This window comes from Pelmatolapia mariae, linkage group LG16_19, assembly GCF_036321145.2.
Source record: "Pelmatolapia mariae isolate MD_Pm_ZW linkage group LG16_19, Pm_UMD_F_2, whole genome shotgun sequence".
Classification (NCBI taxonomy): Eukaryota; Metazoa; Chordata; class Actinopteri; order Cichliformes; family Cichlidae; genus Pelmatolapia; species Pelmatolapia mariae.
This window is the reverse complement of record NC_086241.1, coordinates 52,618,187-52,724,183: the sequence shown is the minus strand read 5'-3', so window position 1 is coordinate 52,724,183 and position 105,997 is coordinate 52,618,187. Positions and strand designations below refer to the sequence as shown.

Sequence of the window (105,997 nt, the reverse complement as noted above, 5' to 3'; positions counted from 1 at the left end):
AACTATCAACACTTGAACATTCCCACGTGTGTTCTGATCAAAACAGTGCAAGAATGAGCTCTTTAGCTTTTGATTTACAACTTCTCCACATTTCTTTGCGGACACTCCTGCATGTCACAAATAAATGACACAAAGCTCATCTGTGGCTGTGCACCATTCGTGGTGCGTTGGCTCCCCCTACTGGTACGCACCTCATTCAAATGTCGCTGCACATTTAAAATTGCAGGGTGTCTTTACACTGTCATAGCTCCTAGACAGATTTCTTCAAAGACCTGAAAATCGCTGTGATTATTCACCATAGCCTGCTGATTCTCACAGTGAAAGAACGATGTCAATGTATAGCATCGTCTGTTACTTTAATTGTGTTTGTGTTTTTTAAATCAAATCCTACAAAACAGGACCATTGTGACACAAAACCTCTCACACACTAACACAAACTCTTTATACAGATACAGAGCTTTACATGTATAAATAAGGCAGACAAAAATGCATAAAACACAAGCTATCAACAGATTGTTGGTGGACACCATGTCACTTTATTTTGGTTTTATCTTGTTTGTTTTTGGTGTAGCCTCATTAAACAAAATGTTTATAGAAATGACCACTTGCTCAAAATCCACCGTCAGTGATAAAGAGTAGACATCAGAAGCAAAGTTCTGTCAACATCGTCACACCTGCCACCCTCAAGTGGAGGTGGCAGAGAGGAGGCACTTGGAGTTTCGGTCGAGAAAGCGTCCGTGTGACTGAGTCCTGTCCCAGCTCTGCTTCAAGGTCTGTCGGTCCAGCTTGTTGAGGGCCTGAGAGCAAAGACGGATATCCTGGACCAGCTCTGACAAACTGTCAGGGTCTTCACTCTCCCAGGGGCCAGAGACCTGACGACCTGCAGGTTAAGCAACAAAGAGACATTTTATTTCATATCCATAATTTCCATTTTCCCCCCTATAAATATTTGACATCCAAATGTAGCCTATTAGCTAGCATCCAGTAATGTTTTCTGCTCCATAAAATGGAAAATTAATTCACAACTAATCAGTTTTTTTTAATCTTTAAACCACACTTCTATATTGTAATGTCTGTGTGTGTACTCATCATGTAACACCTCTGTGCATACATACTAAATGTTCAAACTTAGAAATGTGTCAAAAGGAAACAGACTCACAGCAAGAAACAAACTGTTGCCAAGTACAACTTTGCACAGGTGATAAAAACATCAAAGAAATCAAAAATGTGATTTAGTGTGAAACGGTGAATCTAAGAATAGCTTTAGAAAAAAAAAAAGGAACTCCATGGAGTATCTCCAAGTTCAGACACATGCATACCTTCAAGGTTTAGAAGTGTCAGTGGTCGACGGGCCTCTCTGACAGACGCCAGGATGTTGTGAAGTCCCGCTGATGTAACAGACGGATTTCCTGACAGATTCAGACTCACCAGTGTGGGACACGACGAGAGGCACCTGTGAAATAATAATAAAAAGTCCAACAGGCCAGTAAAGAGTGACAATTTAAACAAAGGCAAAGCCCTAAAAACATGAGTAATAACTGAGCCGTAGAAATGACGCCCTCACACACAAACCTCGCCAAGGTAGTTACACTGCTGTCTGTCAGCCCATTTGCAGCCAGGCTCAGGTGGCTCAGAGAGCACTCGTCCTGCAAAAACACAAAAGTCTTAACCTGATTGCACAGTTATATCTTTAGACAATAAATGACATTGCATGATTGTGTGTGCGTGCACACCTGTGACAGGACTTTGGCGAGGTGTTCCAGTGCCGGGTAATCAGCAGGCCCTCTGCAGACAGCCGACAGGTCCACGTGTGTGAGACAGTGGAGGGGCAGAGTCTTTAACACCAGCTCAAAGCCGGTGGAGCCCAGGGGATTGTGGGAAAGGCACACTGCTTTCAAATGGCCTGTGCCTGAAAGTTCAGAAGATATAAATCAGTGTAGCTGCAGTTTTGCTTATGGGTGGGAGTTCAGTGAAGCTTAAGGCTTCAGTCAGCTGCTTGTTAGAGAGTCACCTGTGAGCGCGCTGGCTAGCAGCAGTCGATGCTGCTGAAGGAAACGAGCAGTGAGGCCGCAGGCCTGCAGAGACAGCTTGGCTAGCACAGGGCAGCAGGACAGCAGACAGGACAGAGACTCAGACACGCCGTCCCCCACTGGGTTCATACTGAGGTCCAGCTCCTCCAGGCACTTTGAGTGGAAACGAGCAGAAAAAGCAAATGATCACAAGAGCCAATCCTCTCTGACAGATTTCATTGATACGAATCAGGTTCGCTTGTTATTATGATCTAAGGGCCTTATTAAGACCACAGGTAGTTCAATACAGGCTCGAAGGTAAACCTGGAGCTGCCAATATTGGCGAGCTGAGGCCCTTACCGGGAATGCAGGTGCACTCTGTCCCTTTAAAGCATTTACAGCCTTCTCCAGCCCGTCCCCTGTAATGCAGTTGGCGGAAATGTCCAGCAGCTGCAGACGAGGCATGGTGAGCGTTGTGGCAATCAGCTCAGGGAGAAGGTCGTCAGACATACGGTTGCCAGAAATTTGCAGCTCGGTGAGGCTGGCCTGAAGTTTTAGGGCACGGAGGAGCGGGCCGAGGGAAGAGGCGGCCAAACCCAGGCCACACACTGACACGGAGGAACCCCGGTCCTGAACCTCACATAGCCGGGAGACACGCTTGTTCTCATCTACAGGCAGAAAGAGACGGTACTTCATAACAGAATACAAAAATGCACATGTGTGCGTTTTATAATGCGTTTGTTCTGTGTTGCTCACCCACTGCCAGACTTTGACAGGCCTTCTTGTATCGCTCAGGGAGAGGAGGGAGATCCCACGAGCAAACTTCAGCCAGAACCTGCAACACAAACCCATCAGTTATCCTGCACTGGTGCTGGAAAGTGTCGCCAAGGATTCAATCCCAAAAACTGTGATTCCTTCAATGTCCCCTGGAAGCTGGCTCCGAAAGCAAGTCAGCATCCAGTCTGGTACAGAAATGGTTCTAATCTTTATAGTTTCTCAGGCAGCTTGTTAACATAGTCAGCCCTTCACCTTCTTACCAGAATCGTACAGTCTAAAACCTGCACGCCTCATCTGGGTAAGAAAAATGAAGTCATTGTGGAAGGACCTAGAACCTCCATTCCTTCTATCAGTGATTTCAAAAAGACCTCTGTGTCTATGAGAAAGTCTATTTTATGAAATTTTGGTCATACTGTGCCTAAGAAAAGGAGTATGCTCACTGGCTGACATGCAAGCTGTTTCATAGTCATAGCCGTCCTCTGGTCACTGTTTCTTTTCTTTTTTTAAATCCAGGATAGCAACGGTGACAACATTTGTCTTAAAGACTCGTGATCAGACTTCATAAACCAATCATGGTAGTCTTCAGCATCTTTTAAATTGTCTGTGGTCCAAGTTTGGTCACTTCTGGCTCTCCTCAGTGTCACCTCACCTCTTCATTTGTGTGCAGGACGGCCAGCAGCTGGTCCTGCGGGGAGAGCAGGGCGCCTTCTTTCTGCAGAGAGAGACGAGGCAGGAGGCCACATTTCTGGTAGTAACGCTGAGCTGCCTGCTCACACAGCCACCACACAGAGCAGGAGTTGGCCTCACTGGGATGCAGAGCACTGGGAGGTGATTACACAGAAAGAAAAACTGATGCCCTAAAATACCCAAAACAAAACACTATGCCAATCAGATTGAGTAGTACATGAAAATAAACCCCAAACTTAAAACTATTCACTGACCTTTGTGGATATTTAATGTTGTCAACTCTCAGTAGAAAGACAAAGCAGAGTCTGTGGAGGGATCAGAAAGTCTCATTTACTTCCACATTCATCGCTGTTAGAATTGAATCATAAATGAAAACACATCATCTTCAAGTTATATCCCCGAGTGACACTGAATTATAGTTACTCTCTCACTGAGTCTGTGTTTCCCTGAATAATTAATGTTTAGTCTCACTCTGACTATCACCTTTTCACACTTGGAGTGACTTATTCACAATCACTGTGTTGTGTGTATTTCCTTAGGGTTACTCCATCCGTAACTAACAAACAGCAAAAGAGCATTCCACTTCTGACCTGAGCGTGGATAAGGAGAGGTGGGGGCACCAGCTGCCTGATAATGTTGATGACCCACTCTTTCTCTGAGCCAGCACAGCCTGTGTGTGTGGAGGGATGTCTGAAAAACAACAACAACAACATTTAAAAACAAAACAAAAAAACAATTAGCCTGAATTAGGACCAGTTGTCATCATTTTTTCACATAGCCACTGTTTTTTCTATGGTCTGTTTTGGGGCCATTAATGTAGTTTGGTAACAACATTATGCTTAAAAATGTTCATCTTTTACTGTTACCTTTTGTGGATCACAAGGTTTAAAACTACTTAAAAACACACACAAAGACAACAAAGTAACTCCACCGTGTGTCTATCCGGTCTTTAAGTGATGACGTGATAAATCCTGCTTCTGGGCCCAAACTACTCTGAGTTTAATAAGGCTGTTGTGTTTTTAACATGTTTCAATGCTTTGCCACTATTTCTATTTAATCTCAACAAGCCCCTTACAAACACTCAGTGATCACTGTCGGCCTCTCTCAGTTTTTATTACCACTATTCATTTTAAAGCTTCGTTTTTAAAACCTTACCATGTAACTACAGTCCAGGCAATGCAGCAGCATATTAATGACTGACCTCCTATTGTGGATGGATGCAGCAATAACACAGGCACTCCCGATATAATTGTCATCATAATCACATCCTTCTCCATTCGGTGGTAACTGTTGTTCTCTTGACTGAAGTTTGGTCCGTTTACAGCATCCTACCATGCCACTGCATTTGTGCCTAACCATCGGGAACCCTCACCTTAACTCTTATCCAGTGGAAAAAAGTTCCCCTTCATCCTTCAGCTTCACTGTGTTAATGTTATGCTAACATAGCTGTTTTGCTAGCGATCACATAGCACATCACTATATACCAGCTAGCCAAACTTCAGTAACACTACAAACATCACTGCTGCTTACTTTCCTGTCTTCGTGTATGTCAGAAGTGATAGCAGAGCTGTGCCTTTTAATTTCTTTTAGAAATCCCTCAGTCAGAACCTGCTATATTATACTTAGATGGCTTCAGCAACCTTACAAGGGCCGGTTGAAGGGCTACAGTCTTATCATACATGTGCAGTGTTCCTACAACCCATAAGGTTACCTTGAATGAGGAAGGAAGGTGATGATTTCCAGTCCGTCTGAGTCCTCAGGTTGAGGTGCAAGCACGTTTCTCCCATTCTCCACAGAGGGCAGTGGCGCATAGGTGTGATGTCACTAACACTTAAGTTGCCTTGAGGCGACAGTAGAAAATTGTGAGCGGTACACCATCATGTATGCATTGGCAGGGATGTGGTTGGAAGGGCTGACTAGACAAGGCGTGGTGTCCAGCTAATGAAAAAAGCCCAAATTGGCCGTGCGGCTGTGCGCACGTGTGCTCTTTAAATATAGCACTTTTGCCCTACCGTTGCAGGGCCGCCCAAGTGGTTCATGGGAAAGTGACAGGCCCTATGGCAGAGATTGAAGACAGAGGGCAGTGGTTCGAATCCCGTGCGGACCATATGTTGGGGCAAGGTGTTCGGAAACGAAACAATAACAAATCCCTGGCTCTGAAATTCACCTGCTACGCTTGCTTAGAAGCCTACAGGCGAGCCTATAGACGGGCTCTCTCTGCCTTTTTACCGCTCTCTCAAAATCCTTCAATATTGCTTCTTATCCTTGCTACGGTCTGCCAAACACGCCACGCATTCTCGCTTTCTCAATCTCTTCTTCACGTCTCAACAAACGCTCCATTTTGCCTTCATTAACACAAATTATACATCAAAACATAGGGATTTTTCTTGCCTTTCACAAAATGCCACCGTCATTATCCTAGGAGTTGCCGTTTTCTCACAAATGGCCTCGAAGCAACACAAAGTCAGAAAAGTCCACATTCAAAGTCTATGGAGACTTGAGTGAAAAATGACAGCTGAAATTCTCTAATGGGAGGACTTTTCAACTCCTCATATCTCCTAGACCTATTTTTCTTTACAGACCTGAAAATCGCCTTGATTGCTTTTTTTTTTTATTAAAGCCTGCTGATTGTTACAGTGAAAGAATGATGTCCACAGCCCGTGTACTTTTGGAGTTACAGTACATTTTGTAACAGGAAGAAACGGCAGTTTTCACCTCTCAGCCATTTAGTTGTGCTAAACTCTTGAAATATATTATAGGGCAGGCCGCGTAGACAACGCGCTTTGGGAGCGGGAGACCCGGGTTGAAATCTAGCCAGTGGCAGTATCTAATATCTTTCGCTATTCACTTTTTAATTACAAACTATCAACACTTGAACATTCCCACGTGTGTTCTGATCAAAACAGTGCAAGAATGAGCTCTTTAGCTTTTGATTTACAACTTCTCCACATTTCTTTGCGGACACTCCTGCATGTCACAAATAAATGACACAAAGCTCATCTGTGGCTCTGCACCATTCGTGGTGCGTTGGCTCCCCCTACTGGTACGCACCTCATTCAAATGTCGCTGCACATTTAAAATTGCAGGGTGTCTTTACACTGTCATAGCTCCTAGACAGATTTCTTCAAAGACCTGAAAATCGCTGTGATTATTCACCATAGCCTGCTGATTCTCACAGTGAAAGAACGATGTCAATGTATAGCATCGTCTGTTACTTTAATTGTGTTTGTGTTTTTTAAATCAAATCCTACAAAACAGGACCATTGTGACACAAAACCTCTCACACACTAACACAAACTCTTTATACAGATACAGAGCTTTACATGTATAAATAAGGCAGACAAAAATGCATAAAACACAAGCTATCAACAGATTGTTGGTGGACACCAAGTCACTTTATTTTGGTTTTATCTTGGTTTTTTTTTGGTGTAGCCTCATTAAACAAAATGTTTATAGAAATGACCACTTGCTCAAAATCCACCGTCAGTGATAAAGAGTAGACATCAGAAGCAAAGTTCTGTCAACATCGTCACACCTGCCACCCTCAAGTGGAGGTGGCAGAGAGGAGGCACTTGGAGTTTCGGTCGAGAAAGCGTCCGTGTGACTGAGTCCTGTCCCAGCTCTGCTTCAAGGTCTGTCGGTCCAGCTTGTTGAGGGCCTGAGAGCAAAGACGGATATCCTGGACCAGCTCTGACAAACTGTCAGGGTCTTCACTCTCCCAGGGGCCAGAGACCTGACAACCTGCAGGTTAAGCAACAAAGAGACATTTTATTTCATATCCATAATTTCCATTTTCCCCCCTATAAATATTTGACATCCAAATGTAGCCTATTAGCTAGCATCCAGTAATGTTTTCTGCTCCATAAAATGGAAAATTAATTCACAACTAATCAGTTTTTTTTAATCTTTAAACCACACTTCTATATTGTAATGTCTGTGTGTGTACTCATCATGTAACACCTCTGTGCATACATACTAAATGTTCAAACTTAGAAATGTGTCAAAAGGAAACGGACTCACAGCAAGAAACAAACTGTTGCCAAGTACAACTTTGCACAGGTGATAAAAACATCAAAGAAATCAAAAATGTGATTTAGTGTGAAACGGTGAATCTAAGAATAGCTTTAGAAAAAAAAAAAGGAACTCCATGGAGTATCTCCAAGTTCAGACACATGCATACCTTCAAGGTTTAGAAGTGTCAGTGGTCGACGGGCCTCTCTGACAGACGCCAGGATGTTGTGAAGTCCCGCTGATGTAACAGACGGATTTCCTGACAGATTCAGACTCACCAGTGTGGGACACGACGAGAGGCACCTGTGAAATAATAATAAAAAGTCCAACAGGCCAGTAAAGAGTGACAATTTAAACAAAGGCAAAGCCCTAAAAACATGAGTAATAACTGAGCCGTAGAAATGACGCCCTCACACACAAACCTCGCCAAGGTAGTTACACTGCTGTCTGTCAGCCCATTTGCAGCCAGGCTCAGGTGGCTCAGAGAGCACTCGTCCTGCAAAAACACAAAAGTCTTAACCTGATTGCACAGTTATATCTTTAGACAATAAATGACATTGCATGATTGTGTGTGCGTGCACACCTGTGACAGGACTTTGGCGAGGTGTTCCAGTGCCGGGTAATCAGCAGGCCCTCTGCAGACAGCCGACAGGTCCACGTGTGTGAGACAGTGGAGGGGCAGAGTCTTTAACACCAGCTCAAAGCCGGTGGAGCCCAGGGGATTGTGGGAAAGGCACACTGCTTTCAAATGGCCTGTGCCTGAAAGTTCAGAAGATATAAATCAGTGTAGCTGCAGTTTTGCTTATGGGTGGGAGTTCAGTGAAGCTTAAGGCTTCAGTCAGCTGCTTGTTAGAGAGTCACCTGTGAGCGCGCTGGCTAGCAGCAGTCGATGCTGCTGAAGGAAACGAGCAGTGAGGCCGCAGGCCTGCAGAGACAGCTTGGCTAGCACAGGGCAGCAGGACAGCAGACAGGACAGAGACTCAGACACGCCGTCCCCCACTGGGTTCATACTGAGGTCCAGCTCCTCCAGGCACTTTGAGTGGAAACGAGCAGAAAAAGCAAATGATCACAAGAGCCAATCCTCTCTGACAGATTTCATTGATACGAATCAGGTTCGCTTGTTATTATGATCTAAGGGCCTTATTAAGACCACAGGTAGTTCAATACAGGCTCGAAGGTAAACCTGGAGCTGCCAATATTGGCGAGCTGAGGCCCTTACCGGGAATGCAGGTGCACTCTGTCCCTTTAAAGCATTTACAGCCTTCTCCAGCCCGTCCCCTGTAATGCAGTTGGCGGAAATGTCCAGCAGCTGCAGACGAGGCATGGTGAGCGTTGTGGCAATCAGCTCAGGGAGAAGGTCGTCAGACATACGGTTGCCAGAAATTTGCAGCTCGGTGAGGCTGGCCTGAAGTTTTAGGGCACGGAGGAGCGGGCCGAGGGAAGAGGCGGCCAAACCCAGGCCACACACTGACACGGAGGAACCCCGGTCCTGAACCTCACATAGCCGGGAGACACGCTTGTTCTCATCTACAGGCAGAAAGAGACGGTACTTCATAACAGAATACAAAAATGCACATGTGTGCGTTTTATAATGCGTTTGTTCTGTGTTGCTCACCCACTGCCAGACTTTGACAGGCCTTCTTGTATCGCTCAGGGAGAGGAGGGAGATCCCACGAGCAAACTTCAGCCAGAACCTGCAACACAAACCCATCAGTTATCCTGCACTGGTGCTGGAAAGTGTCGCCAAGGATTCAATCCCAAAAACTGTGATTCCTTCAATGTCCCCTGGAAGCTGGCTCCGAAAGCAAGTCAGCATCCAGTCTGGTACAGAAATGGTTCTAATCTTTATAGTTTCTCAGGCAGCTTGTTAACATAGTCAGCCCTTCACCTTCTTACCAGAATCGTACAGTCTAAAACCTGCACGCCTCATCTGGGTAAGAAAAATGAAGTCATTGTGGAAGGACCTAGAACCTCCATTCCTTCTATCAGTGATTTCAAAAAGACCTCTGTGTCTATGAGAAAGTCTATTTTATGAAATTTTGGTCATACTGTGCCTAAGAAAAGGAGTATGCTCACTGGCTGACATGCAAGCTGTTTCATAGTCATAGCCGTCCTCTGGTCACTGTTTCTTTTCTTTTTTTAAATCCAGGATAGCAACGGTGACAACATTTGTCTTAAAGACTCGTGATCAGACTTCATAAACCAATCATGGTAGTCTTCAGCATCTTTTAAATTGTCTGTGGTCCAAGTTTGGTCACTTCTGGCTCTCCTCAGTGTCACCTCACCTCTTCATTTGTGTGCAGGACGGCCAGCAGCTGGTCCTGCGGGGAGAGCAGGGCGCCTTCTTTCTGCAGAGAGAGACGAGGCAGGAGGCCACATTTCTGGTAGTAACGCTGAGCTGCCTGCTCACACAGCCACCACACAGAGCAGGAGTTGGCCTCACTGGGATGCAGAGCACTGGGAGGTGATTACACAGAAAGAAAAACTGATGCCCTAAAATACCCAAAACAAAACACTATGCCAATCAGATTGAGTAGTACATGAAAATAAACCCCAAACTTAAAACTATTCACTGACCTTTGTGGATATTTAATGTTGTCAACTCTCAGTAGAAAGACAAAGCAGAGTCTGTGGAGGGATCAGAAAGTCTCATTTACTTCCACATTCATCGCTGTTAGAATTGAATCATAAATGAAAACACATCATCTTCAAGTTATATCCCCGAGTGACACTGAATTATAGTTACTCTCTCACTGAGTCTGTGTTTCCCTGAATAATTAATGTTTAGTCTCACTCTGACTATCACCTTTTCACACTTGGAGTGACTTATTCACAATCACTGTGTTGTGTGTATTTCCTTAGGGTTACTCCATCCGTAACTAACAAACAGCAAAAGAGCATTCCACTTCTGACCTGAGCGTGGATAAGGAGAGGTGGGGGCACCAGCTGCCTGATAATGTTGATGACCCACTCTTTCTCTGAGCCAGCACAGCCTGTGTGTGTGGAGGGATGTCTGAAAAACAACAACAACAACATTTAAAAACAAAACAAAAAAACAATTAGCCTGAATTAGGACCAGTTGTCATCATTTTTTCACATAGCCACTGTTTTTTCTATGGTCTGTTTTGGGGCCATTAATGTAGTTTGGTAACAACATTATGCTTAAAAATGTTCATCTTTTACTGTTACCTTTTGTGGATCACAAGGTTTAAAACTACTTAAAAACACACACAAAGACAACAAAGTAACTCCACCGTGTGTCTATCCGGTCTTTAAGTGATGACGTGATAAATCCTGCTTCTGGGCCCAAACTACTCTGAGTTTAATAAGGCTGTTGTGTTTTTAACATGTTTCAATGCTTTGCCACTATTTCTATTTAATCTCAACAAGCCCCTTACAAACACTCAGTGATCACTGTCGGCCTCTCTCAGTTTTTATTACCACTATTCATTTTAAAGCTTCGTTTTTAAAACCTTACCATGTAACTACAGTCCAGGCAATGCAGCAGCATATTAATGACTGACCTCCTATTGTGGATGGATGCAGCAATAACACAGGCACTCCCGATATAATTGTCATCATAATCACATCCTTCTCCATTCGGTGGTAACTGTTGTTCTCTTGACTGAAGTTTGGTCCGTTTACAGCATCCTACCATGCCACTGCATTTGTGCCTAACCATCGGGAACCCTCACCTTAACTCTTATCCAGTGGAAAAAAGTTCCCCTTCATCCTTCAGCTTCACTGTGTTAATGTTATGCTAACATAGCTGTTTTGCTAGCGATCACATAGCACATCACTATATACCAGCTAGCCAAACTTCAGTAACACTACAAACATCACTGCTGCTTACTTTCCTGTCTTCGTGTATGTCAGAAGTGATAGCAGAGCTGTGCCTTTTAATTTCTTTTAGAAATCCCTCAGTCAGAACCTGCTATATTATACTTAGATGGCTTCAGCAACCTTACAAGGGCCGGTTGAAGGGCTACAGTCTTATCATACATGTGCAGTGTTCCTACAACCCATAAGGTTACCTTGAATGAGGAAGGAAGGTGATGATTTCCAGTCCGTCTGAGTCCTCAGGTTGAGGTGCAAGCACGTTTCTCCCATTCTCCACAGAGGGCAGTGGCGCATAGGTGTGATGTCACTAACACTTAAGTTGCCTTGAGGCGACAGTAGAAAATTGTGAGCGGTACACCATCATGTATGCATTGGCAGGGATGTGGTTGGAAGGGCTGACTAGACAAGGCGTGGTGTCCAGCTAATGAAAAAAGCCCAAATTGGCCGTGCGGCTGTGCGCACGTGTGCTCTTTAAATATAGCACTTTTGCCCTACCGTTGCAGGGCCGCCCAAGTGGTTCATGGGAAAGTGACAGGCCCTATGGCAGAGATTGAAGACAGAGGGCAGTGGTTCGAATCCCGTGCGGACCATATGTTGGGGCAAGGTGTTCGGAAACGAAACAATAACAAATCCCTGGCTCTGAAATTCACCTGCTACGCTTGCTTAGAAGCCTACAGGCGAGCCTATAGACGGGCTCTCTCTGCCTTTTTACCGCTCTCTCAAAATCCTTCAATATTGCTTCTTATCCTTGCTACGGTCTGCCAAACACGCCACGCATTCTCGCTTTCTCAATCTCTTCTTCACGTCTCAACAAACGCTCAATTTTGCCTTCATTAACACAAATTATACATCAAAACATAGGGATTTTTCTTGCCTTTCACAAAATGCCACCGTCATTATCCTAGGAGTTGCCGTTTTCTCACAAATGGCCTCGAAGCAATACAAAGTCAGAAAAGTCCACATTCAAAGTCTATGGAGACTTGAGTGAAAAATGACAGCTGAAATTCTCTAATGGGAGGACTTTTCAACTCCTCATATCTCCTAGACCTATTTTTCTTTACAGACCTGAAAATCGCCTTGATTGTTTTTTTTTATTAAAGCCTGCTGATTGTTACAGTGAAAGAATGATGTCCACAGCCCGTGTACTTTTGGAGTTACAGTACATTTTGTAACAGGAAGAAACGGCAGTTTTCACCTCTCAGCCATTTAGTTGTGCTAAACTCTTGAAATATATTATAGGGCAGGCCGCGTAGACAACGCGCTTTGGGAGCGGGAGACCCGGGTTGAAATCTAGCCAGTGGCAGTATCTAATATCTTTCGCTATTCACTTTTTAATTACAAACTATCAACACTTGAACATTCCCACGTGTGTTCTGATCAAAACAGTGCAAGAATGAGCTCTTTAGCTTTTGATTTACAACTTCTCCACATTTCTTTGCGGACACTCCTGCATGTCACAAATAAATGACACAAAGCTCATCTGTGGCTCTGCACCATTCGTGGTGCGTTGGCTCCCCCTACTGGTACGCACCTCATTCAAATGTCGCTGCACATTTAAAATTGCAGGGTGTCTTTACACTGTCATAGCTCCTAGACAGATTTCTTCAAAGACCTGAAAATCGCTGTGATTACTCACCATAGCCTGCTGATTCTCACAGTGAAAGAACGATGTCAATGTATAGCATCGTCTGTTACTTTAATTGTGTTTGTGTTTTTTAAATCAAATCCTACAAAACAGGACCATTGTGACACAAAACCTCTCACACACTAACACAAACTCTTTATACAGATACAGAGCTTTACATGTATAAATAAGGCAGACAAAAATGCATAAAACACAAGCTATCAACAGATTGTTGGTGGACACCAAGTCACTTTATTTTGGTTTTATCTTGGTTTTTTTTTGGTGTAGCCTCATTAAACAAAATGTTTATAGAAATGACCACTTGCTCAAAATCCACCGTCAGTGATAAAGAGTAGACATCAGAAGCAAAGTTCTGTCAACATCGTCACACCTGCCACCCTCAAGTGGAGGTGGCAGAGAGGAGGCACTTGGAGTTTCGGTCGAGAAAGCGTCCGTGTGACTGAGTCCTGTCCCAGCTCTGCTTCAAGGTCTGTCGGTCCAGCTTGTTGAGGGCCTGAGAGCAAAGACGGATATCCTGGACCAGCTCTGACAAACTGTCAGGGTCTTCACTCTCCCAGGGGCCAGAGACCTGACGACCTGCAGGTTAAGCAACAAAGAGACATTTTATTTCATATCCATAATTTCCATTTTCCCCCCTATAAATATTTGACATCCAAATGTAGCCTATTAGCTAGCATCCAGTAATGTTTTCTGCTCCATAAAATGGAAAATTAATTCACAACTAATCAGTTTTTTTTAATCTTTAAACCACACTTCTATATTGTAATGTCTGTGTGTGTACTCATCATGTAACACCTCTGTGCATACATACTAAATGTTCAAACTTAGAAATGTGTCAAAAGGAAACAGACTCACAGCAAGAAACAAACTGTTGCCAAGTACAACTTTGCACAGGTGATAAAAACATCAAAGAAATCAAAAATGTGATTTAGTGTGAAACGGTGAATCTAAGAATAGCTTTAGAAAAAAAAAAAGGAACTCCATGGAGTATCTCCAAGTTCAGACACATGCATACCTTCAAGGTTTAGAAGTGTCAGTGGTCGACGGGCCTCTCTGACAGACGCCAGGATGTTGTGAAGTCCCGCTGATGTAACAGACGGATTTCCTGACAGATTCAGACTCACCAGTGTGGGACACGACGAGAGGCACCTGTGAAATAATAATAAAAAGTCCAACAGGCCAGTAAAGAGTGACAATTTAAACAAAGGCAAAGCCCTAAAAACATGAGTAATAACTGAGCCGTAGAAATGACGCCCTCACACACAAACCTCGCCAAGGTAGTTACACTGCTGTCTGTCAGCCCATTTGCAGCCAGGCTCAGGTGGCTCAGAGAGCACTCGTCCTGCAAAAACACAAAAGTCTTAACCTGATTGCACAGTTATATCTTTAGACAATAAATGACATTGCATGATTGTGTGTGCGTGCACACCTGTGACAGGACTTTGGCGAGGTGTTCCAGTGCCGGGTAATCAGCAGGCCCTCTGCAGACAGCCGACAGGTCCACGTGTGTGAGACAGTGGAGGGGCAGAGTCTTTAACACCAGCTCAAAGCCGGTGGAGCCCAGGGGATTGTGGGAAAGGCACACTGCTTTCAAATGGCCTGTGCCTGAAAGTTCAGAAGATATAAATCAGTGTAGCTGCAGTTTTGCTTATGGGTGGGAGTTCAGTGAAGCTTAAGGCTTCAGTCAGCTGCTTGTTAGAGAGTCACCTGTGAGCGCGCTGGCTAGCAGCAGTCGATGCTGCTGAAGGAAACGAGCAGTGAGGCCGCAGGCCTGCAGAGACAGCTTGGCTAGCACAGGGCAGCAGGACAGCAGACAGGACAGAGACTCAGACACGCCGTCCCCCACTGGGTTCATACTGAGGTCCAGCTCCTCCAGGCACTTTGAGTGGAAACGAGCAGAAAAAGCAAATGATCACAAGAGCCAATCCTCTCTGACAGATTTCATTGATACGAATCAGGTTCGCTTGTTATTATGATCTAAGGGCCTTATTAAGACCACAGGTAGTTCAATACAGGCTCGAAGGTAAACCTGGAGCTGCCAATATTGGCGAGCTGAGGCCCTTACCGGGAATGCAGGTGCACTCTGTCCCTTTAAAGCATTTACAGCCTTCTCCAGCCCGTCCCCTGTAATGCAGTTGGCGGAAATGTCCAGCAGCTGCAGACGAGGCATGGTGAGCGTTGTGGCAATCAGCTCAGGGAGAAGGTCGTCAGACATACGGTTGCCAGAAATTTGCAGCTCGGTGAGGCTGGCCTGAAGTTTTAGGGCACGGAGGAGCGGGCCGAGGGAAGAGGCGGCCAAACCCAGGCCACACACTGACACGGAGGAACCCCGGTCCTGAACCTCACATAGCCGGGAGACACGCTTGTTCTCATCTACAGGCAGAAAGAGACGGTACTTCATAACAGAATACAAAAATGCACATGTGTGCGTTTTATAATGCGTTTGTTCTGTGTTGCTCACCCACTGCCAGACTTTGACAGGCCTTCTTGTATCGCTCAGGGAGAGGAGGGAGATCCCACGAGCAAACTTCAGCCAGAACCTGCAACACAAACCCATCAGTTATCCTGCACTGGTGCTGGAAAGTGTCGCCAAGGATTCAATCCCAAAAACTGTGATTCCTTCAATGTCCCCTGGAAGCTGGCTCCGAAAGCAAGTCAGCATCCAGTCTGGTACAGAAATGGTTCTAATCTTTATAGTTTCTCAGGCAGCTTGTTAACATAGTCAGCCCTTCACCTTCTTACCAGAATCGTACAGTCTAAAACCTGCACGCCTCATCTGGGTAAGAAAAATGAAGTCATTGTGGAAGGACCTAGAACCTCCATTCCTTCTATCAGTGATTTCAAAAAGACCTCTGTGTCTATGAGAAAGTCTATTTTATGAAATTTTGGTCATACTGTGCCTAAGAAAAGGAGTATGCTCACTGGCTGACATGCAAGCTGTTTCATAGTCATAGCCGTCCTCTGGTCACTGTTTCTTTTCTTTTTTTAAATCCAGGATAGCAACGGTGACAACATTTGTCTTAAAGACTCGTGATCAGACTTCATAAACCAATCATGGTAGTCTTCAGCATCTTTTAAATTGTCTGTGGTCCAAGTTTGGTCACTTCTGGCTCTCCTCAGTGTCACCTCACCTCTTCATTTGTGTGCAGGACGGCCAGCAGCTGGTCCTGCGGGGAGAGCAGGGCGCCTTCTTTCTGCAGAGAGAGACGAGGCAGGAGGCCACATTTCTGGTAGTAACGCTGAGCTGCCTGCTCACACAGCCACCACACAGAGCAGGAGTTGGCCTCACTGGGATGCAGAGCACTGGGAGGTGATTACACAGAAAGAAAAACTGATGCCCTAAAATACCCAAAACAAAACACTATGCCAATCAGATTGAGTAGTACATGAAAATAAACCCCAAACTTAAAACTATTCACTGACCTTTGTGGATATTTAATGTTGTCAACTCTCAGTAGAAAGACAAAGCAGAGTCTGTGGAGGGATCAGAAAGTCTCATTTACTTCCACATTCATCGCTGTTAGAATTGAATCATAAATGAAAACACATCATCTTCAAGTTATATCCCCGAGTGACACTGAATTATAGTTACTCTCTCACTGAGTCTGTGTTTCCCTGAATAATTAATGTTTAGTCTCACTCTGACTATCACCTTTTCACACTTGGAGTGACTTATTCACAATCACTGTGTTGTGTGTATTTCCTTAGGGTTACTCCATCCGTAACTAACAAACAGCAAAAGAGCATTCCACTTCTGACCTGAGCGTGGATAAGGAGAGGTGGGGGCACCAGCTGCCTGATAATGTTGATGACCCACTCTTTCTCTGAGCCAGCACAGCCTGTGTGTGTGGAGGGATGTCTGAAAAACAACAACAACAACATTTAAAAACAAAACAAAAAAACAATTAGCCTGAATTAGGACCAGTTGTCATCATTTTTTCACATAGCCACTGTTTTTTCTATGGTCTGTTTTGGGGCCATTAATGTAGTTTGGTAACAACATTATGCTTAAAAATGTTCATCTTTTACTGTTACCTTTTGTGGATCACAAGGTTTAAAACTACTTAAAAACACACACAAAGACAACAAAGTAACTCCACCGTGTGTCTATCCGGTCTTTAAGTGATGACGTGATAAATCCTGCTTCTGGGCCCAAACTACTCTGAGTTTAATAAGGCTGTTGTGTTTTTAACATGTTTCAATGCTTTGCCACTATTTCTATTTAATCTCAACAAGCCCCTTACAAACACTCAGTGATCACTGTCGGCCTCTCTCAGTTTTTATTACCACTATTCATTTTAAAGCTTCGTTTTTAAAACCTTACCATGTAACTACAGTCCAGGCAATGCAGCAGCATATTAATGACTGACCTCCTATTGTGGATGGATGCAGCAATAACACAGGCACTCCCGATATAATTGTCATCATAATCACATCCTTCTCCATTCGGTGGTAACTGTTGTTCTCTTGACTGAAGTTTGGTCCGTTTACAGCATCCTACCATGCCACTGCATTTGTGCCTAACCATCGGGAACCCTCACCTTAACTCTTATCCAGTGGAAAAAAGTTCCCCTTCATCCTTCAGCTTCACTGTGTTAATGTTATGCTAACATAGCTGTTTTGCTAGCGATCACATAGCACATCACTATATACCAGCTAGCCAAACTTCAGTAACACTACAAACATCACTGCTGCTTACTTTCCTGTCTTCGTGTATGTCAGAAGTGATAGCAGAGCTGTGCCTTTTAATTTCTTTTAGAAATCCCTCAGTCAGAACCTGCTATATTATACTTAGATGGCTTCAGCAACCTTACAAGGGCCGGTTGAAGGGCTACAGTCTTATCATACATGTGCAGTGTTCCTACAACCCATAAGGTTACCTTGAATGAGGAAGGAAGGTGATGATTTCCAGTCCGTCTGAGTCCTCAGGTTGAGGTGCAAGCACGTTTCTCCCATTCTCCACAGAGGGCAGTGGCGCATAGGTGTGATGTCACTAACACTTAAGTTGCCTTGAGGCGACAGTAGAAAATTGTGAGCGGTACACCATCATGTATGCATTGGCAGGGATGTGGTTGGAAGGGCTGACTAGACAAGGCGTGGTGTCCAGCTAATGAAAAAAGCCCAAATTGGCCGTGCGGCTGTGCGCACGTGTGCTCTTTAAATATAGCACTTTTGCCCTACCGTTGCAGGGCCGCCCAAGTGGTTCATGGGAAAGTGACAGGCCCTATGGCAGAGATTGAAGACAGAGGGCAGTGGTTCGAATCCCGTGCGGACCATATGTTGGGGCAAGGTGTTCGGAAACGAAACAATAACAAATCCCTGGCTCTGAAATTCACCTGCTACGCTTGCTTAGAAGCCTACAGGCGAGCCTATAGACGGGCTCTCTCTGCCTTTTTACCGCTCTCTCAAAATCCTTCAATATTGCTTCTTATCCTTGCTACGGTCTGCCAAACACGCCACGCATTCTCGCTTTCTCAATCTCTTCTTCACGTCTCAACAAACGCTCAATTTTGCCTTCATTAACACAAATTATACATCAAAACATAGGGATTTTTCTTGCCTTTCACAAAATGCCACCGTCATTATCCTAGGAGTTGCCGTTTTCTCACAAATGGCCTCGAAGCAATACAAAGTCAGAAAAGTCCACATTCAAAGTCTATGGAGACTTGAGTGAAAAATGACAGCTGAAATTCTCTAATGGGAGGACTTTTCAACTCCTCATATCTCCTAGACCTATTTTTCTTTACAGACCTGAAAATCGCCTTGATTGTTTTTTTTTATTAAAGCCTGCTGATTGTTACAGTGAAAGAATGATGTCCACAGCCCGTGTACTTTTGGAGTTACAGTACATTTTGTAACAGGAAGAAACGGCAGTTTTCACCTCTCAGCCATTTAGTTGTGCTAAACTCTTGAAATATATTATAGGGCAGGCCGCGTAGACAACGCGCTTTGGGAGCGGGAGACCCGGGTTGAAATCTAGCCAGTGGCAGTATCTAATATCTTTCGCTATTCACTTTTTAATTACAAACTATCAACACTTGAACATTCCCACGTGTGTTCTGATCAAAACAGTGCAAGAATGAGCTCTTTAGCTTTTGATTTACAACTTCTCCACATTTCTTTGCGGACACTCCTGCATGTCACAAATAAATGACACAAAGCTCATCTGTGGCTCTGCACCATTCGTGGTGCGTTGGCTCCCCCTACTGGTACGCACCTCATTCAAATGTCGCTGCACATTTAAAATTGCAGGGTGTCTTTACACTGTCATAGCTCCTAGACAGATTTCTTCAAAGACCTGAAAATCGCTGTGATTACTCACCATAGCCTGCTGATTCTCACAGTGAAAGAACGATGTCAATGTATAGCATCGTCTGTTACTTTAATTGTGTTTGTGTTTTTTAAATCAAATCCTACAAAACAGGACCATTGTGACACAAAACCTCTCACACACTAACACAAACTCTTTATACAGATACAGAGCTTTACATGTATAAATAAGGCAGACAAAAATGCATAAAACACAAGCTATCAACAGATTGTTGGTGGACACCAAGTCACTTTATTTTGGTTTTATCTTGGGTTTTTTTGGTGTAGCCTCATTAAACAAAATGTTTATAGAAATGACCACTTGCTCAAAATCCACCGTCAGTGATAAAGAGTAGACATCAGAAGCAAAGTTCTGTCAACATCGTCACACCTGCCACCCTCAAGTGGAGGTGGCAGAGAGGAGGCACTTGGAGTTTCGGTCGAGAAAGCGTCCGTGTGACTGAGTCCTGTCCCAGCTCTGCTTCAAGGTCTGTCGGTCCAGCTTGTTGAGGGCCTGAGAGCAAAGACGGATATCCTGGACCAGCTCTGACAAACTGTCAGGGTCTTCACTCTCCCAGGGGCCAGAGACCTGACGACCTGCAGGTTAAGCAACAAAGAGACATTTTATTTCATATCCATAATTTCCATTTTCCCCCCTATAAATATTTGACATCCAAATGTAGCCTATTAGCTAGCATCCAGTAATGTTTTCTGCTCCATAAAATGGAAAATTAATTCACAACTAATCAGTTTTTTTTAATCTTTAAACCACACTTCTATATTGTAATGTCTGTGTGTGTACTCATCATGTAACACCTCTGTGCATACATACTAAATGTTCAAACTTAGAAATGTGTCAAAAGGAAACAGACTCACAGCAAGAAACAAACTGTTGCCAAGTACAACTTTGCACAGGTGATAAAAACATCAAAGAAATCAAAAATGTGATTTAGTGTGAAACGGTGAATCTAAGAATAGCTTTAGAAAAAAAAAAAGGAACTCCATGGAGTATCTCCAAGTTCAGACACATGCATACCTTCAAGGTTTAGAAGTGTCAGTGGTCGACGGGCCTCTCTGACAGACGCCAGGATGTTGTGAAGTCACGCTGATGTAACAGACGGATTTCCTGACAGATTCAGACTCACCAGTGTGGGACACGACGAGAGGCACCTGTGAAATAATAATAAAAAGTCCAACAGGCCAGTAAAGAGTGACAATTTAAACAAAGGCAAAGCCCTAAAAACATGAGTAATAACTGAGCCGTAGAAATGACGCCCTCACACACAAACCTCGCCAAGGTAGTTACACTGCTGTCTGTCAGCCCATTTGCAGCCAGGCTCAGGTGGCTCAGAGAGCACTCGTCCTGCAAAAACACAAAAGTCTTAACCTGATTGCACAGTTATATCTTTAGACAATAAATGACATTGCATGATTGTGTGTGCGTGCACACCTGTGACAGGACTTTGGCGAGGTGTTCCAGTGCCGGGTAATCAGCAGGCCCTCTGCAGACAGCCGACAGGTCCACGTGTGTGAGACAGTGGAGGGGCAGAGTCTTTAACACCAGCTCAAAGCCGGTGGAGCCCAGGGGATTGTGGGAAAGGCACACTGCTTTCAAATGGCCTGTGCCTGAAAGTTCAGAAGATATAAATCAGTGTAGCTGCAGTTTTGCTTATGGGTGGTGTTACGGGTCCGAAATTGGTGGAGAGTACAAAACCAGGACAGTCCAGAAGATTTGGGTCAAAGTAATCTTTATTGAAGTTCACGCGCGGGAAGACAATCACTGCATACATCAGCAAGGGTCTTCGCCAAAATTATACTTCAGATTGCTTTTATATCATCAGAGTATTATGACGCCCCCTCTTGCGTTTACAATCACATAATTTGCATGTACAGAACATTTATGTATTTTAAGAATTAACTGCAGACACAGGAGTTCCCCTTTTGGCATCTTCTTCCAAAGAAGGCAATAAACTCAGGCCTCTGTGGTCTCCAGGGGCTGGTCTTCTCCACTCGTCACCTGTTGTCAAGACAGAACCTCCAGTGCAGTATGTTAACTGAGTGCCTTCAGGCCTCTTCTTAAATCTGTTTCTAAGTTATATGTAATGTATATATGTGTTTTGTAAGCATGTGTGCAATCTTTCTTAAGCTCCCCATTTCCTTACCAATGTATCACCCAGACATCGCGCTGGATGAAGCTTGTGACCTTTATTTACCTGGGAAAGCTTCAACTCTTTAGGTCATAGAGCTGCACTATGTGTGTAAGGATATAACAATATAAAATGGTTATGACTGCACCTGTGAGAGATTAATATGGTGTCAGTATGTTTAAATGTTTCAAGGCCATCTTAAAGCTATAAGCTATGTGGTTAATGCTATGACAAAGCTATGAAATCTATTGTAATCATGAAGCAATTTTCCTTTATCCTCACAATCCTCCTTTTGACCTCTTCCAAAAGAGGTCACCACACCATGTGCTGTGTCACTCCTCGGCCCTCTCAGTCATTTCTACGTCCATCAATGGCATCATAGACACCGGGGTCACCGCCCCGGGGTCCACTGCCCTCGTAATTACCTTTTCCAACAATCCTCTGACACAAGGAATGAGACAGCATCCGCAGGTGACCAAAATCCCTAGAAAAGCAGATACAGATAACATGGCAGACATTACAAACCCTTTCCACTGGCCAAACACGGATGTCATCCAGCCCTCAAAGGGATTCTCAATTCCAGAATCTTCATGCATGGTTCTTGACAACGTTTTAAGACCTTCCAGAGCTCGAGTAACTGAGCCATCTGGGGCAGTGTTATTGGGAATGAAGGTACAACACAGGTCACCAAACATAGCACAGACCCCTCCCCTCTCAGCCAGAACCATGTCGAGAGCGAGTCTGTTTTGGACCCCCATTAATGAGGTCGGGCCCAACTGCTCCGCCACTCCCTCAAAGGCATCCCTGGTCAGGTTTGAGAGTCTCAGCAGGTTATAATGGACATAATTTATTCTATCCACATTCTTGTTTGGGGTCACTGGAAAAAGAGCAGAAATGATTGGTAAGTTTTCAAAACCAGCTGCTACTTGATCTGCCAGTTTATACTCGTTAGGAACTCCCCTGGGCACTCCTATGGAGTCGATCCAGGTGGGTGAATTCATCCTAGGATCATATACATGTGTCCCCTTACCCAATACATGTCGCTTACGTCTGGCTGCCAGTGTGCGTGTGTTACTCTGGGGAATTGCTGTCACTCTGTTGCCGATTAATATCAGTTGAGCACCCAACCTTACCATTGCACAGGTCCCGACACTTCCCATTGGAACACGGACCAAAAGAGTTCTTTCCCCACAATAATAGTACAACCCACTTCTTGCCCAGGTACCTATTACTGTGTTCGAGTCATTCTTAGCATTGGTGGTTCTTCCTGTGAGTGTCGTAGCGCACCAGCTGGGATCGATATCTCCCAGCTTGTATTTCACTTTGTCTGTGGAGAACTTAAAGCAAGTATAGTTATCTTTCTTGGGTCTAAATGGTCCTACCTTTGTACCTTTATCAATTGGCGGGAAGAGGCTGGCCAATATTGAACAATTGCCAGTACTCACCGCTTCTCTTGTGATTTGTAGCATGCAGTCATATCCCCATTTGTCCTCTGGATACAGTGGAGCGGGTTCTGTAAACAAGCGCGGCCTAGCTGAAGCACAAGCAACACAGTTAGATACATCTTGTTCTTTTGCATTTTGAGCCACCCAGTCCAGCCACAGGTTACTGTCACTGAAACCGGTGGCGCGTTCAATTAAGTCCTGAGGCTTCAGCCTGGTGTAATCCACAATCAGGACTCGCCGCTTTTGCTCCTCACGGGCAACAGTTAACGACCCGTTTCCCCAATCCCCTGTACTATTTATGACCGGAGGGTTGGGCTTTGGGTTTACTAAATTCACTCTAATCACACCTGTCGGGTCTGTCCCTGAAACATCTACCCCAATCACCAGGTAGAACACGCCTCCCGGACTATTTGACCTGGGCAAAGAGCTCCATGGTCCCAGAGAGAGGGTGATAGGGTTCTGTGAGGCAGAAAAGTCCCTCTGGATTGCTATCCCTTTCAATCCTTCAGGGACGTGTGGCTCCCACTTCACTCCAGTCCAGGCTACCACATTGCTCCACCCCGGGATGCACCAGTGCCCTGCGGTATATGACGCTAGCACTGGGCGGATTCCCCGGCTGGAGTGAGGGTTCCCTCCCCGGGTACAAATATCCGGGTGACTGCAGATCCACACGTCATATCCCCTCCAGCTGCTGTTTGCGCCTTTGCACTTAATCACTTCACACAGATCAAAAGAGTATGAACTTGTGGACCCTTTAACGTAGTCCAATTCCATGCCATTATAAGCGCTGAGACACCCATCCCTTTTACCTGATACCTCTCGTTTGGGTCTCTGTAACGGCCACATTTCAGTGTTCTGTTTTTCAGTCAGTGGAGGGCTGGGCTGACCTCCGTGCTCGGGTGGGCTGTTCCAGGCTATCTGCCAAAAATACACAAAAATACATATTAGCAAAAGTAATACTATCTTATATAACAACCATGTGGTTGTGAGGAGCATTTTTACCAATTTTCTCTCCTCACGCCTCCTGCTACGTGCCTGTATGTCAAATGCGTGCATGTTGTCGTGTGAACCTTATACTTCTTTTATCAAAATATATTTATTTAACTGCTTTCCTTTTTTTTTTTTTTTTTTTTTTAATGTGTTACCACTCCCTTGCGTTGGCGTGGGGATCTCCTCCTTTGCTGTTCTTCTTGCTTCGGCCTCCCAGGTAGACTACTGTTCGGCCCGTTGCACGGGGGAGAGGATTTATTCTGCCTCTGGCTGTCGTCAGCCCCCGTGTTCGGTGGAGCTAGGTCGCTGTCCACCAGGCTCTCGTCTGCTGCAGCACACTGCGTCCAGTGATACCAATTTTCACCTTTTCCTTTCAGACGGACCGCTGTGGCCGTCCGAGCCGTCACCTCGTAGGGTCCGGTCCAACGAGGCTCTTTCCACTTCCTCTTTATGACTTTCAGCCACACTGCTTTTGCCTCTGGAACCTCTCCTTCTGCCGTGGGCCTCCCGGCGGTCACCTGTTTTGTAAAACTGGACACAAGCGCTTTTACTTCATTAAAATATTCAGCATGAGACTTGTTACTTCTCTTAGACTGTTCTGTCGCTGGAACCACCGTCCAAGGCGCCGGGAACTGCCGTCCTGTCAGCAGCTCGTAGGGCGTGAAACCTGTGGATTGGTTAACAGAACATCTTATGGTCATCAAAGCAATTGGCAGGGCTGCAACCCAATTCAACCCCGTCTGTGCACAGATTTTAGCCAATTTGTTCTTTAAATTTAGGTTCATTCTTTCTACTTTTCCTTGGGACTGAGGGTGGTACACTGTCCCGAATTTATGCTGGACCCCCAACATTCTCTCCACCTCTGCTAAATCCTTATTTCTAAAATGGGTCCCATTATCTGATCTAATTCTCTTGGGAAACCCATGCCTTGGGATGTAGTGGTTAATCAGACATTTAATCACACTTTTTGCATCCTCTCTTTTAGTCGCCCATGCCTCTGGCCAGCCGGTCAGAGCATCCACACATACCAACAAGTACCTCAGTCCTCCTGGTCCCCCATCCACCATGTCAGTGTAGTCAATCACAATTTCTTCTCCTGGTCTCTCTGGCATGAGGAACTTACCTGGTTCTGGCTTCACCGCTGGTTTTGGATTGTGTGCCCCACAGATCAGACACGTTCTGGCTTTTTCTTTTATCATGTCTCTCAGGTGAGGGTGCCACCAGTGACACAAGTTTCTCTCCATCTGTGCCACACCCACGTGACCAAGTCCATGTGCCTCACTTACCTTCTTTTCAGCCAGCTTGGCTGTTAGAGCCGGTCGCCCGTGGGGCCCTCTCCACAGACCTCCTTCTTTTCTGGCTCCTCGGGCCTGCCACACCTCCTTTTCTTCCTGGGTGACTTCTTCCTGCGCCCTTCTGGCTTCCTCCAACACATTAACGGTTGGCTCTTCTTCAGCAATAACCTCCACCATCTGTCTCCGTCCTTTGTAGCCTGCTGCTTCTTTGGCGGCTTCATCTGCTTTCTGGTTCCCTTTTGCTACCATTGTGTTTTCTTGAGAGTGTGCTTTACATTTTATGATACTTACCATGTCTGGGTCGTTCAGAGCGTCTTCCAGTTCCTCCATTTCCTTCTTATGGCATATTGGGGCATTGGTTGCTGTTCTGAAACCTGCTCTCTTCCATTGAGCGAGTTCCACGTGAGCTGCCCCGAATGCATAAGCTGAATCAGTGTAGATGTTCACCTTCATGTTCTTGGCCAGTCTCAGGGCTCGAGTCAGGGCTATTACTTCAGCTCTCTGTGCTGACTGCTGACCTTCTATTCTTCCAGCTTCTTTTACCTCATACTGTCGTCCTCTTCTGGAAACCACCGCGTAGCCTGCTTTCAGTCCTTCTTCATCACGGTGACAACAGCCGTCTGTGAACCAGTCCTCCGCACCTATGATAGGTTCTGCTTTCAAATCTTCTCTGACCTTCTCTTCAGCTTCAGCTCTTTTGGCACAGTCGTGTGGTTCCCCTGACCCCATCAAGTCTGCCATGTTTATGCCCTCATGTGTAAACGTCAAGTTTGGAGCATCCAGGACTTTGCTCAGTCTCTGTTGTCTCAGTGGAGTCATTGTGAAGGCTTGTGAGTTCACATATGCTACTACACTGTGTGTGGTGAGCACTTTAAGTGGATGTTCTCTTACTACATGTGCTGTTTTCTGAATGATTTTGGCTACCCCAGCTGCATGCTGTGTACATGGGGGATGTCTGGCCTCTGTTGGATTTAATCTTACACTGACATACATAAGCACATCCCTACCTCCTCCTTTTTTCTGAAACAAAACGCCATTCACAATCTCATTTGTTTCAGAAACATCAAGATAGAATGGTTCATCATAGTTGGGTGTGGCCAGATCTGTGGCTCTTGACAGGTCTTGTTTGAGTGAAATGAATGCTGTCTCTGTTGGTGGTGTCCATGGTAACTCTGCCTTAAGGTTTCGAACGCCCACCTTTTTGATCAGGTCCCTTAAGGGGGCCGTCTTACCCGCATAATTCGGGATAAACTGTCTGCTGTAGCCTGTCAGGCCAAGAAAGGAAAGGAGTTCCTTCACAGTTCTTGGTTTTGGGTGTGTCAGAATCTGGTCTCTGTGTGTGTTCATTAAACCCACTGACCTGTGTGCAATGACTCGGCCCAGAAATGTTACTTCCGGTCGGACCAGCTGCAGTTTTTCTTTACTTACTTTAAACCCACATTCTGCCAAGCGGTTCAGAACCACCAGAGAGGCTGCTGTGCAGGCGGATGCGGACGGGGCTGCTATTAACAAGTCATCCACGTACTGAATGAGTGTACAACCTTCAGGCAGATGGCACGGTGACAGCGCGTCTTTCAGCACCTGGTTGAAAATGCCTGGAGACAAGGCGAAACCCTGTGGTAGGCGTGTGTATCTGTACTGCTGTCCTCTGTATGTGAATGAAAAAATGTCCCTGAGTGATTCATGCAGAGGGAGACAAAAGAAAGCATTAGCAAGATCAATACATGTAAACCACTTTTGTTCCCACGAGATGGCAGTTAAAGCCGTGTATGGGTTTGGTACAGGCACGGTGTCTGTACGTAGTATTGCATTAATCGCTCTCAAATCATGTGCCATCCTGTATTTGCCTGTCCCGTGCTTTTCTACTGGCAGAATAGGTGTGTTCCAGTATGATTGAGAGGGCTCGAGCACACCTACTTTCAACAACCCCTCAATTGTTTCTGCAATTCCTTCCTCAGCTTCTGGTTTGTGTCTGTACTGAGGTCTCTCAATTGGCACTTCCGATTTCAGCTGAAACAGGACGGGTGAACAATTGGCCAGGCCAACATCCGTGGGCCCTGTTGACCACAAACAGTCAGGGAGCTGTGAAAGTGCTGCAACTGCGTCAGGGTGGTCTGTTTTTTCCCTGCCGTGTGTTCTTGAAATTTCTTTGTGTTCTACAACCACCGCGTCATTGGACAGACAGGTGATTCGGTAGGTTTTGCACTGTGGTGCATACCAGACATTTGGGATTTGAGTACTTTGCCACCAGCTGTTATCCAGGGCTCGCCTGACCATCGGACCCAACTCTCTGGCCTGATGACCGACGTGGACCGCCAAAGTGACATGGGGAGCTGAATCGGAGCCCATCTCGTACCAAAGCAGTTGTTCTTCCGTCAATTTTGCAGCCGCTGCTACCCCTTCCGGGCCCACATAAATGTTATGGCAACGCACACTCCAAATTTGACCTTCGAGGTCATTTTCAAAATTTTCTCGGTACGTGTCATCGTCGTCCCTATCATAAAACAGAGTGACGTGGTAAGGGTCACGCGGCGGGGTGTAGACGGCCAGGCTCATTATCCAGGGTCTCCACAGCTCATATTGTCTCAGAATGCCGTCTTCCACCAGCCTCCCCCAGTAGATGTCGGCTGTAGCTTGTTCAGAGTCTTGGATCAGATATTGAGTCTTTGTGAGTGTCCCCAGGCACGGGAACTGATTTCCGCCTGGCAAAGTAACCGTCAGGCCATCCGCGGAACAGGTGATGGTAGCTCCTAGCTTCACAAGCAGATCCCTGCCCATGAGATTTACTGGTACCTGCGGCGACACCACATATCTGTGCTTCAAAGTCTGTTTTCCCAGCTCAGTCAGTGCTGGATCAGTTAGTGGCAGAGTCATTGGAACCCCGGAGAAACCAACCACGCTCACAGTGTGGTCAGAGATGGTTGCACTGTTTGGTGTGGATATAAGCGTGGAGTAGGTCGCTCCAGTGTCCACCAGGAAGGTCAGTGGTGTCCCTTCCACAGTCATTGACAGCATGGGATCTGCCATTCCCACACCGTCCGGTTTCTCAGGGCCCCGTCAATATTGCTCTTCCCAGCCCCAGTCTGCCACTGGATACTGGGCGAGTGGCGCTGCACCTGGGTTAGGAGCTTGGTGTCCACCTCTGTATACACCTCTTCCTCTGGGAGTTCCCCGTGCCTGGGTTTGGTAGCCTCGCCCACGGTAGTTCTGGGGCTGTTCCGGGCAGTCTCTCGCCCAATGTCCCTCTGCTCCACATCTCAGACAGGCATTCCATGACGTATAGCTGGGATTCCCCGTCCCACGAGCCCTTTGTCCCCTCCCGGCGTAACCACCACGCCCTCTGTACGGTCTCGCCACCCCCCAATTCCCCGCGGGTTGTCTCTGCCTTGGTGCGTTGGCGGGCCAGCGGTCATCAGGATAAAGGCCGGGGTCCAGATCTGGCCACTCAGGCACGGGATTAGGCTGCGGCTTCGCCACCATCATTTTCTTTGTGGCTTCTTTAGCTTCTTTCTTTTTCTCATCTACTTTAATTCGTGCCTCTGCCAGCTGATATTTTACGAGCGCCGCCTGCGCTTCCTCCAGCTCCCTTTTCTGCTTGGTCACATCGTCCCTTTCCAACATCAACCGATGCGTTACATGCCTCTCCCATTGGGTGGAGTCGGCCACAGCAAAGTCTGGATTTTTCTCCAAATCAACTCTCACCTGCTGAGGCAGCCCTGCCAGCACCGCCGCTCTGAACCAAGCTCTTGATTCTCCTTCTTGGCCAGGATGTATCCCTGTTTCTGACATCCACTGCTCTTTTGCTCTTGCTAGAAACTCTAACGGTGTGTATTGTGGATCCCAGACTATTTTAGGAATGGCTCCCGTGTTTGGGGTCGGGTACTTCTCACGCACTGCGTCCGCTAGAGCATTTCGCACATTGCGATATGGCATGTTGTTGGCGTATTCAGTTGTTCCTGCCATTTCTTCCACGTCAGCCAGCCCGCAGGCCACCATCGCTCTCCCAGCGAGGGCGCGGAAGTCTCCCAGCGCAATCTCCTCTCCTTCCGTCAACGCCCCCAGCTTCCTCAGCCATCTTGCTCCTCCTTCTGTCACGGGAGGTAATTGTCTAACCAATGCTTCCAGATCTCTTACCTTATATGCTCGGTATATTGGTTCATGTTTGGGTCCCATTATCAGCGGCAAGTTACGGCTTGGTCTTGGGGCTTCATCCTCAAATTCCACTTCTCTGCTCTTCCCAGTCTTTCCTGAATTTCTTGACGTGTCAAATATGGATTGGCGCTCCCCTTTGACGGTGGGCCTAGGTTTTGTATCTGGGGCTCTGTACACTGTTCTACTGCGCAAATCCAGATTTCTGTCCTGCTCACAGGCGCCTTTTCCTTCAGTCTCCTCATGTTCTTCGTCCTCCTCTTCTTCCGATGAGGTCTTGCGATCTTTTATGTCCTCCTCCATCACTCTCCTCAGTACTTTCTTCCCTTTCCATCCAGGCTTGAGATCCTTCATTTCCTCCTCCGCAAGTTCCTTCAGGGCTTTTTGCTTTGCGGCGGTCAACGTTTCTACTACCGCCAGTAGGGCGTCTCTGTCCTCGTGCATACGCCCACGAACTTGCCCGTCCCAGAGGTCCTTCTTCTGTGTGAACTGCTTGCCTGGGTGGCTCACTCTCTGTCCCATGTGGAACGGCAACTCAGCAAACTCTGACCTTCTTTCTTCTTCATCTGGTGAAGTCACCTCTTCAGTCGGGGCAGCAGGTGAGGCTTCGGTGTGAGACACCACCGTCGCTGCCGGTTCTCCTGCTGAGTCCTGCATCGTCCGGGCCAGGCGACACGATACCACACCTGGACCTGCGGTACAGGCCGTCTGTGTCCCTGCATTCTCCATGTGCTGCTGTCCCACCGCCGTCATTTCCTCAGCTTGTGTTGCCCCGGGCATGCTTGAGTACTGGACATTTACGAGTCCTCCGACCGCAATGCCAGTTTGTCCACCAGGGCCATGCACTTGTCCTCCTTCTATGGTCATTACCGGCATCACATAAGGGGGAGGAGCCTCGGCTCCACCAGGCTGTGGCGGGGCACTGGGAAGTTGAGTGATCCACGGATATATTGTTGGTGTGTGAGGGTTATTCACTCCTTCGCTTTTTAGCGTCAGTTTTATCATTTTGTCCTCCAACTTTTCATTATCTTCCTGTAATTTCTGCATTAATTTCATTATACTTGCCATTTCTTCTTCCTTTGCTCGATCATAGTCTTCCACTTTTTCCTTCATCCAGGACGACACTGCACTGCACATCATCATCCACTTGCAGCAGTTCCCATGCATTGCCTTCAGGGCCGTCATTTCCTTTTTTGTTTTCCGGTTGACTGAGCGGCCTCCTGATTGCTCCTGTAAGTTTTTCAGTATGTTCTCACATCTCTCTCCCTCTGTTTTAAGCACGGCGTCCAGTGGTGTCCTTTCATCTAAACCTTTGTGTTGTAATTCAAGAATTTTGCTTACCTCTTCTTCCATGGCTCGACACTCCTTCTCAGCTGCTTTAGATGAACCTGTACAGGCCATCCTTATGGCCTTTTTCAGCTCCTCCATCTGGTCTTTCAATGTTTTGTAGCGTCTCTGTCCGGTACCTGAGCTGTCAGCCATTTTGTGTCTTCCTGTAAGACAGCACTTACCTCTTCAAAATGGCTGCTGTCGGCTCCTCCCTTTCAGTCACCCACCGGCACTTCCCAGTTCAGCTCAGTGTTCGTCCGTCCGCTCTAACAGTCACTTCCTCTTTTTAATTCTGCTTGGTGACACACACACACAGTGAACTCATGATCCACCACATCATTCGTATCATCAGGCATCCATTCACCCCTTACCCAAAGGCAGTCAGCATAGGAAAATATAGAGAAAGTGAAATACCTACCACTCAATTAATCATTGTTATGTTAGTGTGTTTGGTTTGGTTTTGTGTGTAACAATGTGAATAAAACTATTTCTGCACTCCTCAAGGGACCTCAGTATGCCTGTCAGGAAACAGATGCACTGCCATTCACGCACCAGTGAGCAAAGGGGAACCACACCCTAGCTGTCTAGGGACCATGCATGTCTTCAGCATATGTCATCTAATAATACATCACACGTTATCAGCTAAAGCACTTATGCACAAGCTTCAGATCAATATTTCAAACTAGCACATTATTACCGCAAATGCAAGGCTACTAAAACACCACCTTAACATTATTACTGTCACTCTCCATGTCCTTCATCTTGTGATGTCTCTGGGGAAATCTGAACGTCCTCGCACAAATCCACTATAGCACTAAATAATGAAAAGCTCGTGGTCAACCACCAGACAATTTCAGCTTCTGTAATAGTTGTGGCCACTTCAATATCTACAGGGTCGTCCGGCGCGTCTGCCCGTTCTCCATGGAAAACCCGACTCGCCCTGTAGAGACCCTCCCCCAGAGGAATAAGTTTTATGCTGCAGTAACCAAAAGTGAACATCTTCCTCTTTCAAAGTATTATGCGTGTTCTGAGAAATAGCAAACAAAATTAATTGACTTCCTACCATGTGCTAGGCTGCACAGCACATGTAATGAAGCTGAAAATGTAAACTAGACATATAACAGGAAATTAAACATAGGCCTATTACACAACAGTGGCATATAGCTCTACAGTTCTGAGGCCTCCTCGCTATTGTGTTCTACAATCTCCCGCAGGGAGGTTACCAAACGCAGGCAATCATGTAATAGCAGGGGGAATTCTGTTTCAGTCAAATTAAGAGTGATACTGAAGTAATGATCAGTAAGACCAACCTCACAGCAAACCCGCAGTTCAGTTTCTACCCACCACGTGTCACCATATGTCACTGGAGTCAACACCAGACTGAAAGTGAATCCAGTCATATTTCTGCTAACTGACTCCAAATCAACATCTTGTGTGTCCTCCATTGAATGTACATGTGCTCTTTAAGAATGAAAGTCCAATGTCCCACACACACAAATACAATGCGAGCTATCCCGTCCACTGGAAGTTAATGTCAAAATCCTGAAAAGCGCGCTCACAAAGGTCCGGAAAATCACGTTGCGCCTCAACGGGATTAGTATAGGGATTACAGTATAATTCCAGTGCCCGAAAAATAATCAGACTGCGATTGGTAAAGTCTAATAGGAGGTGTTGCGAATTTCTTATTACTGCAGTTACTAAAAAACCATAACGAACGCCTGAAAGCAGAGCTTCACAACGACAGGTGACGTTTGCAACATCGCCTGTCCATGTATATTCAAGCACACAAGAGCCGCTATCAAACATGCGAGCTAAATGAGGCAGGGAGTTATCCCCGCCACTCAAACAGAATGTTAAAGTCCCTGAATGCCGTTGCACAAAATATAGCAAAGTCCCGTTCTGCGTCAGTGGGGCTTAAGTTTATATGTTCTCTACAGTACAATCGAATAGCAGTAAATATAACGACACAACTGCATGCAAAGTCTACTAATCTGTCTTCTGATCTGTCTATCACTGAGGTAACTTTAAAACCGTAAGTAATGTCTGAAGAGACAAGGTGACATCGACAGGTTACAACATAAAACTCACCTATCGGCGTATGTTGAAGTAAGCAATAGCCAGAATCAGGCATGTGTGTATGTGTAAAGTTTATATTATATACTTAAAATATTAAAAGTACAAAGAAACTACAAAACGCAAGTGCTATGAAGTACATCAAGAGTGAAATAGTTCCGGTACGAGAAAAATAGAAGCTAGAACAATGCACAATAATTTTAACAACCGTAATATAAACAAAGTAAAATAAAAGTTATTTCCTTAAAACAGCATATAGAACAGACGTACTAACAACCAAGTAAAATTAAAGTAATTCTTTCCTTAAAACACCAGCAAGTCGTCTTGAACCCAGGCTGTGCAGGCAGTCATTAGGCACTCATTAGTAAACCGGAAATGTAACTTCAAGTAAGTCAGAGACACCTAATTTACATAGACACAGACACACACAGTGTAAAAATAACCCGCTTGTTGCGTTGCACTTGGCAGGCAGACAACATATACAAACCCAAAATTACAGTAAAAATCTCACACACAGACGTCTTATAAAAATCATCTATACAATCATATATACATGGCCTTAAAAGTGCGTACCCTACAGAATTTAGACAAATTTTAAATTAACCCTCCAAGGGACAAACTCCAAGTTTTTTATAATCAATGACAGTATCAGGTCCAACCTGTATCTGTTCTAATTCCTAAGGTTCCTAAGTTAATTTAAAAGCGTCCAACGCCCAAGGTCCAACCTTTGCTACCCAAAAAAGTGCATAAACCGTTCCAAACGGTCAACTGATCCAATCAGTAGCTATTTTGGACCGTCCTCAGTTGTCCACGATTGCCAATCGAACTATCCCGTCCAACGGAAAATCCTGAGCGTCCCCAGGAAGTTGGGAGCGTCACCTCCGAACAATGCACTTCTTAGAACTCCCAGAGTTCCGTTCTACAGAAATTTAATTACTTTTGAAGACACCCTATGAAACCACCAAACCTACTATAATGATGTCCAAGCCCAGCTTTATAATCAATTAAGACTGTATTACCATATACAGATTTCAAATGACCTATATCCTAAATTCAGTAGTCCAACTACTTTACTTTGTCTTTTTCCTATTTCCGTTACTTTTACCTTTTCTTATTCAGCAGTCCAACTGCATTTAACTTATCCTTTTCTTATTTCAATGTATAAACTACACAACATCAGAACCTAAGAACACAAACAGTCATCAGTAATCTAATGAGTAGACATCAATTTCAATCATCCAATTCGGCACACTTCGGAATATTTCAACAGGTAGTGCCTACCTTGTGAGATGGGCTGCCCTTTGTCCACTCAAATCGATCACTGCCTCCTGATTGTGCGACCCCCTCGGACGTCCACAACGCCACTCTCTCCTCAACCAACACCGGCCAATGCACCAATTGTTACGGGTCCGAAATTGGTGGAGAGTACAAAACCAGGACAGTCCAGAAGATTTGGGTCAAAGTAATCTTTATTGAAGTTCACGCGCGGGAAGACAATCACTGCATACATCAGCAAGGGTCTTCGCCAAAATTATACTTCAGATTGCTTTTATATCATCAGAGTATTATGACGCCCCCTCTTGCGTTTACAATCACATAATTTGCATGTACAGAACATTTATGTATTTTAAGAATTAACTGCAGACACAGGAGTTCCCCTTTTGGCATCTTCTTCCAAAGAAGGCAATAAACTCAGGCCTCTGTGGTCTCCAGGGGCTGGTCTTCTCCACTCGTCACCTGTTGTCAAGACAGAACCTCCAGTGCAGTATGTTAACTGAGTGCCTTCAGGCCTCTTCTTAAATCTGTTTCTAAGTTATATGTAATGTATATATGTGTTTTGTAAGCATGTGTGCAATCTTTCTTAAGCTCCCCATTTCCTTACCAATGTATCACCCAGACATCGCGCTGGATGAAGCTTGTGACCTTTATTTACCTGGGAAAGCTTCAACTCTTTAGGTCATAGAGCTGCACTATGTGTGTAAGGATATAACAATATAAAATGGTTATGACTGCACCTGTGAGAGATTAATATGGTGTCAGTATGTTTAAATGTTTCAAGGCCATCTTAAAGCTATAAGCTATGTGGTTAATGCTATGACAAAGCTATGAAATCTATTGTAATCATGAAGCAATTTTCCTTTATCCTCACAGTGGGAGTTCAGTGAAGCTTAAGGCTTCAGTCAGCTGCTTGTTAGAGAGTCACCTGTGAGCGCGCTGGCTAGCAGCAGTCGATGCTGCTGAAGGAAACGAGCAGTGAGGCCGCAGGCCTGCAGAGACAGCTTGGCTAGCACAGGGCAGCAGGACAGCAGACAGGACAGAGACTCAGACACGCCATCCCCCAGTGGGTTCATACTGAGGTCCAGCTCCTCCAGGCACTTTGAGTGGAAACGAGCAGAAAAAGCAAATGATCACAAGAGCCAATCCTCTCTGACAGATTTCATTGATACGAATCAGGTTCGCTTGTTATTATGATCTAAGGGCCTTATTAAGACCACAGGTAGTTCAATACAGGCTCGAAGGTAAACCTGGAGCTGCCAATATTGGCGAGCTGAGGCCCTTACCGGGAATGCAGGTGCACTCTGTCCCTTTAAAGCATTTACAGCCTTCTCCAGCCCGTCCCCTGTAATGCAGTTGGCGGAAATGTCCAGCAGCTGCAGACGAGGCATGGTGAGCGTTGTGGCAATCAGCTCAGGGAGAAGGTCGTCAGACATACGGTTGCCAGAAATTTGCAGCTCGGTGAGGCTGGCCTGAAGTTTTAGGGCACGGAGGAGCGGGCCGAGGGAAGAGGCGGCCAAACCCAGGCCACACACTGACACGGAGGAACCCCGGTCCTGAACCTCACATAGCCGGGAGACACGCTTGTTCTCATCTACAGGCAGAAAGAGACGGTACTTCATAACAGAATACAAAAATGCACATGTGTGCGTTTTATAATGCGTTTGTTCTGTGTTGCTCACCCACTGCCAGACTTTGACAGGCCTTCTTGTATCGCTCAGGGAGAGGAGGGAGATCCCACGAGCAAACTTCAGCCAGAACCTGCAACACAAACCCATCAGTTATCCTGCACTGGTGCTGGAAAGTGACGCCAAGGATTCAATCCCAAAAACTGTGATTCCTTCAATGTCCCCTGGAAGCTGGCTCCGAAAGCAAGTCAGCATCCAGTCTGGTACAGAAATGGTTCTAATCTTTATAGTTTCTCAGGCAGCTTGTTAACATAGTCAGCCCTTCACCTTCTTACCAGAATCGTACAGTCTAAAACCTGCACGCCTCATCTGGGTAAGAAAAATGAAGTCATTGTGGAAGGACCTAGAACCTCCATTCCTTCTATCAGTGATTTCAAAAAGACCTCTGTGTCTATGAGAAAGTCTATTTTATGAAATTTTGGTCATACTGTGCCTAAGAAAAGGAGTATGCTCACTGGCTGACATGCAAGCTGTTTCATAGTCATAGCCGTCCTCTGGTCACTGTTTCTTTTCTTTTTTTAAATCCAGGATAGCAACGGTGACAACATTTGTCTTAAAGACTCGTGATCAGACTTCATAAACCAATCATGGTAGTCTTCAGCATCTTTTAAATTGTCTGTGGTCCAAGTTTGGTCACTTCTGGCTCTCCTCAGTGTCACCTCACCTCTTCATTTGTGTGCAGGACGGCCAGCAGCTGGTCCTGCGGGGAGAGCAGGGCGCCTTCTTTCTGCAGAGAGAGACGAGGCAGGAGGCCACATTTCTGGTAGTAACGCTGAGCTGCCTGCTCACACAGCCACCACACAGAGCAGGAGTTGGCCTCACTGGGATGCAGAGCACTGGGAGGTGATTACACAGAAAGAAAAACTGATGCCCTAAAATACCCAAAACAAAACACTATGCCAATCAGATTGAGTAGTACATGAAAATAAACCCCAAACTTAAAACTATTCACTGACCTTTGTGGATATTTAATGTTGTCAACTCTCAGTAGAAAGACAAAGCAGAGTCTGTGGAGGGATCAGAAAGTCTCATTTACTTCCACATTCATCGCTGTTAGAATTGAATCATAAATGAAAACACAGCATCTTCAAGTTATATCCCCGAGTGACACTGAATTATAGTTACTCTCTCACTGAGTCTGTGTTTCCCTGAATAATTAATGTTTAGTCTCACTCTGACTATCACCTTTTCACACTTGGAGTGACTTATTCACAATCACTGTGTTGTGTGTATTTCCTTAGGGTTACTCCATCCGTAACTAACAAACAGCAAAAGAGCATTCCACTTCTGACCTGAGCGTGGATAAGGAGAGGTGGGGGCACCAGCTGCCTGATAATGTTGATGACCCACTCTTTCTCTGAGCCAGCACAGCCTGTGTGTGTGGAGGGATGTCTGAAAAACAACAACAACAACATTTAAAAACAAAACAAAAAAACAATTAGCCTGAATTAGGACCAGTTGTCATCATTTTTTCACATAGCCACTGTTTTTTCTATGGTCTGTTTTGGGGCCATTAATGTAGTTTGGTAACAACATTATGCTTAAAAATGTTCATCTTTTACTGTTACCTTTTGTGGATCACAAGGTTTAAAACTACTTAAAAACACACACAAAGACAACAAAGTAACTCCACCGTGTGTCTATCCGGTCTTTAAGTGATGACGTGATAAATCCTGCTTCTGGGCCCAAACTACTCTGAGTTTAATAAGGCTGTTGTGTTTTTAACATGTTTTAATGCTTTGCCACTATTTCTATTTAATCTCAACAAGCCCCTTACAAACACTCAGTGATCACTGTCGGCCTCTCTCAGTTTTTATTACCACTATTCATTTTAAAGCTTCGTTTTTAAAACCTTACCATGTAACTACAGTCCAGGCAATGCAGCAGCATATTAATGACTGACCTCCTATTGTGGATGGATGCAGCAATAACACAGGTACTCCCGATATAATTGTCATCATAATCACATCCTTCTCCATTCGGTGGTAACTGTTGTTCTCTTGACTGAAGTTTGGTCCGTTTACAGCATCCTACCATGCCACTGCATTTGTGCCTAACCATCGGGAACCCTCACCTTAACTCTTATCCAGTGGAAAAAAGTTCCCCTTCATCCTTCAGCTTCACTGTGTTAATGTTATGCTAACATAGCTGTTTTGCTAGCGATCACATAGCACATCACTATATACCAGCTAGCCAAACTTCAGTAACACTACAAACATCACTGCTGCTTACTTTCCTGTCTTCGTGTATGTCAGAAGTGATAGCAGAGCTGTGCCTTTTAATTTCTTTTAGAAATCCCTCAGTCAGAACCTGCTATATTATACTTAGATGGCTTCAGCAACCTTACAAGGGCCGGTTGAAGGGCTACAGTCTTATCATACATGTGCAGTGTTCCTACAACCCATAAGGTTACCTTGAATGAGGAAGGAAGGTGATGATTTCCAGTCCGTCTGAGTCCTCAGGTTGAGGTGCAAGCACGTTTCTCCCATTCTCCACAGAGGGCAGTGGCGCATAGGTGTGATGTCACTAACACTTAAGTTGCCTTGAGGCGACAGTAGAAAATTGTGAGCGGTACACCATCATGTATGCATTGGCAGGGATGTGGTTGGAAGGGCTGACTAGACAAGGCGTGGTGTCCAGCTAATGAAAAAAGCCCAAATTGGCCGTGCGGCTGTGCGCACGTGTGCTCTTTAAATATAGCACTTTTGCCCTACCGTTGCAGGGCCGCCCAAGTGGCTCATGGGAAAGTGACAGGCCCTATAGCAGAGATTGAAGACAGAGGGCAGTGGTTCGAATCCCGTGCGGACCATATGTTGGGGCAAGGTGTTCGGAAACGAAACAATAACAAATCCCTGGCTCTGAAATTCACCTGCTACGCTTGCTTAGAAGCCTACAGGCGAGCCTATAGACGGGCTCTCTCTGCCTTTTTACCGCTCTCTCAAAATCCTTCAATATTGCTTCTTATCCTTGCTACGGTCTGCCAAACACGCCACGCATTCTCGCTTTCTCAATCTCTTCTTCACGTCTCAACAAACGCTCAATTTTGCCTTCATTAACACAAATTATACATCAAAACATAGGGATTTTTCTTGCCTTTCACAAAATGCCACCGTCATTATCCTAGGAGTTGCCGTTTTCTCACAAATGGCCTCGAAGCAACACAAAGTCAGAAAAGTCCACATTCAAAGTCTATGGAGACTTGAGTGAAAAATGACAGCTGAAATTCTCTAATGGGAGGACTTTTCAACTCCTCATATCTCCTAGACCTATTTTTCTTTACAGACCTGAAAATCGCCTTGATTGTTTTTTTTTTTATTAAAGCCTGCTGATTGTTACAGTGAAAGAATGATGTCCACAGCCCGTGTACTTTTGGAGTTACAGTACATTTTGTAACAGGGAGAAACGGCAGTTTTCACCTCTCAGCCATTTAGTTGTGCTAAACTCTTGAAATATATTATAGGGCAGGCCGCGTAGACAACGCGCTTTGGGAGCGGGAGACCCGGGTTGAAATTTAGCCCGTGGCAGCAGTAGCGGTTTTTGATATGGGTGACACTGGCGGTTGCCCGGGGCAGCATCGTGGTGGGGGGCGGCATCACAGGTGTCGGCAAAAAAAAAAAAAATTTACTCACACTCATGCTGCCCCGACATCATGCCAGCGCATATTGGGAATGGCATAGCCACCGATCGGTTTTCTATCGCCCATTTGCTGGGAGTAAGGGCGCCCTCCGTTTGTGAGGTGCGCCTGCTGCTTGCGGTGCAGGGAGGAATGGGCGGGCGGTTGGGGATTCACTGGCTGGCTGGAGCAGCATCTAATAACCAACTCGCAAAATGAAAGAAAATAAAAACAAACCGACAAACACGAAAGCACCAGACATTATGATACAGACTTACAATTTGCACCGATATTTTTTCGAAATTCTATATGCGAAAAGTGAGCGCAAGAGCCCTCTGTGCGCCTGCTTGCTGCTGAAGTCAAAGTAAACTTTATTGTCATCTCCGCTACATACAGTACAGTAAATAGAGAGGTGAGAGGTTCCAGTTACAGCAGTGCAAGTAAACAAACACTATATATAAGAAGAGTAAGAAAATTAATATACACTTAAGGACTAGGGGTAAAGGGATCAATAACAATTTAAAATTTTATAATTTACAGTTTAGTCTCACACACAACCCGTCCAAGGGGAAGGGGGGCAGCTGCTTCCAAATAGAGCACATTTCATTCATAATGTTGTAAATCCAAGCCCATTATGTATTAATGATTTGAATCCTGGGTTGTGTGAAATCCCAGAAATACACCCTAGACAAAGTGAATCTGTGAACTAAGGTGTAGGTCTATTAGGTTATGCTGTGGTGATCCTCGAGTTGGGGGATGGGTGTTCATACTGGAGTGCAAAATTAAAACCAATGGAAGATGGACAAGAAAAGTTCAAAGCCATCAGGTGCTCAGTTTAGAAAAAAGAGAAAAGAAGAAACGAGCAAAAGATACAGGTAAGCAGATGTGTCATTGAATAATGGCAGGTCACCTCTTTGGTAGCCGTTTGCATACTATGCATACCCTCTCTCTCTTCATATATGTGTGTTTTCTGGTGAAATTCAGTATGGTTCTGACAACAGTTTTATGTTAATGTACAATCCTTAATGTGTTTTATGTGTGTGTGTATATACAGATACAGAGTTTTACATGTATCAATAAGGCAGACAAAATGCATTTTTATCTTGTTTCTTTTTGGTGTAGTCTCATTAACCAAAATGTTTAAAAAATGACCATTTTTATTATGAACACTTGCTCAAAATCCACCGTCAGTGTTAAAGAGTAGACATCAGAAGCAAAGTTCTGCCAACATCATCACACCTCCCACCCTCAAGTGGAGGTGGCAGAGAGGAGGCACTTGGAGTTTCGGTCTGGCCTGGTAGGTTTGGACAGCTGTTTCCCCTTAATTAATGAAATCATCATTTAAAAACTGCATTTTGTATTTACTCGGGTCATCGTTGTCTAATATAAAACTTTGTTTGATGATCTGAAACATGTAAGTGTGACAAATATGCAAAAATCTAAAATACAAATACTAAAATCTTATACATATTCGTATTATGCGACTCATATTCTGTCAACTATAGACTTGATGAACATTAAAATAGTTGCTTTTGAGTGTGCATACTGGAAGCATATTGCCTAATTAGTCATCACCATAAAGCATGACCGTCTTCTGTAACTACTAAGCTATTAACAAAGCAATTGACTCTATTGATTAGAATTAGAAAGTCTTTCTTTGAATGTTTACTCAAAGAAGACTTTTTACTGTTGTTCTTTGTTTACTTGCTGTCTTATTTAATGAATCATTTCAATGTAAGCAGCTATCTCCTGGAAGTTTTCAGTCTTTTGAATATGTGGCTTTACAGCTGAAGGCCCCATCCAAAGATGTGTTTCTTAATGTTTACAGGCCTCCCAAATACTGCACAGACTTTTTTAATGACCTCAGTGAACTGCTGTCTGTGATCTGTGTTGATTTCGACTGCGTAATTATTGTTGGGGATTTTAACATCCATGTGGACAACCCTCAGGACAAAGGGACTAAAGACCTGAGTAACACTCTGGGCAACTTTGGGCTGACTCAGCATGTAACAGAGGCCACACATAATAGAGGACACACTCTTGACCTACTGATCTCCAAGGGCCTGAGCATTTCAAAGGTTACTGTGTCTGATGTGGGCCTGTCTGATCATTACTGTGTTTTCTTTGAAAGTAAAATCTCAGCCCACACAAATATATTAACAGCAGTGATCACAAAACGGTGTATAACTGAACACAGTAGTGAGATCTTTAACCAGGTCTTCCCATTAACACCTGACCTGTCCAGAGGTTCAGTCAATGAGCTCGTCACTAGCTTCAATGCTAAAATGTTAAATGTAATGGACACTATTGCTCCCATTAAGGTGAAGGTTATCTCTGGAAGGAAAAAGTCTCCATGGAGAAACTCCACACTGGTGAAATATGAAAAAAGAGAGTGTAGGAAAGCTGAGCGCAGATGGAGAAAAACAAACCTCCAGGTTCATTATGACATCTATAAAGAGAAACTTCACAATTATAATTTACAACTGAGGAGTGCAAGGAGGTCCTACTTCTCTGACATCATCACCAAAAACAGTCATAATGCTCGGGTCTTATTTTCTACAGTCGACAGGCTAACAAACCCTCCTGTGTCAGTGGCAGCTGAACTTCATTTGACCATGACCTGCAATGACTTTGCCAGATTCTTCACAGAAAAAATCCAAAAGATTAGGCAAGCAATTGGTACATCAACAGCAGATCCAGGATATGTACTGTGTCCACCGAAAAACTGTTTAAACACCATCAAACAGTTTCACCCTATTAACAGCAAAGACCTGGAGGACATCTTAGGTCAACTGAACTCCTCCTCTTGCTGTTTAGATGTCCTGCCGACAAGTTTTTTCAAAAAGGTCTCAAAGACTTTGGAATCAGACCTGTTACAGATCGTAAACTTTTCTTTAATATCAGGTGTGTTTCCAGAATCACTAAAAACTGTCCTTTTTCAGTATAGGTTTTATTACAGCAATCTTGACAAGACACAAATGAATAACTACAGGCCGATCTCAAATCTCCCATTTTTAAGTAAGATCATTGAAAAAGGAGTTTCTCAACAGCTCAATTACTTCTTAACACAGAATAACTGCTATGATGCCTTCCAGTCAGGTTTTAGACAGAACCACAGCACTGAAACTGCTCTGACCAAAGTGTTTAATGACATATGTCTGAATACAGACAGTGGAAAAATGTCAGTCTTAGTTTTACCGGATCTCAGTGCAGCATTTATATACTGTTGACCACAACATATTACTCAAACGACTGGAGAACTGGGCAGGTCTTTCAGGAACTGTACTAAACTGGTTCAAAACATACTTAGAAAACAGGAAATACTTTGTATCAATAGGTAACTTCACATCTGAGCAGACAAGTATCACATGTGGAGTTCCCCAAGGTTCCATCTTGGGACCCCTTCTGTTTAACATTTACATGCTCCCACTGGCACAGATTATAAAGAACAACAAAATAAACTATCATAGCTATGCAGATGACACACAAATATATATCACAATGTCACCAGGAGACCGAGGCCCTGTACAGGCTCTTGGTAAATGCATTGAGTAAATTAATGACTGGTTGTGCCACAATTTTCTCCAGCTAAACAAAAACAAAACTGAAGTAATAGTCTTTGGTGCCAAAGAAAAACGATTACAGGTCACCAGAGAACTTCAATCTATACACCTAAAAACCACAAACCAGGCGAGAAATTTGGGTGTAGTGATGGATGCAGACCTAAACTTAGAAAAACACATTAAGACAATAACAAAATCAGCTTACTATCACCTCAAGAATATTTCAAGGATAAAAGATCTGATGTCTCAACAGGACCTGGAAAAACTAGTCCATGCATTCATCTTTAGCAGGCTTGATTACTGTAACAGCATCTTTACAGGTCTACCTAAAAAATCTGTCAGACAACTACAGCTCATTCAAAACTCTGCTGCTAGAGTCCTCACTAAGACCAAAAAAGTGGACCACATCAGTCCAGCTCTGAGGTCTTTACACTGGCTGCCTGTCCGTCAGAGGATAGACTTTAAAGTTCTGATGCTGGTCTATAAAGCTCTGAATGGTTTAGGACCAAAATACATCAGTGACCTCCTGACCCAGTATGAACCTTCCAGATCCCTCAGGTCATCTGGATCTGGTTTTTTATCAGTTCCCAGAGTCAGAACCAGACATGGAGAAGCTGAATTCAGCTTTTATGCTCCTTATATCTGGAACAAACTCCCAGAAAGCCTCAGATCAGCTGAAACACCCAGTTTATTTAAATCCAGGTTGAAGACTCACCTGTTCTCAGCTGCCTTTGAATAAAGCACCAAATCCACACTTTTAAGCTTAAATTTCAAAACTTACATTTTAACTACTGATTTTATCTACTGTTCTGATTTTATCTACTGTTTTGATTTTTGATTTTATATACTGTTTTGTTTGTTTGTTTGCTTGTCTTAATCAATTTTAAATCATGCTTTTTATTTGTTTTTGTTTTTAATGTCTCTGTAAAGCACTTTGAATCACCTTGTTGTTGAATTGTGCTATATAAATAAACTTGCCTTGCCTTACTTGCAACAAATAAAACTACATATGTAAATAATGTCAAGCAAGTCTGACACATAATTAACCCCCACAGGTTCCATTATGAGGTAGCCTTGTCTTCTCCAAAACCTCTGTTGCACAGACGTAATGAAGTGTGCGGGTTTAATTCTTATTACTATCAGTAAGCAGCTAGTGAGCTTGAATTAGCAGCTAGTAAACCTGTGTACTGCAAATGCTGCAATTCTTTGAGCCTCTGACTTTAAGAGTTCTCTCTCACCTCTGATCTCTGACAGAAATGTGAAAGACTACTTTCAAAACTGTGAGTCGCCTCACTGGACCCTTATAAGGTCACATGTTGCCTTCCAGGAAGTTATTAACTTATAGGCAGGTTGAGAAAATTTACCTGCACAGTTACAATTACCTCTGTCCAAAGTCAGTGTTGGTTTTTGTTTATATATGACCACAAAACTCAAATCCACTTCATGGATCAGTACACTGCTACACACACTCAGTAATAACTGAGAAGAATTAGCTCAAGTAATCATTACTTTTGCCTTCAGCTTTGTTTCCAATCTGCATTAACTCACCTTTATTTCCTTTGCAATGCAATGTTTTTTTTTAATTCTTCTGTCTGTATCTGTACACAGTAAACACAAATAAACAGCTGAAATGATTACACTCACTCTGTTTTACTGTTGCATTTCACCAAACCTTAATAAAACCTCAATTTCAAAGTAGACGTTCTGATCAGGGATATGAATGTCAGCATTGTCACTACAAAGCAGAAGCACCCCCAGCTTTTTCAAGTCAACTCATACATGCAAGGGTCTTGTGGTTCTTGTGGTGACACTTCTTAGAATCGTTTAATGACTTAAACCAGGCTTTTTCCTGTCCTCAGAGGGGAATATTAAAAGCAACAACATTAAAGCAGCTTTTTCTATGTGGAGTAAGGGTAAGGTTTTAAAATACATCAGACTGGTTGCATGTGTGGGTGGAGGGTTTCATGAAGCATAATATTTGAGAGTGCCAAATTTGCCAAAGAAAAAAAAGAAGTTCTCAAAATAAACAACAACAATGAAATACCAGAACATTACACCCCCCCTCCTCCAAAACAAACAACATTAACCAAACACAAGTCTAAAAAGATGAGCTTTAAGCTGTTTTTTCAAAGACACTGCCGAGGCCACAGATCTCAAGCACAAGTCTGGGGGCCACTTTTACAAAAGCTCTGTGGATCGAGCTGGTTAGATATGAGGACAAAGTCAGGACTTTGAGAGAAGAGGGTTTTATTTATCCTAAAACACACAAAAATATACAAAATGAGCTCACAATACAGGGCAAAAGAACACAACTGAACTCAAGCCAAATTAGCAACTTTGCATAACTGCAAGCTAACTGCTAAACAAAATAAAAGTGACCTAACACACAAAGAACAAGAGCACTCTGAGAGCACCACGCCCCCTGAGGGGCAAGGGCTGTACTGAAACTTTGATGTTGTACGATGTATTTATTACAACATGCTGATATCAGATTTTCAGATATATTCACTCAGTGGGTGATTTTGTGAAGTATTACGGCGTTATTGTGATGTAATAAGGTATCATATTGAAAAAATTAAGAAGGCTGTTGTACAGCTCTCTCCACGCCCTTTCATATGATATATTATCAATGTGGTTTCTTGAAAAAACATTTTCAAGATCAACTTTGACCTTGGGCTCTAACCATGAAGGTCAAAGTCAAATGGTCATTTGATGAAAATCAAAGATTAAATCAGTTTGATTTGAAAGTTACATCAAATAAATAATACTCAACACAACACTAAGCAAACAGGCAACTCATAAGTCAAAGAAAATTTAAGAAAAAATACTTAATTCTTCCGCCTGTGACAGAGATGCACTTGGTATGGTCCAATCAGCACTTCCTGTATATTACACTGCTGCGTGGTTCTCTCTTCCTGATGCCAGCATCCCTCAGCAGCTGAAGGTTCCCGATCGAAGATTCAGCAAATGAGGTGAGGGGATCAAGGCTTTGCATTAGCTCACGTACAAATCTGTCAGGTGCGCAAAGAAGGACTTCAATTATTTCTTCCTTAAGTTTAATCACTCTTGTATTAGTGTGATTAAAATTGTATTTGAACGGCATTAACTCATCTATAACGATTTACAGTATGCCAAGCATACTGCTGAGGAGCACACTTCACAAACAATGTGCATTTTTCACAACCTTTGAAAGGTTAGTGGTAACATCTGTGTCATGAACACTTATCAAAGCAGTAGTACTGGGAGTATTGACGCTAATCATAAATGCTTATGATTCACTGTCTGTAAGACAGAAACAAAGACTGGAGAACCATCATCATCATCGACGCACATCTCTGCATTTAAGTCACCAAAGCCACAACAGACAAGCAACTAAAAAAGAAAATGCCTTACCCTCTGTTTATCGGGTGAATAAACAAATGAGTGAATAAACACCATATAATGTTATTTTATGGTGGGTTTTGTAGAATTAAGCCTCTATAGTTCAATTCAATTTTACTTATACAGCACCAAATCACAACAACAGTCACCTCAAGGTGCTTTATATTGCAAGGTAGACCCAACAATCATATGAGCAACACTTTGGGAAGGAAAAACTCACTTTTAACAGGAAGAAACCTCTGCCATAACAAGGCTCTATGGTGTTTTCTTCATTTCTGACTCCTGCTTAATTAGTAAGAGTGGATTAAAAGACTTATAATAAGCTGTTTTGCAGGTCCTCCTTTTGTCACGGGGTGGAAAAGGACAAGTTACCTAGGGTTTTTTATTGTGCATGATTTGCTGTGTTTTACTTTTTTAAAAATATTTTAATGTTGTACAGTGTTTTGTTCTTATGGGTTTATTGCATGTTTTTGATCGTATTTATTGTTGACTTGTCCTGGAAAGACTCCGCCCCTCCCTGATTATGAACTTGACACACCTGCGATGTCTCAGAAGCCAATAAGAGGGCCTGGCAGGTCGGGGGACGGCAGACAAGCAGCAGAGATGGCGAAATAGCGAGTAGCGGGTGACGGCCGCAAGCGGCGGCGGCGCCGGAGTTGGCGTTGGTGAAGACGGGCTGGTGAAGGTTGGCGTGCAGGACGTGGGAGGGCATACGACGCCAGCAAGCAGAGAGGCGGAGGGAGCTGTTCTGCTGCTGGAATAACTGGAGGCCAGATCACGCTACAATGGGGAATCAGTGGGCAGCGGGACAACGCCCTACCTCTCACGGTGAGACGGGCTGGTGCCGGTTGGCGTGCTACAGGAAAGCGGCGAGCAGAGTTAAGAGCTCTGACTTCTCCTACTACAGTAAACCGAGCCACTATAAAGAATAGTGACTGTTGCTGCCCCTATCTTCCAGCACCCCTGAGCGGAGACACTGACAGGACAGCGAGGACGCCGCCAGGTTTTTCCCTTGCCCGCTCCGATTGGCTGGATTTTGACTTTTAGTGACTTTTATGCCGTGGCGGACACCACTGGACTTTTAATGTTTATGTTTTATTGATTTTTATTCTGTGTTCTCCCTGGCCGGGGTTGTTTTAATTGCTTTTACATTTTTAACTGTTTTTGTATAATAAATTACATTTTAGTGATACAGTTTTTAATTCAGTCTATTCTCTTGGCTGCTCCACTGCTCCGTTCCGATTTTTTTTTTTTTTGGGAGGGTTTCTCTCTTAGAATAACACCTGTGTTATCCAACATTACACTTTCACACATCAGCACACTCCAGAGCAAATGATTTACTACACTGACTCATCATGCAACTCAGACTTAGATCGATACCTGAAGTTCTTATTGTGCAGAAGATCCCACAACACTCAGGCTCCCCAGTTATTATCAACACCATGGGCTGGGTCAAAGGTCAGTGAAAGCTGTGACATCAGAGAAACAAAGTAGGGGATTTAAAATACACTAATGAAAAAAATGAATGTGTGTCTGTTTATTTGGATTCCAGCTGCTGGTTGACATGATCCGTTTCACTTGTTGTCCAGCTCAGTCACAGGGGTAATAATCAGTGCCCCGTCCTCACTCCAGACTTTCTGAGGACGACAGACGGCTTTCAGACTTACACAAACTTGATCTAAGAAAAATAAAGGTTACAGAAAAATCCTACAGTGAAGTTCTAAACACCTCAATCTAAATGTGATGATTGACTAGAATTTTCCCATTACATCTGTCCTGGCATCTTTCTTTGACTCACCAGTTTTGCCCTGAGCTGAACCGCTGCCTCCTTCTCTGTTGCAGTACTCAGCGGTGACGCTGTAACGTGTATCTGCCTGCAATGACTCCAGCATCACCTGCTTCTCTCCACCAGTGACCAACACACAGCAAACCACACCATTGTCTCAACACAGAACTGATTTAAAGTTTTTAGACTTCTGGAATTTCTGGAAGTCCAGAATAGTTAAAGATGTAATGACTACAACCTACTCACAGTGTGATCCTGGCTATCAGCTCCAGTCAATGCCGTGATACTGGAGGACATGAGCATTGGGAGGAACCCAGCTGATCACCACGCTGACGGTAGTCTCATCAGAAACCGTGAGGCTGGTTGGGCCTCCACCAGACACTGCATCAATATCAAGACATAAAGTACGACACTTCATTCGTTTACAGGAGGAAATTACTTGGGCACCAGAGCAAAGTGGTTTTTTAGGCAATAAATGTAAAGTATAACACAGAATCTGATACTTTGATTTGATATTTTTATCCTCACTACATTTATTTTAAAGCTCAAAGTACAAGTTACTCAAAGATTAGAATTTAGATGTGCAATGTAATCTTTAAGTGACTAGTACTTTGAGAACTGCTATCAATTACACAATGAAGTTAAGTAACTTAAAGGTTATTGTATTAGTAATGTTGTGTTGTACAGAATATGACACGAAGGGCTACTGACCACAGAAAATTAGCCTATAGACTAATGGGAGAAAAAACAAGCTTTCTATGATTCTATGATTTTTATTTCTGTGTTTTTGTTGGTAATTTTGGATATCTTAGTTTGTCTCATTACTGTCATATATATCCTATGACTAAAACATTGGCTTTTAACAACTAACAGTGTCTTGAAAATAATTTACTTCATTCACTCAGGTCATTGTATGTTTGAGTATGATTTACAAAAAACAAAAACATCAATTCTTATTGATTCTTCAATAACTATAAAAAAAATGTTACCAACTATCAAAGCTTTCATTACATTATTGTATGGTCCACGTGCAAGCACCCACAGTGCCAGCAGTGCCTCGCCTGCATCTTTGGTATCAATGTTGAACTCCACTGGCAGAGAGGCGGGCTCTCCAGTGGTGTTGAGGTCGGGTCTGTTCTTCTTTTTGTTTAAAACTACTTTAAAAACACACACAAACACCATGTGCCTATTTCAGGTCACTTTTGCCGGTTCCAGGCCCAGATAAAGGAGGATGGTTGGAAGTCTGGCATTAAATAAAAACAATAATTACTAAAAGAAATGTGAATTGTAGTAGTAAATATATTCTAAATGCATTTAGGGTGTTTTTTACTCACTTTGTCTCTTCCACGATGCTATTTCTCTCTCCTACGTTGGTTATAATTACATTAATATGACCAACTATATATATTAGGTGATGATGTCATTTAGCGACTTTTAGACCTAGAACCTCCATTCCTTCTGTATGTGGTTTCATAAAGACCTCTGTGTCTATGAGAAAGTCTATTTTATGAATTTGGATCATACTGTGCCTAAGAAAAGGAGTATGCTCACTGGCTGACATGCAAGTTGTTTCATAGTCAGAGCCGTCCTCTTGTCACTGTTTTTTTTTTTTAAACCCAAGATAGCAACGATGACAACACTTGTCTTAAAGACTCGAGATCAGACTTCATAAACCAATCATGGTAGTCTTCAGCATCTTTTAAATTGTCTGTGGTCCAAGTTTGGTCACTTCTGGCTCTCCTCAGTGTCACCTCACCTCTTCATTTGTGTGCAGGACGGCCAGCAGCTGGTCCTGCGGGGAGAGCAGGGCGCCTTCTTTCTGCAGAGAGAGACGAGGCAGGAGGCCACATTTCTGGTAGTAACGCTGAGCTGCCTGCTCACACAGCCACCACACAGAGCAGGAGTTGGCCTCACTGGGATGCAGAGCACTGGGAGGTGATTACACAGAAAGAAAAACTGATGCCCTAAAATACCCAAAACAAAACACTATGCCAATCAGATTGAGTAGTACATGAAAATAAACCCCAAACTTAAAACTATTCACTGACCTTTGTGGATATTTAATGTTGTCAACTCTCAGTAGAAAGACAAAGCAGAGTCTGTGGAGGGATCAGAAAGTCTCATTTACTTCCACATTCATCGCTGTTAGAATTGAATCATAAATGAAAACACATCATCTTCAAGTTATATCCCCGAGTGACACTGAATTATAGTTACTCTCTCACTGAGTCTGTGTTTCCCTGAATAATTCATGTTTAGTCTCACTCTGACTATCACCTTTTCACACTTGGAGTGACTTATTCACAATCACTGTGTTGTGTGTATTTCCTTAGGGTTACTCCATCCGTAACTAACAAACAGCAAAAGAGCATTCCACTTCTGACCTGAGCGTGGATAAGGAGAGGTGGGGGCACCAGCTGCCTGATAATGTTGATGACCCACTCTTTCTCTGAGCCAGCACAGCCTGTGTGTGTGGAGGGATGTCTGAAAAACAACAACAACAACATTTAAAAACAAAACAAAAAAACAATTAGCCTGAATTAGGACCAGTTGTCATCATTTTTTCACATAGCCACTGTTTTTTCTATGGTCTGTTTTGGGGCCATTAATGTAGTTTGGTAACAACATTATGCTTAAAAATGTTCATCTTTTACTGTTACCTTTTGTGGATCACAAGGTTTAAAACTACTTAAAAACACACACAAAGACAACAAAGTAACTCCACCGTGTGTCTATCCAGTCTTTAAGTGATGACGTCATAAATCCTGCTTCTGGGCCCAAACTACTCTGAGTTTAATAAGGCTGTTGTGTTTTTAACATGTTTTAATGCTTTGCAACTTGTTCTATTTAATCTCAACAAGCCCCTTACAAACACTCAGTGATCACTGTCGGCCTCTCTCAGTTTTTATTACCACTATTCATTTTAAAGCTTCGTTTTTAAAACCTTACCATGTAACTACAGTCCAGGCAATGCAGCAGCATATTAATGACTGACCTCCTATTGTGGATGGATGCAGCAATAACACAGGCACTCCCGATATAATTGTCATCATAATCACATCCTTCTCCATTCGGTGGTAACTGTTGTTCTCTTGACTGAAGTTTGGTCCGTTTACAGCATCCTACCATGCCACTGCATTTGTGCCTAACCATCGGGAACCCTCACCTTAACTCTTATCCAGTGGGAAAAAGTTCCCCTTCATCCTTCAGCTTCACTGTGTTAATGTTATGCTAACATAGCTGTTTTGCTAGCGATCACATAGCACATCACTATATACCAGCTAGCCAAACTTCAGTAACACTACAAACATCACTGCTGCTTACTTTCCTGTCTTCGTGTATGTCAGAAGTGATAGCAGAGCTGTGCCTTTTAATTTCTTTTAGAAATCCCTCAGTCAGAACCTGCTATATTATACTTAGATGGCTTCGGCAACCTTACAAGGGCCGGTTGAAGGGCTACAGTCTTATCATACATGTGCAGTGTTCCTACAACCCATAAGGTTACCTTGAATGAGGAAGGAAGGTGATGATTTCCAGTGAGGGCAGTGGCGCATAGGTGTGATGTCACTAACACTTAAGTTGCCTTGAGGCGACAGTAGAAAATTGTGAGCGGTACACCATCATGTATGCCGCTTGAAGTAGGCACACATTGGCAGGGATGTGGTTGGAAGGGCTGACTAGACAAGGCGTGGTGTCCAGCTAATGAAAAAAGCCCAAATTGGCCGTGCGGCTGTGCGCACGTGTGCTCTTTAAATATAGCACTTTTGCCCTACCGTTGCAGGGCCGCCCAAGTGGCTCATGGGAAAGTGACAGGCCCTATGGCAGAGATTGAAGACAGAGGGCAGTGGTTCGAATCCCGTGCGGACCATATGTTGGGGCAAGGTGTTCGGAAACGAAACAATAACAAATCCCTGGCTCTGAAATTCACCTGCTACGCTTGCTTAGAAGCCTACAGGCGAGCCTATAGACCGGCTCTCTCTGCCTTTTTACCGCTCTCTCAAAATCCTTCAATATTGCTTCTTATCCTTGCTACGGTCTGCCAAACACGCCACGCATTCTCGCTTTCTCAATCTCTTCTTCACGTCTCAACAAACGCTCAATTTTGCCTTCATTAACACAAATTATACATCAAAACGTAGCTATTTTTCTTGCCTTTCATAAAATGCCACCGTCATTATGGCAGGAGTTGCCGTTTTCTCACAAATGGCCTCGAAGCAACACAAAGTCAGAAAAGTCCACATTCAAAGTCTATGGAGCCTTCAGTGAAAGTGACAGCTGGCGTTTTCAACTCCTGATATCTCCTAGATGTATTTTTCTTTATAGACCTGAAAATCGCCTTGAATTTTTATTTTTTATTAAAGCCTGCTGATTGTTACAGTGAAAGAACAATGTCAACGTATAGCATCGTCTGTTACTTTAATTGTGTTTGTGTTTTTTTTCGTTTTTTTAAATCAAATCCTACAAAACAGGACCATTGTGACACAAAACCTCTCATACACTAACACAAACTCTTTATACAGACACAGAATTTTACATGTATAAATAAGGCAGACAAAAATGCATAAAACACAAGCTATCAACAGATTGTTGGTGGACACCATGTCACTTTATTTTGGTTTTATCTTGTTTGTTTTTGGTGTAGCCTCATTAAACAAAATGTTTATAGAAATGACCACTTGCTCAAAATCCACCGTCAGTGATAAAGAGTAGACATCAGAAGCAAAGTTCTGTCAACATCGTCACACCTGCCACCCTCAAGTGGAGGTGGCAGAGAGGAGGCACTTGGAGTTTCGGTCGAGAAAGCGTCCGTGTGACTGAGTCCTGTCCCAGCTCTGCTTCAAGGTCTGTCGGTCCAGCTTGTTGAGGGCCTGAGAGCAAAGACGGATATCCTGGACCAGCTCTGACAAACTGTCCAGGTCTTCACTCTCCCAGGGGCCAGAGACCTGACAACCTGCAGGTTAAGCAACAAAGAGACATTTTATTTCATATCCATAATTTCCATTTTCCCCCCTATAAATATTTGACATCCAAATGTAGCCTATTAGCTAGCATCCAGTAATGTTTTCTGCTCCATAAAATGGAAAATTAATTCACAACTAATCAGTTTTTTTTAATCTTTAAACCACACTTCTATATTGTAATGTCTGTGTGTGTACTCATCATGTAACACCTCTGTGCATACATACTAAATGTTCAAACTTAGAAATGTGTCAAAAGGAAACAGACTCACAGCAAGAAACAAACTGTTGCCAAGTACAACTTTGCACAGGTGATAAAAACATCAAAGAAATCAAAAATGTGATTTAGTGTGAAACGGTGAATCTAAGAATAGCTTTAGAAAAAAAAGAAGGAACTCCATGGAGTATCTCCAAGTTCAGACACATGCATACCTTCAAGGTTTAGAAGTGTCAGTAGTCGACGGGCCTCTCTGACAGACGCCAGGATGTTGTGAAGTCCCGCTGATGTAACAGACGGATTTCCTGACAGATTCAGACTCACCAGTGTGGGACACGACGAGAGGCACCTGTGAAATAATAATAAAAAGTCAAACATGCCAGTAAAGAGTGACAATTTAAACAAAGGCAAAGCCCTAAAAACATGAGTAATAACTGAGCCGTAGAAATGACGCCCTCACACACAAACCTCGCCAAGGTAGTTACACTGCTGTCTGTCAGCCCATTTGCAGCCAGGCTCAGGTGGCTCAGAGAGCACTCGTCCTGCAAAAACACAAAAGTCTTAACCTGATTGCACAGTTATATCTTTAGACAATAAATGACATTGCATGATTTTTGCGTGCACACCTGTGACAGGACTTTGGCGAGGTGTTCCAGTGCCGGGTAATCAGCAGGCCCTCTGCAGACAGCCGACAGGTCCACGTGTGTGAGGCAGTGGAGGGGCAGAGTCTTTAACACCAGCTCAAAGCCGGTGGAGCCCAGGGGATTGTGGGACAGGCACACTGCTTTCAAATGGCCTGTGCCTGAAAGTTCAGAAGATATAAATCAGTGTAGCTGCAGTTTTGCTTATGGGTGGGAGTTCAGTGAAGCTTAAGGCTTCAGTCAGCTGCTTGTTAGAGAGTCACCTGTGAGCGCGCTGGCTAGCAGCAGTCGATGCTGCTGAAGGAAACGAGCAGTGAGGCCGCAGGCCTGCAGAGACAGCTTGGCTAGCACAGGGCAGCAGGACAGCAGACAGGACAGAGACTCAGACACGCCGTCCCCCAGTGGGTTCATACTGAGGTCCAGCTCCTCCAGGCACTTTGAGTGGAAACGAGCAGAAAAAGCAAATGATCATGAGAGCCAATCCTCTCTGACAGATATCATTGATACGAATCAGGTTCGCTTGTTATTATGATCTAAGGGCCTTATTAAGACCAGAGGTAGTTAAATACAGGCTAGAAGGTAAACCTGGAGCTGCCAATATTGGCGAGCTGAGGCCCTTACCGGGAATGCAGGTGCACTCTGTCCCTTTAAAGCATTTACAGCCTTCTCCAGCCCGTCCCCTGTAATGCAGTTGGCGGAAATGTCCAGCAGCTGCAGACGAGGCATGGTGAGCGTTGTGGCAATCAGCTCAGGGAGAAGGTCGTCAGACATACGGTTGCCAGAAATTCGCAGCTCGGTGAGGCTGGCCTGAAGTTTTAGGGCACGGAGGAGCGGGCCGAGGGAAGAGGCGGCCAAACCCAGGCCACACACTGACACGGAGGAACCCCGGTCCTGAACCTCACATAGCCGGGAGACACGCTTGTTCTCATCTACAGGCAGAAAGAGACGGTACTTCATAACAGAATACAAAAATGCACATGTGTGCGTTTTATAATGCGTTTGTTCTGTGTTGCTCACCCACTGCCAGACTTTGACAGGCCTTCTTGTATCGCTCAGGGAGAGGAGGGAGATCCCACGAGCAAACTTCAGCCAGAACCTGCAACACAAGACCTCTGTGTCTATGAGAAAGTCTATTTTATGAATTTGGGCCATACTGTGCCTAAGAAAAGGAGTATGCAAAAAGCATCTTTTAAATTGTCTGTGGTCCAAGTTTGGTCACTTCTGGCTCTCCTCAGTGTCACCTCACCTCTTCATTTGTGTGCAGGACGGCCAGCAGCTGGTCCTGCGGGGAGAGCAGGGCGCCTTCTTTCTGCAGAGAGAGACGAGGCAGGAGGCCACATTTCTGGTAGTAACGCTGAGCTGCCTGCTCACACAGCCACCACACAGAGCAGGAGTTGGCCTCACTGGGATGCAGAGCAATGGGAGGTGATTACACAGAAATTAAAAACAAAACAACAACAACAACAACAAAAACACTATACCAATCAGATTGGGATTTATTTTTATATACTGCTCAAACTTAAAAGTTTTCACCGACCTTTGTGGAACTGGGATCAGGAAGACGTCTTCCTGAACCCGGACCCTCATTCTGATAGGTGGAGGAAGTGACGTGGGCATAGGAGCAACCAAAGTTTGAGTTGGAGGCTAGAGTAAACAAAATAAAACATTCAAGCACTGTTAAAACATCCGTATTTAATGTCGTCAACTCTTAGTAGAAAGACAAAGCAGAGTCTGTGGAGGGATCAGAAAATCTATTTAAACATCGGGAAAGTAAAAGTTTGTCAGGTGATGCTACAAAACACCAAAGTATATCTATATATAAGATTCGACATGAGCGATGTCATCTTTTACTCCTGACAAAGCCCACAGCATCCAGGCTGCAGAAATATCTAAAAATAGCTCCACTTTTTGATCAGCTCGCTCTCATTTACTTCCACATTCATCACTCTTCAAAATGAATCATAAATGAAAACACATCATCTTCAAGTTATATCCCCCAGTGACACTGAATTATAGTTACTCTCTCACTGAGTCTGCGTTTCCCTGAATAATTCATGTTTAGTCTCACTCTGACTATCACCTTTTCACACTTGGAGTGACTTATTCACAATCACTGTGTTGTGTGTATTTCCTTAGGGTTACTCCATCCGTAACTAACAAACAGCAAAAGAGCATTCCACTTCTGACCTGAGTGTGGATAAGGAGAGGTGGTGGCGGTGTGTCTGATCTCGAATCGTCATCATCTGTAACGGTGGGACTGTGTGACCGGTTGACTTCTCTTCTCCCCAATCTGGCCACACCTGGTATCTGAGTCATTTTGACCTGGTGAGGCTTCCCCGAGCTGTTCTTTCTCTGAGAGAGGCCTCTACTGGACAGGGAGGAAACTGCAGATCCTGAAAGAAAAAGGGCACAAGTTATATAAGGAAAGGAAGAATAAGAAAAACTAAACGAACCCAAACTGATTACCTCTGCAGGCTGTGTCCGAGTTCAAATGCTTGTTTTGACTTCGAGCTGCAGAAGACGAAGCAGTTTCCTCTACTCTTGGCCCATTCTGCTCCATCCGAAGCCTCCGCTTTTTCTTCGGCTGGATCTCCACCAAATCGTCTTCCAACCAGTCATCAGCCAGATACTCGTCCTCAGGAACAAGAGCCGATTTGTTGCTGGAAGAAACGGCAGGTGTGCTGGAGAGCTGAGGCTGCGAGAGACCCTGGAGAAGTGTTTTGGCGCTGCCCAAGCCTCTGATGGCACTGTGGTACTCTTCTCGGGCAAACACAGACGGCATAGAGGCCTGCCTGATGCATTCCTGTCCTGAGGTGGGAACTGAGGCAGCTTCTTTGTTTGCAGGAGGTTCTTTCTGACTCTGAGCTGCTGGGAAACCTTGTCTAGGACGGACAGGACGGAGAGGACTAACCGGGGTGTCAGGCTCGCTGTCATCTGAGCTGCTGCTGTTAATCTAAAAAAATATATATTACACATCAAAGATCTGAGGATTTCTGCTTGTACAATATAGATGAATCTACTACACTTGTGAAAAGACATGATGTATTCTGTCTGTCCACATTGAAAGCATCATCAGACATTACCCCATACAGTACAGCAGCTTCTGTTCCCCTGGCTCTGTGCCGCTGTTTTGAGCCATTGGTCTGCGGCCGTTTGGGGCTGGCGCCTGACGCTTTCACCTCCGAGCTCCTGCTTCGCGGCCAGTCTTGGCTGGAGAAAGAGCCCCCTCCAGTGGACGAGAGTGGCTCAGAACTCTCCGCATCAAACAGCTGGCTGTCCTGCAGGGCATCAAAAGGCTTGGCCGGGGCCGGAGCTGCAGGCACTGTGGTCGGCAGAGATAAGTGAGAAACACGAGCGTTTGAAAGCAGGTTTAAAAAGGCAGACCGAGGCTAACGCAGTGCGATGATGCAAGAGCTTCACCTCCTCCTGCTAGCGCCTTCCTCAGAAGTCTCTCTGTAGCAATACACTTCTGCCTGGTCTCATGATCCAGCTCCCTGCTGTAGGTCCTCTGCCACTGACGCAAGGTGTCCAAAGCAGTTTCACCCTGGTGGAGATGAAAATGTGAGATTAAGGCACGCAAGTTCAGCAGACCGGACTTTCTCCAAAGGAGGTGGGGGTGACTTCAATATTGCCAACAGAAAGCATGGTCCAGGTTTTCATTCCTAACCAGAGGGTGCGTGCATGAATTTTCAATCATTCCTCAGTAACAGAAAGTAAAACTTTTATCAGAGAGATTCATAACTTTAAAAATAGTTTTATAATCAGCCTCAGCAGCGAGAAGCAGGAAAAATGAACACATTACTCTGATTTTAATCACCCTACAATTACAACCACTTTTCAAATAGATTTTTTCCTCACCAAGTATTAAAAACAGTCTTTATATTTAAAATTATGTTTGTCCAATAACTTTTGACCCTATGAAGACTGTGCACACTAACTGTATGTAAATCTTGTCAATGTGGTCAGTGTGACCCGTAAGTTTGTAACACTGTTAGGAAAGTCATCCATTAAAGTGTGGAATACAGGTTTTTTTTTGGTTTTTTTTTAATAAAGAAGATATTTTACCGCCACCTTCTGCCAGTAAAGAAAATCCTGCTGAAATGGACTTTCAGGTTGAACACAGCCAAACACACAAACCTTGGAGTTGCGCAGTGTGACAGAGGCCCCTCGTTCCACCAAGAGTCTTGCGACTTCTAAATTGCCACATGCGACGGCGTCGTGGAGAGGAGTCACACCTTCACATAAAGGGCCACCGGGGTCGTTAACGTTAGCACCGTGCTCCAAGAGCAGAGCCACGATATCTGCACGAAGAGCAGAGATAGAAAACATGAGCGAGGGAGCGGGTACAGTTTTCCAGAGACTCAGAAAGGACTTACCATAGTGACCATGGTTGCAGGCTTCATGGAGGGGAGTCCAGCCACAGTAGTCCCTGGGGTTCACTGGGTGACCCTGATATGCAAATAAACAAAAGCTTTCATCAGATCATCCAGGCTCTTCGATGTTACAGATTCTGTCTGTAGATTTTTTTTCCTCCATGCAATCTTCATGAACACTCCTAATAAATCATTTATATTTGAGCCAATCGATGTTCTCATCAAACTGGATGATGCGGGGTTGTTTTTTTAAGGTGGTAAATATTTAAAAAACTCAGACAAGAAGTTCAAGTCCAAGAAGTTTGTTGCTGCACTTGTTCTGTTGAGTTAAGAAGAAAGCCTCAAGTCTGGACTTTTTATTATAGTGGCCAACCATCAGCTTCACATCAACGAGTGAATCAGTTTATATGTTGATGGTGCTCAACTTTACGTTTTCCCTCCTGATTCCAAGAGTTAAAAACTTATTGAATTAAAATAATAAATCATCTTCTTTATACCTGTTCTACCAGGTACTGGACCTGCTTCAGATTCCCATCTATGCATGCTCTGTGAAGAGATGTCTCTCCCTTCTCATTCCGCTTGTTCCACTAAAGCAGAAAGACAGACACAAAAAAGGCCAAGAATGAAGATCTGAACCGCAGTCTACAAAGAAGAAATGACAACTCGCACATCGCTCACCCGTCCTGTTTTCCTCCTTCCTGACACCATCTTGTCATAACCCTCCAGATCATCATCTACAAACCACATGGAACGTAACATGAATCAAAGCATCCCTCTGTATAGAGATGTCAGTGCTTTCCGGATAGAGTTGCCCGCGCACATTTTACCTGAGTCTGAGAGGATGACATCACTGTTGTCCAGCGGTTCGCTGTTGTCCATTTCCTCCTCTTCCTCCTCACCATCACTCCCATCTGGACCCCAGCCCTCTGAAGCACACAGCTCCTGCAGCCTCGCCTCGGTGTCGTCAGCATCCGATAAGCCGCTTCGTCTCTGGGACGCCAGCCAGAGCCTCAACACGCGCTTCTGTGGAAGTCAATGTGCGTTTTGGTCGTGCATGATATTCATCACCGCGCCTTTACAAGATATCTTAAATTTCTGCTTAGTTTTCAACACAGCTGACTAATTTATCTCTCACCTGCAGTCTGGCCTGTCCAGACTCCTGAGCGCAGCGCAAAGCTGTATTGTAGCTCCTCTCCACATCCTCCAAAGCACAGCCGCTCTCCTCCTGAGCTGCTGCGATGTTTAGCCACGTGCTACACTCCTGACGCGCACAAATATAAGTAATAAGTCACACATTCATGTCTACCACAGGGCAGACGGGTGAATTTGCAGGCTACTCGCCATCACCTCTGTAGAGCTGCCCTGTCGTAACGCCAGCTCCTTTCTGTAGTGCTCCACTGCCTTGCTGTGTTGTTTCAGGTCTGCGTAGGTGGCAGCCAGGGACACGTGGATGACAGCCAGCTCCCTGGCAGGCTTTCCCAACGCCTCAGCACCCTTTAGCTACACAACAAAACCAACACCAACACTTTAGACAAGTCACATTTAGACTGTACGTTGTAACTATTAAAAAAAAAGTGAAAAAATGTGAGAATTAGCCATGTGACTCTTTTGATGCTTCTCACCTGAGCTTGATAAGCTTCCAGAGCTTTGCTGTAGCAGCCAACTTTACAGCAGAGATCCCCGAGCTGCTCTGCCAGCTCGACAGCCTGATGGGAGCTGGGTTTTTTGCCCTGATCTTCCCCCAGCTCTTCCTCTAATTTACAGCCTCGGTCAGCTATGTGATAGGAAAGAAATACACTGTACCATCCATGCAGCTACAAGTAAGTAAAAAAACCCATATCTAACCGTTCACTCACCATATTTGAAAGCTTTCTTCACCGTCTGTCTGTCCAGCGGCTGCTGGGAACCCAGAAAGACAGCTTTCTTCAGAGATCGTCGCGCTGCTACAAAGTCACCCAGAGACAGCTGCACCTGTTAACATCCCATGTTAACAATTAAACACACACATGCACTTCAAAACCTGCATGATCGCAAAAGGAGAAAATAAGAGGACGTGGTGGAGCTCGTACCTTGCCGATGCAGTGAAAGCACTCGCTCTCACTAAATTTGTCTTTAATCTTCCGGGCGCACTCTTTGGCCTGCTCTAAGCAGCGGACTGAATTAGAGTGTTGACCGTTACGGAAGTAGATGTTGCCCAGGTTAAAGTTCGCACGGTAGAGATCCTCCAGCAGCTGGCTCTTCCTTTACAGGGGAATAACGGAGTTGACAGTTATTCAAAATAAGCATTTTAAAAGCTGTCGATCAAAAAGATCAAGATGCTTAGACGTGGAGCAAAGTTTAGGATGGTCTTACTCGGCAATAAATACACTTCGCCGGATGAACTCGCTGCAGCTTTTGTGCTCGCCCAGATGATCACAGACTAGACCCAGATTGAGGAAGAGACGCGCCTTCATCTCATTGATCTCTCGCTGTGGCACAGTCCCTGCAGCCAGATAGAGGATTAGGAATAACGAAACAAAGAAATCGCCCATTAAAAACCACTGGGACGATACAAACAGTACACACCCTCCAGGCGGTCATCCACAATGCCCAAGCTCTTCCTGAAGGCCTCTTCTGCTTGCTCCAAGCTCTTCCTCGATTGGTCCGTTTCATAATGGAAGAGGTAGGTCCGACCGATAGTGGCCAGCGCCCTTTGCTCTTCGGCATGATCTCTGACAGATCGAGCCAGATCCAGGTGAAGACGCTGGTGCTGAAGAAGAGACACACATCCACTTATGCAGGTCCTAAATACCACTTGAATTAGAAGTTTATCACTTTGATAAAGACAAAGTTAAGCTTTAATAAACTTGGACGTGTCCGTTTACTTACTTTCAAAGCTGCCTCAATGTTGCCCAACTCTGCAAAGCACTCTCCTATCTTACGATTGGCCACAGCTCGTCCAATCACATCATTTAGCACTTCAGAGAGCGCCAACTCCTGCTGGTGCTCCCTAATGGCAGCCTGATAATCACCTGAGACACACGAAGCAGAAAGGTAAATGTTGCACTTTCAATGAGGAAGGCAAAAGAAAAATTTACACAGCAAACAAAATGTTGCTGGTATGAAAAAGCGTATAAAGAATAAATGAATTACCAGATTGAATATTATTGCATCCTTTGCTCAAACTACAGTTTATGTTAATCAAACTCATCAGATGAATTGTAGTGCAGCACATAACCTTGCAGTTTGCTTGTTTCAGTTTAGTTTTTATTAGTTTCAGGGCTAATTTTAGATTTAATTATTATTGTATGGCGGGCACATGTCAGAGGCAGGATCCATAATGGTATCATAATGAAAGCAGAACTTTTTAAAAGCAGTTGGCTCACAGTGTTGTTGACATCCAGAATCTTAATAAACATGTACTTCAAAGCTTCATCAGGCAAGCCGTGATAAAAAAAAAAAGTTTTACCAAAGAAATGCTAAAGCATCCACTATTTATCTTTTATCGTTTTAGTTTTTCCAAGTTCACAAAAATCATTAAATTTTTTCAACATTCTAGTTTTATTTTATTTAATTAAAATGCTTTTCACATCTAGTTTTGGCTTTTAGCTAATTACCTTGATCGGCACCAGATGAAATTTGACCCACTTAAACATAAAAGCATAAGAAAACATATGACTGTAAAGCGTAAAGCCTCTGAAATGTATCCCATGCTTGAAGCTCTGCAGTGACACAGTCGTGTCCTAAGAAAGCAGCCATGGTCAAATTGGAAAATACTGAAATCCTCAACATTCAAGTGGTTCCAGGTGGGAGTAAATACGCAAGTAAAGGAACTTTTATTCGCTTTTTAAAGACTGTTTTAGGATCAGCTGCACAGTTATAGAGTAAAGAGACAAAAATGATCAATTTTTTTTTTTTAGATTATTCAAGAGTGTTGGTGATTAATACAACATTGTGAAGCTGTGACAGGAAAAGCTGAGGATCAAAAACAATCCATAACTGCAGTACTCGCAGTGCTAAAATAACTCAGTGCTGATATTGATGCAAACTATACACACCGCTCTTTGACAGCAGCTCTCCTAGCTGATTGCAGATGTTTGCTTCCTCCTTTAAGTTGTTGCTGCTCTGGGCTTTGCTCTTTGCTTTCTGCAGCTCTGCAAACAATCGAAATGTAACAGTTACTTTATTTTAATAGTCACATAACAATAGGCGTTAAACGTGCACAAAAAACGTAAACTGAAAGCGGTACTTACGTTTAATTTCCCGTGAAACACTCATCTCGATTCAGCTCTCAATGCTGCTAGCACTTTCTTCCAGCTGGTAGTAAACGACAACTCAGCGCGCCTCCCTTTAGCTTAGCTTCAACTCGAAACCGACCAAAACAAACCTTCAGTTCATTTTCACCGGAGCACGTCTGTAGCTGTGTAGCAGTGTTCACGCTAACCTTTATGCAACCGATCGTGGTTGATGTCATAAAAACAGCGTTACATATTCAAGACTTCAGTATTCATGTAGCTGTTTTAGCTTTGAGCTCTCGTAAACTTTACAATACCGCGCCAGGACTGCGTCAGCCAATGACTCAGCTACAAGATTAGCACGATTTAACCCTCATCGATGCCTCTCAGGCACAAATCCAGCACATCGTACTCTAAAGGAAGGCGTTAACAGGTGGGCAATGCAGTCCAGATCACCTTTAAGATTTTAACAGAGGACACATGATTTGACATTTTGCATAAAGTGTGAGAAAACGGGCATGCTGTCAGTCTGACAGACAAAATTCAGGGCAAAATTGAGCAAAAATTGGAACGACGATTATTCATTGGCTATGGATAGAGTGTGACGGAGCTGTCGCGCAGGGAAAAAAGAAAAGGGCTCAAACCCAGCACTCATAGGCACAGCGTAAACACGTGGGAGTGTTTTAAGAGCTTGTGGCTACGTTAAGGCACAGATGTTGCAGCCAGCACAGGAGCTTAGTGCTGTGTGTGACCGGTGCACAGCGACCTCTTGTATGTGGGTCGAGCAGAGGGGTAGAAGAGGTAAGATACCCTGTAATCCCCTGTGCCAGTTTGGAAGAAAATCACTTATTGTGAAAGTCTGTGCAACAAGGGGCTTTAAAATAGCAATTTGACCCATATTTTACTGATATTTTTAGTTTGATAGTTTTGCTTTTGGTGTTATTACTCTGTTTGTGCCATGGGAACGAAGACGATTTCCATAATAAATAAATAAATAAATAACAGTTTAAAAATATATCAGCCCCTCATGACGCAAAATAGATGTCATACTACAGATTAACATATTCCAGTCTTTCAATATCAGTCTTAACAGGGACTGACACTCATGGATGCTATATTAATGCAACAAAAACAAATTATTATAAATGAGTGCTTTATTGAGAATGCGGAAGACAAATTTGTATGTGCCAATAGCAGTTCCAAGACAGTTTCTTTAATGAATGAATGAGAAAATACTTTTTGGAAAAGATTTTGTTACAGAAGTTGAAATGATGATGCATTCTTATTGTTGTTTGGAGAATGTGCTCCACTCCTGTCTGGCAGTGTGTATGGTTCAGGATCCATCATCTTGCTGCACACATCAAAGAATCTCAGCTTCCTTGGGAAACAGAGCCTTCTCATCCTACCCTTTTTTTTGTTGTTGTTGTCAGTGTGGATGCCCGGGTTCTTGTACTCCCCCACAACATCAACATCCTGTCCCAGGATAGACACGAGTCGTGTAGCCGTCCTCTTCTTACTGAAGTCGATCACTATTTTGATGTTATTCTCATTGAGAAGCAGATGATTCATCCATAAAACCTTCCCCTAGTGCTCTGTACTCCTCCTCCTGCCCATCACTAACATTTCCAACCACTGCTGAATTGTCAGAGTATTTCTGTAGATGGCATGACCTGGAGTTGTGCTAAAAGTTTGAGGTGCACAACGTGAGTAGCAATGGAGACGCCGCAGGCCCCTGCGTAGCTCCTGTACTGCCCAGTCTCACATACCGCAGCCTGTCTGTCAGGTAATCAGTAATCGATGAGATGATGGACATGTCTGCTTATGTTTTATGTATTTCCTCTCTCACTAGCAGCAGCATATTAAATGCACCTGAGAAATCAAAAATTGGCAATCCTCACAATGCAGTTACTATCTCGATGGGAGTAAGCTTTCAGCAGCATGTAGATGATTGCATCACCCACTCCTGGATTTGGTCTGAATTTGAACTGCAGAGGATTGTGTGTGTGTATGTTTGTGTGTTTTGTTTTTACTCCCCCTTCCCTTGTGCTAAAAAACCATCTTTTTGACACATAAGAAACATTTTAATGGCCTTAGCTCTTTATGGCACCATGTTTTAAAGTGCAAAAATGATTCTATACGGCAGATATGCAGCTTTTTATAAATGTCATCATATTTGCAGATAGTTGACATCACTCATTAACTAATAACTATGTCATGCCTATTATTGGGTTATCAGGTCCGTAATCACAGATATATTTGTACTGCTATACATGTTGGCTAATAAATGAAAAGAAGTAGTAAAGATGTACAAGTGATATACACAGAAACCATCCCACTGAGCCTTGTAATTGAATTTTATGGAAAAATCAGAGCTTTGATAATGAACTGAAAGATGCATCTTTAATGCATTGCCATGCTGTGCTAAAACTTCAGAACCACTAAGAAAAACTTTGACAAAAAGTCTTAAGTGTGTCTTCCGGGACTAAAGAAAAATTTCTCCAGCGCTGGCAGACTTTATTATTCAGCTTCTAACATGGCTCTGTTAAAATACAAATATGAACCAAAGAGTCACAGCAGTTAGCCCAATAATCGGATTTTCTCCGCCGACGAGCGGTGATGTTTTTCATCTTTCCAAAATTTGGTGTGAACTTACTCTTTAAAAACCTCGCAGAATATAATAACAGCGATTTAAAAAGAAATCCAAATTCTGATCGTGGTATTAAGCTGTAATTTGATTCAAGCTTAACTAGAAGCATGGATTTTATTGGTTTTTAGTGTTGTATGCCTGGGTGTTGATTGTCTGTGTCAGTTTTTGCAGCAGGTAGCTGTTGCATTTGCTCGGTCAGCACTACTACTGTAAAAAAAAATAAAATAAATAAAAATCTGCAAATCTCAAACAAACCATGCTTAACGTTACTTACACCAATTTTTAGATTGACGTAGATGGAGCTAACCCAAATTCGTGATCTTATAATCCAACTGTTCAGAGTGCCAAAAAGGGGAAAAAAAGAAAAGGGGACACATGTCCGGGCGGATGGTGACGTCAGCGGCGAGGCCTTTTTTGACTGGCTCACTCGGACAGCACGTTTTGACAGATAAATAGCGATGCAGCCGCACGTGTGTTGCTAAACTGAATAAACACAAGCACTGAACTTTCAGCTGGCTTCATTTTTTTGAAGGCGATTGATGCTTAGACTTAATGTTGTATGCTGTCATTACCAGATACGTGTAGCGTTTATATTTATTATCTTTAAGACAACACATAGGATCAAATCACTGATTGTAAACATGGTAAATAATAAAACTATGATTAGCTTTACTGATATAATATATTCAGTATTATATATAACCTGAAGGATATGGATTTAAAGTTTCCTTGATGAGGAACTCTGTTGGCATTGTTACTGCTGGATCTGCCAACACATCTACCTGTGTAATTATTTTTTTGGGGACATCCTAAAATATTCTCATATCTGTGTCTCTTGAGAAAAAAACTATATATATATAAAAAGAAGACACCACAGCAGGATGGAAGAAAATCACTCACCTGTCATGAAACCTCATAAAATCCTGCAAAAAGCATCAAGCTGAAATGCATTTTTGGAAAAGTGTCAAAATCAGACTCCAGCACCAGAAGGAGCTGGTAAGCCTCAGAGCTTCTTCATTCTCAGCTTCTATGCCTCTGTATCTCTGAAGCTTGACCTTACAAATGAGCACACTGCATCACTGTGAGAATTGGTGTTTCTGGGCGGTGCAAAGTGGAGTAGAGCACATCAGAGTGCAGGGTATCTGAGAGCAGCAGAGCACAGAGAGGCAGGCACATCCGCCGCTGGAGGGATCAAATCTGTACCATCTGACGCTCAAGGATTTATGGGTTTAGTCAAAATTGCTTTTCCCACTGTGCAGATTAAGCACCGTAGGATGTTTTCCACTCAGGCCGTAGAATAGCCCAGTGTGCTGCTGTCGCCGCCGCTGCTTCTCTTGCTGTTTTTCTCCTTCTTATCGGCTCAGGCGCTGGAGATGGGAATGTATCAGGAAGGCAGAGTGCTCCGAACCCTGGAGGGGAGTGGATTCTGATTGACAGGAGAGGTCCGTCCTCTGGGGAATGTGAACCATGCAGGTGGATGCGGCGTTTGTGCTCTTCTGTGTTTGGCTGGCGGGCGCAGCTGGGAAGATGGTTCAGTCAAGAGGTCACAAGCTGGAAACCTACAAACAAAGCAGGTAACAGCAACAAGGTGTTGAATATATAGGGCTTTTTTAAAAAACTGATTGCGTTGCCTCAGCAGGATTCAAGTGAATCATTCATTGGAAGATGTGCACAGAAACTGATCTGCAGAAGTTTTTAGTTTTTCATTAAGAACTTCATTTTATTCTAGTTCATTTTTCTTTTGTTTTAGGTGCACACAGTGTTGTCCACTGTTTCCTGTGTCACCTGTGCCGCTCCCTCCCCCCTTTGAAAATAGATTTTTTTTTTCAGACAGCAGATTGGAGAGAGGATAGAGTGGGAGACCTAAATCCCCACATCTATTTATGTATTGTTGGTGAATGCTGTGTTCTCTTGCCCCGCAAATGCTGCAGATCAGTTAATGACCGTTTTTCCCTACCGGCAGCAGTTGTAGTCAATTTCATTTTCAGGTGATTATTTAGGCTAATTGCTGCCTTGTCAATGGACCCATTGGATTAGACTTTTACCCCCCACTCCCCACCCCACTACCACCTTTTTTTTAGGACTGGACTAGATGTGGGAATCAATAAAGTCGCTTCATTTCTGCACAATATTGATCAAACAGGCTCTGACATCAGTGATTTTAACAACAGGGATTGTTTTTTTGTTTTTTGCAGTTTGACTGTGTAGCGTAGCTGAAGAAAGGTGACCTTCACACTACAAAACATAAACACTAAAATCAAAATTGAGCCAAAGGAGGTTGATCTTTTAATCTTTGAATGTAGTTTCCAATGCGATGTCAGGTATTTAACAAGCAGAATATCTAAGTGTTATAAAAAAGAATATAATTTTAAAGATTTTTTTACAGACAAAGTAAGGCTCTAAGTAACAATTAAAGAAATGACCGAAATGAAGAACTGAAAGAATGACCTGAACAAAAAGTAATTAATTCTGGCAATACTTGCAGATTATAAACCTGTCAGTGAAGTACCTGATTAATTCACATGTTGGTTTAGTTCCACCGAGAATATTTCATGTTTTTATCAGTATGCAAATATAGAGGTACAGGTGTTTATTCCACTTCAGATACACTTGAACTGGAATGAATCAGGTTGGTAGGAAATAAGCAAAATGTTACAATTTTTTCACTCAATTTCAAATGAAAGGAAAAAAGAGATTGTATCAAAATTCTGAAATATGTTCGTCGTGTTTTTGAAAAGCAACAGTTTAAATTTCCAGCAAAAGTGTTTAAAATGAGCAGAGTGTGATTATATCTTCAAGTGGCTTTTTTGGTGAAATATGCCATCCAACAGCCCACTCAGTAACAGAAAAAATACTCAGTTTGCTATTTCGTGAGATTTCGTAACACATTTTGAAGCTGAATATGTTAAAGACCTTTTGTAAATAATGGCTAGAATATTAATAATTATTGAAATTATGATATCGGTTGATTAAGTCATTCTATCAGCTCTACTACAAGATTATTTGCACACTTTCAGGTGGTGTTAAAACCCAATGAAAGCAAGACTCTGATCAGCGCACACCCCTGACGTTTTTGCTGTTTCTAATGCAAATAAATGCACTTTTCCCCATAAATAACCAGTGCAGATTGGCCTGTTTTCCAGTGTAGCCTTTATAAATAAATGCTTTTCTTGTAGAATATGTGCACATAATTCAACTTTAGCCTAGAGCTGCCCCAGCTGAGAAACTGTATTTGCTTTAATCTCTGGTAAAGATAAGATTTAACCAAGCGGCAAAGTGCAAAACTGTACGCTATCAGCGTTGAATGATTTGCATCCACTTAATATTTTCAACAAAGCCTGTCAAACCATAATCCCCCAGCCTTTAGATACAGTATCAATTTTTCATGCTATAACTGGTGATATTTATAGATCAGAGCTGATGCCAAACAGCAATCAGCTCTCCATTAAAACTGAGTGAAATAAACAAGCTTGACGTGATGTATCTGCTGGTCTTTGATACACCTAGTAGTCCTAAGGTTTAAAGGATAGTAAGCGAGCGTGTGTGATGCTATTGGAGGCAGTGTCTGCTGCCTCTTTAGATGTAAACAAGCCACAATGAAATTCCAGTCATTTAAAGTGATCCTCTGAGCCCCGAGATGATTAAGAAGATCATTAAGCACAAGAGGAGCACAATCGTAATCGTCTGTGGAAAATCTGAAAAAGACAGGAAGCACAACTGGCTCAAAGCCGCTGCATAATCTTTAAATGCCAGTGTCGTCTTCTTTATCACATCTGTGTTTCGCTGTTTGTTGTTTTCTTCCCGAACTTGTTAAAAGTCCTCTCGCATCAGTCCTCTCTCTGCTCTGACATGCACAGCCTGTGAATACAAATCAAATGTAAATCTCCCACTTCTCTTCTAGCATGGGGGGGGGATCACATATGCGTATTTAGAAATCAAACCCTTTCTCCCTGTGTTTCTCATCACTCCACTCCTCTTCTCTTGAGTGTGAAATCGCAGAAGCGTCTGTGCGCTGCTGGCGTGGGCTGTGGGGGAGTGTTAACTGTTTTACTTTCTTCACTCGCCGCCTTGAGGAGGATGAGCTGCGGGGTGGGGAGAGGGGGGAGGATTTGTGTAGGACAGCAGAGTCCCAACATAAGAAAAGATCTGAGGAAAAACCTTCATGAGGTTTAAAGGATCAATTTTAATGGTCGCTCTGATGATTCCTTGGAAAGAAAAAAAGTGCTTTAATGAGAAAAAAGAATCACTCCTTACCACAAAGACAAAATTTAGTAGCTACATGCTTGGTTAAAGCTGACTGCTTGGGCTTTTTTAAAAAAAAATTTAATATCCTAGAAATTCAGCTTATATGTGCATAACTATTAGCAAACTAGCCTATTAGCCAAGAGTAAAGCGGTTCATTTCGGAGACGTTAGCAGCAAATGTTCAGTAGTTGTTGTGAAGCTTTTTTCAAATGTAAATGAACAAATCGTTCTTTAAACTTTGAACGCCCTCTTCTTTACTTTAATGTTTCGTTCTGCTTTCTGCCCTCGTGGACCGGCATACATAAATGTGTCCAGAACGACCGCCACGCAAATGTGGCCCATTAACCCTGATGCAAACCCTGCAGTAATGTGCGTACGCGAGCCCGCGGCGGCAGAGAACATAAAAAGAAAAACATTAAAAAAAGCAAACAATGTGGGGCCATAGAGCAGAGCAGTGTGCAGACAGGCTGTGTGGCGTAGGCAGGCAGAGAAAGGATTGGAGAGGCAGTTCTGCCAAGAGGATTAGGAACCAGCTGCTGGATAGAAGCACACGAGGAGGGCCCAGCAACCGTTGCCCATGAAAGCACTGGAGCCAGCAGCGATGGAAACCCTCTTCTCACTGTTTCATTTTGCTCTTGTGCTCTCTCTCTCTGTTTTGTGCTTCTCCTCCATCTCTCTCTCTTCCTCTGTGGTATTTCCTTAATGCACGTCTGTAGTTGTCACAGGGATTTGGCTCTGTCTGTCACAGCATGCTCTACTCTATTAATCCATTTTATGCTTTTTTGGAGTTCATCATTCTCTCGCTCTGTGTGTGTGTGTTTGTGCGGACTGAATGTGCTGCCTGAAAGACATCTATACAGAGGCAGCCCTCTTTAAAAGTGACACCAGAAAAGAGCTGGCTTGCTCTAAATTGGATGTGATGGGCAAATGCTCTTTTGCCCTCATGTGATTTGTGGATGAAATGTGCATGACGTAACCGGATGTACTACATCTCCTTAGAAATGGAGAAGGTTCAAAACAACACGTGAAAGCAGCATAGATTTAGGCTGGGGGTGGGGTGCAGGGACATGGATAGCGGCGACAGATGGTTTTCATTATTGGCTCGTTATTTTTTTTTTTTAATCTTTAAAAAAAAAGAAAGAAGTGAGGCAAAGAATGCTTAAATTAATTTTTACAGACACCAAGGCAAAATGTTTTGCTTTTCTTTCTCACCCATATTCAAAAGCTGTTATTTACAACAGACAAACCTTAAAGAAATCTCCACACGATTAAAAAGCAAATCTGGAAAAATATACCCAGGGTGCTTTTCTGCTCGTCTGCCTCTTGGTATTCAATATTCAAACACAGTTTCTGCTGTATTTGGCCTTTGATCATCCCAGACACTGAATAAAAAATAGTATTCGAAAGTAACCTACAGAAATGCCACGAAGCAGTGTATTTAAATAAATATGTGAATTTACAACCACAAAAAAAGATGGAAAAGGTTGAATTTCTAAGGTACAACAAAAAAAAGCATCACAATATCTTTGATTAAAACTCTGCTGCGTTGTAAGCTGGTCTCATTTGCATATCTATTTTAATGGAACAGGTTGCGAAGAGACACCAGGATGGATGGCGGAGGAGGTCACAAAACTGGAAGGTAAGTTGTACAAGTCTTTTCTGGGTTATATTCAGCATTCAAATCTGTGTAACCACATGTTTATCGTGTATCTATTGTTTTTTCCAGCCCAATTTACAAGCGAAGCCCAGACATGACAAAATCTCTGATGACAAAATCTGAGCAGCTCCTGAGAATAGACGATCACGATTTCACCATGAGGCCAGCGTTTGGAGGTCAGAAGCTCTTAATTAATTAGGAAAGAAAAAGAGATAACATTAACATCCTTGTGAATCAAGTGCAGCTGAATAAGATCTGTGCTGCTGCCTTGTGAGCGTTAAGCTCTTGACTGACAACCTCCTTTCAAGTTGTGCGAGAGTTTCCTTTTGCAGTTCAGTGCTTCACATCACCAGAGTGTTAACACATTTCCTTTTGCTTCGCTGCATGTTAGAGGGATTTGATGTCAGCTTTCTTTAGGATTATGTTGAAATAAAGGCACACAGGCTTTTGTTTCAGAAAATACACTAAGTAGAAATGTTTTTATGTCTTTTTTAGCTCTCTTTATGCATCTGTCTGTCGAGATAATATGAGAGTGCCCTATTTAACCAAAAAAGTAAACAAATTAAAAAAAGAAGAAAAAGGAAGCCATGTGCTGTTTTTTGTCAGACCGCTTTTAATCACACAACAATCTGCTGCTGCTGAAAACAACACCAGATGACCCCTCGCTGAATCCTTTTTGGCGGTGTCCGAGTTTAACCAGCAGGTACATCTAGAAGGGAAAGCTCGCGCTGTATTTTACTCACCGCCGGATCCGCTTTGAGCCGTTATTATGACCTGATTGTATCTGTGCACTGGTGAGTACAAAGGCTGAAATAGGTCAAAAGAAGAAATCGGAGCCAAACTGTAACCATCATGTCATGAGCGGCTGCTCTGTGTGTGTGAGATCCACGGTTCCTGTTAGAAGCTGCGTTTCTGCAATAAAAAAAAAAATGGTGCTGGGCATGTTAACTGCTCTACCTGCTGTCACATCCATAAGCAGGCAGAAAAAACAAACCATGTCCTTGCATATTTCAATTAGTGCATTCATTTTTCTTTAGGATTTCTTGCTCGTAGTAAGTAATCTTTACTTTTTGCTTGCTGAAAAATAATGTCAGCACTAATGCATTTCTTATATGATGCCATTTTCCTTCAGGTCCCCCAATTCCTGTTGGTGTAGATGTTCAGGTTGAAAGTCTGGATACCATCTCAGAGGTGGACATGGTAAGCGTGATGCTGCACAATGCAGTACATTTACTCAGCTGTTATACCGAGTGCAGTTTTAAGGTAGGTGCACTTTGGCCCCTGTCTTTGCAGAGGAAAACAACTACTGTTTGTCTTCCATAAGAGCAGACTGATTTTTATTCATTTTTTTCTGCTTTCTGTTTCTTGGCAGCGTAATTTCAAAGAGAAATATTGCAGTGGTGTTATTTAAAACTTTTAATCTTGTTAACACGTCCTATTTTTCACACGCTAGTCTCGTCAGGAGTTTAAAAAAGAATAGCAGTCTATGCCACGGCTGTGTATTTCCTGAGTGAAGTGAGCATTAATGACATTCTCAAAAACTCTCATCACAACCACTGAGCCAGTGTTTGAGCAGCTTTAGCACTTCTCTTTTGTCATAGATGGCGATGAGGAACACTAGCAACACCTCATCAACCTCATCAGTATGAATATTGCTGTTCCTTTAGAATAACATTAAAAGCATACCATTACATTGTGCCATTCTCATATCTAGACCCTCTACAATTCTCTCTTCTTCTTTAGAATTGTTTTCTACTCAAACATATGAACATATGCCTTAATTACACCTTAATTACTGCAGTATTAGAACTTGCCATTTCTTAACTCAGTTTAAGGAAGTTTTACCGAGTTTGATGAAGGTAGGTGAGATGATAAAAGTAGGCACAAATTAAATGAATACTCACTTTTTTTATTTTAACTCAAGAGTCCACGGATTTATTTTGTGACCTTTATGTTGGGAAACATTGGACTAAACCACGTAAACTGTCCATAAAGTAGTGACCAACACACTGATCGTCATTATTATCAGTCAAACAGCATCATAACTTACTTTTTCACAGGGGACACAAGATTGATTGCGAATGCTAGACTTTTCTTTGCAAAGCACGACATATAGTTTATAATAAAGTGAAGATCCGAATACTTTATAACACTCTCGTTTCTTTTTCCCTTGCAGGACTTTACCATGACGCTGTACCTGCGTCATTACTGGAAGGATGAGCGGCTTTCCTTTCCAAGCACCAACAACCAGAGCATGACCTTCGACAGTCGCCTGGTGAAGAAAATTTGGGTTCCTGACATGTTCTTTGTTCACTCTAAGCGCTCTTTCATCCACGACACCACCACCGACAACGTCATGCTGAGGGTTTATCCTGACGGCAATGTGCTCTACAGTCTCAGGTAAACCGCACGGCGTGTCTTAACAAGACAAAGAAAGACTCGCTCGCTCTGAGAGCCTTTTAACCCTGAAAGTGCTTTTCGCAAGCACTTTATATTTAATAGGCACAGTGAAAGGAAGGATTAATGAAAATAATGAAAACCACCACAATAAAAAAAGGTTTCATTCCAAAAAGACAGAAACAAAACAACCTTAAAACACAACCAGATATAAGAAGGTCATACAAAAATCTCTAAAAGGTCACCTTTGATTTCCTGTGTGGAACATCACAGCAGGTCCATCAGCATTTCGTGGAACAGCATTTGATTATTCTAATCAGCGTGGCAGAGTGGAGAGGAGAAGTCAAATCATTTTTTTAACCTCTATTCAATCAGGAAAGTCATTTCTAAACCCGCTTGTGTTCCAGTGACCCTGTGGCATAAGGACACTTGATTAAAATTGGAGAAAACAAGTGTGAGAGTGGATAGAACTCAAACAACACTCCAGTGGGAGACTGTATAAGAAGGGACCTGGAAAAAAAACATCTTTAATAATGCTCTTTCAAAAACGGCTATATAAAAGGGACACGTCAAGTCAGAGTCTCATTATGATGCACAAAAGAACCAGCCTGAGTTTGAACTTTGGAAACCTGCATAAGGAGATTTTTGAAGCTGACATTCCTGCTCCTCTGATGTGTCCTACCTGTTTTCCCTGCAGAGTCACAGTCACTGCTATGTGCAACATGGATCTCAGCCGCTTTCCCCTGGACACCCAAACCTGCTCACTGGAGATTGAGAGCTGTGAGTGAATTGAACAGAATCTGGCCAAACATGTTTGTCAGACACACCTTTTATTTTCTCTGTGAATCTTTTCTCTTCATTTTCTAATTCTTGGTCCATATTAATAGTTTCATAATAGGGCAGCAGCTTGATTAGCTTCTGGTTAAAGTCTTCTTCTTGTATTTTCTTATATTGATTTTAAGATTTAACCCCTTAATGCTTAGTGTGTCATATTTTATACATGAGTTTTTTCTGCATATTCATTGAGATGTTTTAGGGGTTTTTTGCACCCCTAAAAACCTAAATAAATTGCACTATAAATTGCAAGATGTAGCAGATGTAATCAAATTAATTACATTAAATAAAACCTCCATTTTCATGGAAAACCCTCCTCCAACCCGTCTGTAACATTGGCTCTCTCCACTTTCATATCCCGTCTCAAATCATAACGCTTTAAATCTCACTGTATTTCATGAAATCTCAGCCTTGAAAGTCTTTGAGCGTTCCCATAACTTCACCATTGCTAAGTCTGGGAAAGTCCTACTGTTGTAATTGAAACTCTCACCATCTCCGAGAAGCTACTGGGGCTTTCGATTCGGCACCTTTGTCGTGTTTCTTTTGTTTTTTTTATTCGGCCCTACGTCATCTGTCCTGATTTGGTTTGTTCACATTTCCTCTACAGATGCGTACACAGATGACGACCTGATGCTTTACTGGAAGAAAGGAAACGAATCCCTGAACACAGACGACAGAATATCTCTGTCCCAGTTCCTCATCCAGAAATTTCACACCACCACCAAGCTGGCTTTCTACAGCAGCACAGGTACGTAATCCACAACCCGCCTACTTCTAAGTCAGACACCGAAATCAAACCGATTATGTAAATGCGACAAACGCGCGCGTAATGCATGCAAAACTAAATCACAATTGAATTAAAACTTCAATAATTCTAATTTCCCTTTGTAAGCCTTTTTCAGCTAAAGGATCAAATCTTCCTTACAAGAAAACGGTGTCCGTTGAATTATACACCAAAACCACTACACTAATATTTAATCCTTACTGCGAAACAAAATGAATCAGTCTCCTGCCAACCACTTGTATGCTGCTAGAAAGCCACACTGAGAGCCTGGCAGCCTTTTGATTATCATACGTCACTTTCCAGAGCAACCTGAAGCATAAAAGGGATTTGGTGTCCTATCATTCTTTGCCAGAATAGCTGAGAACCTCTGCTTAAAGTGCTGATATGGTATATATGCCAGCCAGCGTATGACAATGTGTGAATAATGGTGATATTTCTTCTTCCTAGGCTGGTACAATCGTTTGTACATCCACTTCACCCTGCGGCGCCACATATTCTTCTTCCTGCTGCAGACTTACTTCCCTGCTACTCTCATGGTTATGCTCTCCTGGGTGTCGTTCTGGATTGACCGAAGGGCTGTCCCCGCCAGGGTACCACTAGGTACGCCGCGCTACTTAATGAAACTATTATTTTACCTTACTTTTATTTTAATTAGACATGAAAAATACTCAGATCTATCCCACATTTATAAAACTGATTATTTAAACTGATATAAAATAAAGAACAATGAACAACACCTAATAAACTGCAAAGCAGCTGCAAAATACAAATGAACACACTAGATTATATATTAATACAGTAAATTAGATAATTCCAGAAATCCAATGAAATGACCTTCATTTCTTGCCATATTACCACCAGATAAAGCGCAAAAATGAATGATGAAGTAAATCAATATGTGGGGTTGGGGTTTTTTCATGTTTATAGTGCTGTGCAAAAGACTTGAGCCGCCCTTCCTTTCTTTATTTTTTGCTTCAAAGGACTTTCTCATAACTCTTTTGGTCTTGAGGACTTAGGACATTTTTTTAAATTCCTTGTGCTTGAACATTTTCAGAGGAATGTTTTGTTGTTTGTTGAGACGCTTTACAATGACCAGTTTTATATCTTCAGGCACGTTGTTACTAGCAGCAAAAACACATCATTTGTTCCCATTTATTTAACTGAGTCTTTGAAAAATCTCCATAAGATAAGACAGCTTGACATGCGTTGAATAGTATCTTTTGAACCAACCAAGTCTTTCCCAAGGAGCTAACTGGTGGAAACTTGGCTGACCTTGGCATTATGTGCAGTGTGACCTTAAAAAATGTGAGGAGAGAAAAGAAGACGTGAAAGGCCTAAAAAGCTATCTACAGCAGATGAACAGTATCTGAAAGTCAACAGAAAATAAATATGGGAAAGAAATATGGAAATACAGGAGAAATATCCTGCAAAGATGTGACACGTGAACTATTGCTAAAGCTTAATGAGAAATAATCTCAGTGGAAGAGTCGCTGTCAAAAATTCTTAAGGAAGGTAAACAATGAGAAAATGCTGAGGTATGGCAAATTACACAACGGACTAAAGTGGATTAAAAGTGGATTAAAAGTGGACAACAGGTCTTATGTAGTGATGAATCTAAATTTAAATTTTCTGGATCAAATCTTTGTCAGTGTACAGAGATCAGGAAAGAGGTAGAACAAGTGTCTACAGCCATTTTTCCATGTATGTTTGCATATTTCAATAAATTACTATATCTATTTCTCATTTTCCTAGCAAAATAATCAATGAGCCAAACTTTTGCATAGTACTGTATATGCTGTGGTTGGCACTGTTAAATAATAGAAGAAGCTTCTTTGTTTGAACCTCTTGGTTGGCTGGGGATTGTGAAGCTCACATGTTCCCCATGCTCCCCGTCTCCTAGTGGGTTTTCTACTGGTGCTTTCCAGTTTCTTCCCACAATCCAAAGACATGCATGTTAGGCTCATTACTCTTCTTTCAGCTGTTCCCATTAGGGCTTGTCACAGCAGGTCATCTGCCTCTATCTCGCTCCATCATCTACATCTGCATGTTAGGTTCTAAACTGTACGTGGGTACTTCTTTTTATGTAAAGCACAGTGAGAGTGGCAAATGTACCACATAAGTAAAATTTCCATTTCATTCTCGAAGCAAAGAGTTATCAGCTATGCTAGAAAACACTAGGCTAAACGCTGCATATCATTTTCACTATGCGTGTTAGCATGGTAAGGCTAGCTAACCAGCTACTAACACAAGAAGAATTTATTAAGAAACTAAAGACTCTGAATCTTTAGCTGATAGTGAAGTTATACAGGGAGTTTAGCGCTGACTTGGCAATCCATCCGACAGTCGTTTGATTCAAAACCCCCAATTTAAGCCAAGTGGTGCTAGCAGAAAAGACTGACATGAGCCGGGTTATTAGAATTCAGCCTAGGAAAAGCATGAATCATCGTACGTTTCACAGTATTATGTAATAATTATCTGAGCTGGGACAAATTCTACTAGTGGAAAAATTTTATGGAAGACATTTAGTGCATTGTTTTCTTATCCTCCTCACTAATCATCTCAAATCCTTTCAGGGGGTCCAGACCCCCAGTTTCCTATCAGCTTTAACAGTGAGTAGGTAAGTTCTAGGTTGAATTTAAATGGGTCGGTTTGATTTGTTTTTTAATGTTGGCCTTGCTGTGAAAGTGGAAGCTATTAGTGGACTATCTCACCAAATTTGAAAAAAAAAAAAAAAGAAGTCTATAGTGAACATAAAGATTCAGATTTATTACACCCCAAATGTAGCCATTTCTGAGCTATTTAGTCTGTGGGAGACTAAATAGCAACACAACTGTGACTAAACTTTGTTCGATTCCCTTCAGGCATCACCACCGTGCTGACCATGTCCACCATCATCACCGGGGTCAATGCTTCGATGCCTCGGGTCTCCTACATCAAAGCTGTGGACATTTACCTCTGGGTCAGTTTTGTCTTTGTCTTCCTATCGGTGATAGAGTACGCAGCGGTGAACTACCTCTCCACCGTACAGGAGAGGAAAGAGAGGAAGCTGAGGGAGAGAGTAAGTGTTCCTTTCATGTTTTTTTTCCTCCTCTGACTTTGCCTCTGGTTAAGAACAGACTTAACTTTTGATTTTTTTTTAATGGCTCACACTGACAAATTTTACACAGATACTTTATCTTCACCACATCTGTGTAATGACTTATGCAGCAGCATGTTTTATTCTGACACATTTTTTTAGTTTTAGAAGTAGCGTAAGGATGCAAATATCTGATTTTTCTTTTCTTTTTTTGGATAAGCTGTAGCGGCAGTGGATAAGTACTTAACAAATTTGTTTGTCCACTGCCCGATGTAAGGTTTATTTTTTATGTATTTAGTGGTTAATATTAAAATATAATTATTGTTGTTATCCATTCATTTTCAAGTGTAGAGTAATAAAGCACACTATTATTTTTTAATTAGAATCTCAAATTACTTATTTTGCTTGCATTTCCTGAACAGAACTATTAGTTTTAAAAAAAATATTATACTTGATTAAAGTCTTGTGTGCTGGCTCACATTTGGGAATAAAACATTTGTTACTTACCTGATAAATAATAATACAATTTTTAGTTTTAAACAAGTTTTTTACAGAATTCTGGAATATGTGTTTTCTTGTTTTATGACAGGTTAGGCACTGTAACTGCTTACCTGTTTGACATTCATTCTAATTTCCGAATTTCCACAGTACGTCATATTTTTGGTACAGTACATTTTTTCCCTTTGTAGTTCTAAAATTTTCATTTGAAGCTCTTGGCCATGTCGTAAATCTCAGGTTTGTATATTACCTCACATTGTACTGGAATTACTTTATTAACTGAGCATTTCAAAACATTATCATCATGACCATAAATAAGGGAATCTAATATGTCATTGCTTACAAGAAGTGATCAAAATGCTCTGCTCATACAAAAAAATAATTTAAATTTGACCAATCATACCTTAAAGAGCAAAGCTGTTTCCAGCATAGTTGTTTATAGATCACTCGCAAAAGTCTGTTCTGACAAATTATACAGACACAAGTTTGAAATTTCACCACGAACCTTAAACTGGCACGAAATGTGAACAACATTAGTGTCAGAATGAACAGACTTTCACTTAGAGGATCATATCGATGAGAGCTGTGTCTGAGAGACCAAGCAGCTGTTTTCAGAGGAAGAGTCTATAATGTTCAAGCCCAAAGATAAGTGTGCTCAACTTCTCAATTGACATTGCTGGAGAAAGTGCTCCTTGAGACTTCCTCCTCTTCCCCAAAATGCTAATTGAAATTCAAAATTAAGGGTTTCTGTTTTGACACACTGATGGACATTGAACGTGCACTGCAGACTAGTGGTTAGTGTCAAAAGTAGCAGCTGGAAATGTTACAGAGCCGCACAAGTAACAACCTTCAAGAGATGCACTTTGTGTATATGTTTATATACCTAATATATCTCAATTTTAATTGTACTACCAATCTGTGAAAATGTTCTACTTTTCTTAATTTAAATCTTGTTATTGGTACATGGTTATTGCAAATAAGACAGTTAATAAAACCAAGAATGGAAACATTTACGAGACATATTAATAGTTTTATCTAAGTCGACGCTCATAAGGCTGACCTGAATTTTACACTGAAATATTTTCCATATTAAAATAATTATAAACTGATGAAAACATGATTTAATAATTTATATGCATTTCCAATAAACAGATATATTTTCTTAACTGGCTTACTTTAAGCTGCTCTCAAGGCTATGGCAAATTATTTCTGGGACTACAGCTCTTTAACTATATTGGTATTCTTCATCTGCCAACTGCTGCGGCATATGGAGCCAAATTGCCCACGTACCCCGAGGAAGATTTCCAACACAAACATCCTTCCATAAATGTTTCCTACCAAAGTTATTTAAAGGCCATGAGTGTGCAGACAATCATACATATAGGAATTCACTTATTTATAATGATAGAACGTCTACTGTAATTCATAACTCTTCGTGTGTTTTTCGCTAGCTTCCATGTACATGCGGCATTGGGAACCCTGATGAAATGATGATCGACCCCCAGATCACTGGATATGGGTCCACAGATGTCAACATCACAGGAAATTATGGGTTGCCAGAAAACGGGGGCCGCCAGGAACGAATTTTGGCCCAAGTGGCACTGAACGACCCACAGATCACAGGCCAGGTGAAGGCATCTAGAGGCTACGTGAACATCTGGATAGACACCCATGCCATAGACAAGTACTCAAGGGTCGTCTTTCCTGGAGCCTACATCCTTTTTAACATCATCTACTGGTCCATCTACTTGTAACCTGTGATGCATGAAATGCTGTTTTGTGCATGCTGGGACAGCAGGAGCTCAGCTCAGGAAAGATGATGCTGCACTTGAAGTGTTTGGGACAGAGAAACTGCGCATGAGATGCATGGGGACCACTAACAGATTGGTGACCATTGCCTTCTTGACCCAGCCACTTAACACCGATGATTAAAAAAAAAATATGAGCGACCAACAAACAGGACAGTCATCGATATTGTCACTTCATCAGTTCTCTGGTTTCTGCTGTACCTATAGTTCTGGTGACAGAAAGATATCTGGATGCTGTTGTCGCCTGAGGACGCAGAGATGCACGTACATGGACTTGTTTCACTCTTCAGGCTAACTACTTCTTTTCAGTTCTAGATGCAGTGACTCCAAGCACATTTTCAACACCGAAAGTGTGAACTGAAAACATACTGACATTGGCTAGCATTGCCAGCAAATAGACGGATCCTTTTTCCTCTTCTTATGAGCTACACCTGACAATCAATAAGAGACTAAAAATATTTAAAGGTATAATTTAACATGTTGAGAAATATGTTTGTTTGTTATCTAGCGGTGAGAAAGCTGATATCACTCTCATACTTGTAATTAAATATATGTCTAAATCCAGTAATAGCCAGTTAGCTTAGCATAAAAACCCTAACCAGGTGAAAAAGCCAAGGTACTTGTTTCTGTCCAGTGCTATAAGCTACCAGCATTTCTATAATAACTACAGCAAGTTATATATTTTGACTGAATCCATACAGAAACAACCATAAAAGCCTGGTTTTATAGGGGGATTAGTGCTACTATTTCTCTACCAGTATAAATTCTTAGCTAATGCTCAGAAGTCCTACTATTTTTCTACCAGTATGACTGCCTAGCTAACGCTCAGAGGCAAGAAAGAGTCTGGCAATTAAATTCCCAACAGAATGTCAATTTTTATAAAGATTAAAAAAACAGATTACATCTTGTTAATTAGTCAGCCTTTGAGGTGGTAGTTGGCAAATTTCGCCCAGCTGCTTCCCCCTTTTCCCCAGTCTTGTGTGCTCAGCTCAGCCGTCTCCTGGCTAGAGCTTCATATTTACTGCAGACATGAAAGTGATATCAACCCACTCTCCCAACTCTGCACGAAAGCAAATAAACATCTGAATGAAAGTAAATGTTTTTATTTAAAAAAAAAGGCTAATTCAGAGCTTATTCTTGAAGTTCCACGTTTCCTTTGCAGCATGTTAATATGATTCAGTTTAGCTTAAATTTTCTTGTGAAATTTGTATCAATGCAGTTATTTTGATGTCAAGCTACTGCGCTCCGTTTGTGTGACTTGACAACGTTGAGTAAAAAACGCAAAGTAATGCAGTCTATTAAAACAACAAATGTAAAAATGTATGTTTAGAAGTCCCATGCACTGACTATGATATTAACTCTTTTTATTTTTTAATGTTTCTTCTTTTTATTTTTAAATACAACTGAAGCTCATCTCCTCTGTTTGGTGTTGTGAGGCTTTGAGGTTCGCTGTGACCTGTTAGTTGCTAGTTTTAACGTCTTTTTCAGCTTAAAAACAACTTTATACTTTGTTAGGCAAAAGATATTTTAAAAAAATATTACAGGTATTTAAAACTGTCATGTATGGGAAGATGTTTAATAAATGTTTTGGTTTCTGAAAATCGGAGCTTGAGTGCTGAACATCGTAGAAACAGAGAGATGCTTAAAACCTAAAACACAACACTTTGGATCATTTGAACACAGTTGATCCCTTTATTTTAATCACATTTTTCTGCTCACTTATACAGTATATTTAAACAGTCCTGGAGGATAAGCCTTTACTGTTATTAGTCACTGGGTTGCTCACAGCTCCAAGGTCTTTCTTCTCGCTCTGGCACATGTCTGAGTGCTGATGAGCATTTAAAACAAATCATATACACTGCGTATTATGTAATGCCATTAACCACTCACATGTGTGTAAAAGGATATATACATATACAATTACATTAAGGCTTTCCTCACAGAAAAGTGAGAGAGTGGGATATGCTGAAGCATGTTTTTGTTGGGTTTTTTTGATCTAAGCAACATCCCGAAGGTGTCAATTTAAACTTTGTGCGCCATCTTCTAGTGAAAAAAATGCGAACAAAGGCATCACCGCATCAAAGCTGGCAGAAAAGGATAAAGCATCAAAAAGATGTCCATAACCTGATTTTCCACCACATCTGGGCCCACTCTTAAGAGCCAAGATTTTTTATCAAGCTGTGTAGCTGATGAAAGTACGCCTAGAAATCTCAATGACTAAGAGAGGTAGTATGATCATGCAATCAAGTACAATAGGGCTATCCGTGGATGGAGTAATACATTTAGGCTTGTTTTATTTAGAGGTTCGTGGTGTAAAACTGTGAGTGTATGCCAAACTCATCATCAGTAAATTCATGTTGTCCATTACCACAGACTAGAAAGATATTAGATGCCTTCATTTGTTCCCCGTTAAACTCAAGATTGAATTTAAAATCCTACTCCTCACATGCAAAGTCCTTCATATCTTAAAGAAGTCATAGTACCATATTGTCCTACCAGAGACTTGTGGTTCATAGAGTTTTAAATGTAGAATGGGAGGCAGAGTCTTCAGCTTTCAGGCCTCTCTTCTGTGGAACCGGCTCCCAGTTTGAATTTGGGAGACAGACACCCTCTCTACTTTTGAGATTAGGCTTAAAACCTTCTTTTTGATAAGGCTTATATTTAAGGCTGAATCAGGTGACCCTGAATCATCCTGTAGTTAAGCTGCAATAGGCTCAGGCTGCTGGAGGAGTTCCAATGATGCACTACAGCATGTGATTACATTTCTTTTTTCTTTCTATCCTTTGCTTTCAGTTTGGTCTCTTTTCTTTCTCCCAGTTTTGATTCTGCTCCTCCCTGATATCGAGTCTTCTGGACGTTTCTTCCCGTTTTTAAAGGGAGTTTCTCCTTCTCACTGTCACCAAGTGCCTGAACATAGGGGACCATCTGATTGTTGGGGGGGTTTTCTCTTACGCTCAAGGATCTTTAGCTAAAAATACAAAGCACCTACTTGTTGTTATTTAAACCTTATAATTTCTCCTATATGTATTTCTAATTTCAGTGTTATGAGGGAGGTCTATCACTGCCTTCCAGTCACTTCTGTTTCAGTTTGGCCAGTCTAAAGTCGTCTCTCACTTTCTTAAGCAGATCAGGACAGCACACTACATCCACAGCTGTCATAGACAGGGCCTTGGCTGTCCTCAGGGTGTACAACTGGGCCTTTTCAGCTCCTGGCAGAGTAAGAAATATAAAGCACAGAGTAAACATGAAAGAGATGATGGCTAAATTTCCCTTATCACAGTCTGATTCGGTTTAATTATAAAACATCAGTTCACAAAAGCCACGTGCCAAAATACCTGCTGCTTCGGTGTATTCCTCTGTATGATTTAATGCATCAGTGCAGATGTAGAAAAACGGATGAATACCAGGGACTATGAATGACACGTTGCCAAAATCTGTAGAACCTGCCAGGTGATTATAATTCACTGTGATAGTGGCTCAGTATCGATTCAATGAACAACAACGCTGAAAAAACACTAGATCACAGTTCTGCTGTTAGACATTTTGTTGTATACAGTTCTTTTGCACAGAGCAGGGACAGAAGTGATTTATAATATTGTCATTTATGCTTACCGCAGAAGCTGGCTGGCTGCTCTGGAAAGTGAATTCCCAAAGCTTTTCCATTGCTTTCATACAGGCTTGCCAGTGTGGCATTAGGTAGAATGTTATAGTAGGTAGGGGTTGGGAAGGTGATCTCCACCTAATGGAAATGCAAGTAAATGTAAGACCATAGCACATTTGGTCTGTCATGTTTAGCAGCACATAAGGCCATGCATGCATAGTAATGTAACCTGCCTGAAGCACATGCAGACGAAGGAGAAAAGGAGCCTGAAGATAATCATGAATTATGTAACACAAGTTCTGCACTTGGACAGTAATTATGGAGATGTGGTAAAAAAGGGGATTGTTATATAACAGCAGTACTCTCTAGCACTGCTGTATCAACATAGACTGCTTCTACATGTCTCCAACATACAGGAAAGCAAACTGAAGACGCTTTTACGTAAACATACTCGGCAACCGGTTGCTCCGGCAGCTGCCCTGAAGCAAGCTTCAGCTTTAGCCTTCAGGTCACAAAGGTCTTTGAGCAACGGGGCGCGCAAATAAAACTCTAATTCAGTGTAGGCTGGGATAATGTTGGGCTTCTCTCCTCCATGTTTGATGATGCCTGTAGCAAAGACAAAATCAGAACGTCAATAATGCAGCAGCTCACCCGGCTCATGATCAATCACACTTCACAGGATACTGTGAAGTGTGATACAGAAAGAAAGTCATAAGTTGCCTTGTCTTTGGGGGACTGCACTGCACAAACTAATGAGTATTAAAATCCACTGACACGTCAAAGACCAACAATTCTTTTAGAATGGTTTGTTCCAAAGACCCCACTGAATTTGGGCATTGTGCTGTAATAGGATGCACCAAGTGTGTCTGTAAATTTTTTTCCCTCTTAGATATGTCACAATCAAATTTAAGAAGTATTATTGCAAAGTGGAAACGTGCAGAAACCACAGCAGCTGAGCCATGAAGTGTTAGACCACATAGAGCTACACAGCAGGGTGCAAACCTCTTCTGGCATTAACATCAGTACAAAAACTGTATGCTGGGAGCTTCATGGCATGTGTTTCCACAGCAGAGAACCTCCTGCAGGTGTAAAGTATATGTAACTTAGTACTATGCATTATATAATATGCATATAGTCTATATAATGTATGTGAACACATCAGCATGTGATATTATAAACCATATTAATGATTCTAGGAGAACTTGGTGAAATTATAAGCAGTGTGCATGGAGGTTATGAGATGAAAATGGAAAAACACCTTTAAAAAGACAAACAAACAACAAACAAAATTTAGTTGAAGACCCTTTAGGTGATCACTGTATGAAAGTTCTGACCCCTACTGAAGGAGGCGTCCCAATTCCTGTGAATGTGACAGGACAGACAGATAATGATGAGCTAGCTATCGGCTAGACGAGCTAATAAACTATGAGGAAATGAAGGATGAGGAGGCACCTGACGGCACTGAAAAGAGGAGGGGTTTTTTTCCTTCCGGGATTTGTGTCTCCTCCTAGGATGGATCAAAGATGAGATGCTCGTTTTCTCCAAGGTCGAGACTAAAGTTTGAAGCTTTAAGTGACCCTACCACAGCTTTTCCTCACCATGAATCCTCCAGTCTGGTTTGAGCTGCTGTCTGAGTACAGAGATGTTGCTATAGGCCAGGACAGCCGCATCCAGGGCATTCACTCCCTCCCAAGGGTATGCAGCTGCATGAGACGCCTTCCCATAGTACTTCACTAACATCCTGTGCGACATCAGCATGGTCGGTTAAGAGTTCCCGAAAAAATGTGAAGGTTAAGTGTTTGTTGTGAGAGATTAAGAGAGAAGACAAAGTAAAAGAATTTGAAATAAAGCAGTGAAGAACAACTCACTCTTCGATTATGATGCAAGGGTGAAATGAAGCATCCTGCTGAGCTGGATGAGCCATGAAGACGAGATCAATATCAGCAAAGGCCCCGGCATTGATTAGCTCAATCTTTCCTCCTAACTCTTCCTCGGCAGGAGTTCCCAGAACAGTTATCTATAATAAAGAGTAAAAGAATATCTTAACTTGAGGTCTGCTCACTGGAATATTAGTTTCTTTTTTAGTAGATGTGAGTTTTCATCAAAACAGAAATGCTTTTAGATAAAGACTGGAGTAACCCCCCCGAGACCACTTTAAGACATTTATTCATAACATATCCTAAAGATAGAAGTTTATTTTCTATTATTGAAAAAATAAAAAATAAGACTAATTATTCACATCATATTACATTTGTTGCACTTGTTGAGTCACAGCAAACAGAGCTGGGGATTTAAAGGAGTGCTTGGGATTTTTTTCAGCTTCACAGTATGTCGCACTCGGTTTTCATGGTGTGACTTGTTTAAGTCCTTTAAACCCGGCGACAGTTACCTTTACAGGCACTGGGAGCTCAGTCTGGTTTTCTAAAGCAGCCTTCAGCCCCACAGCGGCCGCAGCGCCCACCTCTGCTATCAGGTTGTGCCCACACGCGTGGCCGATACCCGGGAGGGCGTCATACTCGCACAGGAACCCCACGTTCAACACTGAGTCCCCCACCCCGCCACCAACTAGACCCCAGCTGGCCCTGAACGCGGTCGGAAGTTTGTAGTGACTCTGGACCGTCCATGTCTGGTCCTGAGAAAAGAAGCGGACAAGCCGGTCGTGCGCATGTTTCTCGTTACCGGCGACTTCAGGATTGCTCCAAATATCTCTACTCAGACTGTGCAGCTCGTCTTTGTGTGCGTCTATGCACCGCTGCAGGTCGTCCTTCATCTGCTGTCGTTTCTCCATATCGCCCGACAGCATGCAGGCATTAGAGCTGGACTCCTAAAAACACAGGAAATGTATCCCAGTGAAGCATTGGTGTGCTTCCCTCTGCTGGCTGATTAAAGGCCGTGTAGCCTACATTTGAAATGAATTTGCTCTCGGCTGGTGGTAGATTGGATCACCCAGAGGGACGCGCCGTCCGCTGTGGCTTCACGTCCTAAATAAATGAACGCAAACAGGTTAAGTGCTTAAAACTGCAGTTCCTCAAATGGCCACTTGGTCCCATTAACGCCTATGTTAAAACGCCCAACTCTACAGCAAGAAAAATAACATAATAGACTTCTTAAAAAAAAAAATCAATTTAAACTTAATTACAGCGTTAGTTAGTGTCATGGCTATATTGACTGACACATGCTGAAACAGGCAGCTTTCACCCGACTCACAAAACCTGACCTCTCGGCTGTGTTTGTGATGCTGACGACTTTGGAGCATCTTTTGCATCCTTTAAAATACTTTAACAGACCGTCCAGTCTGCAACACAGTTTTAAGACAAAATTTAAACTACAACAGTGTCATTGTGCAAAATTTGCAGTGGGCAGGCCCAGCATGAACAGACTAGAGCAGACCCCACTTAATCCTGTCCCCAGTGGTGTCCATGATTCTGTTCTTAAAAAACAAAAAACAAACAACCCCCCCGCACACACACACACACACACACACACACAAAATACCAAGGACAACAAGAGCGATGTTTTACTTCTCCTTTAATAGGAATGTTGTTGTTGGTGGGGTGATAGTGGTGATAGTGGCTGGAGGGGAATCCTGTGAATTTTGCCTAAGGCCCCAAGAGGCGCTGCAAGCACCAGTATACAGTTTATGGGTGGACTTTGCTACCAAAACTTGCTAGTGTTAGCAGATTACTTGCAATGCCCTCTTGTGCAATTATGGTTCACTCTGGCTCCAACAAAAAGACATGTCAGCATTAAGATGCTAATGCTGAGGCTTCAAAATGACTCAAAATGTCACAGTGATATACTTGGTTTGAAAAGTACTGCTGACTACTTTTATGTTATGATGAATTTCTGAATTTGTTCCACTCATCTTCAAAGCACCTTTACAGGTGCAGATATAATATAGTGAAAAAATAGTGAACCAGAATTTTAAAAATGTTCTATATAATTGTAATGAGTCGAATATGAGCATAAATTCCTATTTAGTGCCAAGGATGTTCCTCTTAATAGCTTTTATCAATCAAAATTATCAGTGGAGTTCTAAAATTATTCAGAATATTCATAATTTACGTGATACAAGTGAACTGTAATTCCACAATGTTAAAAAATTCTCACAATATAATGTCAATAAACCAAACTGCCTTTTTTGCTTGTAATGGAAATTGCGATTACCCAGCGACACCAATCAGTTACGAGGTCTCAGTGCGGTTTGAATTGATTAGATGAGAGAAAACACTCCACAGGCTTTTCTACTCACTCTGTTGACACACTAGAGGGACCCAGAGCGACGTTTGGTAGAAGACTCCTTTTGCTTCCGCTTAGTGAAAGTACAAATAAAAATCAATGTTCTGCTCTTCGTGGGTTAACTTGAATAATTTAGTGAACTGAACATTTATCGAAAAAGCAAACACGGCTGAGCCTCAGGGGGTCGATTTATTTATTTGTTCATTTATTGCCCTGCAGTAATTTAGATGACTGTGCAGCAAGAAAACACTGCTTTTGTTTGCAGAGGATGAGCTGCGAATCTGCCCCTGAAAACAAGGTCAATTAGTGCCGTATGAATAAAGACGAAGCTCCACAGCTGACACACGCCTAGAGACTGCGTGCTACGTCGGTGTGTATGGATATGTGTGAGGCAGCGAGTGAATGAGAAGGAGAGCAGGTGTACATATATGTGGTTTCTGTCTGTATTTGAGTTGGAGGTTAATTGGGGGCAGTTGTCAGTCACAGGAGGAGACATGTTGAACAGCGCTCAGCGAGCTGACACCACGACTGCCTCCTGATGTGACCTGTCTGTCAGCTTACTTTACGCCCCGCCGGTGATGCTGACACTCTCCATTGTGCATCAGTTAAGTGAGGGAGGGACCCATGTGTCAGTCCGCTGTCTTATTTAGGGATTTGCCCTACGAGCATGTGTTTGATTTCACATGATTACACATGTGTTTGGCCTCAAATCTTGCCCTGTGCATCCAGGAATGAAACATTTGGTGAAGATTTGTTTTTGGACTTATACCACTGAAGATCCTCATCAGTTCAAACAAAGGAGCGCAGGCTGACGATGACATAATCTGGCCTCAGATGAACAGAGGATGTGTCGCTTGAATCAAATTTGAAGCACCGCGGATGTTTCAGGTTGAGCTACCAAAACTGAAGCGATGCATGAGTTATGATATATCCATGCAGGCGTTGCAACAGCGGGATGCCCCAAAGGAAGGCTGGCTCGACAGATACAATTGAATGGATGTGCTCCTGATGACAGCGTGCATCTGAAACGAGACATGAAATAAACAATACTTGGGTGGGTCTTTGTTTTTACAGTCCACTGCACGAGTGCTGCACACACATATTAATATGGCAGTGCCTTCATTAGAAAACTCATATCTGCCAGTATAAAAAGTCATAATAAAGGAAAAATGTTTCACTTGATAGCACCTTCTTAGATTATCTCAGGTTCATGAAGCTCCTAAAGTGAAGGTGCTTCACATTTTAATGGGATCCTACCGATGAGCAATAAACCTGCGAATAAAAAGGTCAGAAATTCTGTTGCTCACTGTGTTTGCCCGTCATTTTAAATCCATGGTCTCTTCAGACTGGAATAAATGTGCACTCTCCCCAGATTGATGTGAACATTGACAAACACAAATCAATATCTGAGTGAGCTCTGGCCTGGCTCTGTTTGATACAAAGTAGCATTTTCTTCAAAATGTCTCATTTTTAGATGCTAGTATTTTAACAAATGAACTACAAACAGCAGAGCAAAGTATGTATAGTTAATCAATTGATCATTATTTACATTTTAATCACCACTTCACTTGGATACAGCCCCTAGCTTTGAGCCTTACATTAACCAAAAAAAAAAAAAAAATAGATACCTGGTTTTGCCAACAGTAAATCAGTACCATGTCTAAAACAAAACCTCAGCAGCTTGTCTTCTTAGTGCCTTTTAGCAGACATCATTACCTCACCCATGTGCAGGTTTCTTTCCACTGGTGTCCTGAACTTTTTTAAAATTGAAGATTTTAATGATCTCTTTTAAAGCTCGCCTGGGTCTGGCCCTAAGCTACATAACAGAACTATTGTCCCCATATGAGCCTGCTCGCAGCCTTTAGATCCTAAAGTGGGGCCCTTTTGGCTGTTTCAAAGTTGAGATTTAAATAGAAAGGTGACCGTGCTTTTGCCGCCAGGGCCCCTCAGCTTTGAAATGACCCGCCTGAGTAGTTCAGGCTTGCAGAGTCAGTGACATCCTCTAAATCACTTTTAAAAAGCTAACTTCTGTAGACTTGCTTTTGAATGTATTATATGAGGCTTTTACCTTCTGGTTACCATCCTTTTGTTGCCCTGCTAGCTGCCTGCCCCAATCTTTGACTGATTTTATTTTTATTCCTTTTGCTTTTTATGAATCTGCATATTTGTGTCACTTTAATGTCTTTAACATTTTTTTTAGTTTTAACATGCCTTTTCTGTTTCAAAACCTACTTACTGTGGCATTTTGAATATTTTTAAAACTGACGTTATTTTCTCTTTTTTTTAAATTGACATATAAACCCATTAACTTCATTTTTTCCCTCCAGTTTTCCAAGCACAAATCCTCACAAGCTGTTGATGCGTCTGATTATAAACATGAGGTTCCATCTGACTGAAGGAAACTGACAATGTGTCAGTCGTGCTTGCTCTGCCCTGTCAGCATCACTTTCTAAACAAAATGAGCCCTTTGAGGGGTCCCTTGGAAATCCAGCCTGCAGCACTTTACTCACCACAGCAAGACACTCGGTAGTTAGAAAATATCCCAGAGGGCCTCAGAAATGTGTGTGTGGGTGCGTGTGCAACTCGACAGTTCTGTTTCCGTCATTAATGTCACATCAGCGCACACAATGTGCCTGTGCGTGCTTCAAACTGGAATACATTAGCACCTCGGCTTGTCGAGTCGTCCTGGATCTTCAGAAGGTGGAGTGGGGGTGGGATTACACTGTGCGAACATTTGTTCGTGTTTTTGTTATGATGCTTGATAGTTTACGACTGAGCGACAACTTCATCCTGGTCTCCAAGGCATGCAAAACCACAAAAACAATTAACTATGACTATTTTTCACTCCGTTTTGGATTCATGCGTGTAAATTCTATTAAACAGCGACTTCTTCAAAGGCGTAATCCACATTTTCATATAAATGAATGTTTGCTTTGTTATTCTGGATCACTGATTGAAATTACACAGTTATTTACCGTCTCAGCTCATTTCTAGTCGATAAACGCTTTAACATTTGGACCTTTTAATAACACGGTGGGAAAACTAATCAGTAGAGTTCCACAATTCTGTCATCTCAAATTTCAGCAGACAAATAATTTGTTTGTAGGCGACAGAATAACTATTATAAGCAGTTTTTGATGTGCAAATCTTCAGAAAGACTGGAAAGTGTATCTACCTGGAGCAGTGTATATATATTGCAAACAACTGCAAGCAAAGGAAAGCTACACTGCTATGTGAGCAAGTCTTTTATCTGTTGCTTGTCTTTGTCTTGGGGTGCAGTTTTATTTTGTAGTCTGCTTTTCCCCAGAAGTCCACGCAGCTGCCCTCGCTGCTTCAGAGGCAACCCCGCAGTAACGGTGCCCTTTCTTTGTTTGACAGCGCTGAAAAGGCTGCTGTCTGCTCCAATAACGTCACCCATTGTGAGCAGAGTGTTGAACAGTGGGAGTACAAGTAGTCCCTCAAACCACTGAGGAGCCACAATCACCAAGGTGAGTGACAAGTGGAGCTCAAGTGCAAAATCTTACTCAGTTGTTGTGCTGGGGGATCTTTTCTAGCGACAGTAAATAATCTTGTGTGTGACTGTAGAAATGCTTCAGAACAGTAATCAACCAGTTCTTTAATTCTCATATTTAATCTGATTGTTTAATAAACAGGGTTTCTTCAGTGAATAAAAGGAAGCTATATAAAATAGACCACGACGCAGAGTTTCATGCAACCCATGTGTATTACATTTGAAAGACTGATACTCTCCTCGGTACACAGCAAGCTTAATTTGCAGTCCTCCTAATTCAGTCAGTAAGCTCCTGAGGGGCAGGATTAATTTCAGTTTTCTGCTCCAAGGAGGGAACAAACACCTCTTCCCCTTTAGAGGAGCCTTCGCTGCTTAAATAAAATATAGACCACAGACATGCTAAGGGTGAGTAGGAGTCTAAATGTCTGCGGGGACAACAGAGAGATCAAGCTGGGATCAGTATTCCTCTGTTATAATAAAAGGAGAAAAAAAAACCCTGCCTGAGATAACACAAAAGAAATGCCAGCCTCCTGAACATTTCAAGGAGGCAGGAGGGAAACTGCTGCATCAGACTGGATCTGCCTATAGTTAGGTTTGACAGTCTTTGTGAAGCAAAACAGAAGCAGAGCTGCTGTTGACGAGATACAGGCAAATGAAGAAAAGACAATGGGCTGCTTTTCACTAGAAAAACAAGACTAAACACTTTGATCAGCCCCTCTTTTTTCCTTATCAAACACATCAGTCGGTGTTGCATACCAAATAATCAGCATTACTAGTAAAATAAAGATTTTTAGCTTTTGAATAGACTTCAGTTCCAATTCTCTAATCTAAAATAATGTTGCAGTAATTGCGTGCATTTGCAGTTGTGACAGAGTAACAGATAGTGAGGTATCACCTCCTCCACTTCTGGCTCGTTGCTTTAACACTCACAAGCTACAACTAATTAGATTTACTCATGTTCAGTATGAAAAACCTGCTTCTGGATGTCTTCACCATATATTAGCCACACTATAATAAACCTGCATGTAGGTCCAGCATTGCTACAATGTTGATATTTGATTGGTAGGTACAACTATTGCCTATTGCGTTTAGCATTCTAGTTATGCTGACACTCACTGAGTTGTTGGTGAGAGATTTCACTGGTGGCACAAAAGAGATGATCGCTGAGTCATCTGGGGACCGTGCATGTCTTCATCGATACCTGGATAGAAAATTGCACAGTGGACAGACCTCCACATTATTGAAGCAGCGTGTGAACATCTTAAAAGGGAACAAAAGAAAAAGCAGCCAAAATCCAAAGTAGAGCTTTAAATGTCCTTCAAGAAGCCCGGAGAACTATTCCTGGAGACTATAAGAAATTCCAACAAAGCTAAGAGAGTTCAGGCTGTATTGAAGAATAAAGATGGTCATATGAAATACTGACTTTCAAACTCTTTAGAATTGTATAAACTTCCGGCCTTATATACTGTATTTCAATTTATACACAGCACATAAATTAGCGAAAAAGCAGTCAATGTCCCAAGAAAAAGTTTGCTCATGACTATTTTTTAAAAAAAATAATTACTTAATTAAGTCTGGCTCCTTAGAAGTAAGATATTAAAATGGAAGCTGACTGAAGACTTTTGCAGTACTGTAACAGTCTATGGTGCCCAACAAAGTTATTGTTATTCTAAAGAAAAGACTCCATTCAGTGTCCTTGTTGCATTAATTTCCCTATTAGAAAATAATGCACATCCTTCTTGGATACATTTGAGTACACTCTCTCTCTTTCCCTGTCTTTCCATCGCTTCACATTCTTGAACCCGCCAACACGTCGGGGAGAAAGCTCGAGTGTTAATTGGGAGCTCTCCCACGGGAACTTGTAGGCGTCTTTCTTGTCCTCGGTGTTTATGGACTAATGTGATTGCCACGGTTCTCCCAGATTCATAGCTACTCGCGATTAATGAAGATGCTTAATATTCCTTTCAGAGGCGTGTGATCTGTTGTGCATAAATAACACTTAAGACTTCAAAAAAGAAACCCCAGCTGACACAACTGGATTTATTGTACTATAAAAGATACAGTGGTATGTTTTTTGTAATTGTTGCTGTGTTGCGGGACATGAAACCGCCTTTGTTATAAATTCCTCTGACACTTGCAGAGTGTTAATGATGTCAGGAAATCCTCAGGGATAATTTATGATGCTAGCTAGCCTAGCCTAACACTTTGAGACATGCTGGCTAGCTGATAGCCCTCTTTGTCTCTCTAAGTCTGGTAAGTTAAGCAGAGAGGCAGTCTCTTTATGTAGCTCTTGACAAGAAAGCCAATCTGGGTATTTCCCAAAATGTCAAACTACAGCTCCAAATTAGCTCATCACGGTGATCGTCTTAATAATGACAATGTAAAGGTCGGGATTGATGAGAATGAACCCATTGTAGCAGCAGGCTTTCATCTAATGCTAATACAGGCTGAAAAATTTGGCACATTTCACCCAGCAAAGGTTTTAGCTGAACTCATAACACAGTGTAACCTTCCCTGCTTCTACAGTGTTGCCTACAGGCTTCTTATTTTGAAAGTGAAATATGAAATCTCTGCATGCATAAATAACATAGCTGAAGTGAGTTAATGAGAGATATTATCATGTTTGGGGGAGATTATACACACCCTAGTGTGTCATGGTTTTTCAGCTGAGAAATTAATTGAATAATTATTTCTGGGAGCTTGTTATTCAGACTATTTAGATGATATGAGTCAAACATGTTTATTAGACTGATGGATATCAGCTTAAACGCCTGCCTGCAGAATACAAAAGGTTAACTAAATATGTTGATTTAAAATCCTGTAGCTACGGGGACAGCATGATTGTGTAAGTATAGGTTGTTAGATGTTTAATTCAGTCAATTAATAAGAGATAAATAATAAAGGGGAATCAAATAACTACAAGTTAACAGTTTCCCAGAGGCTCACTCAACAATCATTTGAGTCTAAAGAGCCAGACAGTCATCCTACAGGATGTGAAGAGATGATTATACACCACAGGATGTTGTTTACAGCCTTATTAAAATGGGAAGCAGCAGTTGTGGAGCCAATTGTAAAACATGTTTCCTGCCTTTTGGGTAATCATTGATTAGCCCTCTGGGAAAAAAAATAGCTAAATAATAGCTCGGTGCAAAGAGAAGAAGTGGAAGAAACACCAGTATACAAAATGGGCCAAAATGTTTCTGCTTTGTTTCTGTTTTTCACCAACAGATGTGTGGCCATCTCTTTTTCACACAACAGTATTTAAGTTTTACTTCCTTTCCATCTGCATTTATAGCTACTTTGTTGTTATTACAGTGAGTATTTTTACTCTGGTAAGGATGAAAGTGTGTAACATTGGCTATAAATAGTAATCCACCTTTTTATATGATGCATGTGTTTTCTCTGCATGTGTGTGTGTGTAAAAAATTGGTATATAAACCATCATCATTTTTTGTTTAAAAATAATCATTTTCTATTTGCAATCGAAGTGCATTTCATTCTATGTATTGCAAAGATGCACTGTTACATTTGGTAGTCTTTTCAACAGCTCGTGTTCACATGAATCATGTTTTGATTCATGTGTAGCGTTCAAAGAAAATCAAGCAAGATATTTGACTAATTTCACAAACTTACATGTCAGATTTCTCCTTAAATAAAGGTGGTTTGCTGTTGCTTGCGTCTCTAAATACATCTTTGGTTAGGGTTACATTTCCCACAAGAATTGTATGCATATTGTCCAATCCATTATGTTATCAACAACATTAAAATGTAATCTAGACAGTATTGAGTTTCCTTCCAAATGGTTGTCTAATGCAGATAGGTTGCATACAGATCAACTGGCAACTTGCTGAAAAAATGTACTGAATTTATTCAGTGGTTATCCAAGGCTGGCTTCAAAATAAAATCAGTCACTATAGGCCAGCGGCCCCCAGGCCCCGGGCCACGGACCGGTACCAGACCGTGAGTCGTTTGGTACCGGGCTGCGAGAGTTGAGACTGGGGTGTGAAATTTGTGGTTTTTGGGGTTTTTATCGGGTTTTTTTAAATCGTTTTTATCATTAACTCGGTTTATGATACTACGGTTCTTTTCCCGTATGTTATGAATACATCTTCTTTTTTTTGGTACCAGTACTGTTTTCATTTTGTTGTAATTATCAAAGGTAGGTCCATGAAAATATTGTTGGACATAAAGCAGTCCATGTCGCAAAAAAGGTTGGGGACCGCTGCTATAGGCGCTCATGTTAAAAAGTCTCAGCTTTAAATCAGAGATAAACCTTATACTCATCCTGTATCTGCATCCACAACCTCGTAATCTCCCCCTAAGCAGTTGGTTCTTAAATTTTCTAGTACATGTTGTTGTACGTTTGGGTTTTTGCTAGTGAATGTTAAAATATAGCTGTACATTGCTAAATGAGCTAGCTTGCTAGGACTAGCATTAGCTGACTGCTCCCCAGGTCCCCGGCAAATATAGTCGAGGCTTCAAAATGTAACTTTGAGTCATAATTTTGGTTACAAAACTTCTATTCTAGTGCAGTCATCGGGGAAAATGTTTCCATTTCTACCACAAAGGATATACCAAATACACACTTTATTTGGTACGCCTTTCCAGCTGCATGTTAATGCAAAAATTCTAATCAGCCAGGTACATGGCAGAAACTCAATCAGAATGAGGAAGAAAGCTGATTTAAATGACTTCAAATGTGGTATGGGTCTGAGTATTTCAGAACCTGTTGATCTTCTGAGATTTTTTTTTTTTTTTTAAGAATGGTTCGAATAAGAGAAAATTTGCAGTGAGCAGCCGTTCTCTGGGTCAAATTGCCTTGTTGGTGCCAGAGGTCAAATGAGCCGATGATAGTAAGGCAATAGTAACTCAAATAACCGCTTGTTAGTGACCAAGATATGCAGAAAAGCATCTCTGAATGCATAGTACTAAGAACCTTGAAAACAGATTAGCCACAGCAGCAGAAGACCACACAGAGTGCCACTCCACCTAAAAACAGGAACCTGAGCACATTGATGAATCTGTGAAGAATTCAGGCATTCTTAACAAAGTGAATGGTAAGTGTAGAATAAGAAGATTCCCATTTATCAAACAACTTCCACTGAATCAACATTTCTTTTTTAATTATTATTATTACATGTGCTATTTGCTTTACATTAACCTCAACCTCACAAAGGAGGAGAGTAATTCTTTTGATCTTAATGATGCAGTGATAAGCACCGCTGTCTCACATCTTCTCCCTCGCCCTGCATGTGTTTCCTCCGGGTGGTGTAGTTTCCTCCCACAGTGCAAAGACATGCTTGTTAGGTTAATTGGTGATTCAAAATAGGCTGTAGGTGTCACTGTGAGAGTGTGTGACTGTCTGCCTCTCTGTGTTAGCCCTGTGATGGACATGTAACCTGTCCAGCGTGCACCCTGCATTTATGTCAGCTGCCAAGTTAGATAAGCAGTTAAAAAAATGAATGGCTAGATGATGCAACAGTCTAGCCTCATTTGTTACGGCCTGCAGCCCCTCCAATAGTCCTCCTTTATTTCTTCAACCTCAAGGTAAAATAATTTAAAAAATAAAAGAGACAAGAAAAATGTGAAGCTTTCAACGCTTATTTATCTTTTTTCAACACTGTGCCTGATTGAGTTGTATCTGTGTGCGTGCGTGTGTGGTTTCAGCACATACAGCAGCGACTATTGTTATTTATTTATTACAAAGAAATGTATCATTCTTGTTTGATCACGGCTGTGATCGTGGCGCTGACTTCCCTGTGCGCTTGTGGCAAAATAATCAATGAAATTGAAACGGAGGAACAGTCGATAAAAACAGATGCAGCATGCACAGTCCTATCTCAGTCCAACCCCACGCACCAGAAAGCAAATGTATACCTCAGTGGCGGTATCCTTAAAAAAAAAACAATAAAAAACTATTTCCACTGGATCCAGCTGAAAATGAAGCCTATTTTCCAGATAAAAGGATCATGCCTTTGATATTTTATGCAAATAAAAGAAACAGATGGCTCAGAAGATGAAATGGAAAACAAATCGTTGCTAATATGTTTATAGCACAAGTACGATTTCACATAAATTCCATTTTCTAATGGCTGTGGTCAAGAACTGGCTTTGATAATGTAATATCAGGCTGTCTGCCTCAAGCTCCCAGAGCTCATATATCAAAGAAATAATTTCGACACCTTCTCTGATGCCAGAGACCTTCACACGCTGACTCTCTTACGCATTAACACATTAACAAACACTCTCACTCTTGGCAAAGCAAACTGAGATTTTCGTGGTGTAGCCAGGGGTAATGGTGACACCTCGTACTCAGCGTATCTGAAATGAAAATGATCAGGGAACGGAGCAGATAATATGTTGATTTCATTGTGGAAACAGGTGCCGCTGCGTGACACATCATCAATCAATCAGAACTTAACAATGATCTCCCAGCACTGGTGGTCATGACCTTTGACCTCAGCCATGAACATGTATTTTTAGAATGATTTATGAGGGTCGAACTTGCGTTTAGCCGAAAATGGGTTAAACCAATGAGCCAAAACTGATATGATGTTTCTCCAATGAGACACATTGCTCCAATGATGAAAGGGCAAGCAAATGGGCGACGCTTTACACGTTTTTTATTATATTTATGAAAGAAATTCAGTTAAAACCAGCATGAAAAACATAATTCAACAATAAATCCAACTAACTAGTGTCTGTTCATCCACAGTCTGATCCATCTTATTCCACTCCCTCATTGATTTATTCCTTTGTCATAATGAACATGGCTCTGTTATTTCATATTCAGTCCCAGATACACCAGTCAGCTTCCTTAAATCTCCAGCTCGGCCAATTGGACTGTTTACTCCAGCATCTGTTGCCAGAAGCTACAGGGCTTATTTTTAGAAAATTATTTATCCTTCTTCAAACCTACATTAACAGATTTATCGGCGTGCTGGGTCCAAAGAAATAAGATACAAATAAAAAACACTGGCTTATCATCGTTATATGTGTACAAGCTTTACATGGTGAACGTGTGGTGTAAGCAGTGTGTATTTATGTCTAATATTTACAGATTATTGGCAAAAAATAAAAGCTTGGGGATGAGTTTGCACATCCAAGCCAATAAATGCAATAATCACAGCATGTGGGCAATTAATGTGCTTTTTTTCAGCTCTCAGTGCTTAACACTCACAGAAACAAAGAATTTGCAGTATTTGAACAAATTTTTGTGAATTATTAAAGCAACGAGTCGCTGTGACCTTGGGTAAAGACCTTTTGAAGAACCCATAGTGTCTCATGAAATGACAAGCATGAAAATTTAATGTGCCACTTTTATGTATCTTTCAGAATCTCCTGGAGATGGTTTAAAGCCACGCGAGCTCCAAAGATGAGCCGCTGACTGAAATACTACAACATATTACACACGAGTGATACGATGAAAAGTGTGAGCTTATCAAAATTCACAGAAAAATGTAAAGCCAGGCATGTAAGGTAATTTCATTAGTAATGCTGCAAATCAGTGTTGGGTGGAGATATGAACATTACTTTATATAGCGCAAACTGTGTCCAGGACATAAATCATTGCACTACAATGCTAACATCTCCTCTTTGCAAGCATCTGCACAGACCTTGTGCTAATACACACAGCTAAACAATAGCGATGCTAAAGCTGTGTGTATCCCAATCCCTGCACAGCAGCCAGAACCTGACCTTCAGCATGTAACAAAGGCAGCGATGGGCAGCCAGGCTTGTAGCACTGCGGCTTGCATTTCTACCTGTACATGTGACTTCTTTGAATTCTCCTTTGGTTGAGTTTTAATACTTAAATACCAAAAGAAAGATGTATTTGTGTCCTCATCAGGTTAGGGACATGTTTCAATGTGTGAGCGTGTATCCTAAGGTTTACGTAGCTAACTGGTAAGCATGTGACAGTGCATTACAAAAGGAATACAACAAATCACTTGAAAACAAATCCCAAAATCTGGATCTGATTAGTGTCCCCAAGTAATAACGGAGCAAAACTTGGTTACCTGCAGTTTTTTAAAATGAATCGCTCTGGTTGTGTCACTGCAGAGATACAAACATTCATACCAAAGAATCGCCCTTGCACAGACAGCACAAAAACACACACACACACAATACAACATTGCTGCAGGCCAGGTGACCTTGAGCGGTTGTGGTGAAGCAGAGTCTCCATGGTGATGCACCTGAAAATCTCACAAAGGTACAGTGCAGCTTTTATAATCTTTTCTGTCAGATAATTGTCCTTGACGAAACACAAAACAAATTTCCTGTGGGCCTCGGCTGGTATTACTCCTGAATTTAATAAGAAATGAATAGCTGTGGCGATGAATGAGGAAAAACAGGTATAAACGGAGAGCAAACCGAGCTGAATATTCATTATCAGAACTAAAAACATGAAAAAGTCAAAAGGTGCTAAAATAGGAAAACTCATCCGTGATCATTTCCTTCATGTACTGCTACTGACTCTATAATACACTGCTGTCGCAGTGTGATAACTCACAGATGATTCAAAGTTTGGTCCACATACGTGTAAGCCTGAAGTCAATTAGGCCACAAGCTGTGAAGTGTTATAAAAGTAGTCGGGGGTGGATGGGTGGGGGGGCTCGGGTTATGTGAAGGAATCATCTGTGTTTGGCTGGTGGCTGTCTGCCAGCACGGTTGTTTATTCTCTGTAGCAATCGATCTATTTTCCAGCCCAGATGGCTGTGATTGCTTTAGGAGAGAGAGATATGAGCGCTACCTGACAAGGATTACAATGAAATCTGTCTTTATGCGCCATCGTTTTTCATAACGTGCTCCTCCACTTACATTTTGCTCATACATTATTTGGTCAATATAATCTGTCAGATTTAATAAATTTCCTTTTAGTGTTATAATAAATAAAACTGTTACAATAAACAGCAACCCAGCCTGTGATGGCTGCATTTTCAAGTCCACACAGTCATCATTTATAAAGTGCTTAACAAACCTGAACATCACCGCTAACAGGTGGATTTTCTCATTTCAGTGCAGCTAGCCAAACAATGAAGAACCACTTACTGCTTAAGAGACACAGAGTGGAAGTGGACAGCATATCCTTGGTTTCTCATTATTGCAGGCAGGGGCTGTACAAAAGTGACCCCCTTAGACTTATTTATAGTTTTAGTCCCCTTGTTTTCCAGTGAGTTATCAGTGTTGCTAGTCTGTTAGCCTTATCAGCCAACCAACCAACCTGGTGACATCACATTCTGTACTGGCACAAGATGGTGCTAAACATGTTCTAACTTTAGCTGTAAGAGTTTATTTCTTATATTTAGCTTCACAGAGTGTGTTAAATCTATGTTTGTTTTTAAGAGCAGGGGAGTGAGGTAGTGTTTCATGTCCACTTTAAGTCTGGTATCAGTGGATCAACAGCCGCAGACATAAGTCTTCATGAAATTGGGGCTACTGTTGTTGCGTTCTTACTATCAAGCCCTCCTGAACCTGAGAGATCATCAGAAGCATCTTACCTAGGTTAAGGAGAAAAGGTAGTGGTCCAAAGTCCTCTTTTTAAATGACAGTAAGTTTTGCATTTTATTTGAAAATCAGGGTCCTGGACTCTGGAGGAAGAGTGGAGAGGCAGTAAATCCAAGGTGTTTGAAATCCAGTCTGAATTTTCCGCAGTCTGTGATGATTTGGGGTGCCATGTCATCTGCGGGTGTTGGTGACAGTTGAGCCACTGTGTTTTTATCAAGTCCAAAGTCAACACAGCCGTCTAGGGGAGATTTTAGAGCACTTCATTCTTCCATCTGCTGACAAGCTCATATTGCCAGAATTGCTATCAAATGGTTTGCTGACCATGTTATTATTGTGCTTGACTGGTCAGCCCACTCGCCTGGCCTAATCTATGGAGTAAGAAACACTCTACTGAAGAATACAGACAAACTGTGACTAAGGTCACAATAAAAAAAACCCTGAGCTTCAATAAAATCACAGCAGTGCCACAAACTCTCCTGTGGCTTGCTATACTGCCTATAGGACTGTGCTCGACTAAAATATATTTATTGTCTCATAATTGATTGTACGTAAGAATCTCAAATTGCTTTCCAGACTCAGGTTCAAGGATACAAATGGAAACAAAGTAATAGAAAGCGTTCTATCAGTGTGAAGCTGAGGTTTTAATTCTCCTTTCGTTGAACATTTTGTTTTGATTTCACATAAAAATTACTTTTCACCAACTGTCAGTACTAATGCTTCATGTACGATTGATGTCACATGACTTTTTACTGCTTACCGCAAATGCATTTGTACTGATGGTGTGGTTTAGACTTGAAGGTTTCCCTTTCTCTATACATATTCAAGCAGATGCACGAGCACGTTTTAATCCACATTTTAACCCTTTGTGCTGTAAACCAGCCTTCATGTCAAGACTGCAGTGTGGAATTTCACAAAAGTTAAGTTAAGTTAAGTTAAAAAAATCTCTAATATGGACTTGTTCCAGAAGTCCTACCTCTCCCACAGCGCTGTCCAGGAAACAAATAAAAACAGATCCTGAACCAAATTTAAACTGCTTGTTCTTTAATGTCAGCTTATTCACTTGTGCTGTTGTCTTGTCTTTTGTGATGAAGCTAAAAGCCGTTACACAAAGTCTGTGTGTGATGAAAGAGCTCTTCCGGGATGTGAGAGCACTCTGAAATTGCTCGCTGGATGCGTTTGCCAGTAATTGGTGAATAAACAAGATGGAGTGAGCAGAATGAGAATAGATAAGTAGTGCGGTGGGTTAGAAATGTTTTCATGGAACAGCTGGAATCGAGCTCGCAGTGCGATTCCTTTAAGGACAACATATATTCCCTGAAGTGCTGCACTTTGTGCTAATTTATTGTTTATGTCTATACGCCCTCTCATAATATTGCATTTTTCCAGCAAGTGCTTAAATCAGCTATACAGAATTCAGGTAGTTAACATGGTATAAATTTAAAATAACATAAACATGTTATTTTATTTAGCAGCTTAAGGAACCATAAATTCCCACAAAGAGTTGGAAGAGACCAAAATCTAAAAATAAAGTGAAAATTGGACTCCATCCCACAAGCATGATGATTTCTAAAGCTGCTCTTTATCTGCTCAGTGACAAAAACGCAACTGCTTCCTAAACTTAACTTGTATTTGTGACTTGTGTTCGAAGCCCCCACACATTCACAAAATAAGCTTTAAATACCTTTTTTTTCTCCCTGCACAAAATGACTCAAAAATCTGGATCGGAAATGGGGACTGGTGACGAGTTAAAAATAAAAATCCAATTTCACAACTCCTCTTCTTCTTGACAGAAAAGGGTCGTGTGATTGTAGGTAAACTGACTGCTGGTGTCATGGCAGTCAGGCCCATTTGGGTGGGGGTGTTTTTCGTCTTTGGGTGAAGCTCTGCAGCTGGGCCCATGGAAAATAAATGATTATCTGGCTGCGAATCACCCAGTTGCACTGTGAGGATGCTCCAGATTAGGTTCTGTTATAGAGTTCAAAAGATTGTTGGGTGAGCGAGTCGCTCCAAAAACCTCTTTTGTTCAGAAGAAGGACAATCTTGTATCGCTGTTGTTTCTCAAATCCATGAAGGATAACACCGAGAGCTTGACTGGGCTGTGAGTTGGAGCTTTGCACTGCTGACTGTGTAATTCATCTGTGCCTGTAGCATTCATTTGCATAGTGTTTGCGCAAGTGAGCATTCACTGAACCACCTGCTAAGTCTTCTGATTACCACTCTGCTCTGCAGAGATTAGAAAAAAAAGGTCTTTACATGACTAAATGGTGCATGAAGGAGATTCTACCCACTGACCATACGCTGCTTGCCTCTCCACTGCACCAAAAAACCTCCCATCTCTGCAGTGGTATGTGATGCAGTGTTAACAGTGACTGACTTAAACTTCTTCAGATAAATTAAAGAAAATAATATCTCTAATTTTATGTATTTATTCTTTGTTAAACACATGCATCACATGTCCTCTTATTTTGGTGTCCTGGTCTCTATCCAAGAAGAGGAAACTGACTCACAGAAGGCATAAACTCACAACTTTTGCAGACTTTCTGTTGTGCTGTGTTGTTCCCTGCGAGAGTGAGCTCGCAGACTTTGATCCTGCCTGTTTATTTCTCTGATATTACTTTCAGAGTGTGGAGCTGGCTGTTCAATCACAAGTCTTTGGGAAAGTGATCAACAAGCACCTTTGATTTGCCTAATGAAGCCAGGTTGCTACGTGTAATTGCTTGATGAAGTGAATAATGAGGATGCGCCTGACGCTGAGCTGGAAAAACAAGTAAAGCACTCCTCGAGTCGATTTAGTAAACATTAAATTTGGGATTTTTTTTACTTCTTCTTCTGCCAGTTGAACTAATTTGATGTAAATTCAATTTATTTTGCAGCGCTGCGTCGACTACGGCATGAAGTGTCTCCAGCTGGGGAGGAACAGAGTATAGAAGTGGCAGATTAGGAAACAGTTAAGAACCGTTAGTGCCGAGCGGGTCTCTATTTATGCATCTTTTCCTGCTCCCCCGCCCTTCCTCCCTGCTTTCTTGTGCCTCCTCGCACGCTCCCATCGAAACAAACACATCAGAGACAGACAGCCTGCTTTGGAGACTCGTCTGCTAACATGCTGTGTGTGTAATCACTATATTTTCAGTCTCCAAATCCGTCTTGCTCTCTCTGATTTCACAAAAATGGGAACGAGTCTCTTGATGTGCAATAAATGAAACAAATCTTACTTCGCATGTTATTCTGCGTCTGTTTTGAGAGACTTTGCTCTGTGTGGACTGAAAACAATGATTCCAGAATGTAGGCAACTGCTCAGATGACAATTGGCTGTAACTGGAGAAGGATCAATATTGGCTTGGGGGGGGGGGGTGCATTATGATGCTTTAACACGGACTCCTTATAAAATCAATCACTCTAAATCACTTTGCAATGTTCATCCACGAAGCTAGATGGATGTGACAATGGCAGCAGCCTCCCAGTGCAGAGGATTTAGAAAAAAAATGAGCTTCTACAAGTTGATGATAGAGTCATAAAGAGGCCTTTTGTCTTCACAGACAAGTCTGTCTTTAAAATCCCGCCCTCGGTGACTGAAATAGCCATGATAATTATTATGATTGATGTGTGTCGCAACTGTCTGCCCACTGCTTTGGGAGTGGATTGACGCCACGTTAAAACTTTGTTCCAAACATGAACGAACAAGCAGTCTGAATGGAAGTCACTTTATGTGAATTAACTACAGATGAATTCCACAAACGCCATTTATTACTTGTTGATGTTTCGCTTACACTGTCTGTCTTGGATATACTGTCCCGCCGCGAGTGATCAGCGGCTGCTAGAATCTGCATCAATCTCAGCTTAGCAAGCGTTGAGCAATTACTTGGATGACTCCTCAGCCTCTTTTGTTCTGCCAAATCTGGAGGCACTGGCATCGCGCGCAGTGTCTTTTATTGTTCTCCCATAATGTTGAATCGCCAAATGTCATGTATTTTCCACAACAAGATACATGTAATTTGGGAGATGGCTCTACTGGGAGTGCATGGTGGAAATAATTGCGCAGCTGTGCAGGACAGGAAAAGGACTCCTAATGGTGTGAATGTGACTCCCGTCTACAGTAAATAAATAGATGAATAGTGTTCAGAATAGATTTAGTAGCTTGAACACCGCACTAAAAATACACATCATGGTCCATTTTTTAAAATTAGCTTGAGATGATTGTAATCACAAACCACCACAAAGAAAAAAAATGTTCACATGAAAGTTAACATCAGCATAAAAACTTCAGCTAAAAGACAACAACGAGAGGGTCGTGAAACTACATTTCACACATATCAGCAACAAGTACATAAAGAAAAGCAAGAGCGGTCATTAAATTTTAAAAAGCACCACAAATACTTCTACTGCAGGCCATAAATCCCATAAATGCCCTCACTTACACACCATTAAAATTGCATGCAACACTGTAATTGATTTCCAAATGTAAGATGAGAAGAAGTGTTGTCTTCACAGCTTTCCTTTTCATAAGAAAAGGAGAGAGGAAATGCTCATGGATGAAGAGAACTTCCTAGAACCAGAAGTTCCTTCCGGACTTCTCTCTTGATGTATTTCACACATTTGCTTGGCTAAGAGACGTCAGAAAGCAACATATTGCGTCATGATCTAAAGAAACAGCCAAGAGATTGTCATATATCTTTCTGAAAAGGGTTGCAAAAAATGTCTTTTATGAGCTTTTGGGACACATATAGGGAAAGCGTAGAGCAGCGGTGAACCTTCCCAGGAGCAGTCTATCAAAAATACTCC

At 42.4% G+C, this 105,997-nt stretch overlaps 8 protein-coding genes and 1 long non-coding RNA gene across 10 annotated transcripts; 1 reads left to right on the top strand and 8 right to left on the bottom strand.

The window, feature by feature from the left end:
• Positions 1-683: 683 nt before the first annotated feature.
• On the bottom strand, positions 684-5,260 carry LOC134644617 (tonsoku-like protein). The gene is made up of 11 exons (XM_065472078.1): positions 5,185-5,260; positions 4,064-4,163; positions 3,728-3,778; positions 3,436-3,607; positions 2,766-2,844; positions 2,370-2,677; positions 2,012-2,183; positions 1,734-1,909; positions 1,573-1,646; positions 1,320-1,453; positions 684-880 (listed from the first exon to the last, which is right to left on the bottom strand). Exons 1-11 carry the CDS (start codon positions 5,258-5,260, stop codon positions 684-686), a joined length of 1,539 nt encoding a protein of 512 aa, XP_065328150.1.
• Positions 5,261-6,906: 1,646 nt separating this feature from the next.
• LOC134644616 (tonsoku-like protein) lies at positions 6,907-11,594 on the bottom strand. The gene is made up of 11 exons (XM_065472077.1): positions 11,519-11,594; positions 10,398-10,497; positions 10,062-10,112; positions 9,770-9,941; positions 9,100-9,178; positions 8,704-9,011; positions 8,346-8,517; positions 8,068-8,243; positions 7,907-7,980; positions 7,654-7,787; positions 6,907-7,214 (listed from the first exon to the last, which is right to left on the bottom strand). Exons 1-11 carry the CDS (start codon positions 11,592-11,594, stop codon positions 7,018-7,020), a joined length of 1,539 nt encoding a protein of 512 aa, XP_065328149.1. The 3' UTR covers positions 6,907-7,017.
• A 1,754-nt stretch (positions 11,595-13,348) lies between these two features.
• LOC134644615 (tonsoku-like protein) lies at positions 13,349-17,925 on the bottom strand. Its single transcript, XM_065472076.1, has 11 exons — positions 17,850-17,925; positions 16,729-16,828; positions 16,393-16,443; positions 16,101-16,272; positions 15,431-15,509; positions 15,035-15,342; positions 14,677-14,848; positions 14,399-14,574; positions 14,238-14,311; positions 13,985-14,118; positions 13,349-13,545 (listed from the first exon to the last, which is right to left on the bottom strand). Exons 1-11 carry the CDS (start codon positions 17,923-17,925, stop codon positions 13,349-13,351), a joined length of 1,539 nt encoding a protein of 512 aa, XP_065328148.1.
• A 2,453-nt stretch (positions 17,926-20,378) lies between these two features.
• LOC135933869 (uncharacterized) lies at positions 20,379-20,901 on the bottom strand. The gene is made up of 3 exons (XR_010573972.1): positions 20,729-20,901; positions 20,568-20,641; positions 20,379-20,448 (listed from the first exon to the last, which is right to left on the bottom strand). It is a non-coding gene; the product is annotated as an uncharacterized LOC135933869 (long non-coding RNA).
• An 872-nt stretch (positions 20,902-21,773) lies between these two features.
• LOC135933842 (uncharacterized) lies at positions 21,774-28,182 on the bottom strand. Its single transcript, XM_065472075.1, has 4 exons — positions 24,016-28,182; positions 23,218-23,788; positions 21,951-22,302; positions 21,774-21,909 (listed from the first exon to the last, which is right to left on the bottom strand). The coding sequence occupies exons 1-4, from the start codon at positions 28,180-28,182 to the stop codon at positions 21,774-21,776; spliced, it is 5,226 nt and encodes a 1,741-aa protein (XP_065328147.1).
• A 6,704-nt stretch (positions 28,183-34,886) lies between these two features.
• Positions 34,887-38,158, bottom strand: LOC134644614 (tonsoku-like protein). The gene is made up of 7 exons (XM_065472074.1): positions 38,083-38,158; positions 36,962-37,061; positions 36,626-36,676; positions 36,334-36,505; positions 35,664-35,742; positions 35,268-35,575; positions 34,887-35,081 (listed from the first exon to the last, which is right to left on the bottom strand). Exons 1-7 carry the CDS (start codon positions 38,156-38,158, stop codon positions 34,887-34,889), a joined length of 981 nt encoding a protein of 326 aa, XP_065328146.1.
• Positions 38,159-52,468: 14,310 nt separating this feature from the next.
• Positions 52,469-66,147, bottom strand: tonsl (tonsoku-like, DNA repair protein). Of its 2 annotated transcripts, none has more exons than XM_063499042.1 (28): positions 65,963-66,147; positions 62,239-62,334; positions 61,070-61,212; positions 60,767-60,950; positions 60,554-60,683; positions 60,271-60,442; positions 60,058-60,172; positions 59,824-59,975; positions 59,549-59,701; positions 59,337-59,462; positions 59,029-59,224; positions 58,880-58,935; positions 58,699-58,788; positions 58,205-58,277; positions 57,966-58,129; positions 57,249-57,372; positions 56,912-57,150; positions 56,295-56,781; positions 56,016-56,221; positions 55,366-55,472; positions 55,075-55,231; positions 54,846-54,924; positions 54,450-54,757; positions 54,092-54,263; positions 53,814-53,989; positions 53,656-53,729; positions 53,403-53,536; positions 52,469-52,963 (listed from the first exon to the last, which is right to left on the bottom strand). In XM_063499042.1, the coding sequence occupies exons 1-28, from the start codon at positions 65,967-65,969 to the stop codon at positions 52,767-52,769; spliced, it is 4,317 nt and encodes a 1,438-aa protein (XP_063355112.1). In that variant the 5' UTR covers positions 65,970-66,147; the 3' UTR covers positions 52,469-52,766. The 2 variants fall into 2 exon arrangements, with proteins under 2 accessions (XP_063355112.1, XP_063355111.1); XM_063499041.1 differs by lacking the exon at positions 65,963-66,147 and adding an exon at positions 62,434-65,671.
• Positions 66,148-66,253: 106 nt separating this feature from the next.
• On the top strand, positions 66,254-81,933 carry LOC134645560 (gamma-aminobutyric acid receptor subunit rho-1-like). Its single transcript, XM_063499043.1, has 10 exons — positions 66,254-66,636; positions 70,895-70,945; positions 71,033-71,139; positions 72,096-72,163; positions 73,140-73,363; positions 74,058-74,140; positions 74,802-74,942; positions 75,426-75,578; positions 77,840-78,036; positions 80,004-81,933. Exons 1-10 carry the CDS (start codon positions 66,530-66,532, stop codon positions 80,304-80,306), a joined length of 1,434 nt encoding a protein of 477 aa, XP_063355113.1. The 5' UTR covers positions 66,254-66,529; the 3' UTR covers positions 80,307-81,933.
• Positions 81,004-86,885, bottom strand: LOC134645561 (peptidase M20 domain-containing protein 2-like). The gene is made up of 7 exons (XM_063499044.1): positions 86,351-86,885; positions 85,830-85,978; positions 85,560-85,702; positions 84,413-84,567; positions 83,973-84,099; positions 83,696-83,803; positions 81,004-83,569 (listed from the first exon to the last, which is right to left on the bottom strand). Exons 1-7 carry the CDS (start codon positions 86,762-86,764, stop codon positions 83,433-83,435), a joined length of 1,233 nt encoding a protein of 410 aa, XP_063355114.1. The 5' UTR covers positions 86,765-86,885; the 3' UTR covers positions 81,004-83,432.
• Positions 86,886-105,997: the final 19,112 nt, after the last annotated feature.

Coding starts and splice junctions, on each gene's coding strand:
- LOC134644617 (XM_065472078.1), bottom strand. CDS start 5,260: ATGGGAGAAACGTGCTTGCACCTCAACCTGAGGACTCAGACGGACTGG. Junction 4,164..5,184: donor ACCTTCCTTCCTCATTCAAG/GTAACCTTATGG, acceptor GTTGTTTTTCAG/ACATCCCTCCACACACACAG. Junction 2,678..2,765: donor CTGTCAAAGTCTGGCAGTGG/GTGAGCAACACA, acceptor TTCTGCCTGTAG/ATGAGAACAAGCGTGTCTCC.
- LOC134644616 (XM_065472077.1), bottom strand. CDS start 11,594: ATGGGAGAAACGTGCTTGCACCTCAACCTGAGGACTCAGACGGACTGG. Junction 8,518..8,703: donor AGAGTGCACCTGCATTCCCG/GTAAGGGCCTCA, acceptor TTCCACTCAAAG/TGCCTGGAGGAGCTGGACCT. Junction 7,788..7,906: donor AGTGTAACTACCTTGGCGAG/GTTTGTGTGTGA, acceptor ATTATTTCACAG/GTGCCTCTCGTCGTGTCCCA.
- LOC134644615 (XM_065472076.1), bottom strand. CDS start 17,925: ATGGGAGAAACGTGCTTGCACCTCAACCTGAGGACTCAGACGGACTGG. Junction 16,273..16,392: donor AACATTAAATATCCACAAAG/GTCAGTGAATAG, acceptor ATCACCTCCCAG/TGCTCTGCATCCCAGTGAGG. Junction 14,575..14,676: donor GCTAGCCAGCGCGCTCACAG/GTGACTCTCTAA, acceptor CTGAACTTTCAG/GCACAGGCCATTTGAAAGCA.
- LOC135933842 (XM_065472075.1), bottom strand. CDS start 28,182: ATGGCAGATCCCATGCTGTCAATGACTGTGGAAGGGACACCACTGACC. Junction 23,789..24,015: donor CACGCCAACGCAAGGGAGTG/GTAACACATTAA, acceptor TATTTTTGGCAG/ATAGCCTGGAACAGCCCACC. Junction 22,303..23,217: donor TTCAGGGACAGACCCGACAG/GTGTGATTAGAG, acceptor CTCTTTTTCCAG/TGACCCCAAACAAGAATGTG.
- LOC134644614 (XM_065472074.1), bottom strand. CDS start 38,158: ATGGGAGAAACGTGCTTGCACCTCAACCTGAGGACTCAGACGGACTGG. Junction 37,062..38,082: donor ACCTTCCTTCCTCATTCAAG/GTAACCTTATGG, acceptor GTTGTTTTTCAG/ACATCCCTCCACACACACAG. Junction 35,576..35,663: donor CTGTCAAAGTCTGGCAGTGG/GTGAGCAACACA, acceptor TTCTGCCTGTAG/ATGAGAACAAGCGTGTCTCC.
- tonsl (XM_063499041.1), bottom strand. CDS start 62,458: ATGAGTGTTTCACGGGAAATTAAAC. Junction 59,463..59,548: donor GACAGGGCAGCTCTACAGAG/GTGATGGCGAGT, acceptor TGTGCGCGTCAG/GAGTGTAGCACGTGGCTAAA. Junction 55,473..56,015: donor CTCTCCTTATCCACACTCAG/GTCAGAAGTGGA, acceptor TGTTTACTCTAG/CCTCCAACTCAAACTTTGGT.
- LOC134645560 (XM_063499043.1), top strand. CDS start 66,530: ATGCAGGTGGATGCGGCGTTTGTGCTCTTCTGTGTTTGGCTGGCGGGC. Junction 70,946..71,032: donor GGAGGTCACAAAACTGGAAG/GTAAGTTGTACA, acceptor TGTTTTTTCCAG/CCCAATTTACAAGCGAAGCC. Junction 74,943..75,425: donor GGCTTTCTACAGCAGCACAG/GTACGTAATCCA, acceptor TCTTCTTCCTAG/GCTGGTACAATCGTTTGTAC.
- LOC134645561 (XM_063499044.1), bottom strand. CDS start 86,764: ATGCTGTCGGGCGATATGGAGAAACGACAGCAGATGAAGGACGACCTG. Junction 84,568..85,559: donor ACCAGACTGGAGGATTCATG/GTGAGGAAAAGC, acceptor TCTTTGCTACAG/GCATCATCAAACATGGAGGA. Junction 83,570..83,695: donor GGAATACACCGAAGCAGCAG/GTATTTTGGCAC, acceptor TTACTCTGCCAG/GAGCTGAAAAGGCCCAGTTG.